The sequence below is a fragment of the Apus apus genome, chromosome 2, assembly GCF_020740795.1.
Source record: "Apus apus isolate bApuApu2 chromosome 2, bApuApu2.pri.cur, whole genome shotgun sequence".
Classification (NCBI taxonomy): domain Eukaryota; kingdom Metazoa; phylum Chordata; class Aves; order Apodiformes; family Apodidae; genus Apus; species Apus apus.
In genome coordinates this window covers 107,816,493-107,960,671 of record NC_067283.1, presented here as the reverse complement: position 1 = coordinate 107,960,671, position 144,179 = coordinate 107,816,493, and the positions used below count along the sequence as shown (strand labels likewise).

General features: G+C 41.2%; 1 protein-coding gene and 1 long non-coding RNA gene across 4 annotated transcripts; one reads left to right on the top strand and one right to left on the bottom strand.

Moving 5' to 3' along the window:
• Positions 1-49,491: 49,491 nt before the first annotated feature.
• On the bottom strand, positions 49,492-142,625 carry MIB1 (MIB E3 ubiquitin protein ligase 1). 3 transcript variants are annotated; one of them, XM_051612752.1, is made up of 22 exons: positions 142,085-142,624; positions 131,412-131,583; positions 129,012-129,141; positions 127,522-127,626; positions 112,861-112,927; positions 110,454-110,658; positions 108,731-108,914; positions 108,301-108,445; positions 107,033-107,166; positions 105,916-106,023; positions 103,146-103,343; positions 100,629-100,780; positions 82,436-82,568; positions 81,963-82,049; positions 77,141-77,302; positions 74,625-74,806; positions 73,162-73,354; positions 72,298-72,376; positions 70,657-70,770; positions 69,447-69,547; positions 64,360-64,541; positions 49,492-58,377 (listed from the first exon to the last, which is right to left on the bottom strand). In XM_051612752.1, exons 1-21 carry the CDS (start codon positions 142,311-142,313, stop codon positions 64,401-64,403), a joined length of 3,021 nt encoding a protein of 1,006 aa, XP_051468712.1. In that variant the 5' UTR covers positions 142,314-142,624; the 3' UTR covers positions 49,492-58,377; positions 64,360-64,400. The 3 variants fall into 3 exon arrangements, with proteins under 3 accessions (XP_051468712.1, XP_051468713.1, XP_051468711.1); XM_051612753.1 differs by lacking the exon at positions 49,492-58,377 and having other exon boundaries at positions 59,167-64,541; positions 77,174-77,302; positions 142,085-142,625; XM_051612751.1 differs by lacking the exon at positions 49,492-58,377 and having other exon boundaries at positions 59,167-64,541.
• LOC127381865 (uncharacterized) lies at positions 90,744-96,375 on the top strand. Its single transcript, XR_007888816.1, has 2 exons — positions 90,744-91,208; positions 92,515-96,375. It is a non-coding gene; the product is annotated as an uncharacterized LOC127381865 (long non-coding RNA).
• Positions 142,626-144,179: the final 1,554 nt, after the last annotated feature.

Here is a 144,179-nt window from a genome sequence, read left to right as displayed (position 1 = left end):
GTAGATGTTAATGCTGCATCTCTGTTGCCTCTCCTCAGTTATTCCATTTTCCAGGTGTGGCTTTACATTTGTAGGGCCTTATTCCACTGTATCTTCTAATCTTCTAATTTCCCACTGGGAATTCACAGTTGGAGCTGTCTTGTCATTTTTTCCCTGGAAGACACCACTTCTGCTGTAGCACAGGGAAAGGTCATGGCTTTCTTTTCTCTGTAATAACATCTCACCAGCCCAAGCAGGTACACAGAGGCAACCTGCAAGCCATTGTCTACAGGCTCTATGGTTGCTGCCAAACAACCCCTCACCGTAGCATTTCTTCAACCTAGAAATGCAGCCACATTTTCCAAGTGTAAATCAGACTCATATCTTGGAAGCAACTGGTACAGTTAGAGTACAGTCTGTTTAAATCAGCTCAGAAAGTGAAAACCAAATAATGAATGAGCACAGAAAATTAGCTTGGCAAAACTCCACCATGATGATTTGTTTTTCAAAGTGCAGCTGATTTACAGATTTGAGGCCTCCATTGGTTTTTTTCCAGGTTTAAAGCAAGATATTTCAACAAAAAATAGAGCTGAAGAGCAGTTCTGCTGATCCAGGAAATGTTCTGAGGGTGACAGTAAATGCTCGAGGTATTTGCCAGAGGGCTATATCCCAGCTGGTGCAGTTACATCTCTGCACAAAATGGTCAAGCAAGCTGAGTTCCTGAATGTATTGGCTTTCCAGACACCCACCATGCCCACAGCCCCATGGCTGCCCCACTGCCCCTATAGGCCAAGAGCGGGTTTATCCAGATTCCTGTGGATTTCCACTGAAAAAACTAGTGATAGGACAAGAGGAAAAGGGTTGAAGTTGTGCCAGGGGAGGTTTAGGCTGGATATTAGGAAAAATTTATTTACTGAAAGAGCAATCAGGCATTGGAATGGGCTGCTCAGGGAGAGGGTGGAGTCAACCATCCCTGGAGATGTTTAAGACGCGTTTAGATGTGGCACTTCAAGATATAGTTTAGTGGTTGTTGTAGTTGGATTACAGTTGGACTCGATGATCTTGAAGTCTTTTCCCACATTAATGATCCCATGATTCTATGAAAAGGCACCCTCCACTCAGAATGGGCACACAGAGGCTCAGCTGGCTCTGCACAGCTCCCAGCTACCCACGACTGAAACCACCCCTTTCCATGGGGTGCAACATGATTCCCCAAATCAATGGGGATCAATGCATCCAATTTTAAAATGGCCCTTTTTTACCAAGCAGCTTTGATAAAGTTTTTTGCTTGGTCGTGGGATGGCTGCAGTGATGCTGGACCTCATCTGTGCATGGTGCAGGCCCTGCAAGAGGTCCCTCACCTCTGCTACACTGCAGAGGGCACAGGAAAGCCTTCAAGAGCCAAACCATGCCTAACAGCCCTTAGAGGAAATAAATGCAAAATAAGGGCTTCCTTGGGCCTACTGCCGTTCTTCTTACCCTGATAATAAAGGAAGAACAAGATCTCCATGTTCTTGCTCCTATCTGCTTTCCACCTCAAACATTTAATAACCATCAAATTCTTGAGCAAGGAACCAGCAGTTCTCAGGGAGACTGACCTACGTGCTTTGTCAGTCATAATGGAAGTTCTATCCCTTAATAAGCTGGGAGATGACTCTTTTTATGATGACAGAGGCACTGGTAGCTGACACCAAGTGGAATACCTGGCTGCAAGCCTGCCAGCTGTGGCAAGATGCCCACAGGCATTTAGGAGCTCTCCAGGATAGAGCAGCTTTTTTTTACTGCAGTACAGAAGTAGACGATAGAAATCTAAACTATCTTAAGATACAACAAAGTGCCCATCAGAGATTAGATAAGCAGTACAACCCTTCTAATTTCAGTGTCCTGAACATAAGGATTTATACCCACTGTGTCAATTTAAAAAGCAAAACCAAAGCACGATGCAAACACACGAGGATGGATTGTGCCCTCACTTCACCTCTTGTACCATAATTCAGCCATCTGACTTAAGAATGTGATTAAGGGGGACGATTTGTCTTGTAGATGACGTGACATATTGTCTAGGAAAGCAACATGGATGTTTATTAACAGCTTCCTCACAAATAGAAACGGGGAAAAGGATTCATTTAACTTTCAATCTTTTAAAGTTAAGAAGACTTTAAGAAGCTGTAAACCATTATACCACATATGACAGGAAGAATTAAGAAAGAGCTCTTTCCACAATGGGGGCAAAGGTGGCTTCGTTTGTAGCACACCTGAATTCTAGAAGTTATGAAGCAACAGAATAGCTGGTGATATTTCTTACTATTAACTTACTTTGGTCCACTGAAAGAGAAGCAAAGGAATTCTGCCACGACATTTTCATAACCAGAAATACTGACAGTTACCAAACCATCCTTAGGAAGCTGGAAGAGGCTTTGAGAAGAAGAGCTTTAACAGATCAGAAACTGGAAGAAGATTCAAACAACCCAGAAACTTCTTGGCTGCAAGAGGGGCTAGTCAGAAAAGTAAATTCAGAGTCAAAGGCATAAGATTTTCCAAGTGGCATTGTGATGCCTTGCACAACACTGCTTGGGTCTCTGTGGCATGTAGATTTGTAAAACCAGCAGTGTATGAGGCATCCTCTCCAATGAAGCAATACAGAGATGTGGGTGTTGCAGAACGCCCTGTCCTGGCACTGGGAAGTCCCCACTGAATGGACAGGGGACAGTAAGGCTCAGAGGCAGTCAGGAAACAGCCCACACTGGTCCAGCTGGGCAAACAGGGCTGGACCCACACCTTCCTCGTTACCTGGCACCTGCCCTAGCAAGACGTTTAGGGGTTAGGAGTGATTTTTTACCCCTTCCTTAGAAAAGAAGGGGTTTCAGGGTTTTTTTCTTGCTTCACTTTCTGGCTCTGGCTTCTTTCAGGCTATAATTTCTTCCTCTTTCTGCCATCTCCGTGACCTTTTTCTCAAAAACAGAAGGGGAAAAAATAAAAGGAAAAGCCAGAAGGGAGGAGAGAATGGTGTTACTCCAATAAATTTACTTTTCTGAAGACAAATTCTGGAATTTCTGCATCTCTTTATTTTAATTCACAAATTTGCAACTTGGCTGCTTCCAATATCTGTAAAATAGCCTCAGAAAGACTTAACAGATCCTAAGGGCATGTGAAACTAAACTCACTGCCCTGAGAGGTAAAATTCTCAGGAGGACAGCACTCAACAATGCAAAGCATGAGACTATTACTTCTTGTATTTGCAGGTCATCATTACCTAATTGAAACTGTAGCTGAAGCAGAGAGAGGGAAAACCACAGAGGTGACTTCATGTGGTTACCAGAGAAAAATCTTAATTGCTCTTTTGTGGATGGTATTACTTTTTCATCAATGCCTCCAGGTGGGGACAGCTCAGCAGTACAAAGGCCATTTACACAGAATGGTTGTGTTGGTGGCATGAGCAGAGTTCTGAGTGTGGGAGTTTTTTGTGGGATTTTTTGCCCCCTTTTTTTTTTTTTTTGGCAAGTTCTTCGCTTTTTTTTTTCTTTTTTTTTTTTTTTCCAAGAGACGTGGTCAAAGTTTTGTGTAATTTTCCAGTGACCTTGATTATGCAATTCTTTGTGACTGCTGCCATAGGTGACATCAAAGATGCCTCTTTTGCCATCAGGTGGTGGGCAGCTCCAGTGAGGAGAGGAATACCCCGGGGGCATCTAGCAGTGCCAGGGGCAGATGGTCCCCCAGTCTGCATTGATTAATGAGCATCTCCTGGGGAAGCTCTTATTGCTCCTGCCCCATTTTTTTAATTATTATTTTTTTTTTTAGGAGGAGGAGGAAGTTACAGGTCTAGGAATCATAAAACACACAGTGGCATCATCAGGTAGATGATGATGATATACAGCAAATAAACTGAACCTGCGTATTTCCCCTTCCAAATAGAGAGAGGATGGTCCCAACCCAGTAACTCCAACGAGGGGCTCGAGCCCCGCTGAAAGGGTTAAATTCAGCCCCCTTTGAAGTCGGCAAGGGCAAACCTTCATCTCAATAGGACCAGTTCCTCCTCCCAGCGCTAAGTACCTTGATGGATCAGCACCGTACCACCCAAACGAGGTGCAAAGCAACATCATCTCTTCCAGGGTCCCTCCCTGATGAAGGCACAACCTTTTCCAGCGCCACCGGAGCCGGGCCCGGGGCATGGCCCTTCCATCCCTTCTCTTATATCCCGTCAGGATTATCAGTGAGAAACAACACCCGGATTGCCTCCCTGCTCCTCTCTGCAGCCTGGCCACATGCAGACAATGCAGGGCAGTGACTGCAGAGGCAACGGGGAGAAAGAAGCAGAACTAGAATTCTCCAGACCTTTTGCCATTGGAGTCCCAGTCTTGCTCAATAAACCTCCTTGCCAACCTCACAGGTACAGGGGAAACCAACTACAGATCAGAACTGCACAAATGTGGCTAACATTACCCAAAAAACCTCCCACCACAGCCAGATTCTCTTTTATCATTACTGCAATTTAACCCTCCTCCCCCAAAAAAGATGAAAGCCACCTACACCTAGTGATTCAGGTGGCTGAATGTTAGTTATTTTTGTGGTAGGGCTGGGGAAACAAACCTGTGAGAGGTTTCTACCTGCTCCTCTTTGAATATTCCACTCTTTGTGGTCCACTTTCCACAATTTCTCTTCCCTGCAAGCCTGGGACAGAGGTTTTAGCAGCCAGGTGAGCTGTCTCCCAAGTGCTTTTGACATGGTTGGGCAAAGAGGAATGAAAACTGCCCATTAGTCCCTGATTTTCAGAATTGTTTTGCATCACGTTTCCTGGTGTACTGGGTAAGAATTTTCTGATCAAAGGAAGCATTTCGCAAAGCATTTAAAAAAAAAAATGCAGAAAATTGAGTGAAAAATAAGAAGGAAGAAAAAGAAAAGATAAGCTCTAGTCAATCAAGCCCCAGGTCTCTTGTCTCCAGTTTGTGATATATTTTATGATCTCAGACACAACAGATTGTGAGCCTGCAATGTTTGGAAATAGTAGATGATTAAACCTTCTGGCCAGGTGTAAATGCAACCTTTGTCTTCTGATGACTGTGTGAGAATTACCTTCCTTCTCAGAGTCCTCTGCTGGCCCTGCTCCCTGCACTTTTACAAACATCCCCTGCTTGGAGTTGCAGCCACAATGTGCTTCCACTTTATTTCTCATCTACCAGGTACCAACACAATCCATATCACTTCAATTGTCCTGAGATACAGGGAGAAAAAAAAAAAGGCAAAAAAAAAAAAGCTGAGCAAGCTACTAAAAATTTGAAAGAATGTGGCCTGTGAGTTTTTCTGCTTCTTCTCCTGGGGGGATTTTGTACCAGGTAAATAATAAAAAATGTGTAATGATTGACTAGGCTTTTAAACATGAGCTGAAGGTAAGTTTGCCTTGCTGCTCCAGTTAAATATTCTCACTAGCCCCCTTCTCTTTCTCCAGTTTATCGTGCCACAAAGTCCCCTTCAGCCTGATTCATTCTTTATTCTTTAGAAATTTGGGCAACAGTCAAATCTGACCTTTAGAGTAATAAAAAATTAAATTGTTTCACAACCAAATAATACGAAACAATATTGAATAGCTGGGCTTCCGCTGGGTTTCCTCTTAAAGAGAAAGAAGCCCCAAAACAGCACAGACAGAGGAGATAGAGGGAGAGAGAAGGAAGACAAAGCATGTTGATACCCAGCACAGCAATGAGATGGTGAAGCACTGGGGTCTGGTTCTGAATCGATAGAGACCAGCACTTTGGAAGATGCTGTGAGAGGTGTTTATTAATTATTGACCCTTCTGGGAGCAGAGTGCTCCCCAGGAGCCATGCCCTGCTGCCAGCTGCAGAAACACAGGGCACTGGCAACATCCCACACGCTGGCTCTGCTTCAAGGTGAAACCCAAAGGTGGCTGAAGCGGCCTTGGTACCACCAGGTCGGAAACCATTTCTACTCTCTTCTCTGTTTGCCTGAACTTTGGGCTTCCCAAGGTCCAGCCTCCCTGCACCCTCAGCACTCACGCGGTCCTGCTGACACGGATGAGGGGCAGGGCTGTGTCACCTGCTGTCAGCGCTGCCGGGGACATCACTGGGAGCCTGGCTGGTCCCTTCACCTGGGCTTGGGTGCATGCCCGCAGGCTGCCAGCCCTCCTGGGGGGGCAGGCTGTGAGCCCTCTTCTGGGAGATGCTGTAGGCTTCAGCACAAAGTGGAGTATCGCTGGAATGTGAAGCATCTGGGGCAGATGTGGAGACTTGATAAGGCTCCTTGCTGTCCTTAAAAATACTGTGAAGTGGCCAGGTAGGGATTCCCCTGGCAAAGGGGGATTCCCTGCCTGGCACCGAGCTCATCCCTGTTGCCAGGGAGGCCCAGGGACCTTTATGGGCAGCCGAGCCTCAGGCCCCCGGGGAGATCCCCCGTGCCCCCACCTCTGCTGTGGGTGGCATCCGGGCAGCAGCTCACCCCATCCCCTTTGCAAGGGACACCCCAGCTGGGTGACAGGCCACCCCTCCTCCTCCCTTGCTGGTGCAGTTATGCAGTTTTTGCATGAAAGCACCAGATGGAGAAAGAAACAGAACAATAAATGGTGCCCTAGGCCAATGCCAGCCATCTGGCACAGCAGCTCTATTGGGAAAGTGGGGCCCACCACCCCCTTGCTCCTATGCCGTGGCCAGCACAGGCATCCCTGCAGCCCTGGCTACCCAGCAGCACCATGCTGGCCAGTCTGCTGGACATTGCTCCACCTGTGTGCCAGCACTGCGACCTCACCAGGGACGGCACATTTCTGTGCTCTGCCAGCACCAGGCCTGGGGAAATTCACTGTCTTCATCCCAGCTGCACGGGGCAGCTCTGGGCTGAGAAGTGGTTATGGGCTGGGCATGAGGAGCATGGACCATGTAGGCACAACCTGAGCTGAAACAGCAGCTCTCTGAGAACGGCTGAATATGATGAGATCATAGAATCCTAGAATGTGTGGGGTTGGAAAGGACCTTTAAAGGTCATCTAGTCCAGCCCCCCTGCAGTGCACAGGGAGTATTTTTACTAGAACAGGTTGCTCAGAGCCTTGACAAGCCCGACCTTGAATGTCTCCAGGAATGGGGCCTCCACTTCCTCTCTGAGCAACCTCTTACAGTGCTTCACCACCCTCATTGTAAAGAACTTATTCCTAATACCCAATCTAAATCTACCCTTCTCTAGTTTAAGACCATTGCCCCTTGTCCTATTGCTACACAACCTTCTAAACCATCCCTCCCCAGCTTTCCTGTAGGCCCCCTTCACGTACTGGAAGGCCACTCTAAGGTCTCCCCAGAGCCTTCTCTCCAGACTGAACAATCCCAGCTCTCTCAGCCTGCCTTTGCAGGAGACATGCTCCAGCCCTCTGATCATTTTTGTGGCCCTTTTCTGGACTCGTTCCAACAAGTCCATGTCCCTCTTTTTTTGTGGGCTCCAGAGCTGGACATCCCAAATGGCATTTAATTCTTCCCATACATGAGGTCTGCACACACAACGTGAGCAACCATCACTTTATAGGAGACTTACAAACAACATGAATAGCTGCTGCTTTTCTTCTAGGCTGGACACTCAGCTACAGATGTGCTGACAACTATCCATCCCACTATCCGTGGCCTGAACTGCTCTTACTGTCACTGATATGAAAAGCCTTAAATTATGCACAGGTTTGTACTATTTGCAAAGTGGAGAAGATAGACATGAAGCACATTTGGATGCCTTAATTAAGCTTAAGAATTATGAAGCCATGCCTGTAACTGAAATACAGTTTAGCCTTTTGTAAACCATTTGACAGAAGAATGATGAGGCTAAGAATTAGATGTAGGAATACATCTAAATATTTAGATGACTTTTATTGCACCAGTATCTGAGCATGTGTTTTTGTTGTAACCTCCACTTTTGCTTCCGTTAATTTTTCTGTGCTGTATTACCCCTGTACCCTATTGCATGGTGCCACGGGTGTCCTCCTGAAGGGGCTGCTTGAGTCTGGGATGGTTCAGACAAAAGCCTTTTATCTGGGCAACATATTTCCCATGCTTTTAGTGCATTACATAGTGAATCTTCCAAGCCAGGACTGAACAGACTTCTGACCTACACCAGGCTGGCAACCCCTACCTTGTATAGCCCTCACAAACTAAACCTCCACCATATTTTATTTCAAAGTCCTCTGACACAGAGCTCCAGCCACCATGTTTCATTACAGCAAGGAAATGCTGCTGGAGGGCTCCAGTAGCTGTTGTCATCAAAATGCTAAAGAAACAGAGGTTAAAGGTACTAGATGGTTCACCGTCAACAAAGTCTATGCAATGTGTTTTTTTGAAGATCAAGGTAAGGAGAATGGTGCCAGCAACAATCCTGAGATACATGTAGAGCTGTGAAAACAACTTTGAATAACATTTGAGAAGTCTTCTAACTGAATAAAATATATTAGTGTGTGTTGCAATAAATTTATTATTAATATTTTTTAATTTAAAATGTTAGCCAATGAAGTGAAGAAAATAATTTTGGCGGGAAAAAAGTCTACAAGTTTGATTTTGAAAAGTTCAAAACAAAACTTGTCATGCCTTGGAATTTTGCCCCTATAATACATTTTCTAGTAAATATCTAGAATAATCCATCTAATTCTACATTTTGTACAGTGAAAAGCAATGGTAGTAATTACACAATCACACATACACTCACATAGGAATTTACCTTTTTTTTTTTTTTTTGCCCATGGAACAGCATGCAAGTCCTGCAGGCAGAAGTTTTAGCCAAGGGAGTTTTGGAGCTTTTATATTAGAAAGTAAACAATTTGACAGGGTATTTCTAATTTTTCCAACTAAACCTCATGACACTTGCCCCTTGTCCCATTCCAGAGTGTCTCTTTTGCAGTCAGCATCTTCAAGGATGTGGGTCCCAACACAGGCTTTCCCTTGGCATCCTCCCTTCTGCCATTCCAGCCCATCTCTTCTGCAGCCCAGACATGAGCACCAGAGATGTGATCATGGTCTCAAAAAGTGACAGTTCTCAAACTGGACTGCCACCGGTCATTTAACATCATCATTTTTTTTTCAACTAAACTAATAAAAAAGGTTTTGCCATTTCTTTGAACATCTCGTTTTCCCCTCCACAGTAATTTCACCAGTCAGTGCCCTCAGCATGGCATGGGGCAGTAGCAGCTCCTTTGCCATCCTCCTCAAAGATGATCTTTGCTTTGCAAGGGACAGTTAATGTTTGCTAGTTGGTTGGAGAGGAGGAGCACCATCCCACCCTTTGCAGCCACATCTCCCTGGGAGCAGGTGGGAGATCCTGGCTGCTGCTGGAAGCAGAGCCTGGGCGTGCCAGTTTAGGTGGAATAGGAATTTACCCCCTGGACAGGAGTTGACAGGTAGCTGTTGGGAAGCCCAGCACTGGCAGCCTGGGCTCCTTGCTCAGAGCAGTTTCACACTTGCACTGCGGGGACATCTCTCACCTCCATCCCCATATCTAACAGCAATTCTGGTTTCTGGGACTCAGTCTTAGACTGTTTCATGCTATTCCTGTTTCATCCACCTGCTGTTATCTTCTGCTGCTCTTCAGAAATTACTGCCAAATTATGCAGCTTTTTTTTCCCCTTCTCATCTATCATTAATTTCTTTGCTAGGGCGGAGAGCTTCCCAAATCACCCTCCACCCACTTACACACATGCATGCACACACACTTTATAGAAAGTGTTTACTTATGCGGGGGCAATAGTTGAAAAGGTAAATGAAATAGAGGACGCAGCCTGGATTGGCTTAGCAACACAAACAGTGCCAGCAGGTAAAGGGCCCAGGCCTGTTCTTTCCCACCTCAGAATTGTTTTAAAATGACACCCCTTCATAATTAATTGTACAGCACCTGATTAGTCACTATTGACAGACCTAGAGCCAATTGGCTTTTTTTTTTCTTCTTATTATTCACTTTTTTTTTTTTTTTTTTTTCTTAAATCTGGCTGGGGAGAAAAATATGAGGTGCCTGTAGACACACACACGATGTTCCTCCTGGTGATTACATCAGGCAGCTGAGCAATTAGACCCAGTGGTATCAGCTCAGGAGCTGGAGGCTACAGGAGCAGGATCACAGCCCAAACTTAGCCTTTAATATGAAAATGAGGAAGGGAAGGAACAAATCCAATAAACCCTAGAAGTCAAACAAAGCCAACTGGGAGTTTGTTGATAAGCTGAAGGAAGAAAAGTGGCTGATAAAGCCGGCGCTTCTCCTGCGGCCCCAGGCTCTCTCGTGGGCGAGGAGGATTAAATTATCCAGGAGGCAGCCCGAATCCATCCCAGTGGCAGAAAGCACGTGTGTACACTTCATTAGCAATGGAGATGGGTCAGAAGGGGTGGGTTTGTATCCCTTCCCACTTCCAGGCATCTGCAAGCACTTTGCAAAGCAAATGAGTTTGCTATGGGATAGGGCAAGGACACATGACGCCAGGGGAAGGGACTGGCAGCTTTTGCTTCACCTTGATCTAAAACAGCATTATCTTGCTGGATGTTTTGAAAGAACAAAGTCAGTCTCCATGACCAGTAGAGCAGTTGAAGTCCTCCATCTCCAGATCTCCAGCAGCCCTCTTGCCCAGACACACCAGTTTCGGGCACCGCAGCCCTGTATCAGTTTAGCTCAGCTGTTGTACAACCCAGTAAGGCTGAGTCCTGCCACTGTGCAAACACTTTACTCTCAAAGAAGAGGATCCGTACAAGACCTCAGCCAACTTCAGAGTACTTCTGAGTAAGGTATTAAGCCAATATCAGTGCCTACACAGGCGCTTGCTCCAGGGTGAGTTAATCAGTTTAAACCCATACCTTTAGATAAATACTTGTGTGCAGGCAGACAATCACTTGGGATTTGGCCAAAGCTCAGCGAATACAATGCAAATGAATGTGTGTGCTGAGTAAATAAATAATTAAAGAGCCACTTAATTAAGGCTCCTCTGCGGCCATTCTTCTTGCAGGAGAGGCACTGTACGCAGAAAACCCTGGGGTCAGCTCTAAAGCAGATTGCATTAATTTGGCAAAGGATCTGCTGCTCTGGAAGTTGAGGAGCTCATCAGGAATATGTTGCTCTGGAAAAGCCTTCCTGCATGGAAAGGCCTTCACATAGTCCGAATTTAAACTTCTTTAATACAGGTGATTTTACATCCCAGACATAGTGACTCCCAAAATCAGGCCCAGAAATACAGGTGACTGCAGAGCAGAGATCCCACAGCTGACTGATGTGAACCATCTTGGTTCCAGGAGGGGTCCAAGGCGACCACCCCTTCTGAACCTGCCTAGCCCCAGACTGGGCTGCTATGCATGGTCCAAATGTGCCCCAAATTACTTTCTCAGTTTAAACCAACAGAAAATGCAGCATATGGTTAATAGAAATTGCACCAGTTAAGAAAGAAGCGCATTACAGCTATTTATAGTTACATATTATAGTCCAGTTCTCCTTGAAACAACATAAATACTGCACCAGTTCATGTCCACACAGCCTGTAGATGAACCCTGGGATCAGGACCATATGTGTCCTTCTGCACTTATTCCAGCTACTCCATCAATAATCAACATTTATGGCAAAAAAGAAATATGCAGGGACTTTGGAAAAAAGAAACTGAGCCACACTTTTACTTTTAACTGGAATCAAAATTGTTTTATTTCTGTAAAACCATTACGAGCCTCAAACACCATTTATTTATAGGAACCATGATGACACAGGCTCTGTCTGAAAATGCAGTTTTCTGAAGAAACACTCTGTAAATGCAACTGAACTCACACCCCTAAATATTTGCAGAACAAGGGCCTACGCAGAGGCAGGGAGTCACAGGAAGAAGAAAGGATGAAGAACAGCAAGCCCACAGGGTGACACAGCATATCAGGATCCCAGTGCCAAGACAACACAGCTTCAGAGAAGAGTGACCCAATGTCTTTTCAGTTGTGAAATATTTCCTCTAGTTCACTTTTAGGCTATAAATCTCCTTTCAGTCCTGCTTTACCTCTTATTTTTCAGGGAGGGATCTTACACTTATTCTTCATTTATTTTTTCTCATTTTCTTCCAGAGTTTTTGTAAGGAGTAGGTTGCCTGCATTTTCCATTCCAGAGATGGAATACAGGATTTGGCCCTACAGGTGGTGTTGTAACCAGCAGTCACATCTCATATATTATCCTATGCCTGCTGAAACAAACCATGGAGCTGTTTCTCCAGGAAAGGGTACATATACTTGGGATGACAGCTCAAAAGATGGGCATCTGAAACTACCTATGGAAAGAATACTTGAACTGATTTTCCAGTCCATGAAGGAGAGGTACAGAATTCAAAATGCTCTTTTGGTAACACAAACAGGTACTCACACTGAAATTCAGACTCCCAGGGACAATTCACAACCCATTTAATGTGGCATTATTTAAATGCCAAGTCAGAAGTTTACAACCAGCTTCGTCTGACCCACCACCAAGCTATGCAGTTGACATCTAATTTACAGCTTATGCATCCAGAAGGAACATTTATACTCTTCAGCCCAGCCAGCTCTTGCTCTCAAGATACTTGCTTAACTTCAGGTCTTTGCTCTTCAAAAGTGGCTGACATTTTCAGCAGCAAACAGCACTCACTACTCACAGAATCACAGAATATGAGGGGTTGGAAGATCGAGTCCAACCCCCCTGCCAGAACAGCACTAAAAGCTAGGGTAGATCACTCAGAAAGGCATCCAGACAGGTCCTGAAAGACTCCAGAGAAGGAGACTCCAAACCTGTCTACTTGAACCCAGTAGCTGCCTGGATTGTCTGGCCTTAGCAACAGATGACTTTTCATGACAAAACAGATCCTGTTCAAGAGGCAGGAGAAGGGTAATCTTGGAGGGGTTACAGTCCCCAGGTTTTGTTAAGGAAGCAATGATCTTGACTACACATCTCTACATATCACCTCAAGATTTTCCTTTTGCATGTCCTCAGAGACATGTGACTTTACACACAGGCTTAGTCCTTCTGGTTTGAAATTGTTTCCCTGGCCTCTTACTCAGCCAGAGCCAACCTTCTTTCCCTCCTCCAGGTCCACATGCAGAGAATTCCCACTCTGACACCCACAGCTGCTTCTCTTTTGCAAGACCTGTCTGCAGGCAGCTGTGCTAACAGGTCTCCCCGCAGGATTCTGCTCTCTCCCCAGGGTCCCTCACAGGCTCTCCAGCTGTCTGGCATCAGGAGGTTAATCCCAGCACACACAGGCAGACAGGTCCCACACAATCTGTTTGGGGACCCCTGGACACCTCTCCCTCCATCCCCCTCTGTTTTGCTCTGCTCTGGTCTCTCTCAGAGCTAAAGCCTGCACAAGGGTGACTTAGCAGGGATTCTGTTTCCTGCCTCATATCCTTCCGACCTTCCCATAGGAGTTACCCACTGCCAAGCCCACTCCATCAGGGATCCTGGCATTCCCTGTTTCCAATCAGAATGTCTCTCTTCTCACCTCTTCCACCTTCCCCGTGAAAACGAAAACCATATCTTGTAGCTGCAGTTTCAGTCATCTCTGGGCTTGAGAGCCCAGGAGTCTTCTCTGACTAGTTCTTCTCACCGCCTTTAGCTTAAGCTAATGTTAGGTTCTTGGTCTGAAAGTGTCATTGGCATACTCAGTTCAGCTGAAAAGTGTGTCCTGCAATAATAGATTGGCCATTACCCCAGAAAGAGTGCACTGTGCTCTGGTCTTCCTTATCTGAAAGGCACTGGCATAGGCAGGGAGGAAGGACAAACACCAGGAGCCATGGGTGCTCTCAGATACAAATATAGGACACAAGGTCATCAGACTATGGAAATCCTACTAACCATGGTGGTGTCTCTGCCCTCAGTAAGGCTTGGAGGAAATAAAGAAGTCATTAATTTCTGGAAAGCCTATCTTTTTGGGGTTGGTTTTTTTGTTGTTTTTTTTTTGTTTTTTTTCAGAGTTTGCAGTGATCTCACTAACATCTCTTATAACCCGTCAAAACCACTCCTCAATGCAGTCATGAGCTCTTTTAGGACTTGGGGGTCTTGGCTGATGAAAAGCCCAACATGAGCCCAAAATGTGCACTCATGGCCCAGAAAGCCCAGATGCAGCTATCCTGGGCTGCATCAAAAGAAACAGGCCAGCAGGTCAAGGGAGGTGATTCTCCACCTCTACTCCACTCTTGTGAGACCCCACCTGGAGTACTGTGTCCAGTGCCAGGGTCCTCAGCACAGGAAAGAGATTGACCTGTTGGAGTAGGCCCAGAGGAGGGCAATGAAGATTATTAGAGGGCTGGAGCACGCCTCCTATGAAGACAGCCTGAGAGAGTTGGGGTTGTTCAGCTTGGAGAGGAAAAGGCTCCAAGGAGACCTTATAACACCTTCCAGTGCCTGAAGGGGCTACAGGAAAGCTGGGGAGGGGCTTTTTTCAAGGGCTTGTAGCGATAGGATGAAGAGAAAGGGTTTTAAGCTGAAAGAGGGTAGATTTAGATGAGCTATCAGGAAGAAATTATTTCCTGTCAGGGTGGTGAGACACTGGCACAGGTTGCCCAGGGAAGCTGTGGCTGCCCCCTCCCTGGAAGTGTTCAAGGCCAGGTTAGATGGGGCTTTGAGCAACTTGGTCTAGAGGGAGGTTTCCCTGACCATAGCAGGGGGGTTGGAACTAAAGGATCTTTAAGGTCCCTTATAACCCAAACCATTCCATGATTCTATGAAACAACCCTTCCCACAGTACCCAGTTTAGTTACAGATGCTGTGGAGGGAAGCACTACCAACACACCATTGCATGAAGTTAGTCCTGCTCAGGCTGTAGGTTCCTGTAACCCCCGGGTGGCAGCCACCTCCATATCACTACAGCTTTCTGAACGAAGGGCAAAACCTCTCCAGAAACAAGCTGCAGGCTGCAAATCCTTGTTAGGAGTTCACAGGCGAGGTAGTCAGTAATGGGTTATATGATGAATGTTATTTTCAGAAGGACAACCTTCTTGCTGTTTTGCTTTGCAGGAAGTACCTGGAGAAGGACTGAAGTTGGAAGTGCACCCATGTGGGGGAGAGGGAACATTGGGGCAGTGGGTGAACAGGCATAGCACTGTTTGATGCTACCTCAGAGGAGACTCTAGTTACAAATATCTCAGGTGTTAAGAGGTGAAGATCTAAACACCACTGTCAGAGGAGGAAGCAACCAAGATACAAAATATTCCAGGAGCAATGCTTGTTCTTCCAGATCACATAGGTGCAGATTGAAGATGGGAGTTGGAAGGGCACTAAGGATGGGAAAGCTGGGCCAAATGGCTCAAGCACTGGTGTGGGCATGTGGAAACTCTGGTCCTGTTGCTCACCTCTATATCTGACCTGCCATGAGGGCTTCACTTGAGGACATTTGCCTCTATCATATGGTATCTACTTAGATAACAAGCATCCCAGGGGTTGTATTGCCTTCGTGTGTGTGTGACAGCAAAATCAACAGATCTTTCATGTTGTTGCAGCAACGTGAATGATCCTAACAAAAGTAGGAGTGAGGGGCTGTGGACTCCTGCTTCCCTGGGTCTCGGGCAGCTGTAATCCATTACACACAACATTGTGATAAATGCTGATAATTATTTGTTAGTGGGAAAGAAGTGTTTGAGGGTGGGAGAGCAATGCATCCAGGCTGAGTGCTTCAAGCCAGACCGTGAGGAAATGCTGACAAACATGGATGTTCTGAACTCAGGGGACACTTTCCGGTCTTCATGGGAGTCCCACCTTGCTCATCAGGAAAGACCTACCAGTGAGATTTTACTCCCGGGGTTGTTTATCCCTGAGACTCTCATGATTGCTCTGGCTGTATTTTTCCAGCTTTTGAGTTCAGAAGAATGTGAGAAGGAGAGAAAAGTGGGAGACTTAGAGTCCTGTTCATCAGGGCAGCTTTGCCTCCACAGTCTGTCAGCCATACATATGTTAAAGAGATGTGCCTGTGCTCATATCAGCAGATATGCATGAGCCTTGGGTTTATGTAAGGATATTCTGCATGTAACAGCTCTGACAGACTTGAATTATTGTTCTTTCTCATTGGTAGTGTTTAGAAACTATAATTTCCATTCTACAGATTATTTTATTATTTTAAAATTTTATGAAATTTTGCACCATTTTGACACTAAAGTAAAAACCTGAATTGCTGTCTTATTTTAAATTACAGAATGTATGTCCTAGAGGCCTTTGTTGGGATAATTCCAGAAAAATTTACTTCGCCGAAGGGGATTCAATAGTTGAACAGAACCTGGGGCTACTTAGAACAAAATGCTAAAATAACAAATTTCAACTTCATACTCCATACAAAATGCAGAAGACTTACTGATTTGTTTCAATAAAATCAATGTCATCAGAACTGGATTTTTTTCCATAAAATGTTTAGAATTCTCAAAAGGAAAAAATTGTTCCACCCAGGTTTTATTGTGTTCTGCAATTATACCAAGAGTCACTGTTGCTAGGTTGCATATTTTTTATTCTTCTCTTTTGCCTTTGCATGTGGGCATTTGACCACAGGTAATAATATCTGAGAAGCCAAGTCCAGAGAGAGAGCATTTAAAAGACTCAGTAACCCATTAATAAACTATGCCTGTCTAAGAGAAGCCACAGATTTTCCCACAGTGGTCAAGCTCTGACTGGCTGGGTATTTCACAGTACTCAGATATTATTCACATTAGCCTGGAGGATCCTTCACTCCTGCCAACTTTTGCTTGGTTTTCAGTACATATTTGACCAGGTGATTGTTCAAATTAAGGAATGATACCTGCACATCAGCAACATTTGCTGTTTACTATTGTCAGTGTCATCTCTCGTCTTGAAGCGATTGAGTAAAGATACAGGAACTGCACCATGGGACTGGGGCAACGTGCCACAAGCTGTCTCTGATAAATGTTTTATCAGATAAGCAGCATGTTGATCTAAGAACCTGTCTCAAAGAGAAAATTTGCTAGATAGCTTATTTCCAAGGAAAATCTGATGAGCTTTAAACTTTGGCAGTTTACTTCCTGCAGCAGTCAAGACTCAGTGTTCAAATAAAAAGGGCTGAAAAAAACCCAAACTGTAATGCACATGGAGAATTGCACATGGTTGTTACAGGAAAAACTCTACCTCTGTCCTTACTGCTTCTGGCAGGTTTCTAAGAGTGTAATGGGGTCCCAGCAAGTAGGGACAGGGAACTGCAGAGAGCAGTAGTGGGTTCCCTGCTCTTGGTCTGGTGTCCGGACTTCCTAAAATCCCAAAAAAAGTGGAGGATGTGCAGGAAAATCCAGATCAAAGGCACTACCCCTCGGTGTTCAGCTTTCAGAAGGAAGAAGTGTCACGTAGCAAAAGCCTTTTCTTCTTGGTAAAGGAAGACACAACAAGAATAACTGGAAGTTGAAACTAGATTTGAAAGAAAAAAAAAAAAGCTATATGAGAACTAAGATCTATATTTTAACCAGTGGAGATGAACAGCACACCAGCAAAGGGTGGCAGCCTCGCTGGTAGATGAGTTTCAGCCAGAGGCAAGCTGCTGGGCTCACTGCAGGGATGAAGTTCAGGGAGGATCTGTGAGGCCAGTGTTAGGTGGGAGGCCCACAGAGCTGCACTGCCAGCACCTCCCAACCTTCCACCAGTAACGTAGGAAGGACTAAAACTACTAACACTTGTGTTTAGCTGCTGCTGTCAGTAGGAACCTGTTACACAATTTTTCCTGATTTTCATCTTTCACAATCATGTCTATTCCTGTAGGAAAAGCTTTGGAACTTCAAGAGCATCTTTAACCACTTACTTCAGTGCACATATAATTTTTCACAGCCCAGACCACCCCCATCCACTTGCTAACCCCTTAGCTTTCCCAGATTGTTGCATTTCCAGATGCTAAACACTCATGGCCAAGTAGGGAGTCATGCACAACCACCAGAAATAGATCTTTTACATCCTACATTATGTCATGACAAATGGTTTGCCATTAATGAATTTCACCAGGACTACTGGGGTGGTGGTCACAGGTGTGGTTTGCAGAAATCCCAGGAGCAGGGGTTCGGGGTACAGCAGCCACAGAGACACCAGCAAGGGTGTGTGCAATGCCCAGACCTGAAAAACAACTGCCCAAAAGACAGAGACTTGACTAGATGCAAGAGACAGAAGGGTCTGAGGTCAGTCTAGGTTGGTGTTGCTCGAACATAGCCAAGCTGTGTATGACTTGTTGAATCAGGGTACTTTTTCCTCCTGTATGCTTTCTTTTTAGCGCATCCTCATCGGTAACATGCCTTATCCTTCGTTTTTCCACAGTTCTCCCAGTCCATAGTTCCCTGTCCCATCCCTGGCCTATTATTTCTCCCTTGCTAGCAAAGTAAATCTCAAGCAGAGGCAGCACTGGTGGGGTCATTACACATCAGCACTCCACAAAGTCAGTTCAGAGCTGGCCTTGCATTTCCCGAGGAGGGTGGGATGGAGACACATCCCAGTGCTTTCAGTAGCACATTTAATGGCACCATGCTTCCCTGGCTGGTTGTCCTGGAGCTTGTCAGCCAAAGGAGCTGGCAGGGGCCACTGCCTTTGCACACAGCTGCTTTTAGCCCCTCCACCCAGCCTTGCCAAGAAACATCTTCCCTGGCCAGACATCCCATATTATGACTAAGGCAGAAGGCCACAGGTTTAGTCAGTTTGTGTACAGTTTGCAATTATTCAGCTGTTTTAATGAGAAGAAAGACCTTGAGGCCTGTGATGTCAGAGATAAGGAAGTGTGGAAAGCAGCAGATGTGTGACCTTGCCGCTCTCCTATTGCTTTCTCCTTTGTTCTGTGTGCTGCAGCTCTTCAAGGTTTTCATACTGGGCAGGGGTGAGGGGAAGGCGAGAGGCAGGTTTCACAGTAACTCAGACTCTCAGCTCAGGGAGCAATCCACTGGCTTTTCATACAAGCCTCTGTTGGTAACCAAAATCCAGGCAGCTGCTCAAGATTTGGGATCTTCCAGGCTGCAGACCTTTCCAGTATCTGGGTATTCATTCTCATGGGCACAGTGGGGTAAAAGTTCTCAGTACAAGTTTTCTGAAGAAAAAATTCCATTCATGGACAATGAAAGCCTTTTTCATACAGAACAGCATCTCCAAACAGGTGAACAAGATCGACTAAAACCTTTCAGTTTGACATGCATTTGTGCCCTTTGGCCTAACCAGGAGAGCTGCAGTGCGAGAGCTGGAGCCAGCAAACAAGCATGGGTATGTACACCAAACCTGAACAGTTCCAGAGGCACCTAAGTACAAAGGCTGGGTGCTCCACTTCCCTGTCCAGGTGCCACTATGCCCTTCCAATACCTGGGATATACCTGGCTTCTTAAAACATGGTCAAGTGGAGTCACAAAACACCTAAACCCTATAGGTGTCTGTGCCAAAGTGTCCTCCCTGATGTCTTGCCAGCAACATCATCCCTGCTCAGCACAGTTCAGAGGTGGGGTTGGTGCTGTCTCAAGTCCCTTCAAAGCTGCCTCCCATATCTTCAAGAAAAATATAGTTTTGATGCTTTTGCCAAGAAAGGTTGGACCAGATGATTTTTGAGATCACTTCCAGCCTGGTATTCTATGATGAAGAACTGGTTGGCTAACCTAGTCCAAGGGTTGTTCATTGTCAAAAAGGAGAGAGGCGTGGAGAATGACACAGGGCTGGTGCCCAGCTCTACCTGGCATAATTTGTCTCAGCACATGGGAACATGTCTCCTTCTCTGGAGACTTTCAAAACCCACCTGGACAAGTTTCTGTGTGATGTGCTCTAGGTGACCCTGCTCTGGCAGGGGGGTTGGACTAGATGATCTTTTGAGGTCCCTTCCAACCCCTAGGATTCTGTGATTCTGTTATTGTAAACCTGGCAGATAAATATCTCTGGGGAAGAGTGCAAGGATCTACAATTAAGCAGGAATAATCAGCTGAACAAATATCAAGTGGAAATGGCTGGTTAAGCAGCAGTTCTGTAAAAAAGGCTCTAAATGTCACTGTTACCAAAACTAAAACCAATAAAGCAAACATCATGTTGAAAGGAATAATGAGCAGCATTGGCTGCACAAAGAAATTACCCTTTTGTTCAACACAGTCCTGGTATGCTTCTGCTGCTCTTCTAGTGTGGCCAGTTTTGAGTGATACATTTTAGGAAAGATGTTGACCTCTTGGAGGGAGTCCAGGGACAGGGAAGGTCTAGGAAACATGACCTGCACAGGAGGGCTGAAAGAACTGGATGGCTTAGGTCAAGAAGCAGGGATGCAGTAAAAACCCTCAGCTACCTAAAACAGGAAGTGGGGAAAATCTCTGCTGTCCTGTTCTTAATGGACAGGGCAAATTACCCATCTAATCATAAGCAGGGTCCTTAAGAGCAATGGAAGAACATCTTTCACAACAAGACACATGTACAGTTGGTAACCCTTGGACTGAGAGACGCTTTTTAGAGACCCTCTTCCAATCCCTCTGTTGACTTCTGTGCTCCAGGTGTAGGATCCCCCCTCTCATGAGAATGGGCAGGCAGCCACCCCTACATACCCAGCACCAAATAAAGGTCCTTACCACCAGCCTTCAGGCACGGTGCCTTTTGAAGTTATTCCACTTTGCACAGAAGGATGATGGAGCCATTTGTCTGGAGGCAGAGATCATGTTTGCCTGGCCCAGTCCTTGCAGGTTTGATCCGAGCAGTGTGGATTGGAAGAGGTTGTCACATCTGCCAGTCCCTGACCTGGTCAGCCAGCTACTCCCCCTGGGGCATCGATAGGAAAGATAGGCCTATTTGAAGAGTATTTAGAGCATCTGTGTTACCCCTGAAAATACTTCCTGAGGGAGTTTCTCTCCCTTCCTTGACTAGAGAGGTAGCCAGGGTGACCAGGATGCCAGATAAACAAACCAGGTGCACTGGCTTATATGATCCCCTTCTCCAAAATGCTCTGCTTGGAAAAAGCAGCATTTTTGCATACATTTCCCAGGACATTTGATTACGTTGCCCGCATTTCTCTAAGTAAGATGCAGACCTTTGAACTCTGAGGTCAGATATTAAAAAACATTAGCCAGACATGATATTTATTTTTCAAATTAAAATCCCGCAACAGCGCCTGATTGATTGCAGCTGGAAGTCACCACAGACAGCCATCCCCACTTGCAAATATTCTGCCTGACACATTAGGGGACAACAGCTCCCAGCAAGATGTGCCAGCCACAACACTGAGGCAAACAGTGCTGGTTCCCAGAGCTCACCCTGTTGCCTGTGAGGGGGCCACCACCTTGCTCCTGGCCTGGGAGCTGCTGAAGGGATGAAGCAGTGGGAAAGGAGCCACCCTCAGGCTGTGATGTTAGGAGCTGTGCTTGTCCCCATCTTTACTTGGTTGCTATGCTCATCAAAGCAACTGTCTGGGACAAGGTGCTGCGTTCACATTGTCTGCAGCACTGTTGCACCCAGCAAATATCCCTAATCCAGCTGCACAACAGCTTTCTTCCACTTACCTCCTATGGCTTCTCCAGGAACCCCTCCTGCTCTATCTTGAAAAGTATACAAGAGGCTGGGGACAGGTGCATTAAGGCATCCTGCACTGAAGGGCGCAGGGTGGGGGGCAAGGAGGGGTTGGGGGCAGCCCCAAGGCCACCCCTCTTGCCCCATAGAGCAGGTAGGCAGCTGGCAGGGCGCTCCCCACTCACAGCCCCTCAGCCCCCCATTGTACTTCTTATCGGGCCAATGCACATTTTTCACTTAAGGTGGCAAAACGCCCAGGGCTTGCCAGGCTGCCAAGCTTTCTGCTAAAAATACCCTCAAGACACATTTCAGCCTGGGCCCATTAAAGAAAAGAAAGAGCAATCATATTCTGGTTGCAGTGGAAATGACGTGGACTAAGGCAGGGGAAGAGAGAAAGGAGAGGGAGGTAGAGGGAATGGGATGAAGACTGGAGAGCTGCTCACGGCAAGTCAAAGCCAGGCTGAGCCTGAGGGAGGTGTTGGCCATCCCTGGGGCTGATGAGCAATGCCCCTGGTGTGCCATCCAGCTCCCTCATGCTGTAGAAAATGCCAGTTCTTGCCACGTTTGCTGCAGTTGGGGCCACCACCATGGCTGTGGAAGAAGGAGCTCCCGCCAGGCTGTCCCCCAGAGTGCCACAGACAGGCAGAGACCTGGTGTGAGGGAGAGGGGTACCAGGGTGAAGGCAGGAGAGGGACAGAGAGACCAAAGGGAGCCTGAACAGAGTCAGGACAAAGGCGATCTGGCATGGAAATGGAGGAGGCTCCAATAAAAATGTTGGGAGATCACTCACAGCAACAGGGACAGAGCATGGGAGAGGACTGAAAGTAGAAGGGTGATGCAGAGCAAGTGACTGGAGAAAGCAAGAAGGAAAAGGGGGGGAAAATAACTAAGGATGGTAAAACACTTTTAGAATTAAAATCCTCTGGCCTCGTTCTCTGTCAAGTGGGATGCCATTAGCTTGAAGATCCTCAGGGTGGTATGTTCTGGGAGCCCTGCATGGTGGCAGGTTGTCCATTGACTTTCTGGGCCTTCATCATAGCTAACCTCTGTTAAATGTAGCTGATTATATTTCATCAGTATTGTAAATGGTAGAAACAATTTCAGAATGGGAGTTAGGAAGAGGTTTGTGAGAGTCAGGACTGACTAACGCATTTTGCTTTTCTTTTTATTTTTACTCTATTGCCTCTATGTTTAAACTACATGAGAACTGAAGAACCTTCACTAACACAGGCTGTACTTCTTTCTGACCTTGCAGATAACCATGAACCAAAACATGCAGCTCTCTAATTGCTGTTCCTGATGGTGTTTTACAAGCTGGTGCTAAATTAAATGAGGAGGAGGAGGATCAAGCTGAAAACTTTTCCAACCTTTTCCTTCCTGTGTTGGGGGAATGACTGAAAGTACAGGAGGAGTCACTGTGTGCCTCCTGTGGAGGGCAACAAAAGCGCAAGAGAAAGAGTAATACCCAGAGGATCTGATTTTACTGTATGGAGCAAATCCAACCTGCGACTGGAGCCTGCATGCACATATATTGGCATTTATATGCCCCAAACAAGCATAATCCCAGGTTTCCATGTTGCTGGTAACAGTGCCTGTGCTCCAGGTCCTGCCACACATGCCCATGAGTTTGATACAAACAGGAGAGAGGACCCAAGGCGCGAGGAGCTGCTCCTTGGCTGGAGGTTCTCCTGCCTCACCAACATGGGGGGTCCCCTCACGGTGGCAATGATATGAGGCAGTGGCCAGGCCCACAGGGACAATATGTGGCCCCTGGGAGGCTGGTGACCGAACAGCACGGCGCTCCTGGCAGGCAGGCAGGCAGGCATGCACGCGCCCATGCTGGGCCAGCCTCCGTGCCGGGACGCACCACTGACGCGCTGCAGCTGCCGAAGGGCATGGTTTCTTAATTTTAGAAGATAATTTTTTTCCAGTTCTGTCCCTTCTGGCCTGGTGTGTTCCATGCTTACGATACTTCAGAAGAAGCAGATGTTCCTCTGACCACAACAATTGTCACAGTGTTTAATTTTATTAGGCTCTTAGGCAGAAGACTCTCAGCACCTTTCACAAGACACAAATACCAGCCTGAGAGTTTCAAACAATGCCCGAGCAAAGCGTCAATCCAAAGCGTCGTGATTCTCAGGTGGATCACAGAGTGTCCAAAGAAAGGTCTTGCAGCCAGGTGACATCAGATCAGCTTGAAATTACCTGCCTGCTGAATTATTTAAAATTAAAAAAAAAGCCAAAAATACACAGAGAAAAATAAAACCAGGAACATAAAAATAGTGTTTTAAGGGTTCACTGATTAAGTAGAAGAGGCAATAAAATTCTGCTTAAAGTTGTTGTCTGTTTCAGTGGGCAACTTATAGCCCTGGAGAATCTTTCATGAGCAGGGACCTGGATTTAATTACTCCATGCTCTGGTCCCCCTCTCTCCGTGTTTCCTCTCCTTTTCCTTCCTAGCAATACTGCAAATTCCTCAGACCAGGGACCATTTCTCACTTGAGTTTTGCACATTCCCAGAGCAGTGAAGCTGTCTTGGTTGTTTTCCCATTCCGAGCAGCAGAAGCAGCAAACTGAACCTTTGTATTACAGTGGAGCCCAGGCTGTTGTGTCTTTTCCAGCTGTATTGTATAGTTTGGCTTCAGAAAACAGGAGAAATACATGACTTACAAGGACATGGGAGATTCTCCCATGTCCCAGCTGCATATTTCAGTCAAACAAAATTAACCTCTTCACAGGAGGCAAAGATTTAGAGTGGGCAGGATTACAGTGAACGTGGTAGATGAGGAAAGGAGGAGCAGAGCAGAAACAAATCTATTCACAAACAGAGGAAACATAAAAAGCTGCTTCAGATAAGCCAGTGCAAAAAAAAAAAAAAAATATGGACCAGCTGCAGAGAGCTACCTGTGCTGGAAAAAAGACTCAATGGCCTGTGCAACACATGACAGATGAAAATCAAAGCCGGTCTGAAGGATTAGAGAGCCATATCCTTGTAGGGACATGCAGATGTGACCATGGTAGTGACAGAAGCCACTTCAGCTCTCTCAGGAAGTATTTAAAGGAAGCTGGTATTTTCCAGAGTTTGAGGGACAAAGGACATACCATACATGGAGGACATACCAAGGGAAAGAGCTATGGATGTGCTGCAGGGGACAGAAGTATTTAATAATACATGCTTGTGTGGTACAGATCTAGTTACCCCTTTATTTTTCCTGAAAGAGCGTTCAGCCTTAAAATAGTGTAGGAAGCACCGATTAAGGCAAACGCCCACACTCCTGCAATTCAAGGAAATGGGCTGTCAGTAGTTAAAGCACCTGTGCTATGTTTTTTTCCCAAAGGCTGTTGTGTTAAACCATCCAGCTAAAAACTCTTAACTCCTGTCCAAGAACACTGGGCATTCTCCCACCTTTCCTTCCTGCCTGAGCATGCCTGGGTGCATGGGTGCCATCCAACTGCCACAGCACCAGGAGAGGTGATCAGCAGGCAACCCAGGATTGTGATGCTGGGATGCTGCTGTAACACACCAAGAAGTTGGAAAATATCTGAAATCAAAATTAGTACTTTAGGGAATAAGCAACACATGGATTCAGGCCTAAAATGCCCCGTAGAACTTCCCTGTCTCTGGCCATACATGGATGTGCTGGGATGTAGTACCTGACAAAGCCTTCATTAACGTCTGGTTTAATTTCTGCTGGAGAAATGATCCCAACCATATTGGTTGGCAGACAGGAAAATTGCAATATTGGCAGAGCTTGGCCAAAATTATGGTCTTAGGAACCAAAACCACAGCTCTTTACATCTGTTCATATTTCCTCCCTTCCTTCCCAGCCCTGTTTGTAAAGTCCACCACCTTGGAAAGCTGAAGCAACTCTAGTGCAAGCAGCAGTGGGAATTCACATCCAGAATTAACTAGTTAATAATAATATTTACATTTTTCCTAACTGCCATGTTCCAGGGCACTTGAATTAACAATTCACCAAGCATGTTCATTTTGAATGACTGCATTGAAATCAGCACAAACTCAAACAGAAACCCTATAAAAAGCCAAAGCTTTATCGTGTGCTCGGCGGTGGCAGCAAGAAGGCCTGTGGGAAGGAAACAATACCCGTCTGAGCGGAGCGAGAGTTTATCTGCTTGCCATCAGAACAGGCCAGTCGTGTTGTTTTTCCGTCCGTTCACCATGTGAGCGGGCCCCGGTGTACAGTACCAGGCCGTGCAAAAGCCTGCAGCCAGGTCCTTCTGTTTGCAGGGCTTGCTGACATAAGGTGGAGTTGAGGTTATTGTGGTGTGGGACGTTTCCTGCCCTGGCCGCTGATAACCACAAATCCCAGCAGAAGCCTTACAGGCTCCCTTTGTCTGCCGGCCCAGGACCTGAGCTATGTATAGCCAACCCCCGCCCAGCCCAGGGCAGGCAGGCTCTTCTCATCCCTGTGCCCGAGGATGCTTCAGGGCACGCTGTTTCCCTGGTGAGGAGGAGATGCTGGAAACCCTTCCCAGAGTCCCGCTGAACTTTTTACCTCCAGGAGCAAAGAAGGAGGCTGAGGAGGGGGCTTGTGTGGGGCAGCCCCAGGACCAGCAAGTACACATTCCTTCGCACTAGAAGTAAAAGGATTAAATTGACTGCTAAACCCCGGTGTCATTTATACCAGCCGAGGTGTAAATGAAGTCTTTGGCACCAGAACAGCATTAAGCTCACTTTGCACTGTCTGGCTCAGTGTCAGCGTGGATGGCAGCGAGGGTGACACCTCCATGGTAGTGCGTGTCCTCTGCCTGTCCCCCTGCCTGAGCAGTCAGGGCGGCCGTGCCAGCCAGAGTGCGTGGCAGCGAGACACCGTGTGTGGCTCTCATGAGCAGAAAAGCAGTGCAGAGGATGTGTTTTCATAAAGAGGTGATATAAGAGTAGGTGTGGACAGTTGGTCAGGAGAAGGATGAACTGTGGGGATGAGGGGAGTGCAGGCACAGGAAGGTTTGAGCAGCAGCTCCTGGGACATGGGCAGCACCGAGGCATTGCAACAGGCAGCATGGAGGGAGAAGGACCACACCGGGGTGATGATGGAGCAACAAAAGGGTAATACCCAACACAGTGTAAAAACCCAAGGCTGTGGAACCCTGAAAGAGTTTCCCTTAAGCTAGGGCTCTCTTCCAAGCTGTTCTGCCTGCCTGCTGCAGGAGCACCCCAGGGACCATGCTCTGCCTAGTGCCGAGTGCGCTTTGCAGCAGAAAGCAAAGGATGGATATATCTAAGTAAATAAAATGCTCCAGGGTTGTCCCCTGGCTCTGAAGCCTGCTAGCCCAGGACTGTTCACAGCCATGTGGCCAGTTCTCATGCATCTCAAGACAGACTGGCCACAACCAACATGCTTGGTGGGCACAGCTGCTGCAAACACCTGATATGCTCTCGTCTCCATGGGGTGGTGACTGACATGCGCCAAAACTATGCAGGTGCAGTGCTAACAATTCAGTTATATAGAACAGCTACATCCTGGCCTAACTTAATTTGTTGGCATATATATTGCTGGTGACTTGGAAGCTTTACCTGCTAGCTTGGAAAGATTTCCTCTTTTCTTTTCTGATCCTCTGTGTGTGGGTGACAGCCCAGACTGGTTGTGCCCTGAGCTGTGTGTGCCATCACCCAGAGGCCCTGTATTGATGCTTTCCATGTCCAGACCCAACAGCCAAGGCACACAGACAGTCATTCCTACTTGGGCTGGCTCTGCTGCCCTGACCCCTCTTGCCAGACATGGTGTATCAGCCACTAGAGCCAAGGATGATGCTGGAGAGATCGGCTCAGTCTGGTTAACTGCTTTGGAGCAAGGCAGGGAGGCAGAGTCCTTCCCTCCAGCTGGACATTGGGACCTTGCTGCAGGGAGCACCAGCCTCAGAGCAAGCAGAGGAGCAGCACCCACCCTTGAAGACTGGGAACCTCCTCCTCACAGGGTTGGTGCTGATACTTGGCGGGAAGGTGTTAACAAGCAGCAGTATTTTACCTGGACTCACATGAAGGGCCCTGTGCTGCTGAAACAAATGGCAGTCTCCCCAAGCACCCCAGGGGGCTTACGAGGTGTCCCTGATGCCATCCCTTCTCCCAGCATAGAGAGCTTCTCCTCCCCACCCCACCTGGTGAACAAACCTGCTATGCACAGAGGATGGGGCTGCCCAAAGGCACCCATGGGAAGGAAGACAGAGACACTGCCAGCTCCTTGCCCCAGCACTCCAGCCACTTGCCAAAAATCTGGCTGTGCAATGACTTTGGTGTGGGCCTGTGCATTGCAGAGAGTAGAGTGTGGTGGGGGCAATTAATTCAAACCAGAGCTTGAGGGTCTTGGTGGCTAAACCTTACTATGTGTGAGATATGAATTACTTCTTGCCTCGTCAAGGAGCTCAGCAGCTCCTGCCAGTGCCAGTACAGAGCTACAAGCTGTTGGATGCTACATTCCTCCTGCAGGGAGGCAAACTGGTGTGCCCTCCAGGTAGGAAGCACTTTAGACTTTCGCTTTTATACAGTGTTTGCTTTACTGCATTCACACCATCTTGGGAAAACAGCACTAATGCCATCAGCTACCAATGTCTGTCTCCTGTAATCAAATATCCTGCTCCCTGTGAAACTCAGACACTGGCCACTGCTGCTCCCATGGGGCTCCAAGGCAGGAAGATCCCCCATCTTCTGAGCAAATTCAAGTGAGAAAATAATCTGAATAATGCATCCTGCTCACCTCTATCTGCAGCTGCACTGCATCACACTCACAAATTACCCAGCCATGGGAATCAGACTAGATCCCATTGAACACAAATGTTAATTTATCAGGTGTTTCATCTCTCTTAAATGTTCATTTCACTGCAGGTTAATCAGGCAACACCCACATCTTCCATTTGGGCTAGTTTTTTCCCACTCCCTTGAATGTTCAGGGCTCTCATTCCTCTTCTCCTACTTTGTGAGCCAAAGAGCTCACATGATCTGGGCACCACTGTTCCCTCCAAGCTGTCTCCTTACTGCTTGTGGGGACAGACCCTTCTCACCCAGGGTGCTGCTTTGCACTTGGCAGCAGAGGCTGCACAAGATCTTGGGAAAAAGATGTGGCAAACAAAGCTATGATGAAGCCACTCTTTTCTGAAGCCTGTAACACAGACATTGTGGCCAGACCTCAGAGACTCCTCTTACCTGTTCTGACTCTTCCCTTCACACACACAGCAATGGTGGCAGCGGCCAAGCTGTGGCACAGGTAGTGGTTTCTCTTACCCTTGCCCATGGCCTTTCCATCAGCCAGGAGGGCTTCAGTGAGCATTTTGTGTGGAGCCAGTAACCCTTTGATAACTGCCTCAAGGGAGCTTTTTGGGGTGTTATCGTACCAGTGAGGGGATGTCTATCAGCCATGTCTGAAATGGAACTTCTCCAGCTTTGCCAGAGTTCAGCAACAAACTGACCATGCTGGCCTGCACACCAATCACAATAAGGTATAAACCAACACAGTGCAGGTCACATGGAAAGGAGAAGGAAATGGTGATCTGAGGGCTGGACCACCTCTCCTATGAAGACAGCCTGAGAGAGCTGGGGTTGTTCAGCTGGGAGAAGAGAAGGCTCTGGGGAGACCTTATAGCAGCCTTCCAGTACCTGAAGGGGCTACAGGAAAGCTGGAGAGGGGCTTTTTACAAGGCTATGTAGTGACAGGGTGAGGGGGAATGGCTTTAAGCTTAAAGAGGGTAGATTTAGGTTAGATATCAGGAAAATACTTCTACAATGGGGATAGAAAGGCACAGGTTGCCCAGGGGAACTGTAGACACCCACTCCCTGGAAGTGTTCAAGGCCAGGTTGGATCAGGCTTTGAGTAACCTGATCTAGCGGGAGGTGTCCCTGCCCATGGTGGAGGGTTGGAAATAGGTGATCTTTAAGGTTCCTTCCAACCCAAACCATTCTGTGATTCTAAGGTTCTATGAACTAAACAGGCAGAACGTGCAGGGCTGGGAATGTAGGGGCTAAGACTGGAGCAGAACGCTTGGCTATGCATGGTTTGACTGCACTGTCCCTGTAAGAGGGAACACAAGCTCAATGCTGCAGAGCAATGAAGACTGAGAGGGAGTGAGGGAGAAGACTCGGATGAAACCTCATTGGAAAGGAGCGTGCATGGGTACAATGTGCATACCCAGGGTGACATCTCAATCAAGGCCAAACGCTCCATCCATCCCTCTGTTCTAGTCACTGCTGGCAAATTTTGCTCTCTGTGAATATTCCTCCTGGCTCCTCTGATTTTCCCTGGATAATGACATTTCTATTCAAGTGTTTTAAACTAACAGCAGCACAACTCGGAGCCAGCGGCTTCGGCAGCTTTGTGTTCATTTGCTCAATCAACATTCACCCCCTGGTAAGTGACTTTCAGAGAAAACTGTCACTGGCAGACAATGGGCTGGCAGTTAACAGCGGCAATTTTGTGTCTAAATGTTTGCAGGCTGGGGTAAAATGTCTCAACCCAAATTTAAAAGGACAGTCACCTCCCTTCGGTGCACAGGACCAAGAGGTAGCAGGGAGAGGAGGGTTGCTTTCCTTCCCCCCTCTCCCTGTGTGGGAAGGTTGGAGGAAGCCCGGTGCCACTGTTGATGGGCAGCCTTCCCGCACACTGCCGGCGGGAAGCTCGCTCTCCGAAGGACATGGCTCCGCTTGGGAATACTGCTGTGAACACCCGGGCTTCCTGGGCTCGACAGCCCCCCGCCACCGGCAGCTCCCTGGCACTGCCTCCAAACCTCAGAACTTCGTGCAAATAATTTGCCTCCCTCTCTGCAGCTCACTTAAAACATTTATTTTGACAACGAAAGCGATCATTAATTCCAACCATTGATTTATTTTTCCTCAAAGCCCATTGTTACCCCTTAAATGTGCATGATAAGTTGCCATTTGAGATACTAGCAAGTGGTTTATAGACTTGTCTACCAGAAAAAGCCCTCTCAGTTTATAAATGGGCCAGTTAGTGTGACTCCCTTACGGCAGTGTCCTTATTTTGCTTTGAAAGCAAAGCTTGATCCTGTTCAAACTTTGGACAAATCATTACTTGCTTAAACTGATACGGTTTTCTCATGTAGTTGAGACCTAACATCTTCTGGTTTTGATCATGCCATGCAAGTAATATATACCAGCAGATCACCCAGAAGCTACTGTCGGAGGACAGACTCCTTCTCATCCTTCTAGTGAGGATAAGGCCCCAATGTGTTGCTGGGCATCCTGTGACCATGATGGAGAACAGATCAAAAATTATGTAGCAATAAGTGCTTTTGGTGTAATTGTTTCAGATGTTTATGTGTGGGGGTCTGTAGAAATTCCCCAACCCTTTCCCTCCAGGCTGTGACTCTACTCCAGCTGCAACAGTCATTCCTATCCCCACTGCAGCTTTTTGTGTACCTCGGTTCCCTCCCTCCTCTCGTCTGGGCACCCATATTAAAGCTTTGAGCAGTACTTGTTCTCTGTACATATCCTTTCTTTTTCTCTGTGGGCCCTTTCTATTTCATCCCACCTTGCTAGCCTTCCTCTGAATCTGGCCAGGGAGCCACATGGCATAGTGAAGGACCATCCCCAACATGCAGGTAAGCCAGGAGAACAAGCCAGACATCTAGGAGTTCATGGGACATTCACCACATACGTCATGAAAACATCTACCACACAAGTATCTTTGTTGCACTGTTCACTGAAATAATGATGATAACTGGATAAAGGCTTGTCAACTCTTGCTGGACACAGGCATGTCTCCTTAAAGCTGTTATTGGAGTCTTTTCATCAAATATCTTTCTTTTTACATATTAGGAAAAAGAAAAGGTCATTTCTATCCTTCCTGGTGGCACAGCAAAGCTTCAAAGACAGATATTCCAAAGATTCAAAAATCAGAAAGAGAAAAATGAAGAATGTCTTGGACTTTTCTCTGTATCTTCAGATTCTCAAGCACCTACAGCTCTTTAAAGCCAGACCTGAATGCTGCATGTGTGACGGTCTGGCAGTGCAATCTGGCAGCCTGGGCTGCTGTCAGGTGATGAAGCTTCCAGGCTTTACATAGCTTGAGAAAGCTGCATCTGTTTTTTACCACCAGCGTTTCCCACACAACATATATTAAAATGAAAGCTAAGTGGGCATGCTGACATAAATCACCCTGTGCACCTTCTGCCAGCTCACAGATGCACGGAGACCTTGCCTACCCCAAGAGCTGCTGCCCTGCAAAGGCCCTCTCCCTCCCTCTCCCCAGTCATGCCACTGAGACCCTGCTCTCCTGGGGATCTCTCCCCAGGGATGTCTCCTCCTGGGACTGACTGGCAGATTGATCCCGGCTCCACAACCCAGAGCGGGGAGCCTTCCAGTGCACCGTGTTTTGGGAAGGTAAATACACAACCAAAATATCCAAGCTGCGGGGCAGCTTGACCTTCGAGTGACCCTTAGCCTGACCTAACGCTGGTCACTCTCACCAGCAGATTTGTTTATCTTGGGACCTCGAGGCTCCCAACCTGAAAGCACTGGGCTGTCTCCCAGCTCCAAGGCCTGCTGGCGCTGGCTGCTGGCTCCCGTTAGGAATGCCCAACGAGATGCAGGTTTTATTTCTAGTCCCATCAGCAGAACCTCACGCTAGGCAAGCAGCCTTGATCCTGCCAAAAATGCCCTGGTAAGTAAAATCAGGGCATGAGCCCCTTCCCCAGCCTGCGGAGCAGCCCTGGGCACACAGCTTGGGAAATGGTTCTGAGAGGGACTTTTCCTTTCTTCAAAGCTCCGAGGACATTTTAGCCAGGGCTTTCCATTCCTTTGGCCAGGGAAGCAGCAGATGCAGAAATGAGGGGAGACTTTTCCTTACCGTAAGAGCGTGGGGTGCGGGGGTTGGGAGCAAGACTCATCATTTTGGGAATGTCTGCTATCCCAGAAGTGAGTGGAAACAACCTATCTGAAATATGCAGAGCCATTATCAGGCCAGGGCTTAAATAAACTTTACTGTCCATTCAGTGATCAACCTCCCTGGGAGCCGCCGGCTCCATTCATCACTGTCACCTTTTCAAAGTGACTGTGATGACAGTTCATGATCATTAACTAGTAATGGTGTGCTTTGCATTAACAGGAGGGCACATCAAACGGGCAGGCTCACAGCTCAAAAGTTAACTAAATTATATAATAAACATTCTCCAGCTAACTATGTACAGATGGTGACAAAAGGTGGGACAAAGTGGCAGGCAGGAGAAAGCAGGGATGAGGAAGAAGAAGCATTGGGAGAAGAAGCACTTTAGTACTGTACTTACCTTGCTGCTCGCCTCTCCCATGGTTTGCTGTTAATCACAGAATCACACAGTATCACAGAATCATCACGGTTGGAAAAGACCTCTAAGATCACCAAGTCCAACCATCCACACAGAGGAGAAAAAAAAACTACACAAAACCCCCACAAAACCATAACCACAGACCTCACAAAACCAACAACACACAACCCCAAAAAACCCACCGTGCCCACTAGAGCATGCCCTGAAGTGCCACATCTACATGTTTCTTGTATATTTACAGGGATGGTGACTCTACCACCTTCCTGGGCAGCTTGTTCCAGGGCCTGACTACTATTTTGGTAAAGAAATTCTTCCTAATATCTAGTCTAAACCTCCCCTGGTGTAAATTCAGGAATAACAAGACGTGGCTCTCCAGCCTGAGGGACCAGAGCCACTCACTGAAGTTGCCGAAGTTTTACTGTCGGACAAGTTGCCTTAAGATTCTTCAGATCTGCTGTGGCTGGGGGCTTCTTGCTGAGTTTTGTCTTTTTTCCTCAAATGGCATTCATTGCGGGCAGAGCTGAGGCACTCCGGGCACAGTTTGGATGGGCAAGATTGAAAATTGAAAAGAAGAGGACGTGAGGAGGGAGATTTCAAGCACACCCTTCATCTTGGAGGACTGCGACAGCTCGTCACCACTTCCTACTGGCACAAAGCACCAGCTACAGGCCCCCGTGCATCCTCGGTGGGTGCTCGGAGCCAGGAAGGCCCATGCTCGAGTGGGCCCACCAGCTCAGCCAGCTCAGGGAAAGCAGCCTTGTTCAGATAATAGCTTGGGAGGCAAGGGCTTCTAGCACAATTCAGAGTGCAATCCCTACTGACTGAGAAACATAAAAAAAGGAAATAAATTTTAAAAATCCATTTTTTTCCCATCTATTCACTAGCAAAAATGGCAAAAAGCTGTAAATCTTTTTAGTACAATTTATTATATTTTACTTGTAACAAGATCTTTCACACAGACAAAAACGGTGCCTAGAGTCGGGTTCTTAAGTCCATAATTCAGCACTTTAGGGAAATGGAAAAATGTTTTAACTGGGACTTCAGCAGGAGCAGCTGGATGCTCAGGGCTTTTCCAAAAGACCAGCAAAAGTCCAGCAAACCCACTGCAGCAAAGGGGTCTCCTGCCACAGACTTCAGCAGCCTCTCTCATTAGGTACTTGTCTTTACATTTCAGGGGTTTAGATTTAGGCACCTGTTTTTGTTACTGCTCATCCTAATGTTTTAAATTAGTGCACAGTCACAATCAGGGAGACTATTGTGCTCCTTGTGACTCAGAATTAAGAAAAAATCATCAGTCACCAACAGTTTCTTCACTTCCCCACACCTCAGCCCCTTCACCTGTCTCTCAGTTTACATACTTTTCCACCATTTTCCTGTCTTTTGTACCAAAGTCTTCACAGAAAAAGGTCCCTGAAATGGTAGCCTAGGCTCAGCTTTTATCCTAACCTAAGTGGTGTGCTGCGGGGGGAGGGGGTAGGAAGAGGGAAAGAAGCTGGCCTGATTTTTACAGTTCCTCTCCCAACAGTGCTTCAATCTGCACTTGAAGAGCTGACACCCTTGAACGATGCAGGGAACATTTTTGGACATGTATTTTCAAAGACCATTGATTTTTTTCAACACTGAATTTATCTGTGAGGGGCATTGACTTTTCCTCTTTTAAATCTGGAACATTCACTGTTTGGGTGCATGATTTCTATAGCCTGGGGCTGATCTTCTGAGGTCCCTTCCAACCCCAAGAACTCTGTGGCTTAACTTTCTGAGATGCCCAGAGCTCTCACTTGTGTTACTCAGGGCCAGAATGTACCAGGTTGGTGGGAAGGCCACAGGGACCAGGTCACTCATGCTCACAGGGAGCCAAGAGACCCACAGGCAGATTGTCCTATCCAAGCCTTCATGCAGGCAGGCAGCAGTTCCAAGCACAACCATCTGTTATTGCATCTTCCCTGCCCTAGAGGTCACTAGGGAGGACCTCTAGGGTCCTGGCAGCAGGAAGACACGAGCTCTCGCATCTCAGCAACATCCCTGTTGGTTCCAGCTGCTGATAAAAGGTGGGCTGGACCAGAACTGCAAACTGTGAACTGCTTCAACTGAGACACACCTCTGCCTCTGCCACTGCCCCTGTGTGAGGAGGTACCTTGGGAAAACGGGCAGAGCAGACATCATTGAACACTTTGGCCACCTGAGCTCTTTCCACCCTGAGGCACAAGCCAGAGTCCTTCACATTCCCCTGCCATGGTGGTCACTTTGTCCCCAGCCTTTCTGGGTCTGTCCTGTGCTATAAGCCAGGATGAAAGACTGTGCCTAGCCTGGGTTTTAATAGTACTGCCTATCTGAGCACCCACATGCTCTATTCAAGGGGGACAGAAGAGCAAAACAAACAGTTGTCAGACAGTCAGGTGAAACACGATGGGAAGTGAACAATTTAAATAAGGAGGCCCAGGTATAGCAGCACCCCCCTTCAAGGCTGAGGAAGTATGAGAGACTCTTAACTTCCCATACAGCTGCCCTTGTCTCCTTGAAGCTGCAGGGAAAGACTTGAGAGTGTCTTAAGTGCTAGCAAGTCAGCTAGGACACCCACTGTCTTTCATCCTCCCTCTCGTGCCCTGCCAGGATCACAGCTGGGCTCCGCCGCCTGCCCAGCACAGCATTTCTCCTCAGGAACATGCTGGGACACCAAGCTTATACCATCCTATGAGGGGCGAAAGCCTTTTAGGAACCAGATAGGATGAAGAAGCCACATTATTTTCTCAGGAGATTTATATTGCTCATGGGATGTTGCTTAACAGATCTTTCTGTCCCTTTTCCTTGGTCCTAAAACAATGCTTCTGACAGAACAGAACAGCGGAAAACTGCCACTGGTTTATGATTTGTTCTTTTATACATGCAGATGTTTCACAAACATTTAAAATAACAATCCATCTTGGGAATGTAATGGGTGAGAGAGGCAACATGGCCAAGGACCTCTGGGTCCTATTCCTGGCCCCATAAGTTATCAGCTGTGCCATCTCACCCAAGTCACCCCAGGATTACTTCATGCCTCCACCTCTTGCCCCTTTTTCTGCTGCATGTCTTTAGATGGTGAGCATGTCACAGGGCAGAAAATGCTGCTTTTAAAATGTTTGTGCAGTGCCTGAAATAATGAGAACCCTGTGTGTGACTGTCTTGCAAATGAGATGCTTTGTATTTTAGTATCGATGTAGTATTTCAGGCAGCCCTAAAGCTGATATTGAATGGGAGTTGATGGACTCAGATGTACTTAAAGCAAAAACAAACAAACAAAGAAAGAAGAGCTAGGCCATAGTGTAATATTAACCATATGCCCCATATGGGAGTGACAGAGATTTTGCATTTATTCCCGAAGGCCCATGCTGAGCTCCAGGTTACCATATGCTGTAGGAATGTTCTGCAAACATCAACGAGTGGCCATGAAAGTTGAAAACTTGAAGTTACTATACAGTCAAAGGTGGTTAATTGCAGCTTCTACACCTGTTTGCCCACGTATATAGAGCATTCAACTGCTTGGTTACAAGGGATGTTAGCTTTTCTCCTCCCACATGACTGACTAATTTTCTACATATCACTTAGAAGAAAATGCAAATAAAAGTGGTTTCCAAACAGAACAGGATTTTTTTCTCCAGTGTGGCCTCTACAAACCAGTATGAGCTCTACAGTGACTGGTCAAGAAAAGAAGCCATAGCCCAGTTGCTTAGAAAGGAAAGAGAATGGAGTTTTAAGCGAGTAAAGCAAAGCCTGATAGTGCCAGGAACCATTTTCTGGTTATGCTGTAAGGTCTCCATCTATTGCGCAAGCAGTTAACTCCTTCAACCCACCTCACGTGTCAGGCAACTTCCCTTGGCTTCTGATAAGGGCAAAGGCATGTGAAAAAAACCTGTATTTTCCAAAAGTGCTCAAATCTTTTAAGTGCTATAGATATTTTGTCTTAAAAAAAGAGCAAGAATACAGATGGACACCAAGGAACACAGATCCGTAGAAGCTACATTTATACTGACAAATGGTGACTATCATTCTTCAAGGGCTGTGAAAACAGGAACAAGAAAAGTGGGGCAGGCAAGCACATCAGAAGAATAAAAGAAGTTGGGTTTATAACACCCTGTTTTGGGACTCAACTGCAATCAACAGAAATGGAAAGAAAATAGCTGCATTGGTATCACCTGGGTGGAGCTGCGTTCAAACCGACTGAGAGGTGTCCTTCTCCCAGGCATGGCTCAAGCTGTGGGGAAAGACATTCCTCTGTGGGAAAGTGTCTCCTCACTCAAAGAAATTAAATGAAGGAACATGCTGAGATGAGGAATATCAAGCTAAAATGCAATAGGAAAGTGCCCCTAAGGCACATACAAGACTTTACTCTGCCACCGCAAAGCAAGAATACAAATTATAGAATATATGGAGGTGCAAAACCCACTAAAAAATCAGTCTAACATGGACATGGAAGGCAGACTGGGAACTAGGACTTGTGTCAGTATAATCCATCCATTCTCCTATGGTCCTGATTCAGATGTTCCAAAGTGGGTTGGCATTTAAGTTCTTATTGCACCAGTGTCCATGGAGGCATTTCTGTCCCCACCATCTAAGCAGCTGAATAATCTGTTGCAAAATGCCTGCCCTGGTGTCTTGGCAAAAAGCTACTCCAGACCACTGGCTTCTTTTGAAAGGTTTGTCCCCACCCACATCTTATTCCTTCTTCACAAAAAAAAAAAAAAAAAAAAAAGCAAAAGCCAAAAACCCAGGAAAACAAAAAATGGCAAAGCCATTCCCACCTCGTAGAAGATGTGAGACATCGCTAGTGAAGTGACCTGAGGAGGAAAGCATGTCAAAAGTTATTAATTCAGTCAGATAGGAGAAGACAGGGTGCAGGATTCTGATGCAAAGCTTTTCCCTAAAGGTATGGGAAGGACAGGCTGCAATGGAGCAAAAAGGAAACAGAAGAAACTCCGTGTACTGGCAGGAAAGCACTGCCCACCATGCCCAGTTGCAGACTAGACCCCTGCAGCATGATCCCCACTTCCCACTTTCAGGAAAAACATTCCAAAAAGGCAAAAGACGAATCAGAAAGCTCAGTGCTGACTAGGAAGCAGGTCTGGTTAACATTATGAAAGGAACTAAATTTCCCTTCCCCCAGCCTCTTCAAGGGTCAAGAGATTTGTGTGCAAAATACCTCGAGTTTTTCCCTACGGTCAAAGACCGGCGTCTTATTTATTTGCGGTCAGTGACACTGGACTTCTGTCATATTTTGCAGTGGTACTCTATTATTGAATTAAGTCCTGTGGACACTGGCCAATGCCTTCGCTTGACAGGGACTATTTTCTGACATTGCACCTGGCCAACTGTTTCACTTTTTTCTTGAGAGAGGAGGAGAATTAAAGGTACAACGAGAACTTGGTTTATAGCCTGAAGGAAGGGGAGTTGTCAACCCTCTCAGCGCTTTTTTTTGTCCTTAATGTGTTAGATGAATACAGCTGCTTATGCCACAGAGCACTTGTGTGTACATATCAAGCCACTTTTAAATTCTTATAAATAGTGCATGCCCTGGTGATTTCACCTTGTGACCAAAGCAGTAATGTGCCTTGAGACTGCTTCAGAAAGTGTTGGATTTTATCCTCTCTAAAAGCCTGGAACAAAACACCTTATTGTCCAGTCCCAGGAAGGTAACCTGTCTCTTGCAGTCTCCTGTGCTGATAGCCATCTGCTGTAGTCAGATTGTATAGCCTTTCCTCAAGGTGAGGACCCTGAGTGCTGCCCAATGCCAGCCCAGAGCCTTTGTTCCCATCCTGCAGACCTGAATCTCAAATATAAAATAGACTTTTAGGATGGAGGCATAAGGCATTGACACCATAACACCAGCCCGGCTACTGCAGGGATGAAGACAGTGAGAAAACAGGGACCTCTTTGCCTTCTTAGTGAGAACATTTCAAGACAGCAGCTACTAGGCCTGGGAAAATAAACCAGAGGAATTAGACAAGAGAAAATTATAAACTGTTGAAGTTCTGGAGTACTTCCAGGTATTCAAACAGGTAATAGATTTGTTTAAATAAGTGGAAATAGTTTCAAAATGTCAACTTTGCCACATTGTCTAGCTTCTCCTTTCTGGTCCAGCTCCAGTCTGGGAGGTTTCTTCATGCATGAGCTCAGAGAAAAGCTCCTGCTGCAGAAACACAGCAAAACCCCACAGCATTTCAGTGGGGGATTTTCAGCTGGCACATGCCTAATGCTTTCCTGACTTCCCGTTGGGCAGACAGCTTTGGGAAAACATATGACCTACTGCCCAAACAGCATCAAGGAAATATCCGCAGAACTAATTAAGCAAGGTAGATAAATGCAGCACTTACTACTCTCCTCATTGCCAAGGTCCCTAAGGCTGTTGGGTTCTTGATAACCCAAACACAAGCTTCAGCTAAAACTTTACAGCCAGTTTCAATTTAAGTAGGTGTCACAAAAGAACAGTTATTACTACTGCCTCCCAAAGCCTACCAACAGAAATCAACAGGTACATCAGAAAAAATAAATTTTATATATGTATATATAATGGTATTTCAACTGGGACGTAGCATATATTTGCTTCTCATGACAGTTACAGCATTTTGAATCTAGTGAATAACCCATTAAACTCCATACACAGTTTATTTTAAGATTTTTTACCTTCTCAACATCCAACATCAATTTGGAATAAAGACTGCTATTTGAATCTTTAAAAAACTTTTATTTTTTCTGCAGCCCTGGCTAGAACAAAAATAATATACTCATGAAGTACAGCTGTCTACCTGTAAATGTTTTATAAATATGAATGGACTATAACTTCAGCACCTCTGAGGTTCTGTAGATACGGTCCTTATTCCAGAGGTATGGGAAAACAAGGCAGATAGGGATTATTGTTACTCACAAGAACTGTTCATGGTTAGGAGATGATACAGATCTCCCAATTCTCATAAATCTTCACAGACATTAAGACAATTCCCCTTATTTATGTTGATGATCACAAACTGGCTGCAAGATTTACACCATATTGTATTGAGCTGAGCATCCTGTTGGACTGAAACTTGGGTAAACCACGTTTGACAAACTGAACTCAAAGTTACCAAGCCCAGTGAAGCTTGAGAAAAACATACAGCTGCATAAAAGGGAAGAACAAGTGGGGAAAGGAGGGCAGAGAGGGAGAGAGAGACCAGGAGACACCAGCATGGTTGACTCATGGAACAGCCGAAGCTCAGAGAATCCACTCTGGTGAAAGGTGATGAAAAACTGACTCTGTTCACTCCGTTACTCAGAGAGTGATTTGTTCCTCCATATGCTCCATAACAAAAGCACTCCTGATGTCAGTAACATGTGGAGAGAGCAAATATTTCTCAATTGCAAATGATTCATTGGCTCAATAAGCATCTGGCCTAAACATCTGAAATACTTTTAAAATTCCATCTATTTCCTAAAAAATTTTCCTTATTTTTTGAGTGATCAAAACCAAACAACAGTGAAAAGGGTAACGGAATAGTCTTTTTTTGATACCATTTGTGATCAGAGGCAAAAGCTGTTTACCATCAGTGTGGAGCAGATTTGGAGCAATTCTTTGCTAAAGCTCTTCAGCTGCTCCTTTCTCAAGCAGAAGCTGAACACGTGCACGTAGCTCTGGGCAGATAGTGACCAGCGATGCTGCTGGGGTCTGAGTGGGAAACAATTTGACAGGGTAGGTGCTGATAACACTCCTATGCAGAAGGCTGTTCCCAAAGGCAATCAGTGACTCAGGCGCACACCCACCCCAGGAGGACATGGCGCCAGATCCGAGTCACACCCATCACCACTGGTCTCTATCAGATGACTTTTGCCATGCACGGGAACCAGCATGAGTTACGGATCCATTTGTCACTTCAGAGCTGGATCAAACACCAGCTCTCCAGGTCACTACAGCTCCAACCACATGTGAATCAACATTTAATATGGCATTAAAATTCTCTTGCAATCGCTTTCAACTCTTGCGCAGCGTGTGCTTCGGATTGCAGAGCGGGGGTTCTCCTCTGCAACTGAGTGACTGCATTTTGTAGGCCAGCTTCATCTGCATGTGCTGACTTACATTCCTCCACTCCTGGATGATCCACAGCAAGACACTTCAGCTCACAATACCCGTTTCCCCCTTCTTCTCTATGTAGAAATGAAGCCACCTGGTCACAGGGATTGCTGCATGCAGCATCCTTTTTTGCAAGCAGCACAGTGGGGATGTGAAGGAGCAGGACATAAGCACAAATTGTTATCATTTGGTCCTACAGTATTTTAACTTATTTTTCTTCCCCATAATTGCTGTATTAAGCCTTTCTAACATTAACAGGGCTGAGTCTGGGTGTCTGGGCTAGATTTAAAGTTCAATGAGGTCCTTTATTTTCCAGGAAACACTCTTCCTTCCTCTCCTTCCGTGATTGTTCCCGCAGGTTTTATAGTTTCTTGTTGTTGAGGTTTTTTCTCTCCTTCTGGGTTTGACCTTTGTTCAGCTGCTCTTTTAGCAAGAGTCTTCTGGGTCTCACTGAGAATTTCAACACAGTTGTGGTCCCAGTCCAAAAGGGGACTTAGCTGGGCAGACTGCAAGCTTCAGAGCTTGAGTTCAACCAGTGCTCAGTTCTCACCTTACTCCATACGGAGATTCACACCTCCCAACACACTGCTCAAGGGCTATTGCCCTCATCAATGCAAGAGGTCATTTCTGCCCTTGCCTGCCACAAACAAGGATGGCTACAAGAAAGGGAAGGTGTTTTGCCTTTGCTTTGCAAAATTGAAGGCAACATTTCTGGGAACTGAAGTCCCTTACTGAAGCAAAATACCTTCCTTGCCCAGACATGTCAAGGCTTTCCATGAAACCTGTGTATGTGAGTGTGTATAAAATAATATTGAAATAAAACTTGTCCTCTTCCTCCATCACTTTCCACAGCAGTCTCTTCTCCACCACCAGAGAAGTACTTACCACCTAGCAAACTTTACTACATTTATTCTGAGCTGCCTAATACCACTCTCCTGGCAGAGAAGACAAGATCTCAGACAAGTGATATCTGACCTTAAGCCTCCACATCTTTTCCATCTTTCCAGCACAGTTCATCTGGCTCATAACTGCCCTCCTGCCCCTCTTTCCCCAGTATCCCTCAAACATAGACCCATGTTCCAATTAATATTGCCCTGACTGCTGCCAGCTTGATGTCCTGCTGTCTTTACCAATCTGCTAACACATGGACTAAACACTTTAAACATTTAGCAGGCTGTCTAAGCTGCTCATCTTGGTAGGCTCATCCACAATCTCACTGCTCAAATGGTGGGCAGTTTCTCTTAAATTTACATCCTATCCTCTTAAATCTACAGTTCATGGCTCACTAGACTCATTCATACTTATGTATACTCTGTATATCCACTTACACTAATTTTTTCTCACACTCACTGTCCTTTAGCTCCAGCTACTCTTCTATTCCTTGCACCTTTCCCCTTTTTTAGTTATTGAGTGTGAGTGAACCTGGTTTAGCCTCTCTCAAGGCAGGTTTTCCAGCCCCTTGGTTATTCGACTAGCCTGATGCTGCACCTGCTTTCAGCTTGGGCTTTTTTTTTTTTTAATTCTTATTACGAAGGCAGCCACCCAGAATCATAGGCAGCATTTCACATGATGTCTCTCTCCCCAGCACCTGGCTCAGCAGTACAATCATAGAATCACAGAATGGTTTGGGTTGGAAGGGACCTAGAAGATCATCTAGTTCCAAACTTCCTGTATGGGCACGGACACCTTCCACTAGACCAGGTTGCTCAAAGCCCCATCCAACCTGGCCTTGAACACTTCCAGGGAGGGGGCTTTCACAACTTCCCTGGACAGCCTGTGCCAGTGTCTCACCACCCTAGCAGTAAATAATTGCTTCCTAATGTCTAACCTAAACCCCTCCTCTTCCAGTTTAAAACCATTACCCCTCGTCCTAACACTACACATCCTGGTAAAAAGCTCCTTCCCAGATTTCCTGTAGGCCCCCCTTCAGATACTGGAGGGCCCTGGAGCCTTCTCTTCTCCAGGCTGAACAGCCCCAACTCTCTCAGTCTGTCTTCATAGGAGAGGTGCTCCAGCCATCAGATCATCTTCGTGGTCCTCCTCCAGACTTGCTCCAAGAGCTGTATGTCCTTCCTGTGTTGAGGGCTCCAGAACCGGACACAGTACTCCAGCCGGGGTCTCACGAATGCAGAGTAGAGGGGCAGGATCACCTCCCTCAGCCTGCCTCAACCTGCTCCCCTCTCCCCTGGAAAAAGTTGCGCTGATACCAAATCCAACTCAAACTTCCTGTGACTCACTGCAGCACCCCGGCTTTCACCTCCTCTGAACCCTTTGACTTCAGTTCATTGCCAAAATGTTTGTTATTTCTCCCTAATTGCTGCGAGATCTTATTTTCCACAGCACTACATTTCACATCACTTCTACTACTGTGATTACTTCATTCTCCTTGTGGAGATCAAAATCCCGCTCTTCATGGATAATGCTTCCCAACTCCAGGTCATCAGCATACTCCTAAATTGATGCTTGCTGAAAATATTAATGCAATTTGGTCAGCAGATTTATTTTTATGAAACTCTGCCAAGAAAACTCCCACAAATCTGTTATTTCTTTTCCCCACGCAAGTCACTGCTGCTGTCTTATTAGCCAGTTCCTTACCCATGTTAAAGAATAATTTAAACACAATTCAAACATCATTAGAATAAAAAGTAAAATATTTAAAATGCTTCATAAAGTTGTGAAAGATGAAAAAGCTGTATATTTTCTATCTATAAATACAGTTACCTTACAAAAGGAATCAACCCTGCTAGTCTGACAGTTTTTACTCTTTCTTTTCTTCTTGGTAATTTGCCTGCATGTATTTAATTATCCTTTCTCTCAAAATCTGTCCTGAATTTTTTTTTTTTTTAGTATTTGAGGCTCCCTACAAGGGAGTAGGTATTAAAATTCCACAGCATCCCGTTCTTAAAAATAGGTACTTATATTTGCTGTTCATTAACTACACATTGAATTCCCAAATTCAATAGGTTGAATCAAAGTTCTAATAAAAATCATGACCGATAATTTAATGTGCAAGTTTTTCTTAGTTTTGTGAGACAGAAATGGAGATGAAACAGTTTCTTTCTATAACTTTTATTGGTGTTACATGTGCCAGCTCTGCACATTCACTAAGCCAAGCAAAAGGAATAGACACTCTTAATTTCAGCCAGCTGAGGTAAAAATCTGTATTTAAAAAACAATCAAACTTGTAGGTCCTTATGAGCTAGTAGGTTTTAAGTTCTAATAGCACATTTCCCAGGGTCTTTAATTCAATCTGCTAACAGAAACAAAACAAAACTACAGCATCCTCAACTTGGCAAGACTCTAAGTTGACACTGCATTAACAGTCCTCTCCTGGCACTGAGGAGAAGACTTCAGACCAGTAATGCCTAATCAAGACCCTCCGAGTCTTTTGCATGGTCTTTCCAACACTTTTGGCACATTTCCTCCTCCCTCCCTTTCCAAAGAATCCATTTAAATACAGGCTGCATGAATTGCTTTGCCAGATACCAGTTGCAATTTCTCCTTGGAAGCACACAGGTTGCTGTTAATCTCCCATGACATTGCAAGATTACAAATATAATCCCTCCAAGGATGAAAAAAATAGAAAGAATCCTGATTTTCCTCTTCAATCTTCATAAAGCCAGTTACACAGAAAAGAGCACCCCATGGGTCTCTTGTTTACTGAGATATATCTATTTAATCCTCCTTCTGCATCATTTTGCCCTAAATTTGTGACTCTACAGCTATAGACTCTCCATTTTTCCTTAATTTCCAAACAGGCTCATGGGTTTCTACAGGAGAGATTTTACTGACATAGCAAGAAAAATCTTATTTCCATCTCTGAATCAGATTGCATGCTGGACCCCAAAATGGAAAAAAAAAAAAGGCAGCAAAAGATTAAAAGCTGCTGCAGTAGCTGAGGACAAAACTCCAAGCCAGGATTTATCCAATACTACCACAAGCAATTCTGCTAAACTAGTAAAATCGCCATGAATGCTGGACAAGGACTCACAAAACCTATCAGTCAACTCATTAGCACCAACCTACCCTTCTCATAACCCACCACAAGCCTCTGTTCCAAGTTCCCAGTTTCCTACCAGGTCAATGTGGATGCTTGGACCCTTCTCCATCCATGCTAGTTGTCCATGATGGTGGGCCCACCCAGAAGCAGGCAGTTAAAGAGGGGCAAGAACATGCTTTGCTGCCAGTGTTAATTAGCAAGGACTCAACATGCTTGCAAAGCGAGGAAAAATGGGGCTGCTGACAGCAAGCTCAGCACCTTTACAGATCAGGCCCTTGGGTACTCGGTACATGAAGACTTGAATAGTCCTTTCTCTCTGCCCACACCGGAGACACTGGTGGCATTGTTAAACCACAAGCACAACCGAGTTTAACGTGGCTGAAAATTTGGCAGCACTGCACTGGCCTTCTTGCTTCAGCGTGATCAAATGGCAGCCTTGCTCACCCAGTGTGCAGGGCATGAAAGGATTAGCCGCCCTCCCCCACCAAGCAGGTGAGCCCAAACCCTTTCCAACTCACTACATGTCAGTTTACAAGTAAAACATAAGGTATAAATGCAGCTATTGTTAAGGTGAAGCAGCCATCCTGGCTGGGGAGTTAGATTAGCAATTTGCCCTTTGTAAAAGGATTAGCAGAGCCCTATTGTTTCACTGTTTATTTATCAATTTGCATTTTTAAAAGGGGGCATATATCTGACAAGAGCCCAGGTTCTCAATGTACCCTGGACCACACCATTTTTCTTCCAACTTCCCATGGCCAGAACCTACCAGAGCATTTTACAGATCAGAAATTGAGAAGAAACCAACTCTTTGGCACTGCTACTGCTCACACATCAACATCTGGGAGTCTTTCAGCTGAGGGCAGCTGCTGGGTTGCTGCTAGCCACATAGATCAAACACCTGAACTTGTTTTGCACTTTTCCTCAGACAGCTGAGCTGAATACACAGGTATTTACAGCCCATTCACCATAGTTTCTAAGCAGGTAGGCTGCAGCAACCAGTCTGTGCCAGGTTGCACTGTTACATGGATCACAGGCACCAAAGTGATGGAGATTTAGGATGAAGCATTCCATATTTCCATACTTGCAGTATGCAGAACTCATGGAATCATAGAACAGGTTGGAAGGGACCTTAAAGACCATCTAGTTCCAATGCCCCTGCCATGGGCAGGGACACCTCCCTCTAGACCAGGTTGCTCAAAGCCCCATCCAACCTGGCCTTGAACGCTTCCAGGGAGGGGGCATCCACAACTTCTCTGGGCAACCTGTTCCAGTGTCTTATCATCATCAAATAATTCACACAGCTTCCATCAGGCTCACAAAAGCATGGGTTTTTTTGCTGACAAGGGCAGTGGTGAAGAAATTACTCAGCCTGTTAGGTGCAGAGTTTAGCACCAAAGCAGCAGCTCTTGACATCTCAGCATCTCTGATGGATCCTCAGCTGAGGTTGTGTAGGGCACTGACAAGAGTCTTTGGGAGCCTCGTAAATGAGTATTTATTGCTGCAAGGACTGCTTCAGTCTCCACGTGCCACAGGGACTCCTCACCAGAGTCCAAGTTGAGGGAAGAGGTTTCACACACAGAGCCATTTGCAGCAGGAGAGAGGGGGAGCATGCTGGGCCCGGCCTGCCCCACCTGGAGCACAGGCTGGCCATTTGGCAGACAACAGCTGCTCGCTCGGATTAGGTAAAGATTCCTTTATTAGAGGGAACAGGGACACTCTGGAAGGTAAGTGGACGAGCACATTTTTTAATCAAAGTGACTCCAGTGCATTTGCATTCTGGTGCAGCCCCAAATCCCGCTTTTTTTGTAAAACGGCGATTTAGGAAAGCTATTCTTTAAGCCATAAAACCAGTTAAGAAGAACAAGCATCCAGCTGTGCTAAATTACTTTCCTATTCCCCCAGGACCCAGCAGCAAACTACAGCATGTATTTTACAGGTTTATGATTTATGTACATGGAGTAATACACAGGTATTAATTTTGACCCATAAAAGCCCTCTACGGCTGGGGACCCACACATCCAAAAGCCTTCTCCCAGCCCAGGCTCCACCACCACAGCTGCACCAGAGCAGGGCCTTGGCTCATTAGAGGGAGAGAAGCAACTGCAGGGTGTTCTCCTGCTTTTTGTAATTCCCTCCCCCCACCCATTTATTTTTCTCCTTCCCAAACACTTCTGGTTTGTTGATCATCAGGCATCTTGCACAGGCAAGTCATTTCTCTCGGTCATGGGGGGTAATGAGGAGGCTCTGGTGGGACACGCTGTGAAGATCTTAAAATATATTCCATGTTGCTGGCTTATTGCAGATACTCTGATTCATGGTTGAAAAGGGAGGCCACAAGTGGTCTCGATTAAGGATATGAATTTAAGAATCATCAAGGAGCACATAAGGCAAGCAACAGGCATGCGAGGATCGTGCACACAAATTTAATAAAAAAACCCAAAATAACAAACCCACACAAAAGGAAGGGTGAGTGGTGTTTCAAACGCAAGGGACAGACCCTGTCCCATGGAGCCTGCAATTTACATTTAGATTAGTACAAGTAGCAGTAACATTGCAAGGAAGGCAGATAAAGGTTACAACAACACAACTTTGTGGCTGGCCTGCGTTTCACTAATTAGAAAAAATGAAACGTTTCTGGTTAATAAATTAGTGCTATTGATATTTCCATAAATTTCAGGGAGGTACACAAATGCCCCAGGGATAAACTATTTGATTGGATTTAGCCAGTATACACTCTAGAGTAATGGTTTTCAATCAACAGCCCTTGAGGTCTGCTTGAAAGGTATGTGAAAGGTATCTTAAGAAGAAACAAGCCTATTCCCTAAACTTACATACGTTGTATATCCCAGAGTATTTCTGGCTTGCAGGAAAGAACAAATAATGTAATACTGTAAGCAATTGCTCCAGAATGACAGATGGGGAGAAGATTTTTTTTCCCCTTTCTTTTTTCAACCGAGAAAATCAATACCACATCCTCATGGACAAGGGCTGGCAAACTCCCAGTGTGTGGAGCTACTAACCCCTCTATAGGAGCTGGACTAACAAGGCTGGCCATTGGCACTTCAAGTACCTGCAAATACCAGCCTACATACAGGTGCCACAAACTTGCAAGTCCTCTCAACACATCTGCAGAGGCCTCAGTCACCTTTTAGAGCAGACCAATGTAGTTGTTACCAATAAATATGGAATCCTACCTCAACCTAGCAACAGCCCACACTGCATTCATCTATCACCAGGTGCCATGGCTACAACACAACACACCACAGCAAAGCAATGGCACCACCAGCACCACCATCGTGCTTTTATCAGCATTGTATTCACCTCCTGTCACGAGGCAGCAGCATGGTCTGGAAAGGCAGTGGTGTTGGCACACACAATTATTCACAGCTTTTCCCCTAACGGGGCCCCTCATCTTTCTGGGTTGCCAAGGTTCCCCTCTCACCATGTGAAGTAAGTGGCTGCAACTCTCCCATACCTCTTTGACACTCCTCCGAAGTACGGTGACAGCAGCCTGTCACAAGTTCCCTCTGTGAAGACAACCACCAATGCCAAGAACTGCAGTGAAGTGTAGTTTCCATCCAGCTCAAGGCATGATAGTGTAGGTGGAATGACTACCAGGCATGGCTAAAATAAGAGCTGTGTGAACACGTCTGGATATATTCCCTGATTCAAAGAAGAACAGAAGGTAAATGTCAATTACTCAGCACTGGGAATGCCTTCCCATTCCACTAGCTTAGAAACAGACCAGGGATCTCTTTGTATTGTTAATATTTAAGCCAGTTAATTTTTCTATACTGGATTATCATCAGATTTTTCAGCCTAATCAATAAGCTGGACTTATGTGAGGAAATAGAAATCAATATGCATTCAAAGCCAGATGAGCTTTTAGATGGCAACCACATTCTGGCAATTGTGCAGAATTTGTATAAGCACGTGTCTGGGATGGGACTTCTGCACAGAAACTGGAAACCACTCCAAAGGTATCTTTTGTTCAGATTCCCTTTCCCCACTCCGCAAAAAATGGGCTGGATTCAAGATACTTTCTATTTTAACTCCAAAAAATACCAAAAGACAAATAAATTACAGTTTTAGAATGCCCACAGTCAACCGTTAAATGAAAAGCAAGAGGTTAAGAACCACTTGTTTGTTTAGTTTTAAGGCAAGCAGAGGGAAGACACATTGTTAGAAGAAAAAAAAAATCACAGAAAAAAAATTATAGAAAAATCTTGAATATGAATAAAAGTTTCTTAGAGATAACCAAATCAGAAGACGGGAGTTGTCCAAACACGTTTCCTGAAAAAAAGCCGGCAGGTAGATGGCACTGCTGTGTACAGTCCTCAGCAAAATATATTTTTTTTTGTCTGCACAATATTTTAGTGGACTCTTAATCTCCTTCTGGAGCACACAGATGCTCTGCTGTGATGATAAAGAACAGAGCATAGAAAGCAGTGATGTGTTCAAGAAGCACCAAGGTGCAAGACCTAAGGGACACACTGGACTCTACTTTGCTTTATTTCATAATGCCTACTGCCACAAAATAGCAATTCTGCTTCAAAAAATATTGTACTACTGGGTGACCAGCGTATTTCATGGTCAAGGCTAAACGGACACCAGTGCACCAGGTAAAATAGCTTCATCCCAGACAAATACTCTAGAGAGTACCATGACTACTGTTGAAAGGCAAATAGATAGAGTGAATTGATAAGGCAGGGGTCAACAATTGGTTCTGAAATAAACCATTTTTAAAAAAGCAGACCAGATCATGCTACAGTAACTTTTATTGCAGAGATCAGTAGCCAGCACAGCTATCCATAAGTATTATATATACAAGTGTCTCGTGCTTAGGCCAGCCAGAACAGAGCTAAAATGGAAGCATATAACAAATTAGTGTTAATATGCAAACAATCATTAGAAGTGTTAACAAGTGATGGTGGAGAGGCACTGTTTTTCATTTTATTACTGATCTCTAGTAAGTGTTATTACCCTCATAGAATAACATTTTATTATGAAATGCACATGCACTGCATTAAAGCCTTTGATAGTCCCATGCTTGCCAGCAGCAGAAAAATTGTAAACAAAGTGAAAGAATCATTTCTGAAATGCCGACAGACATTAGTATTCACAAAGTTTATAGGATGGAGAGAGGGCCAATATGCTGCAGTGTAAATAATAGGAATTTACTATGACCTGGGGATCTAAGGAATCAATTGAATATTCAGTTTCTCCCCATTTTTCAAAAGAGTCTAAACACACATGCTTAATCTCAATTGATCTGAGCCTGAACTGGGGTCTTGTGCCTCTTAGATATTTTCAGTTCTTTTCAGACAACAGAGTCCTTCAGCATTTTCCTCTTTTACAGCAAACAGCTGCTACTAATAATTTTTCATTATGGTTTTGTATAACTGATTCGTTTTACAACAAATTTTACTTAAAACAACGAAAATGCAACTGAGCAACTCCTGCTTACTGGAGAAATGAGATTTTTCTGAAGATGGGCAGAACTGGACATAGTATCAGATACAATTAGGACAAAGTGTTTATTTTAAAATACAGCTAGGAAAAGGACATGGGTTGAGAAAAAAAACCCACAACAACAAACCACTTAGAAATGGATCTTACAAGACAAAGACTTAATCTTTGCCTACTTTCTAGTTCTATTCATCATAACCTGAAAATTATTGATGTATTTTTTATGACCACCTATTTATTGCAATAATTTCTTCAGCTTTGACAATCAAAACAGTATGTCAACAGGGTTTACGTTTCTGTGTTGCAAATATGCAGTCTACATCTATCAGGAAAAACAGCAACAGGAGCTCAATCTCCAACATCTTGTATCATGAGTAGCACCAAACCCCTTCCCAACCTACCTTCAGCAGCAACATAACCTTCAGCAGCAACACAAGACAGAAGATAAAGCGCACACAAGACACTTTACTGCCATGTGTAAGCTAAACTTAGGAAAGTTTATTGAATTATTAAATAAGCAATTACGATAACACGAGATATTAAATACAGATAGGGTTATGTCAACCCAGATACTAATTGTGTGGTTGTTTGGGGGATTTTTTCATTCTTTCCCATAGAAATATGAGAAATACTAAAGTAAGAACGACACCATCCCTTCCTACATGTAGCTCTCTCTTCAGAAGACGGCTAAGAATCAGCAAAGAAGGGGAAAAAAGAACATAATACAGCAGAGCCCTACTGGGCAATAGGGTTTTAATGAACACACAAAGCAACTAGGTGACATCTTTATCAGCCCTCATAAACCTTGATTGAATACACAGCGATAAGGCCTGTTTAAACTGTCATCCTCATGATAACATAGGCAGAGACTACGCGAGCCTTAGCAACGACCTGTGTAAGAGGGGCCCTTCCAAAAGTGCAGGCACCGTTAGGTAATGTATATCATGTAAACAGTTCAAAGCTTGCGCAGCTGGTTTGTTTGTGTGATGGTGGGAGGTGGAGGGCTGGCCAGGAGGGTATATGCACATCTTCTCGTGGCACCGGCTTGAAAGGGAGTTTGCTTCAGAGCTAGTCTGGTTTTGGGGATGGTGAGCTGTCTGGGGAAGATGGGTGCTTTGAGTCAGAGTGACCTTTAGCACTTGGATCTGCAAACACCAAGAATTTCATATAAGTGGTTTCAAAGGATTTCAGGAAAGCCTGCTCTGGGATTTTTTTTTTTTTTAATTTTTTTTTTTTCTTCTTCTTTTTTCAAGCCAGTCTCGTATCTGAGGTGCATAACAGCACTAGGAAGCAAGTGGGCATCTGGGGCTAAAATGACAAAGCAAGTTGGCCGTGACACTTCTTACACCAGACAATCTGGCCCTGACCATCTTAAAAAAATAAATAGATTAAGCTTTTCAAACCTTTTCTAAGCATCTCCAAGAAACATCTTGGCAACTGCTTACAGTTAGTAAGCAAGTATTTAATGCATCTATTTTTCTATATTTCTAGCTTTAAAAAAATAGTAACATTTACACTTGAACTTTTATTCTTGCTCCCCAAAACTGTTCTTCCCTCACTCTAATGCTTGCAGTGACACCCACTGGCTGCGGCAGGTCAAGCTTCAGAGTCATTACTGAAGTGCTCCAGTGGGCTGACAAGATCACCGAGAAACCAACTCAGAAAAACATCCCAACCCAAAAGCTGGCATTTTGTCAGCTCACTTAGTAATACAACTCAGTAACTGTATACAATACAACTTTCTTCCATTAAAGCTTCAATACGCAAAAGTATAAGCAGTTACTTAACTATAATAAAACATGCATTTACATATAATTACAAGTTAATAATTCCTGTTGTTTAGACAGCTCAAGGTATCAGTTCATTTTATGTCTACTTGGTCTTTGGCAATGCTAACATAGCACTAGTACTAGGTTTTAGTTTTCCATCAGGAAAACACTGAGCTGAGCTGGTACAGCACTGCATACACTTGGAAACGAATTTATGCTTTGTAGGCTCCCTAGCCTACACCAGCAGAGTTCTGCTAGCATCCCCAAGCAATATTCTTCTCATTTCACACTCAGGAAAGAGGGGTAGCACAGAACTAAGAGGTCCGAGTAAAGACTCAGGAAACGCACAGAAATTAAATCTAACCAAACCCAGCATAAAGGCCTCAATTAGAAAAGGAACAGCTTCTTCAACTTTATTAGAGCAGTTTCTTTATAACAGACATAGGTTCTTAATGTTTAAACAAATCTATCCAAGTTTAAGCTGTAACACAAGCAAATAGCACCCGTCACACAAAGTGTTCACCAAAAAAAAAGACTAGGTTTCAATTTAACTACAAGCTGATGGCTTGGAAAGGATCAAGGGAAACTTCAGAAACACTTGGAATAAAAAAATAGGAAAAAAAAGATAACTATTTTTTGATTGCTCTATGGCATGAACCAAGAGCAAATAGCTCCTGGCTGTGAGCATGCAAGGTGTATTTGCTAACTTACTTGGATTAAAAGCAGTTTAGTCAACTTTATTATTTCCCACGTCTACAGCCACTAACGTTCTCTCCAGAGGACAGTCAGAAGCAGAACTATTATATTTACAGAAAAATTTATACAGGACTTCCCTCAGAGCTGAAAAAAAAAGAAATTATCCAATGCCTTTCCAGCCAAACTTCCTCCTGAGGTGAAAAATCCTTCCCTTTGATAAGAAAGTTGTGTCAGAACACATTTCTGTCCCTGACAAAAGAACTGCTCTCCCTTGGCTTGCTCCAGTTTTGGCAGCTGTGTTCAGCAGAAATACGCGGCTCTTCCCAGATACTCACCACACTGAGCAGAGCCACCAGCTTATCTTTGACCTGAGCAATAAAATAAAAATTAACTATGAACAAGCACAACCAGTTACTGTGGGTAACACTACCGACCTCAGCTCCGAGGCAGGCAGTTCTCCTCTGGGTTAGAAATTCCATCAATAACGTAACACGTCATTAAAGGCCTCTCTCTCCTCTGCCCTCTCCCCCTCCTCCCCCATCCAGACTCACAGTTATCTACAGAGGTCTCCAATGCTGTATATAAACACTTCACAGCAAAATGAGCTAAGTTTGTTAGCTTCCCTTCTTCCTTCAGATGTTCTTTCTGTATTGGGAGGAAATAAATTAATAAAGGGAGGGACAATTTCACTCAAATACTCAAAGTTGGTGTCTTTTAGATACCCTCATTTCTAATCTGATCATCAATCCAAGGATGCACACAGCTGCTTGAGAACCTTGCTCTAAAGCTTTGGGGAATGTCTGTGTCCAGGTTCCTTGTGGTACTACTCACCTCCTTATAGGTTAGCTATCCTTCAAGAAGAGCCAGAGGTACTAACTAGTAAAATATTGCGTTAACTCATATGCACTGCACTTCTGCTCTCACTGCTGTCTACAACTGACAGGGCATTGTGCCACCAAGATGTCTTAAGCTATACCTCCCCTTTTAACACTGCAGCTCACAGAGTATCACCCAAGTTAGTATTTGGCCATGGCAGGGAAGAGCTTAACCTAGGATGTCCCAAGCCCTTACCTGTCTTCCCTAGAAAAAGTTTTGTAGGAAAGGACAGACCAAATCTGAAAATTCCAGGCACAGCAGTAATGCCCCCATTGGTTTCCTCTCAAAATTACATGTCACCTGAAATAACTAAGACAGCCCTACACGTGATTGCTGAAGATAGAAAGAAAAAGACTAGACCAAATCAACATTAGAGAATCAAGTCCTTTCCTTGCCCGGGAAAGCTACCAAGGATAACACCAGCTCTCCTATAACCCCATGAGTACATTCTCACATGGAAGGACTCTTTGGTGAGAGGGAGGGTGGTGCTGGGGAACAGAAGGGACAGACGCATGGGATGTATGTATGGTTTCGGTCAATCCCAACAGCAAGTAGCAATTACAGCAGCATTTTTGGCTAAATGAAAATTGGCAAAGGAAATTAAAACCAGGCACAGCTCCCAAACAGAAGTGGGGGAAAAAAAAAAAAAGATACTTCCTTTTCTAAATCCTAGTCTAGATGTCTTGTGTTGTTGTTTTGTTTTAAGACTATTTAACTACCTCCTCAAAGTCTTAACTCCTGCAAAAGCAAAACTATGAAATCAGCCAGCAACTAACTTTTCTTGGAGTGCTCAATAACAGCTTACCAAATCTTGGTGTCACCATTTGATTCAGCGTAGCAGATAAAGCCTAAAATTAAATAACTGGTATCCAAATCCTGTTAATAAATACATGCTTTTAATATCTAATTCATTTCCATGCTGTTTGTCCTGAGCTGACATGGCTTTATGGATAAGTAGATGCCCAGAGGGCTTGGCCCACTCAAGCCTACTGGGCTGCAGCACTTTAAAAGTGTCAGTGGCCTACAACTACTGCCTGCTGCAGGGCAAGCACCTCACACAGCTCATTACTGAGCAGTCGATCTGCAGTAGCTTTTTCACACTGCTGCTTGTTTGCAGGCACAAACAGTTCACAGTAAATCCAAGTCAAGATCACTTACTCCTTTACTTTTGTGTGTGTCACGGGACATGAGAGTTGTATTAGGCAGAACAGCAGATTTGTAACTTCTGCATCAGGGACTGCCTTTTAACTCCCACATTTACCTTCTCCACATGTGGAATAGTTTCAGTTTCTAGGAGATATCATCACAGGAAGAGTTTGTGTAGGGACCTATACACAGTGGTGGGCCATGCAAAGGAGACAGCAGAGTTGCAGGACTCAAAGTATCCATGACGAAAGCTCTCAAGAGAGGGAACTGAAGAATTTAAAACACTTCAAGAGACCACTCTACTCTCAGTCAAATTTACCATCTGAGTTTCCCTCCTCACAAAATTCCCAATAATTAAGCCCACGACTGCAGTTTAGTTTTAGGTTTCTCCACCTCCTTATTTTAACACACTTTTCTATCCCAACAAGAAGGTGTGAAATGCTTCTAGACTCCATATGAAGTAGTGGGAGAACAGTTTCAGAGAACAAATTACATGAAGACTCCCCATTGGAATGACCTGACCAAAACCCAGTAATAGTATGAATTAAATGCTTCATGTGCCCAGTGCTATAGATCAGACAAATACAGTCAAAAACCTTGGGCTTGATGCTTTGAATTGTAAGGCTATACATGGAACAGCTTAACTAGGTCCTTTGTGTTAGGAAAAGGAGTCTTGTCTACATAGCTCTGAAGCAGCCTTTATTTTATAGGTCTCATTGCAAAGAAGGAAGAGAGGGCAAATGATGGCATTGTATTTGAAAGCCAACAAACTATACTAACATGCTCACTGGGAAATAAATGCTGTATAATTGCTATTTATCTTATACAGCTTTCATACAGAGTATCACAAGACATGTTAAACAGTAGGGATTATGAAATCTTAGTAGGAAGAGTATTACCTGAAACGTGGTTTCAGATCTACTTCATTCAAAGAGGCAGAACTTTTTCATGCTGCTCTACAGAGGCAGCAAGATGACCAACAATGGAAACTTTCTCTTTAACAACCCCCATACCCTTGCAATAGATCCTACCAAACTGAACAGACTTCCTCCAGGCAACTTAAGTGGGCAAGACAGACATGACTGAGACACAGTAGCTTCCATTCAAATTGAGTTTCTCTGGGAAGGACTTCTTCACCAAAAAATAAATCTGAGATACAGTAACAATGGAAATTTCAGGCAGCTAATGGAAAAACAAAACCAAAACAAACAACAAACTCCACCCTAAACATTTACTTGTTCCCAATTTTCCTCATACCGTCTACTACAGTTGAAACCAGACCAAAAGAAGCACCCATATACCACTACCACCTAAGTGGTATCCATTAATTTTCTACCAATATAGAGAAATAAGGGTTGTTGATAAATTAGTGTCAAATTTTGCTAAGACTGACTTCAGGAATTCCTCATGTCAGTATATGCAATTAAGATAGGTGTCAGAAAAAAGGATGGGGCCCCACTCCGCTTACATGAAGGCACTGTGCCAACTTCAATGTAATGGAGATTAATTTTAATGAGTCAAGGAAGGCACCACATTGAGAAGGGACTCCAAGAAAGATTTAACACACAGTTCTGCTATGAATGAAAACAGACAAAGAAAGAACTGGAGGACTTGAGTAGTGAGGGGCAGAAGCCCTGAAGACATGAAACACAAAAACAGATACAAAAGAGAGAATGAAGAGTTGCAAACATGAAGGTAAGGAAGGTCCCTTGTAAATTTAGCAAGTGTTAAGTAAAAACCTGTGCCAACCTGAATGACATTGACCACACTTAAGATTCCTATTTGTGAAATATGACTTTGGTACAAAGGTTGGAAATTTTTGTCTAGGGAATAGCTGTCTGGTGTGTTCAGCCTCTTGGTGGAAAGATAATGAGTTACTTGAAACTCCTGTCTCCAAGTAACTTGCATACTCGGGGAAGCCTTGAGAAGCTGGACATTCCTTCCACTGAGCAGGCTGATAGGCTTCAAAGCATATTTCACTATAAGCTGTGTACTATAGGGTAGAAAATATTAATCAGCTCTAGCCATCTAGGGAGACTATGGTTATCATAAAGAGTATGTGGGACACTCATACCAGAATTCTTTTTCCCTGCCCCCTGGACAAGCTCTCTCATATAGTTTATCTGCTCCAACTGAATGCTTCTGAAAAAAAGCTAGACTAAATGAATACTTTCAACCAGAGCTAAAGGTAAACACTCCACTGGAACTTTGCCCTAATCAATAGTAGCAATGTTCATGTCACATGAGAGTCAGAGGATGGAATATGGTGCTTACTGAAGTCAGCAAATAAGCTAATTATACTTATCCTGCTTGAAGAAGGGGACAAGTGAGGTCTGGTCCACCCACATATTAATGCAATCATCATTACCCTTATTCCTTGTTTGCTTTGTGCTTATATTACAAAAAAACTTCTCACAAAAAGGGGTGCTACTGACCCCTTGTGGAAGAAACTCTCATACATTTTAGGATGCACAAGCACCACTGGGGAAATCGGCTCGGATTTCAGTTTGTCTACTCACCTCCCCCGCAGACTGATTTCTAAAGAAAATGCAGTGAAACGGTGTTATAGTGTGGCTAGGAGTCAGTACGTTCTCACAAGTGTATTTTCCTAATCTTATGCAATTTTGCCTTATCCTCTTTAGGGCAGGTTAAGTAAGCCCCAAGAAACCCTCACTATAAATAGTAGATCTTACACTAAGCTTCCTACAACTTTAAGTTTCCTACAACTTGAAGTCTTGTATTGTAACAGAACAAAACTTTTACAGTATCAACAAGTATAGTTCTTGATTTCCAACGTAATTTAAATTAATTTCAATCCATCATAGCATTATGCTAAAAATGGCCCTTTTTTTCTTTTTTTTTTTTAAATAGTATTTTCTGGATAGCCTACTCTCATAACTGCAAAAAGAATAAAGCATTTAAATCCCTAGAGTAACTTTCAGCCAAAATCTTTTCATAAACATCAAGAAAAGCATTTAAAGTAAAAGCTTTCCTATGCATGCTACTTTGTTGACTTGAATATGGCTGCACAAAGAGGAAGAAGATGGTCTTCAATGACATTGGTCCTAACTGAAACTGCCTTTCTGTACTGTGGAAAATCAAGTCTGAAAAGGAAGGCTTTCACTTTTTATTCAAATACTGCTGCTAATTTTTCTTTTCCTAAATAAAACAGAGTACACCCATAAAGAAGCACCCTCTGCCTTTAACTGTTTGTCAAATCTGAAGGAAATCTGCAGATTCATCATCCCTGTTGCAAACAGATGGCTGCATTACTAGTTACAGCTGGAATTAAAACAGCAAAGTGCATTATACAGAGATTAATGATATTACACAGCATTTGTATTAGAAAGTATTATAAGTAATTAACAACATGAAGCAGCATTCTCAAAGTCTAAAAACACCAATACCAAACACCAGCATAGACATCAGTTTCCATTGTGACCAACCTTAGGGGCTGAACCCCTAGAGGCCAAGTCTCAAGCCTATGCCAAAGCTGTTACCATCACTTCCAATGATCGGCTACAGAAAAGCAAAAGCGAAGAACAAGTGGCTATTTAAACTGTATTTTGACAATCTGCATCAACCGTTTTCACAGAAAAAAGTTTTTAAAAGATACCTGAAAATGCTATGTTCTCATACAGACCTGTCATATAAACCGAAGTTGAAGAAATCCTGAAAAATGGAAAGAAGCTGAAAAAGAGAGCAAGAAACTTTTTATTCCATTAATGCATTTTCCACCTGCAAACTATGATAAATTAAAACATTAAGCTGTTTAAAGTCTGGTTGGTTTTGTTGCCTTCCATTACTTTTTTTTTTTTTAATGTATCCATTAATTTGAACCCTGAAAATATAAACTATGATGCAGCAACTATTGCCTCAGAATATGGGAGATACCATATCTGGCAGGAGATTTTTAAATGACCACATTCATGTAGCCAGATTTGTACAGGCCATTCCATTCTAAGTAAACCCAGAGTCTAACATAAATGGTAACAGCAGCCTTTATCAGTTTTATGAACTGCATATTTAGATAAAAATTTGCACATTTAGATCAAAATTTTAAATCAACCTTTTTGTTGTTACAACGTAATTCACAATTCATACTTCTACTGTGCTGCTTACAGTATTTGAGTATCTGGGAGATTCAAAGGAACACGACATTTCTGATGTTGATAGAAACTCGCTCTTCAGGGATACATTAAAGAGAACCTGAATTTTATGAAATTTGGTTTGCAAATTTTCACAATAAAGAAAGGCTGGTGCACTATTCAACACTGTACGTCAACAACTTGCAGAGCTATGAAACATTTGTTCAGGTACACAATATTCTAATTCCATGGTGACATCTAACATCACTACAACTAATAAGGAGGAAGTCAAATGAGCCACCACTCCCTTCCCAATGATGCGTGCACAAAAATCAGTATTAATTCAGTCCAATTACACTTTTAAATCAAAGCTTTTGAAAAAGTCAGCATACATCTTATATAATAAGTTTTATTAACCATACAGTACATTAGCATTTGTTTTGAAAAAGCTTAGATCTTGCTAAGCTGTTTTAATGAAAGCAAATATAGAATGCTATCTGCACACAGAAGCCCACTACATTCACACAACCTTAAATTTCTCCAATAAACAGTCATGTCAAAATCTACAATTTACTGAAAATACAAAGCCTATTTTAACAAAAGCAAAAATGTTCCTGTGGTTCAGTAAACCTGTTTTCTAATATGAATAGTTTGCATTCATAAAGACACTAAGCTTGGGACAAGAAAGTATTTCCTAGAAGCTCAAAATGAGACAAGTTTTTTTAAACATGCAAACACACAAATCTGTTGCCGATTATTTCTCCCTCTCTTATAAAAGACTTACTGGGCTGGAGTAAAGCAGGTAGTTTTACATGTTTGATTATACAATGGCCTCTCCCCTCATGCTAAAACATCACATACAGAACTTATCAGCTGTTCCTGTCACAAATGCTACTTCAGTACATTTGAATACTATGCCCTTCAGACTCTCCTGACTGTTGCAACAATCAGCTTTCAGAAAGCTTAGCAATACCTAAATTTGCCAATTTTCCTTTACAGAAAGTATTTACAAGTTTATAAATCTATGGCAGGGGTATTACAATTATGTTAACATCAACTCATCAACTGGATTCAGAAGATACTTTCATTTTGTAAGGACTCTATGGCTGCTGCCCATTCAATAGTTCTATCAAGGCACTGTACAGTCGTTAAATCTTGAATGTTCTCCAAGATGTGCTGAAGAATATTGTGAACGTGTTTAAGTTGTTAAAAAGCCCTGAGTCAGAACTTCTGTATTTACCACAGGCTTAGCGATAAAAATGGCACATACTAAAGCTTCTGCGGATAACAGTTTTGCTTTGTCAACGTGAACAAGTTATGAAATGCACAAGAAGACAACAGTACAAATTCCAACAACTTAGCAAGAATGATATAAAATGTACGTTGTGGCAAATCACACTCTACTATTGTATGTTAAATTATACAGTCAGTAAAAAAACCTTTGCAATGTATTCAGACATTAAAACTGATGAAGCAAAACAAAACTGATGTGTTCCCTATCCCTTCCCAAAGACAAAGAACAACTAGACAAGAATTCAGTACTTTGACAGAAAAGAGGTAGCACTGCTAAAAGTTAGGCTGTAGTGTGGTTGGGTTGTTTTTTTAATTGCAAATTTGACCCACGCAGGACAAGGAACAAGACAGGCTCTTCAGTTCACCAGCTGCTACTGGAGGAGTAAAATTAAGTTTCTGACAGGTAATTTTGTAGAGGAAGCTTAGATTACTAGCTCAAAGCAGCTTCTTCAAACAATTTAGTGTTTACACAAACTGCAATTAATACTGCTAAAAATAATTAGGCATACATACAATGTCACCTTTAGAAAATATCTACACAGTATGTACTTTGATTATTTTTAAAAGACCATTTCATGTCTTTAAAAGAAGCTAAAATACCAATTATAAGACTATGCTAACAAGGCACAAGTACTTGTGCAAATCTGCTATAACCTCACCTAGTCCAAGTTAAGAAGGACACCTCCTAATAAAACTTTCACATTTACAAAGTAACTTGTTTATTCTCTCTTGCCAGCGTAACTTTCAGTATCCACTTCAGCAAAAAGGGGATTCCTCCAAACCCCAACATAAAAGCACACAGTATTTCAACAAATGGAAGTAGGAAACAATAACTCAATTTTTGAAAAGTGCTAAAGGGGGAAAAACGTCAAAGCAAATTATACAGAAGTTAACAAGCTACAATTATTTAGGGTAGTCTGTTAGCCTTTTAGGTTGTCTTTATACTTTAAATCACTGTGTACTTATGTGATCATTTATGTATTTTACTAAACAGAAGAACATGAAAGAAGTATTTAACATCTGAGCATACCTCGCACCTGAACAATATGTATTTTTAGGTGCCTTCTTGTTTGTTTCAAAGAAACAAGCTGAGATATTTAATTCAACTTCATTTGAAAACTGCTGTTAAGTACTGGGTGATAATCACAATAAACCAAAGTTGCAAGTTTTACATTTTACAATATATTAGAGAGGTGCCTTACTGGTTTTGCTCTCATTTTCACTTTGCTCCCTACTAATAGCGATGATAATGAGATTTGCACTTTCATCTTTTGCTGAAGACAGAGGCACTTGACACATCCTCAACTTTCCTACTTGTTATGAACCCCTCTGGCTTCCAACTGAGCTTCTGGTTTAATCCTTCTATAATTTAAGTGTTATCCCACGCATGTTGCACAGATGATACCAGCCTAAATTGAGCAAATGAACTTACTAGCTTCCTCAACAACACTAGTTCACCTTATACATCAGAATCCAAAGACAGTGTATGAATCTAAATATCTATTTCCATAAATTATACGGATTTGCCAACACTATTCCTCATTACGTTTTTCGAAAGGCAAGCAATGTTTAGCCTTCTCAATACAAGATACAGCTACTTCACCTGTTACTAAGAGGCCTATATTAATAATTCAAGCATGCTGGTTAGCTTACTTAGTTTTTCTAATTCAGCTGTTTCTCACGGCACCATAATAGCATCAAGTTGATATACTTTAATTTCAACTGGCACACAACAGTGCCACGAGTCCAATCACAAACTAGTATGCTGTCACATACATCTGGTGTGACTCTTATATAGACCAGAGCTGCTCCTACAGTGATACCTTCAGTCACTGTCTATTTCTGTAGGACTGTGATAGCATCCAAGTATTTAAGAGTGTCATAAACTTAAGACATTTCTCTGTTGAAACGTGAGCCTAACAGAGCACTTACCTATCTATGCTACAATATGTGCCTCAGGCAAAGAAGGCATATTTAACATTCAACTCCAGTTTCCCACCCAGGATGCTTTCAATAAGTTCTTACTCAGCTAAATTATTCAACTGATGCTAAGTTGGAATACTTTCAAGTAATTCTGGCTTGTTCCAGTGAAAAAGAATTAGGAAAATGCCAACTGCAATACTGAGGTTTCACTTTTGAGCTGTGTTACCAAGAAGAAATGCAACCCTGTCTTTGTGCTGACAACAGTTTAAAAGGTCCCCCTGAAGAATAAATAGGATACAATATTCAAGACGTGTCTACTAGAGCCAGAGGAAACCAAGATACAGATCTCATGCACTACAGGCTGAAATGCAGGATGGATTGTCAAATGTCACATCCTATTATAAAATTATTTTCAGAGAAAGACTGGCAGGAAACTGAAGCCTACTACTGAAAGTTCAGCTGTCAAACATACTACAAAAAATCAGACTTAGTGACATGCATATTGGCCAAATGAAAATTGCAGTGAACACTCAGGTGCACTCAGAGCTTAAGTGGAAATAGTGAAATGCTGAACTGAAAAAAAGCACCTTCCAGAAACTCTTCCAAGCTGCTTGAAATGTCAGTATTTTAGTGTAGGGACCCAAGCATCAAGAAAAGGGAGGGCTATTTCATTTGGCCAAGAAGATTGATACACCAATTATCTCATGACTACCAGCATATAAAATAAAACAGACTATTATGTTGACTCTAGATTGAGACTGTGTCCAATGAAAAATTACTGAAAATAACTTATGAACATTTGCAATTCAGGATTAAAGGATTAAATCAAAAGGACCAAAGGATCAGAATTAAAGATGGCTACAGAAAGGCCGTGTATTACATTACTTTGCTCTGTTAAAAGCCACTCTACATATATCTTTTCTAATGTATCACTATAGTTGTTTCCTGGAAAATTAGTCAGTGTTCAGACCTTATTGGTTTAAAGTACAGAACTTCACAGCTTACTAGTAACATTCTTCTGACACTTTTGCCAATGAGAAATTAATCTTAGCTGCAAGTAAGGCACCTAAGTGACTCCAGCATGGATTTCTTTATTGTTCTACAAGAGCACATCCAAATGAAGACTGCACAATGGCAAAGGGCTATATAAACTACACACTCAGAAAACTGTCAAATCACTGAGGAGTAAGCACACTTTTTTTAGTTACAAGAGATCCCTAAATCAGCATACTGTCTTTCATCCAAAAAGATGGAAGGATACGCCTCTTATAAAAATGTTAATGGTTTGCAGTTCCTGACAGTTGCATTTTAGGGGTCAGGAACACCTCTTCATCACATGGTTCAAATTCACTGCTCAGTCAGCAATATCTTGATTTCTAGTATTACCCAGCAATGTTCACAGGTAAGTTTCAATTTTAACACTCAGATGAATAAGCAATATTAAATCTTCTCTTTTGCTGTTGACACTGCCTGCCTGTAGACAATAAAACTAAGAGATGAAAACTTGCAAGATCTCTAGTTTCTCTTAATTCATAGGTCCAGTATTTTTTAACGGCCAGACACACACATATATATGTGTTCCTCTACAACCAACCAAATTCATTCATCTGCAATGGACAACTGACCCACTGCTCAAATGTTTTCCTTTCCAATCAAGTTAAAGGCAATTCCATACAAAATTATGTGGCTCGCAGAAGTTCACTATTTAAATTTGCTTGGACCTGTTTGACTGAAGTGCAGTTTTCAGAACATGATGTTTTTAAACTAGCTTTTTCTATTTACTGTTTCCTTCCCAACACGTCCTCAGCAACGAAGGACATAATAAAATTAGAATTACCTTAACGTTGTATTCTGAGGCCTGATCTTGTGGAAATTGTTTATCTTTTACTACTGTGTATACATTTTGTATCTATTTTGCATTATTTATATTTCAAGACAAAAATTGTGAATCTTAACTGTCACAGGAAATTCCAACATTCTCCAGAAAAGAATAAAACAAAAAAATCCTAAATTGATATTACCTGACAAAAAAAACCAACAAAACAACAAACCCTTACATCACTTGACACCTGATACATACATGAAAAAACATTAACAAAACCAAAATAAGATTGTCCCTTTAAACTTTAAGGGGAAGAAGAAGACAATGAAAAAAAGACTGCTTTAAATTAGCTTCAGACTTAGATGTTTTGTAAGAGTAAAGCTAAAAGCTGACTGTTCAAATACTGTTCTTTTATTTGGTGGGTTTACAGTCTTTAAACAATTACCATGTAAGGAGCCTGTGCTACAGTATTAGAAATGCTTTCATTAATAACCTTCCCGGCCTTTCAAACTGATGGAGACTTAAAAGTCATCAAAATGTCCTTACTATTTCTTTCACAAGCTAATAGAAGACACATGTTCCACTACTTAATACAAAAGGATCCTTCGTTCAATGGCCTTTCGGCAAATAGGGCATTCGCTCATTCGGTCTCCACAAAGCTGACACGTCCCGTGGCCACAGAGAAAGATCATGTTCTTCAGACGATCCAAACAAACAGGGCACATGGTCTGGAAAAGATTTTTGACAGGTTACACAGTCAATGGCAGCAGTGACACAGCATCGAATATGCAATAAATAAATTACTGAAATTTAACAATAAAAATGCCATCTTAAATATGGCAGACCACAGACACAGCGTAACTCAGCCACTAACCTGAAAACTAAACATATATATATGTTCTTAAATCACATTTTTACTTCTCGTTGACTTAAAATATTTCATCTTTCCCTACCCTATCATGACAGAAAAATCTATGTAGCTTATTTCCACATATCACTTCAAGTAAGACAATCCAGTAGGCTGACATCACAGTTTCAACATCATTTCCCAAGTTTGCAATATTAATACATTATTCAGCAACATTTACCTTTGTATCATGTTGTTTTCCAGGGAACAAACAACACAAAGAGCTTTATGTGATCTAGTAATGATTTAGCAGGTTTTTTTCAGGCTACCTAGCCATTCATATACTTACCTTTAAACACCAAGCATGTGGAAGTAATAAAAATGCTGCATAAACAAAACTAAATGTAAAGATTCAATACTTGTAATTCCAGCCTTTGTTCATGGAAGTTATCTAGATTTTCAACCAAAAGAATAGTTCAAGTTTCAAATTAAGAACAATTTAATAAATATGTGACCTTCAGTCATAACAGTAGCACAGCAAACTTTTAAAAGCAGTTTTAATTCCTGAACATTAAAGTGACAGCCAATGCCCAAAAATTATACCCTGAAGTTCTTCAACAGCAAAGTTCATTTTGTACCAAGCCACTAAGGAACAATGTCCTTCACCTTTTGCCACATGCAGAAATTGAAGTTTTGGTAAGGCATGTTCCTTCACCATTAAACAAATTGCAGCCATACTAGAATTTCATTTATAACAGTTTATCAAAGGTTAGTAAATGAATAGATTTTATAACAGATGATAACTGTTAAGCCCACTCTATAGTCCAACAAATCATATCTAAGATGTCTTCAGATCTGAGACACACTACTCATATCTAACAGTTATAAATGTTGATATAATATCTAATATGATATACTGACATGGCTCATATTTCTAATGCAAATTTATTTTATCACCTCCTTGCACCTGTGACTTGTTTCCTTACTCATCATTGGGGGTTTACTTAACTTTTTTTAACTCATGAGAGAGAATCCATAGCAGGAACCCTATTCAGTACAACCTTAAAGCATACTTGGAATCAACAGGTATTAATTCCTAGAATAGAAAGTTTAGTTTAAGACCAAAAAAAAAATTCACCACCAGTCTGCCTATACAAAGTTGGGATGGAATTTGTCCAAATGCCTATTTCAATCTTCAGGATACCAGTCTAACAGGCCAGTAGGAATGTAAAACTTCTAGATAAAACCATATGTGAATTTATGCTTAAAAAAACCCCTTCAGTCTTCCCAAAAATGCTGTGTTCCAGCTTTGCCAGAATTTGCATAGTACTGTAACAAACCTCAAATCTTATATTTGGAAAAAACTTAAGAGCTTTTATTCTATGTTTTTAGCTTAATTATTTGCTTTTGTGCCTAAATACAATGTCAGAATTACTGAAGTTAGAAGGGTCTATTTCTCTCCAAATGCCACATCATCATTTGGAAATGAAAACATCTACCAAGGGACTCAGAAATAATAAAAAATAAAATCTGTTCAAACGCCATTACTTTTGATGATTTTACTGAAGCACAGAGTTTCTAACATTTTCATTTAAAAGATCTTTTCTGCAATTGCATGCAGCATTAGCAAATTGCACAATTTCTCCTCCTTAGTACAAATGCAGAGTATTTAAAAATACATTAGCTGTTTAATTTCTTAGTAAGATACTACTTAAACTTTTGTTACTTCATACAGTAGGAGAATTCAGCTGCCAGGAGCAACAAAACTTCCTGTTTGCTATGCAATTCTATTCTGACAACTATTTTCTTGATTAGATCAGCAGTTTCCCAGTGGGATACGAGCCCAAATAACTGAGTTTCATCCAACTTTCAAGGAGCAATCATTACTTAATCTCCAGCTTATATGCACTTCTACAGTGTAATAAAGTTCACTTATGCCTTATACCTAATTTGCACCAGAGAGGCAGGAAATCAGCAGTATCTGCTTCTACTGTGCTTTTAGTTTATTTAGAACTATGTTCTCTGTGTGAAAACATCCACTACTTTTTTTATCTGCATGAAACACCTGACTCTCATTTTCAAAGAAAAACAAATGGTATAAAAAGTCACTGTACCTGTGCTATGTGAGAACTACTTCTTTGGATAAGCAAAAATGCTCATCTTACCTTTAAGTGTAACTGGGTTTGCAATTCAAATAAATTTTAACGCTAACAAGGTGTTTTAAACTGCTTCAAGTATCAATTCCTCATTACTAAAAGCAGTTTTGCCAACAATACAGAGGTGCACAGTGACAAAATAAATTTATTTTTAAGAAGAAAGAAAGTGATGTAAGTATGGTGAAGGAACATACAAAAGATACTAGATAGATGATGGTGATTATGTATGAAATGGAGTGAAGGTATTGCAATTACAGTCAAAAGGGTTCACATTCAGGGAATTCCTGAAGAATGGTCTGGTCATCAGATGTGGGAGATTCTGTTGACATCAGCATCACTTCTGCTTGGCACCAGAAAAGGTTTTAAAAGCTTGCTGCACTAACATATTAGATTATCATTGAAGGTATGAGTTGAAACATAGGATTATACCTGCTGAAAGAGAACAAATTAATTTTATGTACAAAATTACCAATGTAACATGAAAATTGAACTGTTAAAGAACAAACTAAAATAATATACGACTAGAGAAATGCTGTGCACGCTTCAAGCACAAATTTAATAGATGATATAACTATTTTTAATCAAATCCAACTTACTACTTGCAAGTATGATACACAACCTGCCCTGTCACAAGAGTAAGCAAAAAAGACACTAAAGAAAACATGAAGAAGTCTCAAGACAAGATGCACACAACAACCACCACAATCACTTCTTCCTAGTCAGTGGAACTGAACAACCTTCAGTTTCACACTGATTTAAATAAATTATTGGATGGAAGGGCATTTCAAAGCAAAAGAGTGCACTTAAATTCTCAAAGCATTCCAATATTAGATCTTACTACTGCAAATACGACAACCAGAAAATACAAGCAGAAAGAGACACATATAAATTAATTATTCTCTTCTCCCTAATACAGTAGCACTTCCTGATATTAGAAAGTTTCTGGCTAACAAATCACAAAGGTAAGGCAAAATTGTTAAGAACAGAGGAGCACCTTAATAAAACTGAAAAAAACTAAGATCACATCGAAACAAGAAGAAAAACTGTAACATAAAGTAGTTTTTCTTTCATGTCCCTACACATAAGAATATTAGCATACCCAAAAAGAACTTCAGTATTTTATAAACTCCTAAAATAAAGTAACCAGGAAAGAAAAACAAACGTGAAGAAAACAGATTACCTGCATTTAAGCATTCATTTGCATGTTTTGCATACATAATTTTAAATTATGTTCTTTCCATCCCATGTTAACAAGGAAAACAGAAGCTAAATAGTAGGTCTAACACATCAGAGACACAAAGGAACTCCTAATGTTTTTGTCAAGAGGAACATGCATCTTTCAAATGACAATTTTGAATCCTCATGTTCTTTCACAGACACAAACCACAAAGGACTCTGTTTTGAATTGGATATTTCTATTACTGGGGTGTTGACCAAGCCTCCATACCACAGGAATAGCTTTTCACAGATGCGCCACTGACTTGACAGCATCTCAGCTCTCAAATTTAAGGCCTTTAGAGGTATGTGCCCTAAAACTGGCTACCTAAACTGGCTATCTTAGCTTTCAAAAACATGAACAGCTGATAGCAACAACCACCAGGACTAGATGAGATGCTGCCATCACTTAAGTATTAGTGATGGCTGTAAGCCTACAAGACGAAAAGGCAAGTAATACACTAATACACTTCTGCTTCCTGACTCCATGAAAAGTTTGTTCCAAATATGTTACACACAGGGAAGCAAAAAAATACATTCTTAGGGTTGTAAGAAAGTAAGTTCATACAATAGCCAGATACTCCAGATCCTTTACTGCTGAAAAATCTCAAAGTCAAGTTTTTGTTTATTCAAATAAAAAAGCAAGGAGACCATTCAGTAATACAACACTGCAAAGTTTTTCATGTAGACAACTACTTAAGCCCTTCTAATGGACCTAGACTCACAAATGTAAAAAATTTTAAATGGTAACTGTCGGTTACCTGAAATTTTTTTGTTGTTGTTTTCATTGGGTTTCTAAATTGTGTGTAATTAACCAATAAATAATCAATACAATCTTGTAGTCAATTTGTATAAATTTCCTCCTGCAAACACTATGAATAATTACAGAAGACAAATCTTAAAATTTACATTTCAAATATTCAAATTACACGTGCAGTACTTTCACAGGTTTCAATTTTGCAACCACAAAATGTTCTGAAGAGTAAATAAACTATAGTCTTCATAAAACAGGTAACTGCCAGTCATTGTCTCAAGTCAGTTCATAAACAGACAAGTAAACATTAATGTAGATACAAGATCTACTTTTATTACTGTTTTGTGAAACCAGTTTCTGCTGTACCTATACACCCAGGTCAGCTAAACAGGCAGAGAATATACTGACTAGGCAGAGCATCCTTTTTTAGTTACCTCAACACAGATGCTCTAATAGATGGATTATCAAATATGGTCACTTGATATGTCTTTTTTTTAAACCTGTATATAGAAAACATACAAACCAGATCACAAAAAATATTGGCTATTTAAAATTTAAGAACTGAAACTCTCAACATGTCACATCGTTTTAAGTAACAGAAGATGCGTTGGCTTTATCAATTATTTTAGTGATATATGAAAGTTTTACCAAGCACTTTTACCTGTTCCTTGATGTCTTGTAACTGTTGCTGCAGCTTCTGTACATCCGCATTGACATTGGTGTTGTCTTTGTCTTTCTGCAAAACCGGAATGTTACCACTTGCTGTAATTTAAAGAAAATAAAGATATGACATTATGCATCAATCTATTGAAACAGGAATAGTTATTTCCAGGGTACTAACTACAAATTTTCAATTATCTGAAATAATGTTAGTCAATCAGATTCACTATAACAACGCTGCAGCTCAATTCATGAAGACCTTCTTTGAGCTTAGTGGTAATTTGAGCTTAGTGGTAATACTTCTCTGACAAATACTTCCTCAATAATGATGCTCAAAATGCCTGTAGCCCCTTAATTTTCTTAGAGTTCTTATTTGACAGTAAACTTGCTATAGGAAATTTTTTTACACACGTAAAAAATAAAGCCAAATCCTTTCACACTGAAAAGGCATTTCATCTACAGAGCCAAATCTATGTGGTGTTCAAAACTGCACAAACGTCTTGGAAGTAGTTTGTTCAAAATTTGAGCAAGCTAAGTTAATATTCCTCTATTTGACTGATCCAGGAAACAATGTTACTTTAAGAAACAGAAAAACTGAGAAGTACTTCAAACAACAAATAAAAATATTATTTTAAGGATTATTCTTACATTTATCTATTTAGGAACAGTATGACAAGAACCTCATATTCCAATTCACAAAAACTCAATTCGAACACTGCATATCACACATATACACACAGAGTAAATACAAATAATTCACAGAAGTTACTCAGAGAAGTCCCAGGAAGTCTAAAATCTAGTCCCCACAGAGGATGTAAAACTCGGTAATCTGCCATGAAAGTTGCTTGTACCTAGCATTCCTCTAGCAGTCAGAATTACAGAAGGAAAAAAATAAATACATTTATTTGCTCATTTGCACAATTACAAATAAACTTTAGCTTTTGCTTCATAGGATGTTAATAAATAGCCAAGAAGTCATATATATTTCAACTTCTATTCTGCATACTAGAAACAATCCTTTACTGTAATGACTGGTGTCATCTGCTGCTACCAATATAGGAAGTTGTGCAAACATCAAATTGATACCTGGCTTAAGGCTGTTTTAATTAAACTTTTCTTTAAAGAAAGGAAAGATTTACATCATTTAAAAGAATGAGAGTAAGAAGTTGGTGGAGGAATGTGAAAGGAGTATGGGGTTTGGAGTCACTCACAAATATCATCAGTGGTATCTTCTGCGCCTTTCCCTCCGCAGCACATTATGAAAGGCACTCTTCGCTCAACCACTGCCCGACATTGTACACATTTCTTCATCAAGCTTGCACAATCTGAGAGGACAGAGAAACAAAATCAACTCTGGATCCTGCTATCTCCTTTTTCTTCTTTCCTATCTATGAACTGTAGTCACAGTAACTATATAGCAAAGGTACAGTAGATGTTTATAATGCAAGTAACTACTTGTGTTCGTTTTAACGTATTTTCTGCAATTCACACTTATAAACAATGTCCTGTTTGGGATTCAAAATAAACCTATCCTGTTTAGCTTCTTAAAACATGTTAAAAGTGAGCAGGTTCTTCCTTCTCCAAATGGATGTCTATGTTTCTTTTGACTTTGTAATTCTTATGGAAAAGTCACACACATTTGAAAGCAGAACTTCCAAGAATGTCTTGACTACCTGCTTTTTCCTTTAGAATAAAAGCTCTGACTGTCTTAATACTGCAGGGGAAAACAGGTGTGGCTCTTTATCTTAAAAGAATAAACCTTTTATCTTCTGATATAAACCTAGAAACAAGGTTGTAATTCTTCTACAAAAGGCAAATGATTGTCTCATAAATGCTGAAAGTTACTGTGAATAGAGTGCGTCTTAAAAATATACAAATTGGAAGATTCTCTCTCAATTTGCTTTAACAAAATGTCCAGAAAACAATCTGGAAAGGAATCATCTACATCTGTTAAACCTTTTACTGCCCTTATTACAGCTTAGGCTTGGTGATGTGCATTTCACTGCTGAAATCCTTCACCACGGCCATCAATCTTTTTGCTGTCCTCTTCCTGGGAAGCTACCAAAAAAAACTTCTCTCATCATCTTTCAACTGCAGACAGTGAAAGAGGCCAGATCAGGAAAACTAAAGTTAATGATTCAATGTCAGGTCTCTCAACCAGAACAGAGGAAGAAACCAGACTTTAGCAAGACCAAGCAAGCAGATACTTATGGGAATGATTACCTTCCCTCTTATGTAGATCCTCAGCAACAATGACTAATGCCTCGTGACAAGATAATGGCTACATTTTCAACCACATATTTTCAAAAAAAATTTCTGGAGATCACCTGTGTCGTTTTTTTTTTTTGCTACATGAGGTAAATCAGAATGAATCCTAACTGACGCTCTTTACAAAGATGTATGACGTGTCTGTTAGGGAAAAATATAATAACCCTTGTGCAAATCTGTGGATTAGTAATGAAGCATATTTATTTACAATATTATTTTAAAACACCATTTACACATCTGAAATTACACATCCTAAAAAAGCTGCAATAACACAGTAAAATTAATTCACATTATTTCAGAAGCTTTAACAATATACTGCAGGATTCTATGATCTGAACAAGCCTACTCACAATTAAATAGTTCAGACGGAAGAGCACTTGTTCTTTGAATTTCTGAAAATCTGCATTTGTCCTCCAATTATTTCACTACTAGAATGTCAAATAATGCCAAAATTTGGACTATCACACCAGACTATCAAGTAAATTTGATTTGAAGTCTGATTACTAATAAGCTTTTAGTAATCTAATTAAAAATATTCTGTTTCAAGGTTACTTTAAAAAGAATTTCCTGTCAAGTTTACTTACTCTCACAAGCACACATATGACCACAAGGCTGGAAAAGCACTGCTGCTTTTTTGTCTGAACATACTACACACTCTTCAATCTGTAAAAAAAAAAAACCACAAATACACATGTGTGAGAATTTTATCTTTATGGGTTTCTACAGATCAGAAAATCTGTGTGTGGAACATGAGGTTTTTTAATGGCCAAAAAGCAACAGAAGGACAAGACTTGGTGATTATGTGGAATAAAAGAATACTCTAACAGAAAAGCAAGGAGGATGCACCCATATAGTCACAAATACTTGGGAGCAACCACTTGAAAAGCCTGAGGACCTTACTGGGACTAGGTCCCCAAAACAGAGCATGACTGGTTGACATTCTGAAGAAGACACCATAATGAAATTAATTATTTCAAAGACAGAGAAAGTAAAAGCTGAAAATAATTATTAACTTCAGAAAGAAGCTCATATTTACTAACCCAGTTTATAGGCAAATCATCTTTCCCAAGTAGCCCTAGAGAACAAAAGATCTCAGAAGAACTGAGTATTACTGAAGGAAATTATACTTAAGGAAAAGCAGCAATTTATCTTAGCATGGAGAAAAGGTGGCAAATCTGTTTACATAAAGCATTCTCAGGTGACTGTATTAGGAACTCTGAGGACCTGAACAATAAAGACATTGCAAAGTGGGGAGAGAACAAGGGGCAAGTGGGACATGAGTACAGGCAAACAGATAAGAGTAACATACATGTTGGGACAAGGTATCATTACAATGCAAAATTAATTCCATCCTGTGGGCCACAAATATACTACACTTCTCCTTGACCTCTTGTTTTACTTTTCCATTAAAAACAGTAAGAGAACTAATAAACTTTGGGATTTTTTACCTTCGTCCTAGACTGAACTTGTTCTTTACAGATGAGGCATTTTTTCACCCGTGGTGAGCACAGAGAACATGTGGCAATGTGTCCACATGGGCCAAACAGGGTATCTCTCTTCATGTCTGAACACACCATGCATTCTTCTAAGGTTTCAGAATCATTGTTGATCATAGATGGACTTCGGGAACCAACCTGACCACTGCAAAGAAACCTTGCAGTCAAACTTACTTTTAAGAATTTTTAAAAGTGGCTGTTTATCTATATGCTGCTATGCATTTCAGCATCAGCATATCATCATAAAGCAATTCAAACAGCATTTTCCCAAATGTACAGCTGAATCCAGAGAGCAAGGTCACACACTCAGATAAGACATCGTACAGAAACAGGCCACACAAGTTAGAATAGCATCTTGTGAACATAAAAAAAACCCTTCCCTCCCATCCTAAGAGTTTATTTTTATTAATAGAGACGTACCCAGTAGATTCAGAACTGCACAGCTTAACACCTTAATCGTTAATACACTTTGAATGCTTAGCAAGTGACAGGCTTGTAAAAGAACCCTCAAATGAATGAACCTCGGATCTTTGTCCTATGCTGCTGCTCACCCAGCAGAGGGAGCGCGTGTTGAACCTAACCAGCTCATCCCCACAGCCCTCACAAGCCCATAAAAGGTGGCGAGAAACAACAGCCACGAGGATAAGGCCAAGACAGATGGACAGACATAAACAGAAAGACTCTGAAGAAAACAAGCACATTACACACCAGGGCAGCATCAACAAAAACAGCCTCTCTTCATGACATTTGGAAAGTACATTTTGGATTTCCATACAGCAGTTAAGGAGGAGAATCATGTAAAGCAACAGCAGGAACACAACCAGGACAAGTAGCAAGCTGAAACTTCTCATGCACTTGGTAACATGATATTTCACTGAAATCGGAATTCCTAGAGAAGTGCTTCTGAGACATCAGAACTACCCTTTCTCTTTTTATGGAATCACACAATCATTCATGTTGACAGGTACTCAGGAGGTCATCCACTCAAAGAAAGATCAATGTTGAATTCACACTAGCTTACACCAGGCAGTCTTCAAACTTTGCATGGACAGAGATTTCATAGCCTCACTGGTCGACCCATCCTTATGTTTAATCACTCTTTTAGTGATTTCCACACCACAAGCCCCCTTTTCTGGGATGGTAGGAAGTTCTACCAGCCTCCACCTGCATGTTGCCACCCTCCTGTTCTCCTCCCTCCCATATTAACATGTATGAAAGTCCTGTAAAACTTGTGTATCAACTAATGGATTTGTAAACAGCATTCAATGTACAGAGTATAAAGAATTAATTAAAACATACAAGCTTTTTCTTGACTTTCAACACTGTTGTTAATAAAGGCACAATGTTTTTAATACATCAGTTACTCTACAGAAAGTAAAAGATTTGGAAATGGTGTATTTTATGAATATACAAACCTGACTTTTTCTTTGTGACATTTAGCCAATGCTTTGCAGAGACTAGGATCAGGGCAGAGATCAAGAGGAGACTGACCCTTCTTATTACGAATGCTGAGGTCAGCTCCGTTGGCTGCCAGGAAGCAGGCAATAGATGCTGCGCTCTTCTTCTCTGCTCCCTGAGTGCCAAGTCCCATTATTAACTGAAAGAAAACAAACACGTAACCAATTTGAGACTCTCTAAACAGTCAGGAATAGTCTGGGCTAAAGGAAAACTACTTGACATGCACACATACAGAGACATAAACCTGCAAGCCCATGGAAGTGTCTTTAGAACTAAATATTGAAACGATTATACGCTTGCCTAATTTTGAGTCAGCTATTACTCAGCTTTCCTTTAAAGAACTAAAATTCGGCAAGGAATAGTTCAATTATTGAAGTATTCAATCTCCTGCACACCTCTATTTACTTGTGGTTAACCTTCTACATAAGAAACCGTAAAGTCCCAGCAGCTATATTCAAAATACAGCCGAAGAATACTGAAAATGCTGAGTTCAGACAAATGCTACCACCACCACCACCACATCTGGACTGAAAACATAGCTGGCCAGTGAAGTGAATACACACTTACTTTTAGTCTAGTGTGTGAAGCACCCACCCAAGAAAGACAATATCAGTTGCCTCCTCAGCCTGGATGGATTTAATTTCACGTATCTGTCCTCCTGCCCTAATCATGTAATGCTCCTTTGGCCTTTTACAACTCGTACTGTATTTCTGTATTTGCCTACCTATTACTCACAATTCACAGGGCCAGATAGAAAAATTAAGATAGAAGGCTCACTACCATAGACAAGCAAGGAGAGGATTCACCTGCTCTGGAGCATTTTGGGCCTGCTCCATCTGTCACATTTCAGCCACATCTTATGTTGCTGCCACATAAAATTAAAATAAGAAAGTTTTCACCTCTTCTCTGAGGGCATTTCATCTCCACACCACTTAAACCCCTTAGATTTGTTAGTTAGGCAAAAATTTTCTACACAAAAAATGACTAAAGAGTTTGATCAAGCTAAAATAGAAGGTACTGGTCAACCACAACTTGTTCACGTTAGAACATTTTTAGTTGACCAGAGATAGAATCACAATGGGATTTTGTTTGTTGTGGTGTCTTCCTCCTTGCCCCTTTTTTAAAGTCTAACAGAAATAAGCCAAAAGTTTAATTGTTGTGTCGGGGTTTTTTAAAACCAAGGATACAGGTCAAATTTAACTAGAAAAAACCCAAACTTATTCTCTGAAACCTAAAATCTCCCAAAATTAAAATGTCAAAAAGCAGTACAAAAAACCATAAACATGAACAAAAGACCCACAGCAAACCACTTCTGTTAAAAACTCAAAACACAACAACTCTAGTTTCACTGTGGACACCACTAATGAGATGGGTAACATCTATTTATGAAATGCTGAATTGGAGAAGAAGTATTTATCTCCCCATAACTTTTATCACAATTAAACACATACACAAATTATTTTGTCCACCTCTCTCAGAGTCCATTTCAGATCACATAAACAACAGAGCTGTAATTGCTTTATTTCACTTAAAAGGAGGCAAGCATTTTCTTACATATGCCAGTCATATTTTATATTTCTTTTAAAAGTGTATTTCAGTAAGTTAAAGAAACAGTGTGAAAAACATTTGTTGTACAGTGGAATTACGCTTTTGAACAAAGGCTTTTTAATAAAGTTGGTGAGGGTTTTTTGAAAGAAATGCAAAACCACCCACAGTTAAATTAGAAAAAATATTATGACATTGATAATTAATGATTTATCAAATCTGATCTAGTGTTAGGTAGTGCATCTTTAATACCTGAAGAAAAAACAGTTGTTAGTTTTTCTCAATCCTGGTCACCCCAGAATTTTATTTCTTCTTTGCCTTTCAGCAAAACTATAAACTTTCATCTTTTGATATGGTGTTCACAGTTTTCTGGGTGTGAGTTTTTCTTTTTTCAATAAAACATTTAGACCTTTATTACCTGAAGTTTGTTTGACTATTTGTTTACTATAGCACAATTTCTGAAATGAACTCTGTCAGAAAGATAGATAAGAATAAATATGTGAACATTAAGATTGCCTTATTCCAGCAGAATAAATTTTCAGACGGTTATAGAAGCAGCCAATTAAAGCTACAAAGACATGTAATAAGTTGAATCACAGAAAACACAATTTTAGTCTTATTCTGTACTGTAATACTGTTTATTTCTGTTTCCTAAAAAGCTACTTTTGATTTTTTAGCAGCCACACATGTTCACTATAGAAGACAGATGTGTAGAAATATTTTGAATAACCCATATTTTCTTTAAAAATTACTACATATGAAAAGCCACATACAACGATATGATTTTTGCCTACGTTGCAGTCTAATGCAGAACATCTACATAAACTTATACTATCAAAAAAAACCAGTTCAACAGTACAGAACTAGACAAACCAGACAAAAAGACAAACTTACAGGGGAAATAAAAGAATAAATGCATTTTATTTACTGTGTTCTTTGATGGCTCCCAAGCAGTATCTACCTTGCCCACATCTTGCATGTCTTGAAGCTGGCGGAGCTGTGACAGGGTGTGGTGTCTCAAGGCCTCATGCAGGGGAGTATCCCCATCTTTATCCTGAATATCCAGCTTCGCACCTGCACGGACTAAGAGCTGAAACAAGACAGAACCCGATTTCAAAATAAAAACCCTCTTATTTATTCCTTTTAAAACAAATTTCAGCGAAACTACAGTTTAGGATGCTCTAGGAGGTCCAAAAGGAGGTCTTTTTATCTTGTTACAATTCACAGTTGAGTTTATTTACACTGATTGTCCATACTTGGGAGTTCAGCCCTCAACTAAAGCATTTATCTCTTTCAAATACTACGTGTATTTCAGCGGAAGCCTAATGATTGCCTGTGATCTGAGGGAGCACTACCGGAGATGCTGATTTAGAGGATTTTTTTCTACCGTCCAAAACCTTTAAAGCTTGCCTACCTACAATGTAATGTTACAGCAATATATCAGAAACAGAACTAGTGGGTAATACTTTAGTTATGTATATATTCTTCATTATTAGGTTTCACTGACCTCAAAAATCACTACTTTCACACCATGCTTAACTTTACAACTTAATTTACAGTGTCCTTCCATTAGTAAAGTAGTTAAGCATGTACTTAAATTTATCCTTATTGAGCAGAAGAGATAAAAACCAATGACACTATTAAATACTCAGAACACTTTGGAAATAATGAACCGTAAGATCCATCTTTAAGGTACATTTTAGACACACATTCCAGATCACACAACTTGAAAAAGAAAGGACAAGGCTGAACAGGCCCTTGTATTCATACTGCCTTAACATACAGCCCTTCCATAATTCAATGCACCAGAACTTTCTTAAATATACTGTAAACAAAACAAAACAACACCTGCTGACAAGTAACAACTGCCCCTAAAAATTACAGCCTGTCTTTGTGGCTATTCAGAAACCTGTAGATAGCAGCTGAGGTTTTAACTTCAGTTTTGAGCTTTTCATAGAATCACAGAACTATTCAGGTTGGAAAAGACCCTTGGGATCACAGAGTCCAACCATCATCCCTACCCTACAAAGTTCTCCCCTAAACCATATCCACCAACACCACATCCAAACAACCCTTAAACACATCCAGGGATGGTGACTCAACCACCTCCCTGGGCAGCCAATTCCAGTGTCTGACCACTCTATCTGTGAAAAAAAAGTCTTCTTATGTCCAGTCTAAACCTCCCCTGTTGCAGCTTGAAGCCATTCCCTCTTGTTCCGTCGCTAAATACCTGTGAAAAGAGAGCAGCACCAACCTCTCTACAATGTCCTTTCAGGTAGTTGTAGAGACTGATGAGGTCTCCCCTCAGCCTCCTCTTCCGCAAACTAAACATTCCCAGCTCCTTCAAGCGTTCTTCGTTGCCCTCTCCTGTACTTGCTCCAGCACCTCGATATCTCTCTTGAATTGAGGTGCCCAAAACTAGATGCAATACTTCAGGTGTGGCCTCACCAGTGCTGAGGACAGGGGGACAATCACCTCTCTACTTCTGCTGGTCACACTATTTCTAATACAAGTCAGGATGCCATTGGCTTTCTTGGCCACCTGGGCACACTGCTGGCTCATGTTCAGCTGCTTGTCAATTAGAACACCCAGGTCCTTTTCTGCCAGACAACTTTCCAGCCACACTTCCCCAAGCCTGGAGCGTTGCATGGGGTTGTTGTGGCCCAAGTGCAGGAGGAGCAGGCACTTAGCCTTGTTGAAGCCCAGACCATTAACATGAGCCCAACGATCTCATCTATCCAGGTCTCTCTGTAGAGCCTCCCTATCTCATGCAGATCAACACTCCTGCTTAGCTTGGTGTCATCTGCAAACTTACTGATAATACACTCTATGCCCTTATCAAGATCATCAACAAAGATGTTAAACAGAAACGGTCCCAACATTGAGCCCTGAGGAACACCACTTGTGACTGGCCCCAGATGGATTGGACTCCATTGACCACCACTCTTTGGGCCTGACTGTCCAGCCAGTGCTTGATGCAACAGATCGTGTGCTCATCCAGACTACGAGCAGCCAGGTTTTAATCAGAGTTCTATGGGGAACTGTGCCAAATGCTTTTTGGAGGTCCAGACAGACAATAGCCACAGCCTTTCCCTCGTCCAATAGTCAGGTCATCAGGTTATAAAAGGAGATCAGGCTCGTCAGGCAGGACCTGCCTTTCATAAACCCATGCTGACTGGGCCTGATCCCCTGGTTATCCTCTAGATGTCTTCTAATAACACTCAAGATGATCTGCTCCATGACCTTCCCTGCTACCGAGGTCAGACTGACAGGTCTATAGTTTCCTGGATCCTCCCTTCTGCCTTTCTTATAGATGGGTGTTACATTTGCTACCCTCCAGTCCACTGGGACCTCCCCAGTTAGCCAGGACTTCAGGTAAGTAATGGAAAGTGGCCTGGCGATCACGTCTGCCAACTCCTTCAGCACCCTTGGATGTAGCCCACCTGGTCCCATAGACTTGTGTGTGTCTAAGTGGTGTAGTAGGTCTCTGACCACTTCCTCTTTACTTGTGATGACCTCATTCTGCATCTCCTCCCTGTCTCCTAACTCATGTGGCTCTATATCCATGGAGCAGCTAGTTCCACTGCTAAAGACCAAAGCAAAGTAGGTCTTGAGCACCCCAGCATTTTCCTCATCCTTTGTTACTAAGATTCCCTTTGCATCCAATAAAGAATGGAGATTTCCCCTAATCCTCCTTTTGCTGTTAATGAACTTACAGAAACATTTTTAATTATCCCTAACAGCTGTAGCTAGTTTGAGCTCTAACTGTGCATTGGCTCTCCTAATTTTCACTCTGCATAGGTTCACTTCATCTTTATAGACTTCATAAGTGACCTGTCCACTCTTCTGCTACTCTGCAAAATTCAGATTAGCAGCACAGACAACGGGCACAGTTTAGAAATAGGAATACATAAAGGGGGATGTCCCCTTCAGAATCCACGTGCTTGCAAGGTTATCAGCTTCTAAGACCCAAAGAATGTCATGACGCTAGAAAAGGCTGAAAGGAAAATAGCCTAAAAGGGAATCTTAACCTCATTTTCAAGGAAATACCTGCCTGTAACTGAATACAGCTCACCATTTTCCCTAACCTTTTCTTCCACAGGTGAAAGCAAGAAAATGAGCTAATAGTTGAAATAGTTGCCCTCATTTTCTTCTGTTCTCTAAATGGACTTATTCTGGCCCCATTTGTCTTTCTCCTATTAATCTATTAATCTCCTGAGTCTGCCACTAGCTATTTACTGCTTAAAGAGTTTCTCCTGAATGAAAAACTCTAAGAGAACTCTTTTCAGAGTTCCTGGCAAATACATTGAAATTCAAAGACTTCACAGGGAAAAGAAAAAAAAAAAGGTAAACCACCACCCTTTGTCATGGCAGCAGAGCTTTTAAAAGAACTCTGCTACCTTTGACCACTATTCCACAGATGCCTGAGGGTACAACCCAGCCTGGAAGGTACCCAATAGGAATTAATTTTGAAATACAGAGCCAACATGGCATGGCTGCACAAGTTATTTTAGGACTTCTTAAAGCTAATCCAACTCTGAAGTACAGATACTCCACAGGGTCATTCACTTAAACATTCCCTAATATAAGCATGTCAGTCCAATGCACGTACTAGCACTTCTACAAGCCTACCTTCTTGTGCATTAGTATTGTATTCCCAGGTACCATGTCAGTTCCAGAAGGGCACAAGAGCTCACCAAATACAGCTGCCAAATAACTTGCAGGAAGCAAATGACACTGACTCTAGGAAACCATTCTTTTGGTAGCAAGCATTTCCATATATAGGATCATATCACATGTTTCACTGTAACAGGATCACATCCATCAGCTCTTGGAGATGGACAGACTTTATGGCAAAATAACATTAAACTGAACCACAGGCACAGGACTGCATAGGGGGTGCAGCTCTCTGTAGATCTGAATAAGAGGCAGTTTTTAGTATTAGATGAATCTCACTCTACAAATAAAAAAAAATTACACAGAGGGCTAAGGCCAGGTTGATGTATTCACTCATAAGGAACATCTACAGCAGGGAGTGCTCTCTCTGGGCCTCAACAGCCCACATGAGCAATCCACACACTAAGTCACACAGATCCCCTATGGACAGTGCACACAGGCCAGAACTGGTAAGTGGTGCCAGACTCACATTTTCTGTGCCAGTAATAAAGTTTTGTTAAATTGAAGTATTAACTTTTGCAATCATGCAAGCAAAAAACTCTATCAATAGCATGACTTTCACTAGTAAGGTACTTCTGTTACTGCTTATAGCTATCCCAAGCTCAGAAGAGAGAAAGTTACATAGCCAAAAGACTGAAAAGTAGTTAAAACTTGTACAAAAGTGTTTCACTTGCTTAAGTTTGCAAAAGCTATGAGCAAGAATAATTACTCATACAGCAAGAGGCATCAAAAATGCTATTTTTAAGTCCCATTACAGGACTACAAAACTCAGACCAGTAACTGAGGAACACATTCTCCCTCACTCAACAAGGAGGGATGCTGGAATTGCCAACCATGTGGAGGAAACCGTAATATACACGTCCAAATAGTTAGAATTCCTGAAATGTCCTTCACATTTCTGACTGACCTTCTGGGCAAGTTGGCAGGTTTCTGAATCAATCATACAAACATTCAATGGATACATGCTGTTAATTAATTTTTTAAGTGTTGATGAAAGACCCACGTCTTAACAGCTACAATCGGCTTGAGCCAAGTACTATTAACCATGTGGTTACTGAAAATAAGTAACTTACCCTAACAATTTGTGTATGCTGTCGTTCAACGGCAAGGTGCAAAGCAGTCTGCTGGTTAACATTCTGGATATCCAGGTTAGCATTGCCCTGAAAGATATTCAAAGCATTAGAGCATTATCATCCCAGCAATTAATCTACAGGCAAGGCAGACCATTAGGGCACTGAATAAAATCCTGAATGTGATTCCTAGTTTGGAAATTTGAGAGCAGAAGTGATTAAATACTTTAATTATTCACTGTACAGATGCTGATCAGTTGAATCAAACTAGGTATCACATATTTCAGTCCCTCTGCACCATCACCATTTGGCCATTGTAAGGATCTCTAAGGCAAGTCTGACCTTTAGAGCTCACCACATGACCCTCCCTGCTCCACTGCTTCTGCATTGCAATTGCAGGCGTAAAGCAGCAAACTATTTTCACATCAGGTGGTTAACTGAAGTGTGACATTTAAATCCTGAGAAGAGAGTCCTACCTGATGCACCAAAAGTTCAGCCACTTCCACGTGATTATTGAGAGCTGCCAGATGCAAGGCAGTGTAGCCATCGTCCTTTTTCTCGTCAACAATCCACGGTCGTGGTAACTTGGACAACAATACACGCATTGCACTGAAATAAACGTGCAGAGATGGCATAAATATACCTATAATGTATTTGCTAAATGACAATAGGAGAACAGTAAAACAATATTCATTCTCAATGCTACTCAATACAAAGGAGTAGTAGCTAAAATAACACTTTTTTTTTCCACAAAGAGAAAGTGTATTAAAAGCTACACCGACCGTTCCAAAGCATAATAATTTCATGTTTAGTTCCTTCTAGCTAAAGCATACTAAAAAAACCCCATACAATACCCAAAGAGTGTGGGAATCAGATTTTTTCAGGAAAGTGTTACCTAGCAGTAAAAGTTACCTGAAAAAAATATTCACACAAATTCTGAAACATATATGACGCAATTTTCTCCCTTAAGATCTTTATAGCATTCTTAATTATTTAATGAGCAAGGTCCACCACATTAGATTTCTCTAAAATCATCACTTCATATTCTGATGTCATGGGCCATTAACAGTTAAGATTTTCAATTTTTGAGATAAAACTGGAGTAAGACCTCTTAGACCCGGACAAAATCAATTACGAAACTGTAAAGCAATTATTAGTGGAATATTTTTACAATACATAGTGGCTGAGTATAACATCCTATGTCAGTGTCTCTACCCCATTTCCATATATGCCTACCAAAAGAAGGAGATTTATTATCTTACACTTCAAATTCAAGGGTGAGGAAAAGCAACTCTATTACTGGAGTATTAAAGCAGACTAAAATCCATGAAGTCCAAAGACTGCAGTGTTAATAACACGATGCTAGACAAACAAATATCTCAATATTGTATTCTCTCAGAAATACACTTAAGTTCAATTGCCTTCACTTTTGAATAAGTAAATAACCACACTTAATTCCCTTATTATCTTATCTTTATAAACAGCACATGCAGCTCCCTTATTACAGTTCTTTAGAGACAAACAGAAAACAAGAAACTCCTATACTCCTGTGCCAGGAAACCTCTTCTGTTACCTGATCTTTCCCTACCACTGAAGCAACGTGCTATTTACAGAAGAAACAGAGCTTCTTCACAGAATTCAAACTTTAAAATCCAAGTAATACTAGCTAATGCAAGTGGAGCCACTCAGCCGCAGAATGTCTTGGAAGGCAGATTTTTTAATTGAATTAAACAGTCCTTCCTTAACCACCTGATATTGGCATTTTAATAAACCTCAGAAATATCCTCATAAAAGGATCCTAAAATATTCTTAACAGATTGCAATAAGATGACTGTGCTGCCAAGTAATAACTGAGTTCCTAATTTATTCCAATAATGTTACCTTGAATATACATACCATCCAAGTGTTATTCACTCCTAAACTCTTTTAGAGTAAGCCAGTAAGTTTCCAATAAAACAATCAAACAAAAAGGTGTGGTTCTGGGGGATACCTCAACTCCAATGAGACCTCACGAAAAGCAGAAGTCAGACTATTGCACTAATAAGAAAGTGCAGTCCTTCCTACACTGCTTGGATGCTATCCTAACAGACCACAACGTATTAAGCATCTCCATGTTCTCCTGCTACTGGCAGTTGCAGGGTAACAGTCAATTCTTTCCCCAGATTCAGTGTGTCTGAAGGAACTGCATCTTCAGGCTGTAGGATCACAGAAGCTTACAAGAGATGCAATGACTAACTGCTACATAGAGCATCCACAGCCCAGCTGCTTTGGAGATCTGTACTCCACGGAGTGGACGCAGGCACTTGGCCCCAAACCAAATGCATTTTGCAGTCTGTGGGTTACCTCAGTATTTTTAGACTCCCTCATAATCAAAGCTTTCTTGAGGGAAGCAAGGAAGAAAACATTCTCAATCTCTTAGGCTCGTTTTTCTTTTCCTGGCAGAACTAAGCTTCTTACTTCCTCACAGTTCAAATCACTTATGAACACAGCAAAATAAGACAACAACACTTAACAGATTGTACTTTGCTCACTGTGAACCACTGCTCAGCTTCTATTGATAACGCCTTCTACAGCTCTGTCACTTGCTAAGAAAAAAGACTAGAATATTTGAAAAAAGAACAAAACCCACCAACATTAATTCTTTGAAAGATTCACTCATGCAGGAGTTTCCAAAATTAATTATATAATTTAGTAAAACACAAGTTACCATAAATTCATGAAAGGTGGCAAAATAAACATTTGTTAGTTGCACTGATAAACAATGTATTTTGTAATAAAATTATGTATTTCAAAACCTAGGATACATGTCTCCAGTAGACAACATCAGAACTGTTTCTAGCTGCCTTGGAGAGGGAGCAAATCTGGAACACTATGGCTCGCATCATATCTGGACTGTACCTGGGCCCACCACCATCAGCTCTTCAGGAAGCTGGGCTGATAGTGTGTCTCTGGAGCACAAAAAAGCAGCAGCACAGCAAGCCAGTCCATTTTCTACAGTGGCTTGCCACAAGGTAACATGCTGCCAGGGTCAGGGCTTCTGAAGACCCCATAAAGCTCTGGAATATCTACTGTGGTTCACTCAAAAAACACCAAAATTACCTGAAAATTCCTTATGATTGACAGAATAAATTAACACTGTGAGTAACCGGCAAAAGGTGGGGCAACAATGAATAAAAAAAATAAGCCAGGTCAAGATTTTTTAATATTTTAATAACTGCAACTATAACTTGACGGATGCTGTGGGAAGGCATCAACAGTCCAATCTCTAATTATAGCCAGCTTGCCTCGAAAGTAGCTCTAGTCACTAAGCAAGGAACTGTCCTAACTAACTCAGCTGATATTTTATATTTTTCTTCAGTAAGAAAATACAGAAACTACACACTCAACAAAGAAATAAAGTACACTCACGCACTTCAAAAGATGCATTGAAAAGTGAACATGCTTCAGAAGCATTACTCTTGCCATTTCTTTAACGCCTCTAATCTTTGAAAAAAAGTATGAAATTAATAGACTTAGTATTTTGCATGCTATGAAAAAATTCACTCATTCTAATATTTGCCAGAGCGCTAGCCTTTCCAGATCCTCTTCCAAATCTTTTCTTATTTAGTCTGCTGTCAAATACCAGGAAAATTTTCAGATGAAGTTCAGCTGTAATATATTTGGGGGCATCCTGCTTTCAAGTTAATGAGATGCCTGCTACATTCTTGGATGCTTTTAAAATGTATTGATCCTACTGAAAAAAAAACAAAACACAAGGACCAACAAAACAAATAAACAGCTTTTATGTGTAATAGATTTTTATCTTGCTTTTCACAGCAAAGCCTGAGAGGGACAGTTACTACTCCTCAGTTGGTTTTGCCAATGAAAGTAGAGATCACATCTCTCTGTCTCCCAGACTGTGCTAAATTACTGGACAGCAGGAGGAAAGGATGGTTTTATGGTCATGACACCTGAAAATTCTGCTATATATTAGTATGCTGCAAATGGCAAATTCTTTTATGATGCTAGTGGTTTCATTCTCCTTCTCATTAGCCGAGAGGTAGTTTCTTTAATGCACAAGATCCTGTTCCTTCACACTGCAGCCTTCCTTCCTACAGCTATTCTATTTTGCAGAATTTTCTAGAGCTGCTGCCAAAATTTTGACAGCTAAGTGGCTGCTATTCAGAACAATACTCACTGGAAGAGACATCCACTGTATCACAGAACGTCATATTAGTGAAAATGCTGCAAGCCAATTAAACAGTAATTCTTTATTCACTTTTCCACACAAAGTATTAAACAAGAAGGTGAGTTGCACAGCTCCATTTTCAGGACAAGCTAGATGTGGATGTGAAAATTTGCTTTCCTCTTCTGTACATTAAAAAGAGACTAAAGATTACTTTCACTGAAATTGTACTGAAAAAAAAAATCAGCAAATCTAATGGTAATTGTGATCAGGTGAAGAAGACTATAGTTTTCTCCAGTGTATTCAACTCTTACAGATTGCATGGCTAATTGAGTAGCTGCAACAATTAGAGATAAAATGCTGAAAACTCTTCCTTAAAGACTGAAATTAGGTCATCACTATGCTATTTAAAGATTATTACTAAACATTACTAATGACAAAAAAAAGAAAACAACAATCAAACAAACAAAAAACAGGTAGGCTTTGGCATTTGTTAGTCTGGAGTATTTCCAGATTAGCAGAAAACTGATAAAGATTTGGGGCCTCTTTCAGTTGGATTATCTACTGTGAATTCTGAAATCTTCTAGATCGGACAACAAAATAAAATCTCCAGTGAAAATGTTTAAGGAAGTTGTCTGTAAAGCTTTAAAGAGGGTAAGGAAACTAGTTCTTCTTTCATAGGAGCTAAACACCCGTTTAATGAAAAAAAGCACGTGTATAGGGGGCTGAGATCAAGGTATCTTTTCTTTCTCAGGCCCAGCTGCTTGGGGTAGAGTGACTCATAAAGCTCACCATAATTCACGTAACTCATCCCCATAAAACAACAGTCTAGGCTCTCATAGTTAGAAGTGATTTAGAAGGAACACCCATTTATACTGTCTTACATTAAATCTGAAATGTAGAATACTAACAGCAAATGCTGCTGATGCATGAACTTCAAATTGACCTTGCCAGATGAGGGTTGTTTTTTTGTGGTGGTTTGTTGTTTTTTTTTTTAAATTCAGGTTTCTGGAGAGTCTAGAAGCATGGTTTAACATATGTATATGCTGTATTTAAATTATAAATAATAGCAGATTGCAAATTCAACAGCATTAATTTTATATTTGCAAGATAAAATGCATCACAGATCTGAGCAATACACTAATTCATTTCTAGTCACATAGAGCAGCTGTTTCAACACCAGTTACCAACATCAGACAAAAAAAAATTATGACCAAAAGTTTCAACATATGGTATATTACTAATTATCAACATACATTTAAGATCTCTTTCCCTATGCACTATTTTACTCATGGAATTTTTACAGATGCTCATCAGTATTACCTGAGAATGCCACATACAACAATAGATTTATTTGAAAAACTTTACAAGATAAAAGCAGGACGAAATTAGGATTTCATTGTATTAAAATTATTCCAGATTTAGCATTCTTAACTGCAAAGGCATCCTTCCACCCTGTTTAAATATATATATAAAGAAAAAACAGAAAAGATACTCTGCTATCAACTGCAATTTGACTACAGAATGATTTAAACAAGGAAAAGGTTGGTGGGTTTGTTGGACGGTGGTGGGGTGGTTTTGTTTGTTCGGCCTTTTGGGGTTTGTTGGTTTGTTTTTTTTAAAGAACAGATACTTCAGCATAAAAAAAATAGACTACTTGAGAATCAGCATAAGCACACTCAACTGAACTTGCTACTGAAAGACACAATCTCACTTTTCCCTGCACTTCAATTCCTGCATTATGTTGGCCCTACAGACACATCACTGTCTAGTAATTGAAGCAACCTGCCAGACTCTTGATTTGGCAAGCTTGCTTTCAGACAGATCAATGAGACAACCCAACTTATTCTGTGACTTCATGTTCACTAGAAGCAATAGGAATAAGGAAATTACGAAGCTAGAGTTGCAGGGAGGGCAGACTGCCCTTTCCAGAAGCAAAGTCTTTGATCAGCATAAACTTACCAGGAATCATATCTCTAGGGGCTGTAATGACTCAGTGCACTTTCTACGACAAGTTTATCTACTCCCCTGCCACTCTTTTCCCTCAGGTCAGCCCTCCACTGCCTCAGTGTGACACGGTTTCGTAATACAAGATACTTAACAGCAATCCTGGGTTGAAGTATTCTCCCACACGTATACACACACACATCACCTTTTCTCTGCTTATTGCCACCCCTGGCTCAGCTAAATCTCTTCAACTGTTTCCTGTTATATTCTCAAACAGTTGAAGAAACAGATCAGATTGAAAGACAGCTTCCATTCTAAAGTTTTCTTTTAAGGCTATGGAGTCTAGCCTGCATTTTACAACACAACAGAAGCAAGACTACTTTTTACCAATTCCACTCTTCTTCTGTGACTACCACACATCTGCTCCAAAAAAAACCAACCCAACCCAAAATGTGGTCCCAACACAGCAGCTAAAAAGTCACCCCTTTTTGCTGGATTATTTCTTACACAGAATAGTATTCTGAGTCAGCTCACGGTGAAGCCAAAGAAATACTTGTACCAACATAGTGCAAGAAGTAACACAGGAGCAGGACAGTGCTATTTTTGGCAACGATATGATCCTAACTGCACGTCAGCACACAACTTCCAGCTACATCAGTTCCCTGATCTGACACGCACCACACTTGCTGTGCAGCACAGGGAGTTGGAGTTACACAGGAAAAACAAAGAAGGAAGTATCCGTCAGGAATAGGTAACAAAGAAAAGATTAATACTTTAGATTGCTATTACTGAGCACACTGTATCCTGAAATTAGTTTTGTATCTGACTGATGGCTCAGCAGAAGAAAACAGGCTTTTTGTCTCTCAGATTTTTCAAGTATTTCTTGGTATTTGAAAAATCAGTTTCAATATATATGAAACTGAGGGAACAGTGAGGTATATAAATGTACATGGAATTCACAAAAACATATTCTGTATTAGCCTAGATCTTAACGTAACAACTTTGTCTTCAATGTATGATTACGAAATTGAAGTAAGAGAAATTTTAAAATATTACTTTTACCAGAAAGCAACTGCACTGCAACAGAAGTTACAAGCCAAGCAGCTACCAAGCACAGGACAAAGTCAACACAGAGAATGCAAGGAAAGTATAAATGCAAGACAGTGGCCTGTTCAGGACTTCACAAGTCAGTCTTTACCATCCAACACTGATCTTTAACATATGAGTAATTAGTAATTACATCAATATTCATTGAAATTACATTTTCATTTAATAAATTTCTTTAATTTCAGATAGAGAGATTTTCAGGTTTTTCACTCCTCTTGCTCCTGAGCAACATAAGTAATTCTGTCTGAAAAATATTAAGTCTTGAAGTATTTCGGTTCCCACCTGTTGTATTTAAATGGCTAAACTGCAGTTACTTTATTATTTTCTGAATAAAACATTGTGTATATTCTGTAGGAACACGAAAATCACCTTTTAATATTTTGAGTATGTAGTTATTGGCCTTGTTGTAGGCCAATTTTGTACACATGAAAGTCAGATTAATAGACTGAGCTGTTCACACAATTTCTTTTGTTTATTCTTCTAAAATAACTGAGTTTTTTTTCAAAGAACATTAGCACCTAATTTGCATGTGCATTTATTTTTTCAAAGTCATTTTATAGCTAAGCATTACAAACTAAATACTGTGGAGTTATTAAACATAATAGTATGGAATTACATGAACTTTCTAATTAAAGGCTTTTCAAATAATTTTAAACTTAATATGAACATGGAAACAGAAGGCCACAAATTGGCCCCAACTTACTACTAATAAAACAACTGCATGGTTTGCAGTTAAAAACTTAAAAGCAGATGTAGAACAAGGCCGCTCAGACCTGAGGTTAACCATCAGCATGCAGTTGTTACTCCTGGCATTTCTCACTGATCAAGAACCCAGGTTACACAACCCGCTGTGGCAGTGCAGGATATTTATTGTTCCATATCTGCGTGAAGTCCTTGCCTTGCTACTAGCAGTGCTGCCTCCCCACCCCCCCTCCCATCTCTTCCTCCTCCTCCTCCTCCCCGCAACGTTTCTAAGTATAGTGACAACCTCATCGGGGTTTACTAGTAGCAGCGCAAGCTCAGTGAAAACCTGGGAAACCTAACTGGAAACACGAGCGAGCGCTTTATTTGGCAATGCTAAAAAAACCTGGGGGACAAATGGCTGAGGGCGCTGGAAGTGCAGGCTGCACAATCAATAGGCAGAGAGCGGGATAGCGGCTCCCTCCACCGCCGGATCGACAATCGACAGCTGAGAGACTATTTTTTGCAATGGTTGACTAAATATGGTCAGGGAAGAGAGAGGCACAAGAGAGCCTGTTTGCCTGGGAGTGCATGTTTCAAATGCTTAGCTGCCTATAAAGCCGTAACAGTTTTGCTCGTGCCCTCTGAGTGGGAATTACGGTCAGTGTCTTCTGTAGTGTGCGCGGGAGCCCTGACCTCGCTCGCAGACTTGACCTCTGAAGATGGAAAGTAGCTTCAACACAGACCTGCCTACAGTTAAGCCTGGAAACACAACCTCAAGCAAGAAAAGATGCAGTGCAATATCTAAGGAACTAGAAGAAACCAATATTTGCCAGGGGAGGGGGGAGACGATCGCGCTTTTTTTCTTTGTGCCTTATTTTTTTTGGAAGCGACTCCAACTTTTGGGGGCTTGGTTTTGGTTTTATTATTTTTTTTAGGGTTTTTCTTTTTGCCTGTCATTATTTTCATCTGACAGTGGGCTAAGTTCACCTTCCCTTGGCTTCCTAGCATCTATCCTTGGAGTCTTTAACTCTCAGTCCAGCAGACATAAGGTATAATTTCTATACAACATCATCCATATTTTAGCATTCCAAGAAAGGCAGCAGGTGCCAATTAGGCACCCATCTTTATGTTGTTGGTTTTTTTTCTTTTAAGTTTTATCTATTTAAGGTGGTGAGGTACTATATGCACCGACATTCGCCCCCCCTTGCTTCCCCCTCCCATGTAATGAAGAGCTGATTCAGCGAATAGAGTGAGAGAGCACTCAGGATGAGATGGCTGCTGCTGATGTGTCTCTAGGTCATTACCTCTCTTCCAACTGCAAATGCTGCATGATACTAAGCTTACAGGTAATAGAACATCAGGAGACCTGCATTATTCTGCACGTTTAAAGGATGCCTATGACTTTCTGCATGTATAGCTTATTTACTAGAATGTCTTTTTTATTGTTATATTAATCCCTCTACTCTGGGAACAGCTTAATTTTGAGTGTGTTGAAGTACCAAGCATTTGTAGTGTAAAGAGCAGCTTAAAAGGAAACATTAGTCCAAATTTCATAGCAAAAAAAAAAAAACAACAAAAAAAAAACTTGCTTGATAGGCAGAATTCTTTTTAAAGAAGATGAACTAAAAATTGCAATGCCATTAAGTGATTGTTCATTTCAGTGAAATATATTTTATGTTCCTATGCACAACTAAAAAAAAATAACACCTTTAAAAAGAAAATCTAATAAACAGTGTGGTAGTGCAATGCTGAGTTCTCAAGTAGGTCTAAGGAAAATTTTCAAGGTGCTTTATGTCAGATGTACATGAAAACAACCTACTTAAAAACTAGAATGTGACTGCTGTGATTCTAATACTGCATTGCTGTTTCTCCGTGTAGTACTGTGCTAGCTACTGCTACACGCTGATTTGCTCTCTATCAGCTGCACCAGGTTTTTATCATGAGCTGCAGAAATTCTTACTTCCTCTGCTCTGAGCTTTCCTTGCGACTAACTACATCTACTAATTGTTAAGCTTATTTCAAATTTACCTTATAATGTTGCAAAGAGAAAGCTGACTCTTTACTGTAACCCAAATCAACTCCTGAAATACAAATTAAGCAACCATAAGCTGTATCTGACAGCCCCTTAGAAGTCAAACCCATACTGTACATCAAATATTTAACTACCACTCCAAACCAAGGCGCACAGGGTCTGACAAAACAGGGTTAGACTTGGGGTTTGTTTCTTCTAGGGCTTTTTTTTTTTTTGGCAAATATTTCAAGTGCGGACAAGATTTTGACTGAAGCAGGTGAGTGCCAATTTAAAAAAAAAAAAAAAAGAGAGAAAAGCAGCTTGCAGAACTGTTGAATAGGTATTAGCTTTCACATGTGACCTTTGGCCTAACAATCCAAATCCTGTCGCAGCAGCTAGAGGTGGTTTTCTTAGCTCAATGTCATCATCATAAGCAGGATCACCAGTGGCATGTGCTGTTATTTTGTTTGGGTTTTTTGAGTTTTTTAAAATCCACTCTGAACTACAGAGGAAATAAGTATAAGCCTGCAAAGAGTTTGCAGAATACCAGAGGGGATGCAAAAAGCATGGAACTGGGACTGGGGAGGCTACAAAATTAAGTTTATAACTGCCATATTACACAAGTCTATACTTCTTTTCAGGACACTAGATGCAACCAGTACACCACCATGCAAATCTGCAAGAAGACCTGGGAGGAAGCTGAAGTTTTTACAGTGGAATACAACTACAAATTTCAAGAAAACACAATGGAAAGCTACCAGAAATTCAACTCTGCACTCAAATGTGGTCATTCAGAATGAACAGCAAGAGGCTGCAAAAATCTGGAAATGCATTTTTAGTGTTCATACCATCCCACAAGAATGAACCAGACCCGGTTTTTAAGCTGCTGTGCAGGTAAATTGCATTGCAAAGTTCAGTTAGACTAAGTAGTTTAGTTTCTACCATTAGTTAATGATAACATTGTTCGTCCAAGAACTGTCAGCCTGAGTTTTACCTACTGACAGCCACGGAAAGCAGCAAAATACTTTTCAGGTTCATCTGACAGGTAGTCAAGAAACTCTATGTGTACCTGCTCAGAGTACATACTTCTTTATGTACCCATATGAACATACAATGCTATGGAATGTAAAGAAGTATGTATTTTTGGCAGGCACTGAACAACCAGTAAGAGGAAACTAAACAGCTGTTGGAAGAAACAGGTTTCCCTCTTGTTTGAATGACATTCATGTGACAAATAACTTGCTAAGGGTCAGCTGGTATTGCCAAAATAACTCCTACTTGTTAGTAACAAATCACAAAACATTAAATTAAGTGACTACAAAAGTGGGTAGGAAGAATTGTTAACAGCTGATAAGCAGAACATTAGTTGTAAACAAAGAATTCCAAACATGGCTGGAAATGAACACTCAAGATTGCAGCATAGCTGCAAAATTTATCATTCCAATTCTCCTCAATTAATAGGTTCTAAACTAATCTTAAAAGCCTGATTATCTAAATGTATCTCATTAAAAACAAACCATTGTTCTATTAATCACAGATATTTCCATGTACTTCAGATGGTAGCATTTAAAATTTCAGCTACCATAGAATATTGAATCTACAGGTTGCAACTCAGATGCAATTAGATATAGCTAAGAAATTAAGGCTGTGATCTAGAGAAAAGGACAGCCAAAATAATTTGAGTATGATAACTTATGCAATTTAATATATGAGACTTAAGTTAGAATTTTCTCCAAATCAGCACTTATTATGCTCACTGAGCTTTTCGATACAAAGTGCAGTGTCAGGTTTATGCACAGAAAGTGACAATACAGAGATTTCTAGGCCACAGCTGCTGGTCAGCGGATTAAAGCTATTGACAGATTTCTAAATGAAAACACAAATGACAACTACAACCTAGAAGGTAAGTTACCTTAAATACTATTTTCAAATAAGCTCTGTTTATTTTAAATCCAAATTTAAGAACATTTGTCATGAAAATACAACTTTGTAGCATCCAGAAAATTTTAAAACTACATGACAAATGTAACAGTTTCAAGTTCTAAACCTGTATTAATTTAACTATACCAGTGCATACTATTCTCAAGTAAAGACACTCAACATCAAACTCAGGAGCAAGGAAAAATATGAGGAAAGACCTTCTGGTTCATCAATCCAGCCATTCCTAATTATATCAGAAGTCTTCTAAAAGTAGTTATTAAATAGGATATGTCCATGATAAGTAGGCACATTTGGTCCAAATTAAAGATTTTAACTGTAGCTCTGTGCTTACTAGGATGTCTGGGAGAGGAAAAAGTTTATTTAAAAAAAGGCAGAGCACCCATTTTCAGATGCAGAATCTTACTCTTAAATACTCACATAATTCTCAAATAGCTAATACTATAGATAGCCTTCTATTTTAATTAACTGAAAACACAGAATAACATTTACAAGAAGAATCATTATCTTATCAGAACCATTTCCTTAAGTAAAATATTAATATTTGTCTAAAGGTTCTTCTCTTAAAGCAGACTACTTTGGCATGAAGGCTACAGTCTCTTAACAGTTAAATTAAAACCCAGCTTATAGCAGGAAACAAAGCAAATTCAGCAGCTTTTCTAAATGAAGCAATGCTACTGAACTTCACAATCGCAGAAACAATTTGCTATTACAAATAGTTTTGCAGAGAGGTTAATTGCTAAGCATTAACTTCTTTTTCTGAGGAGTTCCTGTCCCCACCACCAATTGATCTGGCCTCCACTATATAATGAGACCAACTTTTTAACAGCTTAAATTTAATTTTAATGCTTTCTGGTAACAATTCATCATGTTGTGCTCTTTCTTGTCGTCTTCATATAACATTGCAATGATATTCCAAAACAAAATGACAGTTCAGAGTGACACAAAAGTTAAAATTATACGTTGACATTGCTTCCTGCTAGTTCATGTTAGCATATCTCTAAGAATACATATCCAGTCACTCTAAAATGTCACATCCATCACTTAGATCAGCTGTTCAGTTTTAACTGAGCACACGTTGAACTTTGGGCATCTGCTGACACAGTTGTAACTCAGACATTTCAACTGTGTGACTGACAGGGATAACAGATGCTGACATTATCAAATGCTACACGGCTTTTTTTCCAGGGACGTTTTTTGTCCCGATATGGCCAGCACATGAAACTGTATTGCCATCCAAAAGTGCACTTGAGCAGCTGTATCTGTAGAACAGTTCCTGTATAACTGGTAAAAATAGAAACTAATTTTATAGCCATCTTTAATGCTTAAGTCCAAGTGACACACCTGCTATGTTTCTATTAGGATACATGGTGTTGGGAATGTATTTACATAAATCTTCTCACCAGCATCAGACTATGCAACAAACAGATGTAGACTGTACACTGACATACTCAGTACTAGCAAATGGCTTGAACTAAGGTTGCCCCCTACTTCCCACTGCAGTTAAAAGGTCAAAGAACACAACATAAAAAAAGCTACGTGAGTACACAACTGTATTAAAGACCTTAATTTAGAAGAAATTGGATGCAACCCCAGATAATTCTTTAAAAGGTGTCCTTTTCTGGCATTAATCGCTTGTACATATATGATCAGGTAAAAAAAAAAATCTATTCTGCTATATTATACAGTCATTCCTAAAAAGTTAATACTAACCAGAGGTACAGTAATGGAATTGAAAGCACTTGACATTTGTACTTGTGCTAACTCACTATAGCATTAAAGCAGCTGCAAAAGGGAACCTGCCAGAAAATGAATGGAGGGGGAGTGGGGGGGACAATGACGGAAACCTTTTCCACCATCAAGTTAAACATAGAGTCAAGGGAGGCTCTACATGAGGAGAGAGTATAACACTACACTTTACAATCACTACTCTAGAATTTCATTATTGCAGACAGAAAAAGGTTAAAACTGCAACTATAATGTCAGACTCATCCAAAGAGTCTCAAGAAAATACTCAAGGGACAAACCAGGATATTGTACAGGCCCTTCTGGTACACTGCTTTCCATTTTGTCTCTACATCACTGAAGGAATTTAAATTTGCATTGACTAGAAACAAAACATGTAACAGAAAAAAGCCACATGTTCTTTGTGAACTGTTCATGTACTCAAAAATGCATTACTGAATTATAACTTTCCTGCACTCCAATGCTTTGCTAAAGCTGGTAAAATGGAACCAAATCACCTCTTCAATGGATTTGGTCCCCTTCAACCAGCTGTAGCTATGCATTGATCACTACAGGAGTTCTCATCTTTCCAAACATTAAGTCTGCTCACAGTAATTATACAGTCATCTCTGCTGTTGAGTTCAATTATTCTAGGCAGTTAAAGATGGAAGGTAACCAGAAGTGTAGTAAATTCCACATTCCAAAATTTCAAGGCTGTATTTGTAAATAAACAGCTACTGGTGTTTAAATATTCTGTCCATATTCAGTGTGAAAATTGATCTCTTTTAACATTTATAAAGAATACAGGTAAACAGTGAAATAAATACATTTTGCAATGATTTATCGTCCGTTGTATTTTTCAAGTCTACTGTCCTTCGTAACAGAACTGACCAAAAAAGCTGACCAAAAGCAAGCAATTAAGAACAATAATGGCAATGGAGGGGAAGTCTGCTTTCTGAGCACCTCTCTTGGGTGTCAGGTCCAACTCCCCCTCACCTTTTTTTTATTTGCACAAGGGAAGAAACTCCACACAGTAGGAACTGTATTTGTCATCTTCCCCATGCTGGACATATTATTTACTATTTAAAGATAATAAATTTGTGACTGACATCAACAGTTACAGGCTTATCTGCCACCTAATTATAGGTCATGGAGATTATATTCTTTCTCCAAATCAAAAACTTGAACATAAGTATTCTTTGAAAGCATTTTCTGACACAATACTTTAATAAGAGGTTTTAGAAGTATGCCTTTTTGTACTCAGCTTCAACTAAGCTTCAGCCTACGTCTACTGCTGGAACTGCAAGTATGAAAGCAAAAAATTCCTTCCACTGATTTAGAAAATCATTGTACAACTCCAATTGCCTCACAACTTGTCTCTGTGAGGACCTCAATGACAATACAGCACAAAAGTCTGAGACACTAAGTACAGGTGAGAAACCCCTCCTCAGAAATATGTTGCTAGAAAGAGTTTGAAATTCCACTGCTGAGCTGCTCAAACCATCTGCAAGTTTAAAAACAAGGAGAGATCTACTAAGAGACATCCATGGGGAAAAAGTGTAATTTAAGTTTAAACCACAATCTCCTACTTCCTAGTTCATTAACATAAAGATGACGTACTCCTTGCTACTGGCCAGCAATATATTAAATTTTCATCTTACCCGAGTATTTTAATTTTTTATTTAAAGTCCAGCACAATTTATTGCTCTAAAGAACCAGTTGTACCTCTGTGCAAAGTCAGGTCAGCTCTAAAAGCAGCCTCTATTTCAGATGCTAGCTGCAGTGTGAATAAAGCTCTCTTCACAAGATACAATGCAAATCTGAAACTAAGTGGGGCAACGGATATAAAACACGCCTACACTTCACAGTCATGTCTTCAGCTCAAAAATCTGAAGTCACAGGTATGCAAATAGATCAAACATAACTAAGAGCTGATAACACAGAAAAAATAACCAATCTGTTGATATTTTCAAATTTTACTCTCCTATTTTCTGTCTGAAAAATCTCATTAACATTGAAGAGGCAAAGACTGCCAAGCTTTGAGGTTCACAGCACTTCAAATAAAATCCAAAATAAATGCACTTTTGATATGACTGGCTCAAGTTAAAAATCCTGAACAAGAACCCATGTATTAAATAAAATCTTAACTTCCGCACATTTCATTTCCAATTTATTTTTAGCTTTATCTCCCATGCACAAGTTTAAACCTACAGACATCAACTGAGTAGTGTCCAATTTACATTTCAACATCACATACGAGTAGGAAAACCAAAACATTTGTTTCAATACCAATTTGCAAGGTATGAACAGAAGCAAATTATTAGAAGTAGAAATATTCCACTAGTAATAGGATGCTCTCCAAAACACACTAAACTTTTAGTTTCTGGAAAACACTGCTAAACTGGCATACAAGATTAAGTGCTGAGAAATATCTAAGCTATTTGACATAAATTGCTATCTTTCTTATATTTATCTAATATCCAAATGTTTAAAATAGAATATAAGTATTACTTTTCATATAAAAATTAAACTTCAAAATGCTCTCCTCAGCACAGTTTGTGTGATTTTTAATTTTTTTTTCTTGCAGATCTATTTCCCTACTGTTAGTAAAGGTCAGAACTCAAGCAAGAAGTAGAATGAGTTTTGCACTGAAAATGAAATTGGTTCCAAATACTTATTTGATATCCACTATAAAAAAAACTATAGAAATCTATGTTACCTTATTGTGGTATCCACACACTTAACACACGCATTGCTTTTATTAGTACTTATGAAGATGGATGAGGATTTCAACAATACTTACATACGTAGCATGCTACTTATATAAATGCAGATATATACACCCACATGCATATATGCTTATATACATATCTGAATATAACTTATAAAATAACATTTCTTTATATATTTATATACTTGACCTTAGGGAGAGTTAGTGCACTGTATTCCATATAAGGCACCACAGACTGGAGCCACAAAAAATGCAGTTTATGTGGACCAGACAAGCTCAGATTCAGAAAGAAAGGTCCTTAAGAAAAGTTTCAAGGAGAATATATTATGTTCTGCTTGTGACCCCTACCAGCTACAAGCTAAAGTTCAGGTGGTTATTTTTAATAGTGCTTTAAATAGCTTTTGCATAGTGCATTTAACAGATTAGTAATATCCATTGCTCTAAATCAGACTAGAAAAACAAAGTAGTAAATATAAAACCTCTGGTTTCATTCAGAAAGAGGCCAGTGGTAGAACCACAGAAACGATGAAATAAATGACCATCAATAGAATCTTGAGGAAAATAAAACTTATCTCCTAAATGAATCCAATTATTATAATGATGTTTTGGCCAAAAAAAAAGTTTAAAAACCTAAATCAAGCTATTTAAAAAAAATATCTTTTCATTAATTTATTCCCAAGCTGATGTGTAAAATATCTAATGCAATGAACAAATGAAATTACTACTTCTGTGATGGAGAAAAAAATCCCTCTTTTTACATGTTTCAGAAGTGCTCAGATATAACTGCAACCAAAAAAGCAGATATCTAACAGCTTTAGATATCTAATTTTTACATGCAAGTGAAAACCCATGCGTGGGGGGGACCTACATGGGGTTCAAATCACTAATACTGGAAATATTTTCACATTCTTCTAGTAAAAGCTTTTGTAAAGGAAAGAACTCTGGGAAAAACTGCACTATTCCTCACGTTCTGCCAACTCTTAAACGGATGCAGTCTGGACTACAATTTTCATCCCTCCATTAAAGAAAAAGCCGCCAACTCCTCCAACATTCACCCACAGAAAAATCTCCAGCATCCATACGAAGAGCTTTTTACACACACTTTCCCTATATCTCACAAGAATCTACGGAAAGCACCACAGAACAAAAAACTATCAAAAAATACCCCATCTAGGTAACTGAAGTCAGAAAACAGTACTCCTGGATAATGCTATTATGTAAATAATGGAGAATTCACATTAAGTGACTAAGTTACCAAGTCAGACTTGAAATAATTGTCTGCTGATGCCAAAAATCCCTTCACTAGGTCCACGACATGTTCTCTTATAGACCTTTTATGCGCACTGTGAAAAACTGGAAACATCTTTTTTGTTCCTGTCAACACTTCCAACCACTACTTCTACTTTGTGAAGCATGATTCCATTCCATACACATACATAAATGATCATGTTCACTTTTTAACTCTCACTCTTGATAGCTATGTTCTAAGAGACTAACCCAGATTGTATTCCCAGACATTAAGATGCATCCATATTTGTCCAGTTTAACTCAACTGAAAGGTACCAAATTCAGTAGTTAAGTTAAACAACATATTTTTTATTTCATGTAAACTACACCAAATTCTCCACCGCATCACTAACATACAGAAGTCTTGCTAGACTAACAGCTCTGAAGAATACCATTTATCCAAAACGTTATGAGCAACCAGCAACGGAACAAGTTTTCAATTCAATTCTACCTATGCAATAGTTTTTGAAATCTGCCTTAACTGAAGATTGAATGTAGAGGTATAATATGCAGCTAGTGCAAAAGGATTATGCCTCAACACTGACTTTTTCAGTGCTCTATAAAAGCTGAAATGAGAAATTCCTTCCATACATACTTTTAAGAAAACAAAATTAATTGTTATATTGACAAATACCACTTAATGCAACAATCCTAAGATGGCTTTATAAATGCATGGTACCTTAATAATTATTCACAAATTATGTATTTCTTAAAAACTCAAATCCCTTCTCCGATTCCAATATCCAAGAAGGAAAAAAAAATTTACAAGTCCTATCTTAAGATCTGATTTAGTAACTTAATTATTGAAACATCTATTGGCAAAGCTTTACAGACACTATATTTTCCAGGGGTTCAGAGTTACCTGAATACAGCATTAAACTGAGCAGACTAGGAACTTCATTCTGTGAATTCAATACTTCTCAAGTATTAACAAGACGCATAATCTAAGCAACATCAAACTTTTAGACATAAGTGCACATAAGTTTAAGCATATTTTGAAATAATACTGTAATTTGACCTTCCCATGTACTTCCTTTTACAAATGAAAAAAAATATTTAAAAAGAAATGTTTACCTAGGGTTTCCTCGTAGTGCAGCATGGTGAAGAGCGTTAAACCCATTGTTGTTGGTGATAGTAACATCTGCTCCAGCTTCTAACAACACAGCAAGAATGTCATCACGCTTTTTACTTATTGCATCATGAAGTGGAGTGTCACCTTCAGAATCCTAAAATGAGGAACAACTTACATCAATATTTACATGCATCCACATTAAAGAAAACAGATGCTTAAGTATCTCTAGGAAAATTGACAACACAAAACAGCTCTTCAGATCTAAAAGCCTTGCTATACAGCAGAGTTCAGAGCAAGCCACTTTCTGATCTTGTTCTGGATTTTGCAAACCCTTCAGTGAGTTGTCCTACCCAGGATTTCAGTCCTTTGTGATTACACTACTACCAGAACTCAAGCATGCCTTGCATTTGATAATACTGAAGACACCGGTGTTGACATCAAAATCTCTATGCCTCCTACCCAGAATGAGTATGCCTAAGTTGATGAGTTGATGCCTAAGTTACAAGTTGTAAGCAACAGAAGGACAGCAACAAAAATTAACAGAGAGGAGACTAGCCAGGCAGGGGGAAGAGAGGGAATTTTTAGTGATGAAGGCTAAAACTGAGCCAGCAATTAAGCATGTAGAAGACAAGACCAAAAGGACAGTGTGAAAGGAAAGCATAATCAAATCAAACACCTGTTGTTTTTACTGAAGCCATGCCATAAGCAGTAGTAAACTTTTAAACTTATTATGGCTGATACCACATTACATTACACAAGGTACATGAAAATATTTAAATGCATAATTGAATGCACAAAGAATTTGTATTTTTAGCTTGATGTTTTATTTTTCAAATATCCCAAATAAGGGAAAAATACTATTTACTGTGACAGAAGCATTTTGTACATTACTTACTCAAGGACCCAAATGGGCTGAAAAGGAATGCCCTAGACTAACAGTGAGAAAACACATCCATTTAAGCTAACTTGCTGCTTTGTAGGCAAACTCTCTAGATTTATGCTTGCAGTAAAAGTCTAACACCATATAAGTCAGGAAGCCTTCTGTCACTGACACTGAGTCAACTACAAACTGACTAACACAGGAACTGAACATTTTAGCAATACACTAATACAAACCCTGAGCTAGTTTGCCAGAACTTAAAACTATGTAGCTTTTATTTGGTTTAACTGATCATATTTACTGTTTACAGACTACTGTGTTTCTGTTTACACAGTGAATTGGCTTGAGTAGAATGCTGGCCAGTTACATCCCACTAATGTCTCAGTCTGACTCCCCTGTGCTCTCATCCACCAAATGCACCACCTACTCACAGTGGTGCATTATGGTTCCTCAGCACACACACAGGATCTAAAATTCAGTGTCTTCAGTAACAGTTATATTTTCCTGATGGAGTTTCATAGCACCATTCTACTCAATTTCTTCTATAACTTGGCAAGTGAGACATACCCATTTTGGTTACCCATATACATCATTGTATGATATACAGTCACCCTTTATTGGGCTCAACACATCAGACTCCTTTTAATATAAAGGAGTTTAATAACTCCTTTAATATATCAAACTCCTATTTAAAAAAATAAGCGGATTTTAGCTGCCTAACAGCTCAGTCTCATCAAGATTAAGACAATACCTACAAAAGCAAGTGGAAGCAGACAAAAGAACAATCACTATATTCACCAATTTCAAGAAAAGTTTTCTCTTATTTTCTTATGCAGATATAGAGATTAAAAAAAAGAAAAATCACTGATTATTGACATGGCAAAACAAGGAGGTAAACATGTTACTACTGTGTAATTCGATTTGCCCAGGATGTTGCAGCTTTTTCTGTGCTGCAAACCCCTTCAAATTTACCTGTTCTGCTCCGTTTTACTAATGCGCCGCATGCGGCTGCATTCAGCTCATGCAGAATGTGGATGCCTGCTTATTTAATAGCAGGTTTCCAGTCTACCCTCTCAACAGGAGGTTGCACTCACATGTCACAGCTTCTGCCACATTCATTCCAGACAAAACTCCTTCTGAAATTATGGTAGTTGAGGTCCTACGCATGAGGGCTTTTTAAATAAAAGGCTGAACATTTTTAAAAGACAATCTGGCTAAGTAATTCTATCAATGATTGGTCAATTGTGAAAAAAAGGTTTATTTTAACAAAGCATTCCAGAGTATCATCAGCCAAAAAGTGCAAAGCTGTGCCTTGCAGAAGGAGTGAACAGCTGTGGATTTGATGGAGGATGACTTAATCTGGAGAGAAAATGAACAATTAGAGATACCTACAGCCTGTGAAAATACCAATTAATGTCAACTGGCTAGAATAAATCAGGTGCCTATCTAGCTGTCACGAAAACAAATGGATTTAATAGCATTTTTATTACAGCTGATCACATGCTGAGGTAGAAGTTGGGACAGCCAACTTCTCAAGCTCCATTTTTTCCAATCTTACTTTCCATTACCTATCACCTACACACAGCAAATCATAACATTCAGTAGCTAAAAAGTGAGCCTACATTCCTATTTACTTTACCTGGAGACTAGGATGGCAGCCAAAGTCCAGTAAAGTCTTCACAACTTGCAGATGACCTTTGTTGACAGCAATATGAAGTGGAGTCTGCCTACGTTTGTTGCGAGCATTCAGATCTGCACTGCCTCGGTGTAGAACTTCAATCACTGCACCCTCATCACCAAAGGCTGCATGATGGACAGCCCTGTCTCCATCTTTGTCCTAAGTAGAACAACAATTTTACTCAGTATATTCTACATTTCCTTTGCATTTAAACACGATTAATTCAAATGGAACAAATGTGCGTATTTGATTTATTTAGAGAGAGAAAAATTAGAACATCATGATACCATTTCAACACCTAATTAAAACGACTGTGCAGACCACACCAATAGAGGATGAAAAGTCTGCTCATATATAAACACACATACTCTATGACATAGGATGTTTTATATCATGTACAACTATTACCCTGAATCTTTGTGTGACGTGTTCATCAGAAACTCTAATAGATCCATGGGGGCTTCTACTACAAAACAACCACTATTAAAAACCAAAACCAATCAACAAACCAACAACCCCTCCCCCTGAACAAAACCCAACCCCCAAAAGAGACTACACTCGACAACCCAGGGTAAGCCTTCCTGTAACCCAGGAAGTGTTACAGATTCAAAATCATGGCGTAAGACAAGAGAATTATCTTGTCCATTTATTTTGTTTAATTATGTATCTTAGTTTTCAGTTAGTAAACTTTTTCCAAAGGAAATTTTGGATTGATGTCAAAATTAATTTGAAGTTTTGATTCCATAATGATGATTCACATCATTAAAGCTCTGATTAAATTAATTTTGTTTCTATTTCATCCAAGCTGAAAATAAAGGCTTGAAAGTCATACAGTTGTCACTGTAGATTATTTTACAATATAAAAGAGTGGATTGTACTACATAAAATATTTTAAAATACTAATCAAGTGATTTCAACATTAATGACAGTATATAAATGCTAAAAGTGGAAGGTATGCAACAGTTTCCAATGAAGTTACTTACATAAGCTAGTTTTTAACTAAGCTTTTATGCACAGTGGAATATTACTATGTATTTGTAGGATTTAACTCTGACAACAAAGAAATACTGAAAATTGTAAGGACATTTATACTGGAATGACTGGAAGTGTAAATATATCCAATTTAGCTATAAAGCAAGTGAAGTAGGGATTTTGATCCATTGCTTCCATGTCATAAACCACAACAGTGCAGTACATTGACTACATCTTTTCTGCCTACATAGTGGGATGACTCTGCTGTGTCATCACATCACTAATTTACAGCCAGCTGACATTTTTTACAGCCTAAAATGTATAATCAATAATCTAACCATATATTATTAACATTATAATATTGCAATTATATAATTAATTTGGAATATCATATTCACTTAAACAGGTTAGTTACATGAAAAGGCTTGAAAATTCACATTAAAATCCCTGAAAATATTTTTTACTGCTAGTGTTTCAATACTTCTGAAGCCTGAGAACACTCCAACCCTTGACAATTCCACTGCTAGCTGATTTCCAGGTGTATCACCTTGCAGCGGTTTAAGCCGTGCTTCTACTTCCTTCTCTAATGCTTCTAATCCTTCCTTTTATCAGAGAATAAAGAATCAGTCCACCACTTGATTAACACGGCAGCTTTAATCCCACAGCACAGAAGAAAAGCAGCTTAGTCAAGTTTGCAGCAGTGTGTGCTGTGTACGGCAGTGAAAGCACGACTTCCAAAATGATGCTACTTCACAGAAATCTGACCACAGCAAGAATATACTGCATCAAATCCAAGCCATCTTTACAGTTTATCAGAAAACCTTTATAAAGTAATGGTGTATCTATGAATATAAAAATTTAGTTCCAAGAACTACATCATTCCTTCACTAATGTTCTAACATATTATAACTTCTGTATATCTATTACAATATAACACTAAATGCCCAAGCATGCCAAGTTATTTTTCTGTTATGCAAACAATGACCGGGCACACTATTAACTACTAAGCATTCTGTTTGACTTTAATTTATATTCTTCATAAGAAAATGTAGACAGATCCTTCTTGTGCTTCACAAAATGAGCAGAGGCTGCAATGTCAGTGCATTCTGTGTAAGTAAATGAGGCAAAATCCATTCAAAATGTTGTTTGCTACAGTATGCTGATAATTCCCTCACAATAATTTAAAAAAAACAACTAAAATAAAGAAACCTTTCCATTTTGAAGGTGAAGTTAAAATAAAACACAAAACTGAAAACTGGAAGCAGAGTTGCCATTTCCTACCCAAAGGTACTGTTATTACTTTCTGCTCAAACTTGCTTTGGTTAAGAATGGAAAGCCTTCCCCTAACTGATCACTGTATATAAAAAGCATGGCAAGTATCTGAAGTCAGAGATGCAGCATCCAACTATAGCTTTTTCTCTGAATGCCCCAGACAGGGTGCTGCCTATTGCATTTGACTGTTGAAGTTAAATAAAGGAAATAAAGAAGGTACTTCATCCACTACAATCACATACTAGCTCTACAGAGCTCTATTATATTAGCATTATATTGCACTTAATTAAAGGTGCCAAAGAACTAGATATTGACCTTTTGTAATATTTTTAGTAGGAGGTCAATTTGGGAACATAATAACAGGGAGAAAAGTTTTTTTACTCTGACACTTAAAAAGAAGACAATTCCCATAGAATTGCTATTTCTGTATGTAGCTAAGTTCAAAACTTAAAGAGACATGAAGTGTATTTTTAAATATTTAGGTTACCTCTGCTTCTACATCCACATTCTGTTTCAGAAGCAACTTCAGAATGTCGACATGGCCATTCTGACTAGCAGCTTGCATAGCTGTGTGTCCAGCACATTGTCCATTCACCTGGAAGAATATCAATACTTTGAGTTAAGTTTCAAGATACACATAGGCACCTATAAGACATCCAAGGGTATTAGAAAAATTGACAGCACACATATGAAAGCATCAAATGACCAAATTTTAGACAGATGTCTTTCTGGCATATAATCTCTTAAGTCTTTATTTCATTTTTATAGCATGAGCTATAGAAATTGAAGAGATTGAAGCTATAGAACTTCAATCAGCTACAGAGATTGAATGAAAAAAGCAAGAAATGGATTTATTTTGAATGCTAAGACCTTAACAATAGCTGGATTAAAAACTTTGGGCTACTGTAAAGGCAAGATTTTGAGAACTGGTCTCAGAATAATACCAGTCCTCTGTTCTACTGTATATTCAACCTCATTTTCTAATTTATGGCAACAACAGGAGTCAGTCTGAACAAAATGCCATGTCTTGTATAATCTTGAGCTACAAATCAGTCCTCAGAACTGCAGGAGTTTAGTCTCTTATCTGCAAGAATTACTAATGTTGCAGTGAGAAAAACATCTGATTGTGATTTTAAAACATATTCCCTGAACCAATTCCTATGACTCTTAAGCATTTTCTTTTAGACTTTTCACTACTAGGTGATTAGACGAGTTGGTAAAAGGCATCTGACAAAAGCAGATTAGACAATGTACTCTGTGAGTTAAAAAACACAGAAACAGCAAAGATCTCCAAAATCAACCCTCCTTCTTTCTATCCCCTTGAAGACCCTTTATTATTCATGAGTGTTTTGTTCTTTGCCCCAACTCCACCAGAGACTGGAAGGTATTTTAACTCATAGCACATAAAATTGCCCCAGTGAAAAAGGGTGTGAAGGGCCCTCTTCACACACACTCCCAATACATTTCACTGGACAACAAAAGGGAGAAGAGACACTGGAACCAGATGTACTACTTCTACACAGACACATTAGTGATGACCAAAGAGTATCTAAGAAAGCTTCACTTCCATTAGTATTACAGATCCCCAGAACTAGAACACTCACATCTACATCTGGTCTTTTTAGAAGGTCTTCCACTTTAGCAACATCTCCATTGGCAGCAGCTTTAACCAATTCTTCATTGAGATCTCCAGATTCCTGGGTCTCAAATAATTTCTTCAATAGTTGGGACAATCTCTCTATAGTTATTAAACAAAGAACAATTAAGATTACAATTCTAATCAAGAACAGAACAAGAACAGTGAAATTTGTCATGTTTCTAAAGGCATATGCAAAATAATATGCAAACCACCATAAAATAGCCGCTGTAAATTATTACTCAGTTCTGAGTAAGCGCTGCACTCCAATACCCTTTAGACAGTTGAGACTGTCACTTCAGACACCTTCAAAACCAAGTTGATTGAATCACAAATAGCTTGTCTGCCACAAAATAGAAGGGCCGGGATGAGGTAAAAACATGAATTTACATATTCACAGAACAGGCTTTTTAGTCTTCCAGCTTAACTCAGGGTACATCAGACCCACTTGTGACCTGAAACACTAAGTCATATTATTTCTAACTAGTTTTGTGGCAACTGACTTCATCTTTATTGCAGAAAACTCACTCTCTCTGCCTCTCTGGGAAAATGTCTAGAAAACTATGTAGAAGGTTTCTTGGCATTAAAGCAAATAAGAGGAAAAAACAGCGAGCTGTAACCAAAAAGAGTAAAAACATTCCAGTTTAATTGATCTGTGGAACAGCCAAGAGAATATAAACCACACTGGATTGTCTTTCTGTTTAGATGAACAAGAGCAGCTTCCAGAGACCTGAAATGTGATTACATGGACAAAAAATCCCACTGTAATTAGTCAAAGGATGCCTGACTAAATTTTGAGAAATTTTAAAGAAAGACTATTATCCTGAATAACTGCTTGAAGCAGATCCCTCACTTATACCTGCTATCCCACACCAACTATTGAGCAGAGTCTGCTTGCTACAGCCAGCAACTCCCTCCTCATGTCTTAGTCCCTAATGTGCCTTCCAATCATCTTCAAAGCCCTTAGAGCAGACCTCCAAAGACACAGCTGCATTGCGGCCAAACAGAAGGCCAAACTCACTTTGAGTTTTTGCACCTCACCAAGATAACAACCACCACCATCTCGATACTGACAGCAAGTTTTTCCTCCTATAATTGTCAAAGGTATCAAATCAATTAGCCATACTCCAAGTCTGAGTATTATTAACCTTGCATACAAACTATGTACTAGCCCTTAACATTTTTTTAATTGACATAAATACCTGCCATATTTTACTGGTTATTCTTCAAACTTACCACCAGACGCATTACTTATAGCGGATCCTGCTGATGCCACCTTTGAGACAGCTGCTGGATTATAGGTCCAAGATGTTCCACAAACCTCTACCTTTAAGTCACTGTCTGAATAGATCTGCTGGACCCGACCAACTTTACCTAAAGTCTGCATTAAGGAAAAGGTCAAATGCAAATAATACTAAAAATAGAATATTTAGGAAGCTGAATGTTTTATAATAATTCACATGTTTTATCAAGTCCATTATTTAATAGTACAGTCACCAATAACCTTTAGATAAGTTTGATGAGGCTAAGAAGATTACCACATGTGATGAAAAACACTTTCTCTAACTCAGAAGAAAATCACAACCTCCAGATATTGTTACCAACCATAACCAGAAATTTGATACAGGTTTTACAAACCTATGAATCCAAGCATACAACTACTCACCGGAAGCATTGCTTCAGCCCACTCTCCATGACCTCTCTGAAGAAGCTTGATTCGCTCTAGGTCATAACATACTTGAACAAGGTCACCCACTTGAAATTGAGAGGTACCTCCTTCTGCACCTTGAGCAGCATCTCCACTTCGGACAACGTTGGCTTTTGTGAGAACAGCTGGATTAAACGTCCACCTAAACAATGAATCATTTAAAGTAGATTTCAAAAGTGAAATATGTTTTTAAATTATCTGTTGGACAAGGTTTTGCTTGTACCTCTACAAACTTTCTGCAGTTGGATACTGCAGTTTATTTGTTGTTAACAATTTTTTTTCATGAACTTGTCTGTGGCTCATTAGATTAATACTTCCAGGGTAATCTTCAGAGGTGTACATTTGAAAAAGCAATGAAGAAATATCCAGCCTACAAGAATTAAGCTGACAGCAATATAATAGTCCTGAAAGTAACTATACAGCTCATTTATTCTTCCAGGCAGAGAATGCGACAAGTCTGGTTCAAAAAGGTAAGATCCAAGCTGTCTTACAAAGGATTGGACTGTCAGGAAACAACATGGGAAGTTCATGGAATTTCAACAGCTTCCCCTGGGATCAAAAACTGCAACATTATAAAAATACTCTTTGATTAAATGGATACCCTGGATACACCTTACTTTTTAATAAAACTATCTTGATTTGTGCTATGAATTGTACTGCTTTGGAGACATTTATCTGGTTTTACATTGAGTTATATTCTAATACATAATACCATGACCTTTCCTTCATGTGCCATTTGGTTTGGGGTTGACTTCCATTCAGCTATCTGATCTAGTTGAGAAGCATCAGATTATCCCTACAAAGGGTAAAGTAAGGGACAAAACCACAGCTCCTCTCACTGGCTTTGGCAGCCATGACCATCAGACAAAAAGCCACTTGCACTCCTTCAGTTTGTGTTAGCTGGGAAAACAGCTTTGTTTTGCATTACTTTGCAGTATTAAGAAACAGTATCTTGAGGGAAAGCCTGATTGAATAATGCAGTTAATCCTTTCTGGAAAAAATGAAGAAGTCAGTCTCCAGGTACAGCTGAAGTGATACTCCATTCATCAGCTGCTTTTTAAAGATAAGCCTAATACTTGAGAGCAAGAAAACACTAAACCCTCTGGGCATACCAGCCCAGATGCAGTTGCAGAGCTGGGCTGAATCCTGTTAGCATGGATGCAGCTCACATTTCAAACCTGAACTGCTTGCAGAGAGTGGTTTTGGCAAACACTTCCCCAACAATTCCCATTCTCGGTCCCTGTTTACATAAAGTAACATTCCTTTGAATAAGAATACAACACTAGATATAGATCATGCCAAGGTCACTGTATATTAGACAAGATTGTCACCTGTCCTCTTGACCCATTCTTCTGAAAACCTGCAATGTATTACTATTACCATTCCTCTTGAAACCATGGGATACTTTGCAACTATTGCTTAAACACTACATTTTGGAAACAAGATAGTTCAGAACATCATTCCTTATTTTGAACTCAAATTTTCACTGAGTGAGAAAGGCAACAAACTCCCTTTGACCACTAAACCATCTTCAAAGGTACACGCTGTAGAAGGAATATAAAAATTCTCAAGGAAATCTTAATAAACACAAAGGGAGAACAAAAAGTTCCTTCACCAAGTGATTGCAAGTGCTGAAAGCAAAGGAAGTTTGATACTTGATTATGAAGGCTATATAGCAAACCTGTTGCCACTTGGATATTGTACTACAATGTCATGATCTTCATCAATGCCACAAACTGTTCCAGTTGTTGTTAAAGTTTCAAACATGCCATCGGTCCATCCTCCATGACCATGCTGCAAAGACTGTACAATTTCCAAATCAAGGTCAATGTTTACAAGGTCACCTATTTGCAGTCCACCGGGATTTCTGTTCCCATTTTGCTCACCTAAAATGGAATAAGAAGAAAATGTGTACATGACCACACTAATTTCCCTAACAATTTCAGTACGTTAATTTCTGAGATTCAATGTCTCTGCAACTGTGGTGGCCAATAAGTAAAAAAGAGTGAACAGGAAAAAAAATAACTCTGAAGCTTAACTCTTCAGAAAGTCTACTGATATGGAACTCACTAGACAGAAAACTTAGACAGAAAACATCCCAGAGACAACCCTGGGAAGAGAGGAAAGTCTAAGAAAGGAAGAGATAGAAAGCAACAAAAAACTGTAGAAGCATTAATTGGAAGAAGTAATGTCTAGAGACCATCTGGTCTAATATCCCACACAAAGTTTAACCAACAACCAGTTGAAGTCAGCTGTGGCTTTATCTGAGTCCTGAAAGACCTCAAGGACAGAGGTCCACAAGCTCTCCAACTAACTTTTTCCAGTGCTGCAATACAGAGCTGTAGGTGTAACTGAAAATTTCTTCAATACCTGAATACCTCGAGTCACTTAAGGCGGCCACTATGTTTTTTATGCCATTTGCCACTATTGAAATTTTGGTGCCACCGCTTTCAATTACCCTTCAAGTGCTATCTCTAAACACCCTTCTTATCAGACTACAGCTCCACCTTCACTCACACCCCCCTACGGACTTGCTATCACTTGCAATTGGCCGGGATAGTAGTCCCTGTCATCATCAAGGCCACAGATATGGTACTGAAAGAAATCAGTCCCAATATTTTGCCCCAGCTACAAACTACTTTTTATTAATTAGGTCCCTGCTGAAGTATTATTTGCACTCTCCTTCAAATATTGCAAAGCTTCAAAAATAACTTGCTAGGTTTATTGCAAGCATATATTTAAATTCACAGCACAAAAGTATCTGAACTGTGTTCAGAACACAAATTAAAGGGACAGATGTTCTAACAAAGACTAAGACTGAGAAGATAGAGTGTAATGTGGCAAGAATGATGAACTGAGTTCATTGTTATCCATTAAGTGCAATTTAATATAGTGGAAGAATTTAACAGAGAATAGTGTCCTACTATCTTTAGTAATTAATATTCATGCATTCAAATACAGTATCACCCTAACAATAAGCTACATGCAGAATACACAGCCCTGTACTTTCAAAGCAAGAACAAAAAGAAGGGCATGTACATAAGAACCTACATTTACCTCTGTAATACAGAACCAGTAAGATCCTATTACTACTTTACTATTTTTATTCACATCAGACTAAAAGGACAAAATTAATTTTAAGCACAGGAGAAAGACAAAGATCAGAGTGCCTTGGCTTTTTACTTTCAAACAATTCATCAACTTGACAGTAAATAGCTAACTGACTTCTTGGACACCTTTTTTTTCCTAAACAAAACAGACCTTTACTGTTTTCAACTTTTCACAAAGACTGTCAAAAAAATAAGTGCTTGCTGGTCACACTTCAAGTACTTGTGCAAGGAAATAGATTAAGACTAGTAAACAGATAATTCTTACCACTTTAGAAAAGCCAGTTTTATCAGCTAAGGTTTTTTTTGCACTGAAGTATAAGAAACTCCTGAATAAAAGCAAAATTTTATGTAGTGTCCAGCTTTAGGACCAGGTGTTTTGTCAAGGAAACACACAATAATTAAGAACTTTGTGTCAAATAGTCTATGAAGTTTATCCCAACTTGCTCATGTTTCAAAACCCAAAACAACTGGCAGGTTGTGTTTTTTTTAATAATATAATCTGCACACGTCTGCAGCCCAGAAAAGACACTAGAAGAGTAAGTCAGTACAACAGCTGATATGGAAAACCTCAACCAAGATTTCACAACATACACTACCATTAGTATAAAATAACAGGTTAAGTGCTATGTTCAGATGACTCCCGTTTATGGCCATGTACGTTACTTCACTGAACGTCTCTGAATATTTACGACAGTCTAAGGCTGCACAGTTATGTGTGGTTTTAACTCTTCACTGAGCCAGACATGTGACTCAAGGTGTTACTTAGACAACACTTAGCTCCCTTACCATCCACTTGCCACACTGATATCAAACACGTTTAGAGAAGTATCACAATTTATCATTAATGCATAGAAATGCTACCATATACATTTCACTAGTAAAGACAGTCATTTTAGATGATGTTTACAAAGGAATGAGAAATCTAGACTACATATAATTAACACACATCAAGACAAATTTACTTTACCTTCAACTCACCTAATACAGGACAATGGTCCCTATAGAAAGAGCCACCTTTTGCATCTTGGACACATTTCAGGTCAGACTACGGAAAGACATGGAGACAACTTTAGTCCTCACTGAGTCTCCAGGTTAACATAAGTCAGTAAAACTAGAGCTCAGTTAAGAAAGGCTGAAAATTATGTGTACAAAAGGCACATCCCATTATTTCATTACTGATGCATATTATTTCAAATACTTTATCAGCCTGAACATTCTCAAGTTTTTTAGTAACTTTTGCCACTATAAAAGGCTATAAAGGATGAGACATTTTTAACTTAAAAGTATTAAAATAACACAAAGTTCCTTTGCATTGTTCTATAAAGTTCTCTTTCCTTTTAAAAGAAGTTTGTGAACACAAACAATTAAACAAAAAACCTGAAGTATCAGCAGACAGTGCCAGAGGCTACAGCCTTTCTTGTACCAATCATTTAATGCCTAACAGTGCTGCCCCTCCTCCCAACCCTTTTTGACAGATAAATGTTGAAGAAAACCTGGCACTCAGATTCTATAAAATGAAGAATTTCCAATTAAAAACAAGAACACAAGGATATTACTAAAAAAAAACCCAAACACTTTGCTGAGCTAAACATGTTCTTTTTAAAGAGAAAAGTTCTAAAGTTCATTCTCCAGAAAGACTGTTTCATATTATCTGAGAAACAGAAGGTTCAAGTGTGATAACCAGCTCCTATTCATAAAGCCAGCAGAGTTCCTATAATTCTTCTTTCCTCTAGTTTTTCCCCTGTGCATCCCTTAAAGCCAAATGGCTACCATCTGCCATTGCTCATTATTGAACAATTCTTACTGAACAAAGGGCATTTTGTGTGCAGGATGAGTTGGGAAGGAGATAGGAAACCATTTGCAAAATGTGGCAGAATATTCTACGGGATAGAGGAGGAAACAGACGACAGGTGGTGGTTATGATATAAGCAAACAGAACTAAACAAATACTTCAACAATTATTTTTCTTTCACCGAAGATTTATTGACAGACAAAAGGATTAAAGTGAAAATTCTCAAGTTTGAATCATCATCATAGTGACACACACAACACTCCCCTCAGTGACCTGTAACTGCTAAGCTGCCAGAAACAATACCAAATTCAGCGTGTATCCTGATCTACAAAGAACGTACCACCACTTTTTGAAAAAGTTATGAAAACAGCCAGACGAAAGTAATGGGATTTGCCGCTCTCCAAATCCTATGAGAAATCAGAGAGCTTGCTCAGCCCAGCAGCGGCAGGCCTGTGACAAAGTGCTGCCACCCGGTGGGCTGCTGCCGCCCAGGTGCTGGCTTTAACTCTGCCGAAGACAAAGGGGCTGTGCTGACCATGCCCAGATGGCAAGCTCATTCATTCCCTCAGACCACCAGAGATTTATCGTGCCCGGGAGGCACTTCGTCTCAGGCACTGAATACAGACTCTTCGCGTCACGCAGCAACCAGCTGCCTGCGCAGGAGCCAGGAAGGGGTATGCAAAACAAAAACTGTTTCCACATTCTTCAGGACTTAAGAATGGAGCGTGGGAGGGTCCTAAGCGGTTGTCGTCCCAGCCAGGCAATAGCTGGGTAAAATACCGCTTGGGTTACAGCAGGTGTTAACACACAGGGCAGACTAATGGCTAAAAGCTAGCAGAAGAAATAAAATGTTCACTACAAGGCTAATTACTATCTTGCAGCAGAAATTATTAGGAAGTTAAAATACCTTACATTTTATAGAAAAATAAACTAACCCAGAAACCTACAAAACTGCACTCTCTTTTTTCCACTGCCTGTGCTGTGCCCTGCAGAGTTTATTTCTGGAGTGTAATTATATATTCGGTTGTAAAACTAAGTAGTAGCTTGATGTTGAACCTCAGCTTCACATCTGCCTTCCTTTCATAGTAAAGTCAATGTCAAATTACTAAGGAGTGAAAAAAGAGTCTGATCTAAGTATCACAGAAAAGCAATGTAACATTTTATTTACCTAAGCCTTCACCAAAAAATGAGGACTGAAAACACACAGGAAGATCAGGCATTGGACAGAGATTAAGGCAGTAAGAAACTAACTTGTATATCCTTTATATACAGCAAAGAGCACTTCAGCAATTCTGCAAACAGCACTACTAACACAAGTAACATCAACACGACAAAGGCCTGCAGTTGTCTCAAAAACCCTTAGTAAAACCCCCAAAAAGATCCTGCAGTTTTAAGACAGGGAACTGTACTTAGCTGTTCATCACTACCACAAAAGCTGGGTAAGCAACTATAATCCTACTTCTAGCACTCAGCTACTGTAATTATCAGAAAACAAGCTTTCTTCTACCTACGTAGTTTAAATAAAAAATCGGGGGTGGTGTTGAGCTGATGGTCCACATTCCCTGGGCACTGCATGAAACGAGGCCTCTCTAGCGAGGAGGGAGCACCAACACACCTCAAGCCCAGTCGGACCAGGCTGCCAGTGAATCCCTGCAGCTAGCCCTCTGCTGTACCACACTTCCCAGAACCCCACCGACATTTTTACAAGTTGTATGAGTCTCCCCAAGTCTTGCAAATAGATTGCAACTGAAGACCGTTTGGAGAGGAAATACACAAGCGCAAAAGGAAATGCACTACAACACAAGGGATGTTAACATGCAAGTTTCAGGCTCTCCCTGATACTCCGTACAGAAAAAGAAGTAGCAACTGTGAGGCTGGGTGTAAATAGCTGGAGGAGACAAATCTGCAGAGATGAAAATAAAACACTGGTTTTTTTATACACTAACTTGGTGGAGAAATCATTCAATGAATCCTGAAGAGGATTCTTTCAAGAAACATAAAAACAAGCTATAGATTTTCTGGAACAGGTGTATAGTTAAGAGAAGACACGGAAGCCCCAGTTAAGCAGAAAATCATTATAATGAAAACTCAAGAACAGCACGAATCTAAAACATTGCACAGCAGGACTTTCAAATGCGTAGCACCAGCTGATGCACAAAAGCAGTGGGTAATAACAGTTTTTGCCTAGAGCAGAGAACTTTGGTCTTCTATCATCTACATTCTGACCTGCTGAAAAAATCTTTGCATTCCAGCTGTATGTGACTGGATTACATAAAGACCATGATCTGCTGAGCCAGATGGGAAATCCAGAAAATGTAAAAGTTTACTCTGACTTACTGTTCAATTATACCACTGAAAAAACAGCAGCAATTCCATCATCATAAAAACTTCAGGGAACAGAAAAAGTACATTACAGCAAAGTCAGGAGTGATGGCAGACGGTATAAAAGCAGCATCATCCCTGACCTTGAAAAGGAAAACAATGCTGAAGGAGCAGCTGCCTACCAGAATAACTCTTAAATTATTCCAATCGATATGGAACATCATCCATCAAAACTAAGGAGGAGTCTACACACTTGGTAAGGAAGTTAGATGTGCCACAAAGAAAAAGAACGTTTGAGGCACTGAAATAGCATCTAACATCAGCAGTAACTATCTGCAGATAAATTAATATTAATCTTACAGATCTACCAGCAGGAATGGTGCCACAGCTGCAGGTGTCTGAGGTAGCAATGAATACACCCTTTAAAGGTTATTTTAAGTCTAAACCCGCAACAGCTTCTGGGAAGGAAATAAGCCCTTACAGGGCAAATGGAAAAAGCTCAGTGCATGTCACTTTGTCACCTGATTAAGATAACAAGGGATGGGATAAATCCCTAAGTATTAGCTGAAATTTCTTCAGAAATGTTGTATTTCAAATTTAATTAACTCAAATAATGCTCATTTTCAAGAAGCTGAGAAAAGTTAAAGAGGAAAGTATAAGATGGTAGAGAAAGTAACTGAAATTATGAAGAGGTGTTGAGGTACAGCAACAGCTTCTCTCAGAAGAAATCAAATTTTGGGCACATTTCGACTGAAGAGTTTATAACCTTACTGTCTATCGATTATAGGCATTTATAAAAACTCTCCTTTGTCTAACTTTTTTTTTTTCCTAAGGAGGATAATTTTTTAGTCTTTCTTGTGGGTTAATACTATAAATAACAAAATTGGAAAAGGATCAGTAAATACACTTCTGCTTAACAGAAATATGTTTCTAAGCAACTCTGTTATGGAGAGATGACAAACCTGACTTGGCTGAGACTACAGGATAAATGCAGCAAAACAGGACTACACAAACAAGAAGCAAGAAAGTCTGCTGACAAATACAAATAAATGCACAAGGCATACATAAATGTCTCCTTCCTATCTAGATTAAAAAAAAACAAAACAAAAAACAAAAAACCACATTGAGTAATGTAATAAAAATCAGCTGCTGCATATGTAAAAATGGCCAACATTGATGTATCTGTGTAATAAAGCAATTTTGATCAGCACCTAGAAGCAAAAGAAGGACACTAATAAAATACTGAAAATTCTTGTTGCTCCTTCCTGAACCACTCATATTGAACATACCAGGAACAAGATAACGGACTAGAGAGCTAAAGATCTGGCAGTTGTAACTGCACCAGAGAGCCTATTTCTATGTAACACTTGCGATGCCTAGTATGCTAACATTTCATTGTTGGTTTTGGTAGGGTTTTTTAAGGTATTAATAAGTAATTCTTAAAATCCTAAAGAGTATTTTCAAGAATTATCTTTAATGATAACCCAATTGAACACTGATGAACAGAAATACCAATCAGGATAAGAAAGTTTAAAGCAATTTCTTTCACATTCCTTGCCCTTCACAAGAGAAGGAATCTTCTCAGTTTTCCATATGCACTAAACTATTCAGAATGCATTGAAAAAAGTACACAAACACAGATGGCTTACAGACTACTGTGACAATGATGGATTAAAACTACAGTTACTTCTTTCAGAGACTACACAGATGAAAAGGAGATTCTGCAAAACAAAAAACAAGAAGGTTAATCGCGGGGAAAAAAAAAAAAAGGCAAGAGCAAAGAAATTAGGTAGCACAAAACCAATTCCTAAATAATGAAACAGATTTAGGGCACTCCTGCTGACAAAACTATTTTATTAAGATTTTATAGCAAGATCATTCTATTAGTTAAGTAGTAGAACATAATGCTTATTGAAAACAAATGAAAGTTGTCACATTTACATCCTCAGCTCCCCCCCTTCAGGGGGAAGGGGAGAAAACTGGGTCTGTTAGGGACAAGCCCAAGAGAAACATACCAGGGCCTGAAGGGGGGTGGTCTAAAGAGGATTTGGTCCCACCAGTGTGCTCTACTTGCTTCCTGAAATGCCTGTACACCAATGCACGCAGCATGGGGAATAAACAGGAAGAGTTAGAGGTCTGTGTGCGGCTAAGGGTTATGATCTGGTAGCAATAACAGAGACATGGTGGGACAGCTCACACGACTGGAATGTGGCCATGGATGGCTATGTGCTTTTTCGGAAAGATCGGTCGGTGAAGCGAGGTGGTGGAGTTGCTCTTTATGTGAGAGAGCAGCTAGAATGTATCAAGTTTTGTGCAGGGGCTGATGAGGGGCAAGTTGAAAGTCTGTGGGTAAGAATTAAAGGGCAGGGTGGTATGGGTGATACAGTTGTGGGGGTCTACTACAGACCTCCTGATCAAGATGAGGAAGTTGATGAGGCTTTCTACAGGCAGCTGAAAGCAGCCTCACAATTACAGTCCTTGGTCCTCATGGGAGATTTTAACTACCCCAATATCTGCTGGAAGACTTACACAGCCAGCCTTTCACAGTCTAGGAGGTTCCTCCAGTGCATTGATGACAACTTCTTAATGCAAATGGTGGATAAGCCGACTAGAAGAGGAGCGCTGCTGGATCTTGTGCTCACCAACAAGGAGGGCCTTGTTGAAGCAGTGGTGGTCAATGGCAGCCTTGGCTGCAGTGACCACAAGATGGTGAAGTTCAGGATCCTGTGTGGGAGGAACAGAATACCTAGCAGGACCAGAACCCTGGACTTCCACAGAGCGAACTTCGGCCTCCTCAATCAATTGTTAAGGGAAGTCCCACGGGACAGAGTGCTAGAAGGTAAAGGGGCTCAAGATAGGTGGACAACATTCAAGGACCACTTGTTGCAAGCACGGGATCAGTGTGTCCCAATGGGTAGAAAATCTAGTAAGGGAGCTAGGAGACCAGCGTGGTTAAAAAAGGAACTGCTGGGCAAACTCAAATGGAAAAGGAAAATCTATAGATCATGGAAGGAGGGGCTGGTTACTTGGGAGGAATATAGGACTGTTGTCAGAGAATGTAGGGAGGCAACTAGGAAAGCTAAGGCCTCCTTGGAACTTAACCTTGCAAGTCGGGTTAAGGACAATAGAAAGGGCTTTTTCAAATACATAGCCAACAAAACTAATACCAGAGGCAATATAGGCCCACTGCTGAATGAGGTGGGTGCCCTGGTGACAGAGGATTTAAAGAAGGCAGAGGTGCTGAATGCCTTCTTTGCCTCTGTCTTTACTCCTGCAGGCTTTCCCCATGAGCCCCAGTTTCATATAGCCCCAGTAGAAGTCAAGATAAAGGAGGAGTTTGCCCAGGCAGATGAGGATTGGGTTAGGGATCAGTTGCATAATCTGGACATCCATAAATCGATGGGTCCGGATGAAATGCATCCAAGGGTGCTGAGGGAGCTGGTGGAGGTCATTGCTAGTCCACTCTCCATCATCTTCGGTAAGTCATGGGTAACAGGAGAGGTGCCTGAGGACTGGAGGACAGCAAATGTCACTCCAGTCTACAAGAAGGGCAAGAAGGAGGACCCGGGTAACTATAGACCGGTCAGCCTCACCTCCATCCCTGGAAAGGTGATGGAGCAACTTGTCCTTGGCACTATCTCTAGACATATCAAGGAGATGGGGGTCATCGAGAGCAGTCAACATGGTTTTACCAAGGGTAAGTCATGTTTGACTAACCTCATAGCCTTCTATGAGGAAATTACTAGGTGGACAGATGATGGTAAAGTGGTGGATGTGGTCTATCTTGATTTCAGTAAAGCATTTTACACCGTCTCCCACAGCATCCTTGTAGATAAGTTGATCAAGTATGGGTTTGATGATCAGGCAGTGAGGTGGATCAAGAACTGGTTGAAAGGAAGAAGTCAGAGAGTTGTAGTCAATGGGGCAAAATCTAGTTGGAGGCCTGTGACTAGTGGAGTCCCTCAGGGGTCGGTACTGGGACCGGTGTTGTTCAACATCTTCATCAACGACCTGGATGAGGGCACAGAATGTACCCTCAGCAAGTTTGCTGATGACACCAAGCTGGGAGGAGTGGCTGACACACCAGAAGGCTGTGTTGCCATTCAGAGAGACCTAGACAGGCTGGAGACTTGGGCGGGGAAAAACCTGATGAAGTTTAACAAGGGCAAGTGTAGAGTTTTGCATTTGGGGAAGAAAAATGTCATGCACCAGTACAGGTTGGGGGCTGACCTGCTGGAGAGCAGTGTAGGTGAAAGGGATCTGGGGGTCCTGGTAGACAGGGGGATGGCCATGAGCCAGCAATGTGCCCTTGTGGCTAAGAAGGCCAACGGCATCCTGGGGTGCATTAGAAAGGGTGTGGTTAGTAGGTCAAGAGAGGTTCTCCTCCCCCTCTATTCTGCATTGGTGAGGCTGCATCTGGAGTATTGTGTCCAGTTCTGGGCCCCTCAGTTCAAGAAGGACAGGGAAGTGCTTGAAAGAGTCCAGTGCAGAGCCACAAAGATGATTAAGGGAGTGGAACATCTCCCTTATGAGGAAAGGCTGAGGGAGCTGGGTCTCTTTAGTTTGGAGAAAAGGAGACTGAGGGGTGACCTCATCAATGTTTACAAATACGTAAAGGGTGAGTGTCAAGAAGATGGAGTTAAGCTTTTTTCAGTGATGACCAGTGATAGGACAAGGAGTAATGGATACAAATTGGAGCATAGGAGGTTTAAGGTGAATATCAGAAAAATTTTTTTTACTGTGAGAGTGACAGAGCACTGGAACAGGCTGCCCAGAGAGGTTGTGGAGTCTCCTTCTCTGGAGACATTCAAAACCCGCCTGGACGCCTTCCTGTGTGATGTACTCTAGGTGACCCTGCTCTGGCGGGGGGGTTGGACTAGATGATCTTTCGAGGTCCCTTCCAACCCCTATGATTCTATGATTCTATGAGCTGTGCAGTATGAGGAAATAAAAAATAGAAATAAGCATAAAAAGCTGACTCATTAACTCTAATTCCACAGTGTATCTTTTTACTGCAGAAGACTATGTTCACACACATTTAAAGTTGATAGCGTGGTTAACAGCTTGGTCTGGCTCTAGAATCTGAATACACACCGATAGGAAATGCAAGCAGTGTCAATAACCATCAGCCAACAGTACTTTAATTCCTACTAGTGATGTAGCAAACCTATTATTCAACATAAGAGTACAGAATCATAGAACTATTCAGGTTGGAAAAGACCCTTGGGATCACTGAGTCCAACCATCATCCCTACCCTACAAAGTTCTCCCCTAAACCATATCCACCAACACCACATCCAAACAACCCTTAAACACATCCAGGGATGGTGACTCAACCACCTCCCTGGGCAGTCTATTCCAGTCTCTAACCACTCTATCTGTGAAAAAAAAGTCTTCTTATGTCCAGTCTAAACCTCCACTGTTGCAGGTTGAAGCCATTCCCTCTTGTTCCGTCGCTAAATACCTGTGAAAAGAGAGCAGCACCAACCTCTCTACAATGACCTTTCAGGTAATTGTAGAGACTGATGAGGTCTCCCCTCAGCCTCCTCTTCTGCAAACTAAACATTCCCAGCTCCTTCAAGCGTTCTTCGTTGCCCTCTCCTGTACTTGCTCCAGCACCTCGATATCTCTCTTGAATTGAGGTGCCCAAAACTGGATGCAATACTTCAGGTGTGGCCTCACCAGTGCTGAGGACAGGGGGACAATCACCTCTCTACTTCTGCTGGTCACACTATTTCTAATACAAGTCAGGATGCCATTGGCTTTCTTGGCCACCTGGGCACACTGCTGGCCAGTTTCTGTTTAACACTGATGTTAAACAGAAACGGTCCCAACATTGAGCCCTGAGGAACACCACTTGTGACTGGCCCCAGATGGATTGGACTCCACTGACCACCACTCTTTGGGCCTGACTGTCCAGCCAGTGCTTGATGCAACAGATCGTGTGCTCATCCAGACTACGAGCAGCCAGGTTTTAATCAGAGTTCTATGGGGAACTGTGCCAAATGCTTTTTGGAGGTCCAGACAGACAATAGCCACAGCCTTTCTCTCGTCCAATAGTCAGGTCATCAGGTTATAAAAGGAGATCAGGCTCGTCAGGCAGGACCTGCCTTTCATAAACCCATGCTGACTGGGCCTGATCCCCTGGTTATCCTCTAGATGTCTTCTAATAACACTCAAGATGATCTGCTCCATGACCTTCCCTGCTACCGAGGTCAGACTGACAGGTCTATAGTTTCCTGGATCCTCCCTTCTGCCTTTCTTATAGATGGGTGTTACATTTGCTACCCTCCAGTCCACTGGGACCTCCCCAGTTAGCCAGGACTTCAGGTAAGTAATGGAAAGTGGCCTGGCGATCACGTCTGCCAATTCCTTCAGCACCCTTGGACGTAGCCCACCTGGTCCCATAGACCTGTGTGTGTCTAAGTGGTGTAGTAGGTCTCTGACCACTTCCTCTTTACTTGTGATGACCTCATTCTGCATCTCCTCCCTGTCTCCTAACTCATGTGGCTCTATATCCATGGAGCAGCTACTTCCACTGCAAAAGACCAAGGCAAAGTAGGTGTTGAGCACCTCAGCCTTTTCCTCATCCTTTGTTACTAAGATTCCCTTTGCATCCAATCAAGGATGGAGATTTTCCCTAATGCTCCTTCTGCTGTTAATGAACTTACAGAAACATTTTTAATTATCCCTAACAGCTGTAGCTAGTTTGAGCTCTAGCTGTGCATTGGCTCTCCTAATTTTCACTCTGCATAGGTTCACTTCATCTTTATAGACTTCATGAGTGACCTGTCCCCTCTTCCAAAGGTCATAGACTCTCCTTTTCTTTCTAAGGTCCAGCCAAAGGTCCCTGTTTAGCCAGGCTGGTCACCTACCCTGCTTACTGGTTTTTTGGCACACGAGGACAGCCTGCTCCTGTGCCTTTAAACTTCTTTCTTGAAGTATGCCCAGCCTTCCTGGACTCCTTTATCCTTCAAAGCAGCCTTCCAAGGGACTCTTGTCTATCAGTCTTCTGAGCAGGTCAAAGTTTGTCCTCCAGAAGTCTAAGGTGGCAGTTTTACTAATCCCTCTTCTTGTTTCTCCAAGGATTAAAACCTCAATCATCTCATGATCACTGTGCTCTAGATGGCCTCCAACTTCTACTTCCACCACAAGATCTTCCTTGTTCACCAGAAGAAGGTCCAGGAGGGCACCCTCCCTGGTCAACTCACTTATCGGCTGTGTGAGGAAGTTATGTTCCACACATTCCAGGAACCTCTTGGAATGTTCCCTCTCTGCTGTGTTGTATTCCCAGCAGATGTCTGGGAGGTTAAAGACCCCCACAAAAACAAGAGCAAGTGACTGGGAGATTTCTCCCAACTGCTTATAAAAAGCTTCACCCACTTCAGTGCTTTCGTTGGGAGGTCTATAGCAGACTCCCACAGTGACATCAGCTTTATTGGCCCTTAACCTAATCCAAACACTCTCAACCTTATCATGACTGTACTTAATTTCCAAGCTCTCATAGCATTCTCTAACATACAGGGCCACTCCACCCCTTCTCCTTCCCTTTCTTTCCCTCCTGAAGAGCTTGTAGCCATCAATTGTGGCACTCCAGTTATGTGATGCATTCCACCACATTTCTGTGATAGCCACTATGTCATAGTTTTCCTGGTGTGTCATGGCTTCAGGCTCCCTGTTTGTTGCTCATACTGCGTGCATTGATATAGATGCATTTCAGCTGAGCTAATGATTCCAACACCTTTTTTCCACTGTGGGCTCCACTTCTTACCAGACCCTTCTCGGTTGCTTCCATGATTTCTAAACATCCATCCTTTCTCTCAAATGAAACAATAGAGTGAGAGTCCTCCCTAGCCCACCATCCTTCAAGCCCTGGCATGTTTCATTTTAGGCTTGTCCCTGACAGGCCCAGTTATCTCCCCTTCCCCCTTCATATCTAGTTTAAAGCCCTGTCAATGAGCCCTGCTAACTCCTGCCCCAAAAGCCTTTTGGCCCTCTGGGACAGGTGCATCCCACCTGCCACCAGCAGGCCACGTGTCTCGTTTAGCAGCCCGTGATCAAAAAACCCAAATCCCTGCCTACGGCACCAGTCACATAGCCATGCATCAATCTGCAGAGTCGTCCTGTTTTTCTCTTCATCCTTTCTTGCAACAGATGTGGAGGCAAACACTACTTGTGCTCCAGACCCCCTAACCAGCCATCCCAGGGCCCTGAAGTCTCTCTTCATTGCCCTTGAACTCCTTGTAACAATTTCATCACTGCCAGCCTGAAAAACCAGCAGTGGACAGTACTCAGAGGGCTGCACCAGATCAGAGTTTCATTTTAACATCTCTAATCTGAGCCCCAGGGAGGCAGCAGACTTCCCTGTGGGATGGGTCTGGTCGACAAATGGGCCCTTCTGTTCCCCTCAAAAGGGAGGCCCACCATAATTACTGTTCTTCTTAGCTGAAGAAGTCCTAAGGCGAGAGGGTGAGTGACAAGCCCTAGGTGATTCACTAGATGGATCTACCTCTCCATCTTCCTTTGTCTGGCCCTGAAGTTCCAAAGCCTCACACCTATTTTTAAAGGGCAACTGGGAGGGTGGGGGGGGCCGTGAGTGTTTTTGCTTGCCTCTCTGAGGAGGGACCTTCCTCCAGACCTCCCTGTCCTGTGAGCTCCCTCCTTCTGTCTGATGATAGGAGGGGATCCATCATCACTTGTTCAAGAACTTCTTCCCTCTACCCTTGCCTTCAGGTGTGGCTTCACAAATCTATTTCGCTTTCGCGTTTTCTGATGCTTCTTAACCCTTCTACCTCCCCCCTCAGTTCAGCCACCTGCCTGAGCAGATCCCTTACTTGCTCACACAGCACACACGCGGTGTCACTGGCTCCCTCCAGTACCAGTGCCAGGCTCAGGCATTCGCTGCAGCCAGAGACCTGCATGGCCACATGTCTGCAGGAAAGCTCAGTCTGAGTTCCCACATTCATCCTCACTGCAGCTTGTGGCTCTGTTGTGACCATGATGGTCTGTCTAGCTACAAGAAAGCAAGCGCTGTTTGCTGCTCCTCGCGTGTCCTCACAGACACCCACACTAAACTGCTTGCGCCAACCCACTCCAGCCGGCTCGGGCCGCGCTCTGCAATGGCCCCTGCTGCTGCCGCTCTCCGCTCTGCCACGTGGTCTCAATAATTAATAACAACAACAACAATAGATTTCTAGCTGGGAATTTGTGGCCTGTGGCAGCAGAAATTTCCAAATTTAAATGCCAGGCTTCACAAAGAAAGGAAATATTCACCCCTCTCAATCACTTGATACGTAAACACAGCAACAGCAAACTCGAATAAAAACTCTAAGGATCTGATCACAAATCAATGCAAGTTTTCAGCCAGCACCTGCTGCCCCACCAGCCAGTCCTTGTCTCTCCCAAGGAAAAGCTGGCAGGCCAGATAGATTAATTTTGAGGACCAGATGCAGCCTGTGAGCCATCAAACAAGCAACCCTGACTTAGAACAATAAGCTGTGTTTCTTTAATCAGCTCCATTTGTGTCTGAGTCAAGTGTTATTCATTTGCAAGTAGAGCTCTGTTCCCAGCTGTATTTACATGGGCACACACACTGTGTTTTGTTGATTCCACATTCTCTGGACATTCTTAACCAATTTTTAAGTCCCAAGACAAGTTTGCCTCAACTTTATATGCAGTTTCTAACAGTCTATTCATTAGCTTTACATAACAGCATATAAATTGTAGTAAATAATCATAATTGTACACTTAGCAAGCAATTAATGTTACAAAATTTAGCTTTATATTCAAATTACTATTTCTCACTGATATCCAAGCATAATTTCTGTCTGAAGTGAAAACTGCATTTGGTAAAAGTATCTAACATAAAATTATTGCAGGAATGGATTACAATCAGGTAAGCACTACATATAAAGCCTCAATTTTCCATTTTATAGAGATGTATGTACACCTATTACTTACATACTGTCCTCTGTATATACAATACATATATGTAGTTTCACACACATTTTAACAGCTTTTTGTTGTTAATTAAATGACCGACCAAATATTTCTATCTGTTCATATCTCGTGTGAAGTGTAATCCTCAACAATTCATATTTACAGTTACAGTAGTTAATCAGGTATTCTACAAATATATAAAACCTCCATATGTGGCAATAGCTTTGCAACAGAATATAGGTGATTTACAAATAATAAATATATTTTTATTATTAAGGGAATACTTATAACAGAATATAACTTGTTCTAAATGTTTTTTTCAGAGGTCAGACAGAATCTTTAATGATTCCATAGCACTCCTACTATGCAGTCCACAAACTTAAACATAGTAACTGAAATTGCAACAACAAAAAAATCCATTTATCTGTATCTCATTCTACCTAGGTTTTCTAAATGTGTTCTTTTTCCATGCATCACAATTAAATGTAAGGGGGAAGACACCAACCATAAGTTTCATGATATTATTCTACATAATATTATATTTAACTTTCTTCCTCTTTTGCCAGTATATAAAGAATTTTCTTTAGAACTGAGTAGGACCATGAAGCACATAATTCAATACTGACATATTTTATGCTTAGTATCTTAATGCATCATTAAAGCTGACCTGCACTAAAGATGTTTACTCTTTTTAAACTTCACACTAAAATATGTATTTACTGCAGAAGTGGTATTTAGTATTTCCTTTTTATTATAAAGGTACACTTTCTTTCAATTGAGGCTATGTAAGGCTAACTACTTTACTTTCACAGAAGTCCAGTAGTCATTGTTTAACATTTTACTACTCATACACATCTGACAAGATGACACTTCAATGTTAAGTTAACATGGTTGTCCCTCTGCATCAAACAAAATTCATGGAAAGAAAATGCTAATTAAGATGTTATAAGCAGTTGATAATCAAAGCAACCTTTCCCTGACCTGCATTAGGATAAGAAAACCCAGCAACAGACAGGACTTGGGCTACAGTCTGAACCATTTTTTCTCTAAAGCTGTAGAAGTAGCTGTAGAAGCTAGGAAGCAAAACATGAAAAAAACCAGTGCTAAAAACAAATTAAGGTTGTAACTTTCCATTGACAAAAAAATTGCTCTCCAAAGGATTCCGAGTGTTGCCAATAATTTGAAAACTGCAAATCTTGCAGTAATCACACCAAAATTTGAGGTGAACTAAAGAGTTCAAGAGTTAAAGAAATGTGGTCATAAAAAAGTTCATGACTAAGCTTCTTTTCTGAATTTTCATTTAAGCACAGTAGTAGCATAGTAAGAAAATCATGTATGCAATGTAAACATTTATTATACTCTGGCAGAAACCAGTCCCCCATTTTAAGTTATTCATATTTTATAAGTTTTCAGATCAAACTTCTTAATACATATTCATGATCCATACAGCTGTATTCACAATGACCTGACTAATAGCATGCAAACTGACAAAGGATATACAAAAGCAGGATAATAAAGCACAACAATTTATTCTTATTACCCTTCCCCCATCATGCATATTACCCTTTGTGTTCTTTTGTACTTACCATGCCCTCAAAGCCAACTCTGTATAGGTTTTTAGCACCATTGTCCCAAAGAACATATGCTGCACTATGCGGACTCGAGGCACTCCAATCTTGGATTTCAGTTACCTATTTAGTTTTAAAAATAAGAAAACTGTTTCTAGAACAAAGACACAATTTGAACCTAAATCCTTAATTAATCTCTTCAGAATAATTTAGGACACAGCAGTTTTACTGAATTTAAAAAAATTTATTGTGAAGTTGTTTTTTGTTTCATACAAGTGTTCTCTAGGTATCTTTAATAAGAGAGCAGCCTGAATAAATGCTTTGTGGGCCTATTTTCTTTTCTACATTTGGTAGGTAATCTAACCATGCAAGTAGAGAACAAAATTTGAACTGTAAAAATTTATTTTATGTTAATGCACTTATTTTGCAAAGTTTCAGAGATTTCAGAATATCTTGGCAAGTCCACAGCAAGGGATAAATAATCTAGATGAAAAAGCTGCATCTGTATATTCCTTGCTTTAAGAGACTGAAATTAATAATCTCAATAAATAGATATAATAAAGAATATAAATAAATGCACAATAATAAATTATCACCTCAATAAATATTTTTTCCATAAAATCCAAAATTAAATCCCCAAAAGTCCTTCTGTAACCGTCTAGGATATAAAATAGGCTAAAGATCTCATTCAGGACCTTTTCACTTTCTTTTAAATACTGCTTAAGTGCACTAAAAATAAACTCAACAAAAAACACCAGTTCATCCAAATACAAGGGCATTCGATTCTCCTTCTAGGACATCTCATATTTGGTGATAAGAGTCACAGCATATTTTACACTCCCTGCTGTATCTTCATACTTCTAACAAACTTTCATTAGCTCTCAAGGTGAATATAAGTTGTAAGCAGAAAATTTGAGGATGTTATGAACAGCAACATATCATTACATGCAATTTTCAATACATAGACAGCTTTATCAAAAACACTCAGAATGTCCAAAGTGAGTAATATAACATCCAACACTTGCAAAATTTTAAATTTTAAACTGGAAAAGTCCCTGGAATGATTAAATGAAAAACAAAAATGCAAGATGCAAGCACTAAAAACCAAGAGTAAGAGATACATACATATGCTGATTCACAAGCAGCAAGACTTAGTGATAACCAGAAAGGACTATTCTTGAAAGCTGCTTTTATAACAGTTCTCTAGCAATGTTGATATATACCCAAGATTACTAGCCAGTCTTAAACAGAACAACCAAGACAAAAATTCAGTAATTTTAAGTTTTCTGCTGGTATTATAAAATTATAACATTAAATGTAAAAGAACTGGTCCTAGTTTACATCCCCTCCTCTTTCTATATGTTTGAACACCTCAGAATAAAACATCCAGTAAATTAAAATAGTAACTTTCATAGCCACACTTTTTCTTTACCATTAGGAAGGCCACTGCAGCTTTCACATAAGCATGCAGAAATGCATCCTCTCCTTTAAACCAGTTATATTTTTACCTTTCCTCTACGCCCATTGCCACCATCTTGATCTTCCCATTGCCAGTCAACTCCTCGCACCACCCTGGCACCTGCAAAGATTCCTCTTGCTGTAATTTTCTTTGATTTACGGCGAGACTCCAACAATACCCTGAAGTTATTAAAAGAAGAACCCACATATGTCAACATAATAAAGAAAGTCCAGAACTAATCTTAGGGGTAAGAAGGAAGGAGAGCATCTTGAAACAAAAAAAAACCCCACAAGCAGATTTCAGTGTATGAATCACGTCCATTCTTAACTTCAACAGAAGCCCCTAAGATTAAAAGTGATTTTTCTAAATCTGATTTGTTGTATGTTTGTAATTAGTTTTTAATTTTAATTATGATTTCTTCTCTAAACTTCCTACTACCAGCAATGATGTTGTAACCACTTACTTACTTTCTTACTTCATGACAGGAAAAAAGTATTTTTCAGCTGAAAATCCTCCTATTTCCTGACCTTTCCAGGAAGTTTATCACCCTCCTGCTAAGCTTTTAACACCCAGCAGATGGCAGACAAGGAAAAAGTTAAATTGAGAATCAATGCAAAGAGCACATGGAAAAATTATGCATTTTTATAGAAGTAATACAAAAGAGTGATAGGAAACACAAAGATGTGTTGTTTATAGCAGCATTTGAGAAAGATCTCAACACCAACAAAACTGAGGCATACATTGCTTTGGTATGCTGCTCATATAATAACCCAGATTCAAGAATAAAATACGTAGAACTTAGGCTTTTCTTCATCCAAACATACTTAGATGCTTCTTACCATTTTCCCTATGATACACATTTCCATTTCAATAGCACTTATTTATCCTTCTCTCCTCCCTCAAACAGTTAACTTTAATCAGTTTTTTTCAGCTAAGTCTGATCCAATAGAAACAGCTACTTGGCAGATGAAGCTTACTTCTAGATAAGAGCTGCAAACCAGAGCTGTGTGGGTATCCAGAGATACAGAGAAAGTGACAAGATGCAAAAGATTTCCTGCAACTCTACACATTGCATATAATCTCAAAAACTAAAAGTTATTATTTATACACCACCACAGAATAGTAAATTTCAGTGAAAAGAAAAAAAGATGTCTGGCATGCATTCTCAAAAGCAATGAGATTTTTTAAAAAAGAAATTAATAGAAAAACAGATTCTTATTTTGTTATTTATTATCTATTAATGATACTACCCCAGCACTTTCTACTCTTGGATCCAACGGGTAAGTCTTGTTCCACATTAAACATCATAATTGAGGCACTAAGCTTATGCCATCTATTTGGCACCTAGATCTGCTGGCATTAATCTCAAAAAACAGAAGTTACTTTTTGATTAAGCCACAAACCTGGGCATTTGAGCCACAGTTAAACTTCAATGCAAATGTTTTAGAAAATAAACACAGTCCCTACAAGGTAAGACACAAGCATGTTCCAACTGCTTCCCTTAACTGTAAAAGCACGTTACTGAATTGCAACATATTTGTAAATCTTGATTCTCCAAGAAGAGCAAGTGAATGTTGTCTTATACACATCACATTTAACTGAGTTTTGTATCTAATAAAAAAGCTTGCAATGATTTAATGAAAGAACATTCTGGAGAATTAGCAGAGGTGATATCACAGCATGTAGCCTTTACACGACACTTTTACTGTCGCTTTCCAAGTAAATAGGTAAATATCACTGTTCTCACTTAACTGGTAGACAAATCATGACATTGAGGGGCTTTGGAGTTAAGACAAGTAATTTAAAGAACACAAGAACAGCTCTGCACGAACACACTAAATGCCAATTTTGTTCAGGGTTCTTCACTAGGAGACAATAACAGATGCGTAAGAAAAGAACATGAAAACCAGGGCAAGGGTAGAACAACCCTTCACAATATGTTTTTTCTGCTTTCTGTAGAAAGCAGTTTAAACAGTTCAAGTAAAAGGTTTTGTCTACAGATCATCCCATTTTTCATAGCCCACAAGGAGTCTATTTTCTTCAATCTATCCACACCATTTTTTAACCTAATTAAACTTTCATGTTCCGAAATTCAATGACAAATTATTTTGTGGTTATACATAGTGGAAAGATAATTAATTGCCTTTGTTTTAAAGCTACTATATGATAACACAAGAACTAGGAAGACTGAACAAAATTAAAAACCTGAATAATCATATCATAACTTTTTTACTGTACTCCTTTTTTCCAAAAATTTCCACATTTTCCAAGTTCCAAAGATCCGTTCTAACTGCCCTTCCACACAAAGAAGCAGAACAATAAACAGAATCTACAACTCAAGCCACTATCTCACGTAATCCAAATTTCAGTAACCAAATCTGCAGCTTAAAAGTGAACCACAATTAACTGTTCCTATTTAGTATTGTGGGCGGAAAAAAAAATGTCTCACCTTTCACTTCCCGGTGTGGTAATCCTGTAAAAACGATGTCTCAAGTGATGTTTGTCCCCGTGATAGCAAACTGTGCACAAGTCATAATTAGTGCATTCAGCACATTTCCATCGGATGCCAATGATGGGTTGCTGCCGACAAGTATCACACATTGTCCCATCATGCTTGATACCTGTGGGGAGAAAAAGAAAAATACGACTAACAACTTTGTTATATCAGATCATTATAACTCGAAACAAAAAAAGTTAACAATAAAGAAAGGCTGCTAGTGATACCCTGTCTGATGATGTACTGATAATGGACTTCACCTCATATCTCCAGTTGTCAGCCTCTTCCTGAAATGTTCTTTTTCTCAGCTCAAAAAGCTGAGAAAACTATGTTTATTTTTTTTCATCCATACAAATCAGAGAAAGAAAATGAGAAGTTCTTTAGCTACAAGTAAAGGGTAAGAAATACATGTACCAAATTACACAGGCAATCTGTAATTTTATCTCTGGATTAAGACTATCAACACAACTGATATCACAAAGACTACTATGTGCAACTGTGCATGACAGTTTAAAAATCATTGGTTTGACTTACACATTTTGCATACTGGAAAAGTGCTTAACTCTTCTTTTTTTATATATAGGAAAAAACTAAGCTCTCTTGGATAGATGCCATTATCTTCATTAAAATCTGTTACCATTTTTTAAGCATTTTACTGCTTTTTGCTTTTTTTAAAAAAAAAAAAGTGCCAAAGACAGACCAGCACATCATCTGCCCAGCTGTTCACAAAAACTGAATTCTCAAGACTACTTACTCCTACAGCTCTGCAGAGCTACAGAAGAGTGAAAGTGATCAGTCACAGTTTCCATCTACTCCCTCTGAATACAGTGAACAGCCACAAGTTTATTTATTTTTTTAAAAAAAGTCAAATGCTGCTGCTGTTTGGAAAAAATTGAGCAACAAAAGAGAAACACTGGCGTTCAGTTTGTAGCACAAGATAAAAATGGGCACTAAAAGGCTGAAGTAACACTGAACTTTCCCAGTCCTTCACCCTTAAAAAAAAATCAAACAAAACAACAGGTCACTCTGAAATTAATAAGCAAAAAGAATGTGGGTTTGTTTTTTTCCTCCAGTCATTTCCTTGCTTTTGGAAATGACTGCCAAATTCACTTTAAACCTATTAGTCACTGTGTCCAACAGCTGAGCCACCTCCAGCGAAGAAAAACCAACAGCTGGAGAGGCAAAACTGAAGGAAATGCCTTCCTGTCTGACCGTTTCATAGAATCACACGATAGATGAAGCTTGAAGTAACCTCTGCAGATTGCCTACTCCAATCACCACTGCTCAAAGAAGGCTAATTTAGAACCAGCTGCCCAAGACTACATCCAATCAGTTTCTGAGCACCTCCAGGAATGCAGACTTCACAATGCAGCCTGTTTCAGTGTTCAATCTCCTCTAGAGTAAAAATATTTATTCTTATGCTTAAGTGGAAATTCCTGTATTTCAATCTGCGCCCATTGTTTCTTGTGCTGTCACTCAAAACTACTGAGAAAAGCCTGGCTTCATCCTCTCAACAACCTTCACCAGGTATTTACATAGACTGTTAAGACCTCCCTGAGCTGTCTCTTCTCCAGGCTAAACACTACAAAATTCCTCAGCCTCTCCTCATAGCAGATGTCTTAAGATCCCTTAGAACACATTTGCACCCCTTTGCTTGACACACTGTGCTCCTGTCTCTCTTGCAATGAGGAGTCCAGAACTGGATGCAGTATTCCAGGTGTAGCCTCATCAGTATGGAGCAGATGGGAAGGAACACCTCCCTTGACCTGCTGGCAACACTCCTCCTAATGCACCCAGGATACCATTGGCCTTCACTGCCACAGGGCATATTGCTGGCTCATATTCACTTGGTTGTCCACTGAGACCAATCAAGTCCTTCCCTTGCAAAGCTGCTCTCCAGCCAGTTATGCCAGCTTGTACTGGTGCATGGGTCAGTGCTCCTCAGGTGCAGGACTCAGCCTTTCCCTTTGCTGAATTACATGAGATTCCTGTTGGCCCATTTCTCCAGCTTACCAAAGTCTCTCTGAATGCCAGCAAAATCATCTGGTGTTATCATTTTTCCTAACCAAGGAGGCTTCTCAGTCCACCCTCTTCCAGCCTTGATTATAAATGTATTTAGGAAGATTTCTCGCATCATGATAAAAAATTTTCCTGATGCATAGAATAAATATTTAGTTGAGGCTGGAAAAGGCAAGACATTTGAAACAAAGGCTGCACATACCACCACAAAGATCTGTGCAGCTCTTCAGTGACAACGAAAACCCTGAAACTGCTGACATTACTAAATGACCACTGTAATTCCTGGAGCAGGTCATGACTAAGGCAGTATCCATACCTTGACCATAAAGTCTGTCGCTGAAATTTTGAAGGTATGGCACAGACAAGTCCTACAGTCCATAATGCTATTTGCCAACTCCAACTGCCAAACAACACACCTTGTATAACATAATCATTCTTTTTAACTAACCTTCTGTACTTAAGAACTACTTGCTACCTGGTAGCAACAACTAAAACTGCTATTTTTCTACAAAACAAGAACTTGAAAATCACTCACACATTTTCTCCCACACACACAACTCCATCAATGACCTTGTTCTCAACATGGAGGATTAACATCCAGGTGAAAGCTATCTTTCTTGTTACCTACATTGAGACTTTGATGTCTGGTGGTGTTGATTAACTGTAATACTCAAAAAAATAGAGTTAGCTATGAGCTCTATGATTAGCTATTGCAGCCCTTACAGCAGCCTTCCAGAATCTGAAGGGGGCTACAAGAAAATTGGAGAGTGACTTTTACCAGGGCTTGTAGGAATAGGGCAGGAAGTAATAGCTTTAAACTGGAAGGCATTAGGAAGAAATTCTTTAGTGTGGGGGTGGTGAGACACTAGCACGGGTTGCCCAAAGAAGCTGTGAATACCCTCCGCCCCCCCCCCCCAAAGTGTTCTTTAAGGTCCCTTTCAACCCAAACCATTCTATAGTTCTATGATCTCAAAGTGGCTCACTGCCATGAATTGTATTGAACCATTTGGTACTAATTTGGTCTTCTTCAAGAGCAGGTGCATTACAAAGACCCAGATAACCTGTTACTGTTTTGTTGCCTTGGTTATGGCACTTGGGGTTAAGGGGTGGTATTTATTTTACTTTTTTTCTAATTGATTGCTAAATTGGTATTTCACATAGAAACAGAGAAGTAACATATCTTTGGAATTATTCTAACAGTTGCTAAACGTAAGGGAAGAAAGTTTGCCAAGGATCGTATTTATTCTGGATGTAACAGGATCAATGAATTGGGTCCTGCAGGATTTTTCAGTTTGTCCAAGCAGTAGGAAAGAGGGCAAAAGATAGGTATAATCAGGAGTCATGTAATACAGAACTAGGTCATCCCACAGTGAACTTAAATAAAAACTACACATTTCTAGCCAGTCAGGCAAAAGCTGCTGTGAAAGAACTCAAAAAAACTTCCTTAGGAAAGATGATTAACAAAAAAGCCATTTTATTGACTACAGTGTCTGGAACTTCAAAAAGGACAGCACACATCTGTATTTGGAGCCTCTGAACAAGAGTCGTATCTCTCACAGATCCCTAACCATCACTGCAACAGACACAGCCCTTCTTCATCCATTCCCTGACACACGATTTCAGCAGCAACACTCGTTCCAGTGCATGCCTCACCTGACCATGCTGCTCCATTCTTTACATTCACAGAATCACAAAATATTAGGGGTTGGAAAGGACCTCCAACGATCATCGAGTCCAACCCCCCTGCCAGAGAGCAGGATCAAAAAAAAAAAAAAAACACAAAAACAACAAACCACAACTAGGGCAGATCACTCAGAAAGGCATCCAGACAGGTCTTGAAAGTCTCCAGAGAAGGAGACTCCACAACCTCTCTGGTTCCAGTTCCAGTGCTCTGTAACCCTCACAGTAAAGAAGTTCTTCCTCATGTTGAGGTGGAACTTCCTGTGCTCGAGTTTGAATCCATTGCCCCCCATCCTATCACAGTGCACAAGTGAAAAGAGCTTGTCCCTGCCTTCTTGATGCCTAGCCTTTGTGTATTTATAGACATTAATGAGATCCTCCTTCAGTCTCCTCCTCTCTATACTGAAAAGCCCCAGGTCTCTCAGCCTTTCCTTGTAAGGCAGGTGTTCCAGTCCCTTAATCATCCTCATAGCCCTCCATTGGACTCTCTCAAGTAGATCCCTGTCCCGCGTGAACTGGGGATCTCAGAACTGGACACAAAACCCCAAGTGAGGTCTCACCAGGGCCGAGTAGAGGGGGAGGAGAACCTCCCTTGATTGGCTGGACATACTCTTCGTAATGCACTTCATTGAATAGTGAAGAGTCTTCCCTCCTCCAGGCCTCCTCTCCTATATGGTAGCAAAAGGTTTTTACAGAGATGAGCTGAAAACTGGATCAAGAGACATACCCAGCTTAAAAACAGTCAGAAGGAAAAATATTCAGCTGGATTGGTTTCTCAGTCCTGCTCTCTGTAGTGCTACACAACACTGTTGGCATGACTAAGAAAGAATTGCAGGGCAGGAGCAGGCAAGTAATCCTGCTACAGAATGTTTAACCACCGCACTAGAGATCTGGAGGGAGAAGTACATGTGCATGCCTCTGGTGACAGTACACTAAGAGAGTTTTAACTTCATCTGCCAAAAAGATGATGATAAAATAAGGTGCTACTACTGGATCGCAAAATGCGAGAGATAAACTCTTATTCATGCTCATAATACAAACAAAATGCACTATTTAAATTAATAGTATGTTTTAAAGACCGTTGAAAGGATTTTTTTTTCTCTCTTTTTTTTTTTTTTAAGTTGAGTGAGATATTATAGGTACAGGAGTACGGTGGGTTGACTTTGGCCAGCTGCTAGATGCCCAGGCAACGGCTCTCACTTCCCCTCCTCAACAGAACAGGGAGTGAAAAAGCTTACATGTTGAGATAAAAGTGAGATCACTTAACAATTACCATCTCAGGCAAAACTGACTTGACAGGAAAATTAAACTTATTGCCCAATTAAAAAAAAAAAAAAAAAAAAGAGATGGTGAGAAAGACAAAACCTAAAACACCTTCTCCCTACAATCCCTGTTCTCCCAGACTCAACTGCGCTCCTTCATTCCCAACTTCTCCCTAGGATAGATAGAATCATAGAATTGTTTTGGTTGGAAAAGACCTTTAAGATCATTAAGTCCAACCACTAACCTAACACTGCCAAGTCCACCATCAAACCATGTCCCTCTGCATGTGTTCTAAATACCTGCAGGGATGGTAACTCAAGCACTGCCCTGTGTGGCCTGCTCCAGTGCCTGACAACCCTTGTGGTAAAGAAATTTCGGGGAAGATGGGAAATGGGGGGTTACGGTCAGTCCATAACAGCTTCTCACACTTTCCCCCTGTTCCAGCATGATTCCTCTCCACAGCTGCAATTCTTCAGGAAAACATTGCTCAAGCATGGGTTCTCCATGAGCTGCCGCTTCCTTAAGGGCATATTCACTTGCTCCAGCATGGGGTCCCTCAAAGGCTACAGTGTGGATATCTGCTCCACCCTCCCTGCACTGCAAAGGGACAACCTCCATTTCTGTAGTCTCCATCTACTCATCACCATCTACTCAGCAAAATTCAGTACTAAGGACACAATGTTGGCACTGCACACAATCGGCCGAAGGGAAGGTGTCATTATTTCTGATATTTCCAACTAGCCCAGTGGACTGAATGCTCATCAGTACTGATATGGTGTCTTTCAATTCACTTTTTAAATAGCTGTCACTTCCTGATGTCCCTCCAACCTTAGTACACCATAAAATCCAGTATTCCTGACCTCCACTTACCATTCACGTTTTTACTATTTGCATCTCATATTAGTTTCCTATGTCTCTGCCATAGTAATTTGCACTTTTGTAATCTATCCTCAAATCTTCCCTAGATTACCTGGCCCACTACCACTCTGTCACCACTCAATTATACATCAATTTTACAGCCCTTGCCTACAAGTTTTTGCAACCCATGCTCACCCTCAAACCTGAAAAAGGAAATATAGGCAGTTTTACTCAAATTGCTATTCAAATTTGTTATAAATATTTTTTTTTTATTAAAGACAATTTTCAAAAGTGACAATATACAACTGTACAATAAAGTAATATTTTAACTGTAAAAAGAGATGTTCAAGGGATATCCATACCACTCCCTGTCAAGCACAGAAGACAATAGTGATTTCAATTATTTCTCAGAACCTAAAAAATCTGGTTGCTAAAGGACTTGTTATTCTCCACAACTCTAGTAAACCAAAATCTTCTCATATCATAGTGACAATACTATTATCAGGCAAGGGATACCATAAACTGCTTCAAAAACTGATTCATTTACACCCCAATAAAAAAAAAAAAAAGGCTACAGAAATATTTTTTTCTTCCCACTTTTCCATTCTAGGTAATTTTTACACTATGGCCAGACTCCATGCAAACTGAGAACAAAGAATTCTTTGAGATTAACCAGATTACAATAAATTCTAAAACTCAAATTAGCGTCCCCATAAACATAAGTCATCTGTTAAATACCCTGTTTGGCAGCAGCCAGCTGGCCAATTATTATATACAAGAGATTCCAGACTTGCCAAAGCAAGTGTCCTATCTGGTAAGGGTATTGCAAGATACATGAGGAGGGAAAGGATTGTGTAGGAGACATGGGGGAAGGGCAGAAAGAACAAAGGACATGTTCATTTAAAAAAAAACAGGCTTCCCACATACCACTGTTCATGGAGCTATTAGGTTTTTTACTTCTGAGAGGTTCTTTAAGTATTTACAAATAGCCACAAAAAGTCTTGACTAAGACAATTTGCCTGAAATTACACTTGATGTGCTAAAAGCAAGAACAAATAAACAAATACATGGGATAAATAATCCAAGGTGGTCTATCTTTTAAAATGTTCCAACATGTATGACTTCATGATGATTTATGCAACTCTTCAGGCTACAGAAAACTATTAATACAAGTACAGAAAGCCATTCAGATCTTTAACAGATAACACCTAAATTTTCCATATTAGCAGAATACAGCAGATACATACAGCTTTCCACACCAGACAGACACTCACTCTAGCTGCAGGATAGTTCAACATCAAGATTCCATTTCCTGACCCCAGCTCCTCCTTCATCTTCCCCTTACTCAAAATTAGGTACATATTTTAAGCAGGAAAATAAGATTGTTACCTTGAACCAATCATACAAAAGACGAAATGGAGGACAAGCAAATTTTTGCCTAAGCTTTGTAGAAAGCAAATATTCAGAAAGAGAATAAATACACAAAGTTTCTATAATGATCATGAGTATTATGTGAAGACAGTCAGGACGGCTCTCTAAAAACACGCTACTATACAGCCTTTACCTCTGGCAAAAGGCTACCTTCCCTTCTAAACATAAAGCTTAGGGTTAATTACTTTTAGCTTCTGTTAAGCCCATCAGAAAACTACTCTTTTATGTTTCTTTTCCACAATACTACCAGAAAAAGAGATCTCTCAGGACTCCTAGATGTTGGTAAAAGGCCCTTTTACAGTAAGATCCAGATTTATTTGAAAGTCATCAAGCAACCATACCATACTGCTAATGTTTCACAGCTGACCACTTCATTTAGAAGCCCACTATGCAGGATCTAATTGAAGTTTCCCCTCTTCTAAATTAAATTCCTTTTTGTTTCAGATTCTTAAATTTACTAATTCTTCGCAATCACTGTCTTTCTTAAAGAAATGCTGGCCAGTATAAATATGATCACCAATGGGCAGCTAATAACAGTTAGTTTGGCAGACATAACTGAAAAAAAAAACAAAACACAAAACACCTTCCTACCATAAATTATTCATTTCCCAAATGACTACATCTGGAGCAAATAGTTCACAAGGGACACTTCATATAAATCAATGATTTTTTAATGTAAAGACCACCCCAAAACTTAGTACTAACACTATTCAAGTTCTAGAAAATCTTAACAGTTTTGCAATGCTGTTAACAGCCTACAATCATTAAAACACAACAATACATCCTGAAGTTTAGGAAACATTGTTCTGGCATTAAAGGAAAGGCATAAACATATATGCACAACAAACTTCGGTTTGTTGGGGTTTTTTTTAAAGGAATGAGCTTCTAACTTTACTTCTGTTACACAAGGGGTTCCTGACCCATCGCTACTGTTTCTGGATGCACAGGCCTCAAAATCATCAAAGTAGCAACTTTGGCTGCAAGCACCACTTTTAAGAACTTATAATCAAGTCTGAGTTTGAGTACCTAATAAAAACAACTCCCAGCAACAATCTATTTTTACTTTCTAATGCTGTATTTTTTTATTTATTCTCAATATAAGCTTAAATAAACTCACTAAAATGTGCTATGACTGTAAATTTATGAACCAGATAATTTTTTTTCATTTTAAACTGTAAAAGTCACAATTTAACAGTGTTTAAGTATCACCAAACCAATAATTCCCCCATATTTTCTAACATTTCCTGCTCCAGAGCACTATTAATACTACAGTTAAAAATTTGTCACCTAATGCCACTTTTTGTCTAACTATTTATATCAAAATTATCTAAATGCACCTAGAGATAGTATGAAATAATCATCCAGTCAGAATCCCTTATTCTGAACAACAGAGGGTCACACTACTATGGAGAAAATAAATAATTACAAAACGGTGGAAAACTGAAGAAGGGAGGTGATTTGCCCAGGGAGACAAACTTAATCAGTAGTAAAACCAGGATTTCAGCCAAACTGACAGCATCCTAATTCCATTAACTTTGCACAGTGCTTCCCTTCTGCTGCTTCTACTTTACAGATTTTTACTCTTCCTATCTCCAGGGAACAGTGACCTCAAACATAACTCCCTCTAGTGAAAACCAACCCTGGGTATCTCCATGCAGCAGTTCAAGTGAGGATGAAGCATGGCTGGCCAGAAGCCTCAGGGAGAGAAATACCATTTTCCAAAGCCTGAAAACAGCAATATTCAAGAGCTTTTCCCCAAAGCAATATACATAGTCCTACCTGAAGCAGAAATTTAAATTCTAATATGGAAGTATAGAATAAAGCACCCGAAACAAAAACCAGGGACACAAAACTGAGAATGAAGTGTAGGCTTCCAGATGCAGTTAACAGGATACTGTCAGCTTGCAAATACATCAAGCAGAGCTAGAATAATGAGCATTCAAGGCTCATACTCAACATTCATACATACACTTCAGTTTTAAGCAGAAGTAGTCCCACTGGTTTCTACAGGACATCAAATGCAGGTGAAGTTATAAAGCTAAACATCTGCAAGACAAGGACAGACAACTTGAAAGACTCCTCTCAATCTCTTGTTCCAAGGTCCATTTCAAAAAGATTTTGCACTCTTTTTAGCAGCCTCGATCCCCCAAAACAACCACCCAAAAAAAACCCCAAACAAACAAACAGCCAGGCAAGAGGAAGATACACTGACACAGAAAATTTAAATCCATCTCAAAGGGTCACCATGCCATGTGTGGTGTGGGTTTTTCCCTTAGCAAAATTTTTGTAATTAAGAGTCGATTCCATGATTCTGTCTCTTCAACCCACTGCTGTAATTCCCCTTTCTGTAACACTACACACAGCCAGCTCAAAGATGGTCTCTCTTCTCCATCATATTCCAAATGAAAAACACATTACAGAAACAGTACATCTAAGTAACCCTACAAATTGGTCCAATCACCTCATTATTGACACAATCCTGCCTGGTCCCAAACCACCTCACTATATTTCTGATGAAACTGAACAATATCTTTTTCTCCGTGAGTTTCCACTGTAAAAACAGGTGCTGAAATGAACCCTGCAGTGTTTGCAACACTAACACTGCCGCATAATGCCAGTGCAGATCTAAACCCATTGTCCGAACAGACTGAATTTAAAGCATAAATATCGAGCATCCAAGTAATTAAAAGACTGAACGAATACACTCCTTTTCTAGGACTTTAGCTATTTTACAACAGGTCTGGCAATACAGATAAAAGGCAACACGCAGATCACGAGACAAAACCCTATTTCAACCACTCCACGTAATCTTTAGCAAAAAAGGCGCCACACTTTTTTTGCAATCCTCCCGGTATTCGGCTCAGAATGACTGCCACCATTTTACAAAACGGCTCTGAAATACAAATCGGACGCGGCGAGGGCTGGAGAAAAACCAAAACAAAAGACCCGTGAGGCACCACCGTCTCGGTTCCCACCCTCCCCTGCCTCCCCTCTCCCACCAGCAGCACGCCGGGAGCCTGCTCCCGACGGTCATCCCTTTTTTTGCTTTGCCTACACACGATCTACCAGTCCCAGGACAACTTCTCCTCCCGCCACGGCCACACGCTGCCTGTTTATCCCGCAGCAGCGTGCACCTCTGCACACACACGCACAGGGACACCCCCGCGCAGCCGGAGGGCAGCAGACTCTCCCCCCGCAGAGCCGACAAGGCAGAGGGGAGCTCTCCTCCCCAAGGACGGGCCCAGCCCTTCGCCCCGCAGCGGGGGCTCTCGGCTGCCGTGTTCCCCCCCTCCCCACAGCAGCCCGAGGAAGGCACAGGGCGGGGGGGCCGCCCCCTCCCTCCCTCCCTCCCCTCGCCCCCGGCCGCCGCTCACCGGTGGGCGCGCTGTCCAGGATGCGGAGGTCGTAGGCCCCGGAGCAGCGGTAGTTGGCGGCCGTTCCGTTGTCCCACACCACGACCACCTCCTCGGGGCTCTCGAAGCTCCGGACGGTGCCCACATGGCCCTCGCCGCCGTCCTGCTTCCCCCACTTCCAGTCCGGGCCTCGGACCACTCGGGCCCCGACTCCTTCCACCATCACCCGGTTGTTCCGCGAGCTGCTCATCCCGGCGGCGCCCGGCGGGCCCGGGCCCGGGGGCTGCGGGGGCCGCGCAGCCCGCAGGCGGCGGAGCGGGGCCCCGATGGGGACGGCTGCCCCGGGCGCGGGCAGCGAGGCCGCCGGGACCGGTGCGGCGAGGGAGGGGAACGGGGGGCAGTCCTGACGCGGCGCTGAGCGGGGCAGGGACGAGGGCGGGACCCTCCCGAGGGGGCGGCGGGAGCCGGCGGGCGGCAGCCCCCGCACGGCGCTCCTCCCGGCTCCCTGCCCTTCCCCCGCCCCGCCTACGCGCCCAGCTCCGGCCCAGCCCCCGCCGCTACATCCGGGAACCGCGGCGGCGGCGGCACCAGGGAGACCGGCGGGAGCGCCCGCCTCCCGCCCCGCTCTGCGCATGCGCTCGGCGCCTCCGCGCAGGCGCGGCGCGGCAGGAGCGGGCAGGGCGGCCGCGGCGCTCTAGCGCCACCTGCCGAGCCGGGGGGGGCACTGAGCGGGCGGGCCGGCCGCGCCGCCTCCCTCCCCCCGCGGCCCGGGAAGCGGGGCGGGAGCCGGGGCGGGAGCCGGGGGTGTTGGCGGGTGCATCCCTGCCAGCGGAGGGGAGCGGGGCTCCTCCAGCTCCGCTCTGGGCGGCGCTGAAGGTGACGGGCGGCAGCTGGTGAGCGAGCAGGCTTCCCCGAGCGCCCTCCTGCCTCCGCATCCCGCGGGAGCAGCGCCCGTCGTCTCGCCTTGCGGCGGCAGGATGACCCGTTGCACCCGCTGGGCGCTGAGCGGGGCAGTTTGGGCAACTCCGTGTTGCGTTTCCCTCGTGTTCCAGTCACGCTGTGCCCTGAAATCCTGTTTTCTGTTTAACCCTGCGGAGGCGCGTCCTGCGTTGCCTGGAGGAGAGCCCAGAGGGGCTGTGCTCCGGTGGCCCAGCGGCTTCTCAGCGGAAGAAGGGGCACCTGTACCTCCACCTGCCCTTCCCACCTGGAGGGATCCCTGCTGGAGGATGTACCCACCCTGCACACAGACCTGCAGCGCCTTCAGCAGCTGCCCTCTTCGCTGGCGGTCTCAGGACACCCAAGGATTCCCTTTTCACTTCACGCATCCCGGCTAATCTTACATACAATATGGTTCTTCCTTTTTAAAATGGTCCGACCATTGTTTGTTTCACTCTCCCATCACGCTCTGTGCCGACTTTGTAAAAGCATCCATCTTAAAGGACAGACAAGTTTGGACGAGACTAAAAAATACCATTTCTTAGTCAACTGGGAAATGGCTGATAAAAGGCAGCCCAGCCTCCTTTGTCTCCTGGGTATTTTTGCTGTTTCTGCGCTTCTTCCTTCCACCTTCTACGGCTAGAAGTGTCTGTGAGATAATTTATTGACTTCTTTTGTGTAGTTTTCTCACAATATACATGTAAGAGCAGAATAATATGCAAATACAACCACCAGACTACTGCCACATTCCTCGCATAATTCATTCCTTCCTAACCCATGCTAAAGCTAAAGAATGCTGCCTTAAACATGAAGTTGTGTCCTGACAACAGGCACTCCCACGGAGTGTCTGATTTCCACTTCTACAGTGGAAACCCCAAAATGGTAGCGGATGCCACCAGAGGAAAGCATGTCATTGCCAGGCAGTTTGGGTTTCCTTGCAGATGCTTCTCCCCATACAAAAGCTACCCGCAGCTTGTAGTAGCTTATTACATTTGGTACACGTAATTAAAACTAAATGTGTAACACATGGCAGAATTTCCCAGAAATTCTGGAGAGTTCTTGATCTATTGAATGATCTAGCTAGGGTCTATCCATGGTCATAATGTTCCCATCTGCCTCATTCTACTTTTTCATGCTTTGAGAGTTATGGGCAAGTATAAGGAAAACCCAGAGCACATTT

Excerpts from the sequence above, each read along its gene's own strand:
- MIB1 (XM_051612752.1), bottom strand. The coding sequence starts at position 142,313 with ATGAGCAGCTCGCGGAACAACCGGGTGATGGTGGAAGGAGTCGGGGCC. Across the intron at positions 112,928-127,521 it reads GAGTTGGCTTTGAGGGCATG|TCTGACCTGAAATGTGTCCA; the intron begins GTAAGTACAAAA and ends GTCTTTCCGTAG. Across the intron at positions 110,659-112,860 it reads GGACCATTGTCCTGTATTAG|GTGAGCAAAATGGGAACAGA; the intron begins GTGAGTTGAAGG and ends ATTCCATTTTAG.